The sequence below is a fragment of the Lepidochelys olivacea genome (genome assembly GCF_965140295.1).
Source record: "Lepidochelys olivacea isolate rLepOli2 genome assembly, chromosome: 16".
NCBI classification, from domain to species: Eukaryota; Metazoa; Chordata; order Testudines; family Cheloniidae; genus Lepidochelys; species Lepidochelys olivacea.
In genome coordinates, this window is record NC_140426.1 from 5,727,823 (window position 1) to 5,872,001 (window position 144,179).

Consider the following 144,179-nt stretch of genomic DNA (forward strand, 5'->3'; position numbering starts at 1 on the left):
ACCTCTTCAATATGGGTGCTATATTTCCAGTTCTCCTGTCATAGGTTACGATCCCCCAAGTTTGCAGATTCATTAACTATCCTTGCAACTGGACTTGCAATTTCCTGTGGCCAGTTCTTTTAATACTGTTGGATGGAGTTTATCTGGCCCCACAATTTGGCTCCATTATGCTGAGTTTGGCTTCCACCTCGGATGTGGTAAATTCTATTTCTATAACCTTGTTCCCATTAGCTACCCTGTGATTGCCCCCAAACTCCTCATTACCCTTATTAAAAACTGAAGCAAAGTAGTGGTCTAGGTGTTGGGCCATACCTACATTATCTTTAATGTCCCCCCCATCCTCAATCCTTAGCGGTCCCACTTAAGAACATAAGAATGGCCATACCGAGTCAGACCAATGGTTCAGTTAGGACAGTATCCTGTCTTCTGACAGTGGCTGGTGCCAGCTGCACTTCTATCCTTGTTTTCTTTTTATTTATGTGACTATAGAACCTTTTACTATTGGTTTTAGTTTCCTTGGCAACATCCAACTATGCTTGGCTTTTGGCAGGTCTCACTTTTTTCCTACACTTTAGTTTTCCTTGCTGATCCATCCCATCTTCCATTCCTTGGAGTCTTCCTGCTTTCTCTTAATCACCTGTTTGAGATGCTTGTTCATCCAGTTTGGTCTGCGATCTCTCCCTATGAATTTTTCCCCTTGCTTGGAATGCAGGCTCCAGATAGTTTCTGGGATCCCTCATGGCAGATTCCCCCGGGCTGCCTGTGCCCACTGTGATAAGATGCCCACAAGGGCCATGGGAAACATTAAGCTGATCTAGCTGGAAGCTGTCACCTACTTGGAGAAACCCACTGTGCTATTTTCTCTGGGAAATGTAAACAAAACTCAGGAGACAGAAGGACAAACAGATTCATCTGGAGTGATTGTTGGGGTACCAGCAAAATGAGGGGCACAAGCCTGCTCTAGCCACAGACACGGGCTCTGCTTTGTTAACAGCCTTCTCAGGACCCCCTCCAGTGCTTATCTGCTCTCTGGCAAAAAACAACAACAACAACAACTAGGCGAAGCGGTAGCAGCAGGAGAGACATGACAAACTCTCCAAGCAGGGCAGAAAAGAGATTCAGGGATTCCAAGGTCAGAAGGGACCATTGTGAACATCTAGCCTGATCTCCTGTATAATGCAGGCCAGAGGCCGGCCCCAAGACAATTCCTAGAGCAGAGCTTTGAGAAAGCCCGGAGGAATTAGTTGTTAACGCTACCTCCAAGCAGTGCCATTGGAGGGCCTGTTGCTGGGGGAAGCAGAGGGAAGCTTATTTTCTGTCTGGGGAATGGTTATGAAAACAAGGTCAAACCTTCATAAAATGGTTGAATTTGACTCTCTTTCTACATTAATGTCACCTACGTAGGGTTTTTAGTATATCTCACTCTGCTGTATTGAAAATGAAAATGTCCCTTAATAATGTGCACAGCAGACGCTAATCCTAAACCTTCATTGGGTAACAAGGGAAGATGCTCATCGTGAGAGCGAGGGAGTGCCGATGCAGGCTTCATGCCTGTGGCAAAATATTATCCCCAGCCACTTGGAACATCATTGCTTGGGGGTGGCCCACTGGAAGAGCCAAGGTCAGTGTACAATTTCCTGCAGCCTCCAGCTGCCCTGCCATGCCTGCTGGGAGCACTCAGTCCCAGGCAGGGGCAGAACTGGGGCGTGGGCTGGGGGTACCTTAGGAAAGGAATAGCTAGAGCATTCTGCTCAAACCGGAATGGGCAGGAGCCGTCACTGTGTCCCAGCCAGGGTTGTGGGCTAGAGCAAGGTACTGTAGGAGGCAGCCTCTGATCCAGACTATGGCACTGCAGCACAAGGAGCACACGTCACACTGGCGTGGAGTGGCCATACAGGGGACGGGTCAGCTCTACCTCTCCCCATGCACCTGCCTGATGAGGGGGTGGGCAGGAAGGGGAGCCACCCTGGAGGACTGGGGGGGAAATCCCATCTCTGACTTACTGCAGACAGTCAGCAGTCAGCCTCAGCATTGGAGGGCAGGAATGTCACTCAGAGCAGGGACGAAGGATTGGTTGCAGGGAATGGGCTGGCACAGGAGCAGGAATACATGCTTACACCTGACCATGTTCTGGTTGCTGCATCAGCAGCTGGGAGGAGAAGGTCTGAGCACAGCCCGAACCTGTGGTAAAGGGATTGGACCAGGGTGCAGGATGGGGGCCACAGCTAGGCTGCAGGAGGAGCCCTGGAGGAACCTTAGCTAGCACAGGAATCATGGGGACCCTAAAAGCATCCCTACCAGAAGGCAAGAGGGTCCCTGGTATGTAGCAATGAGATTCTTATATTCTGTACCTAAAAGGGGTCAAGTGATCTGTCAGTGGGATAGCTCAGTGGTTTGAGCATTGGCCTGCTAAACCCAGGGATGTGAGTTCAATCCTTGAGGGGGCCATTTAGGGATCTGGGGCAAAAATTGAGGATTGGTCCTTCTTTGTGCGGGGGTTTGGACTAGATGATCTCCTGAGGTCTCTTCCAGCCCTGATATTCTATGAAGACACTACCTATGCTTATGGGAGAACGTCTCCTATTGGCATAGGTACTCTACCTCCCTGAGAGGCAGGAACTGGGTCAACAGGAGACGCTCGCTTGTCGACACAGCGCTGTCTACACCAGGGGGTAGGTCAGGATAGCTCAGGGGTGTGGATTTTTACAGTCCTGAGCAGCATAGTTATACTGGCATATGTTCCTAGCACAGACCAAGCTGAAAGCAGCACGAATAGCAGAACCCTGAGACATGAAGCTGAGAAGAAGAGGCTCATGAAGCGCATGTTTCCAGGACAGCTTTTCCAGGTCACATTGTCATGAGTGGTTGCTCTAAAAATGCAACTCTGCATTTCCCAGGTTCTAAAATCCTTCCTGGTGTCTGCAGCCCCTTCCCTGGCAACCCACACCCCACTCGTTCCATCTCTATTTCCCTCTCATAACTTCTGCCAGCAGATTATACATGTCCAAACCTACCCCTATAGTTTGAAGTTTATCTGACCCATCCTATTCCTTCCTACCTCTTCTCCTTCCCTTGGCACCCCACTTGGGCAGTGCTTTCCCACTCAGGATCCCCAGAGTTTTTCCTTGACTGAATCCTGTGGAGAATATGGGGAAGTGGGAGGATTTGGCCCTTTGTGCTGATTAATTTTTGCCTTGAAAGATGCATCTGCATTCAGGACTGCAACATATTTGTGCACCGGGATGCAGAGCAGGCATATCTGAATAATGTAAGCAGGTCTGAATGAGCTCTCTGCTGACATCTAGTGATGAGCTGAGGAAGAGGCCTTCAGGAGCTGATCTCATTTGCATGTGCACACCCACCCTGCCTAGGTGCTCAGCATCATGGGAATGCTTGCCCAAATGATCACTTTTGGCAGATGTTGGATCCCCAATCCCCTTGTTATTGGGGCAGGGGTAATAAAAGGTTGTGGTCCTTGTTGTGTGAATCAAGGGCAGCAGAACTGTGCTTCACATACCCTGATTGAGGGACTCACCCTGAACTAAATGGCACTCGCTAGGCAGGAGACACTGTTTCCAAAGCCTAGTGTGTTGTGGTTAGTGGGTTTTGTGTAAGGGTGTTAGAGATGGATTGGGTCTCTTTTAACTGTAATAATGAAGCTAATTTAGACTCAATTGAGAGTCTTGTTAGATAGTGCAAAGCTGAAATCACTGGTGCCTAGGTTTAAGTCTTAGACCTACTTTAGGATAGTTTCTCTGATGGAAGAGATTGTCCAGTATGTACTAGTAGTGAGTTTTCCCCACTAACAGCTGAAATACTTGAGAGCTGTGTTAAGTGGTGGGACCTGATGATATCCTGGCAGATTGGTGATTGGCAGGCAGGGTGGCCAGTGGAGAGGTATGGTAATTAGCTAGCAAGGTAGCTGCCTGACAAGACTGGAATGGAGTTCTGCTGAGAGGCGTGGCCAGCAGAGAGGATGAGAGCGGAGCCTGGTGGAGAGGCGTGGCAGTTGGTTGGTGAAGAGGAGTGGCGAGTGAGTAAGGTGCCTTCTTTCCCCCACCCCCCAGGGTGGAAGGTGAACTCTGTAGATGCACCTCTGAACTCTGGGTCTGCACTGACCAAGGACAGCAAGGGACAGTGAAGGGATGGGCATGTTAAAGGGACTTTTGGTTGCTGGACTTAAGAACCTGAGGGAAAAGGACACTGCCTAACTTACTTGGGGTGGGTCTTTTGCTCATGATTTATGTTTATGGACCCTGTTTGCAGTATTTTCCCAAATTAATGCCGAGTTACTTCCCCCCATTTTATTAAAAGTTTCATTTCTACACTTGGGCTCTGCTTGCGAGAGGGGAAGTATTGCCTCTTAGAGGTGCTCAGGGGGTGGTGTGTAATTGTCCCAGGTCACTGGGTCGGGGCTTGAGCCAGTTTTGTGTTGAATTGTTGAAAAGAAACCCCTGGATACTGAACTCAGCCCTTGTTGCTGCCAACTCCGACTCGCAGAAAGGTTATAATAACATTACTTTAGACCTTAATTTTAAAAGTGGTGCAGTATCCCCAAGCACTGAAGTGATGCTGTTGTGGTGCATTGGCAGAGAGCTGCACATGCATGTGTGCAGACAAGTACCAGGAGTGGAATAGCAGTGAGGCTGCATGTCCAGTTTGGAGCATACTGGCATTGCAAAGGGTGCTGCAGGTCACAGTTTAGCTGCTTGGGAGCTCAGGATTGGAGCACCAGAGGGAACTGCACAACAGGACTGGAATGCATTGACAAAGCTCTGGATGGGCATGCTTGGGACCTGGGCAGGGGGCAGGACTGGAATTGCAGGGATGCTGTGGCTTAGGATTGATGGACTCTGGAGGGCTGAGGGCCCAGGGCTGGAATAGCGGGAGTTGCTACATTTTGGGCTCTTGCCACACCATGCCCGTGTGCTAGCACCATAGGCTGCCAATCACCCACCTCCTCAGCATATGTAGCCAGCATCCTTGCCTGGCCACTGTATGAACCTTCTGCAGCACTGGGAGTGGGGTCAAGAGAGGAGCCTTCAATCCTGCCTTCCTAACCACAACTCTCAGTGGTGCAATAAAGTAGCTGACTAGGAGGAATAGAGGCTTGAAGCTGGGATCTCTCATTATCATGCTGGCACATGCCTCTTTTCACCTGATCCTGAAGCCTGTAACCCAGTGTTGGGCAACTTGCAGCTGTCAAGGTTCCTCCCCCACTCTGAACTCTAGGGTACAGATGTGGGGACCTGAATGAAAACCTCCTAAGCTTACTTTTATCAGCTTAGGTTAAAACTTCCTCAAGGTACAAATTAATTTTATCCTTTGCCCTCGGAATATCCACTGCCACCACCAAACTCTAACTGGGTTTACTGGGAAACGTAGTTTGGACACCTCTTTCCCCCCAAAATCCTCCCAACCCTTGCACCCCACTTCCTGGGAAAGTTTTGGTAAAAATCCTCACCAATTTGCATACGTGACCACAGACCCAAACCCTTGGATCTGAGAACAATGAAAAAGCATTCAGTTTTCTTACAAGAAGACTTTTAATAGAAATAGAAGTAAATAGAAGTAAAGGAATCACCTCTGTAAAATCAGGATGGTAGATACCTTACAGGGTAATTAGATTCAAAACACAGAGAATCCCTCTAGTCAAAACCTTAAGTTACAAAAAAGACACACAGACAGGAATAGTCATTCTATTCAGTCATTCTGTTCTTTTCTCAGCCATTTAAAGAAATCATAATCTGACATGTACCTAGCTAGATTACTTACTAAAAGTTCTAAGACTCCATTCCTGTTCTATCCCCGGCAAAAGCAGCATACCGACAGACACAGATCCTTTGTTTCTCTCCCTCCTCCCAGCTTTTGAAAGTATCTTGTCTCCTTGTTGGTCATTTTGGTCAGGTGCCAGCGAGGTTACCTTTAGCTTCTTAACCCTTTACAGGTGAGAGGATTTTTCCTCTGGCCAGGAGGGATTTTATAGAATCATAGAATCATAGAATATCAGGGTTGGAAGGGACCCCAGAAGGTCATCTAGTCCAACCCCCTGCTCAAAGCAGGACCAATTCCCAGTTAAATCATCCCAGCCAGGGCTTTGTCAAGCCTGACCTTAAAAACCTCTAAGGAAGGAGATTCTACCACCTCCCTAGGTAACGCATTCCAGTGTTTCACCACCCTCTTAGTGAAAAAGTTTTTCCTAATATCCAATCTAAACCTCCCCCACTGCAACTTGAAGGGGTTTTAAAGGGGTTTACCCTTCCCTTTATATTTATGACAGCAGCCCATGAGGGTAATTTGATTATGGGCCACGAGACTTTTTGCTGACGTTGACTGTCTGCAGGCATGGCCTCCTGCAGCTCCCAGTGGCCGCGTTTCACCATTCCCAGCCAATAGGAGCTGCAGAAAGTGGCAGTCAGCACGTCCCTACAGCCCCCCCCCACACACACACTTCCCGCAGCTCCCATTGGCCGGGAATGGTGAACCGTGGCCACTGGGAGCTGCAGGGGGCCATGCCTGCAGATGGTCAATGTCAGCAAAATGTCTCGTGGCCTGCAATCAGATTATCTTGATGGGCTGCAGGTTGCCCACCACTGCTGTAACCTGATGCTTCTGTGCTGCCAGAGGGACGCCACGTCTCCGAAGCGAAGAAACGAAGAGTTTCAGTCATGGAAAACAGCTCTGGGAGACTGATTTATGTCTGCGATGTTCCATTGGTAGCCACTTTGGTTGGATTTAGATGCCGGTTGAGTGCTGCTCAGGATGACATATGCGGCTGGAGAAAGGGAAAACATAAGAAGTATAACTACTGGGCAAGGAGCAGATTTCAGCAGACTGTAACCTGAGTGTGTTGACCCTTTTCCTAAGAAGCACATGGTTATTTATAGATGCAGTAGTTGGAGGGATGGGTGATGTGGCCTCCCTTGTGCTTCTTTCTGTTGGCTTTAGTCCTGAAGCATGTGTGCTGGATGGTCACCAGGATGAATGCCAGGCCAGATACACAAGCTGTGCTGCAGTTCTCCCTGGCTCTCATCCTGGGCAGCCAATGCTCATATGTGAAAAAACAAACACACACACACACACTCACACTCTTTCTCTCTCTCATAGAGATAGCGGGGGTGGGAGGGAGGCAGGCAGGAGGGCCAAGCCTCGAGGAATTTGTTAAGGACATGGAACAATTCCAGACTAGTCTCGCCTCAGGATCTGCTTTTCTAAGAACACTAATTAAGGGTGACAAAGGATGACTCCAAATCAAATCATCTCCAGGACAGCCAGACCAGGAGCAAAAGGCAGGAACTTTCATAGCTGTATGGTCTCAGGAGGGAATTGCAAATGCCAATTGACCAAGCCATGGGCTTCACACCCAGCTCCTGTGGTCTAACTTGCCTCCTTGGCTGAGTGTCACTGGGCTCTGCTGAAATGAGACCCTGACTTCACAAGCACTTTCCAGACTCTCTCTTTTCCCCAGCTCCTCTCACAAGCCCTGAGGAGCCTCCACATCTTCCTCTCTTGGTTCTCCCCACACTTTAGGTCCTGCGTGGCTGCAGCAACCATCTTTCTGGCCAAGTTCTCCTTTGGCAGGTCTCAGGGGAAAGGTGGCTCTTGGGTGGCTCTCCATGTTCCCACCTTCATAAGCAGGTAGTATGAGGCTCTCCAGATCCCCCTCCTCACTCACAGCCCTGCAGAGTGCCATCAACCAGTGCAGCCTGGTGTGGGTTGCAATTACAGTTGGAATCATTGTTGCCGTGGTATTTCAAAAGGGTGAAGGCTGTCCTGGGCTGGAAGGCTGGGCAGGGATTTGAGTGGGTTCTCTGCCCAGGCAGACTGGCCAAGTGGCATCCATGATACAATGGACTGACTGGATGAGCAAGGAGGAGCCATGGCTCCTGTGGGAGTGGAACCTGCAGGACAGGACGGGCGTAGGGGGTCTCCCCTTCACCCAGAGTGTGCTACTGAATCACTGGTTTAGCCAAAGGTGCCCCCAGCAGTGTGCTAGCTCCTGAGGAATCCAGGCTGCCATTGCAGGTCCAGGAGAGAGAAACACAACAGGAGTAGGAGAGTGTAAAAGGTGTGGCTGTGTTGCTGAGGCAGCTGTTAACTCCTGGGGTTGTGATGCAGCCACATGGAACATGTGTGCAAAGAGCCAGCTTTCAGGAAAGCACCAGCCAAAGCAGTGTAGCTTCCCTCTTCCCTCTGTTGGACAAGTGGAGACACCGGGCTTCAGACTCATCAGCATCTCCTCAGCCAGCGTGAGATAATATCAGAAAAATTCAATGTGAAGGGGAAAACATAGGAAGAAACCCTCTAATTAGCCTGCTGCTGAGCATACAGGAGACAGGAAATGGGTTGTGAGGAAGGAAGAGAGACAGTCATAAACTGTGACCCATGAACCCCTCAGTGCCAACTGGCAATGGTGTTACAAGAATATCCTGATTCTGGAAAGAACATTTTGGTTCACCAAAGACTGTTGTGTGAGGTCTTCAGTGAAAGCCAGGGTCATGCTGGTGGTTAATATTGGTGTGAAATGTATGTATAGCTATTATGTAAGGCATTATGTATGTACACTCTTTATCACAGCAGAGGTAGAGAAACAGGTTTTCTGTCCGACACAACCTGTCTCTCTGTTGAATACAAATTAAGCATTGTAGCTAACACAACTGATACTCACTTGATGAAATTATCAAAGGGATGTGAAGTCAACAGGGCAGCAGCACATAGGAAAACAAGTGTGTCCTGCCATTGAGTACAGACAATGACCTTCAGGGATAGAAGGAGAAGGCAAAGAGGATACCCCATATCCTGCACCTAGGAAGTAAACAGAAGTGCGTTTACATTCATGAAAATGGGTTTCAACCAACTTTGGTTGAAAATATAGCAGAGGACGTTGGGGGTAAGTAAATTTCTTCAGACAGGAGGGCTGTTAAGTTTAATCTCTAGAAAGTGTTATGATTTTGCTTTATATGTAGCCATTATCTTTTCTCACTATCTCTTGAATCTTTGATCCTAAACTTGTCAATGTTTTCACAATAAATATATCTCAGTGCTGTGATATTAAACCAGGTGCTGAACCCGAGTTAACTCATGCAAGTGGTGTGTGCACTGTTCCCTGGGGGACAGCAGACCTGGTATTTCTGTGATTGTTCAGTGAATACGGGGCCGGACATTACAGGGGAATGCTCCAAATAGGCTGGGGGGCTGGGGTGCACCTATTGCTAACATGAAAGGCAAAGTAAGGGCTGGCTGAGCTCCGAGGAGACTGCTCGGGTAACTCACAGACACTTGCTGTCATGGAGCTGACATCCAGTTAAGCACAAGCAAGTCTCTCTCATGCTGGAGGCAGGGGGTAACAAAATGATTGTCATGATTTTGTCATAACAAAATGGTACATCAGATGGACTGAGCATGCTCAATAACATCCACTGAAGCTGCTGCCCTCACTCTGTCTCCTCTCCCGCCCCCATCCCGAGGTACTGGTTGTCTCTGTCAAGAGCCGCTGGGTGGCAACAACTGTGTGAAGGGGGATAGAGAAGCCAGTGTTTGAGGAGTAGGAGGGGTGGGAGAGAGAGAAGATTGAAACCCATGGCCTGTGTTATACAGGGCATCCCTTTGGGCCTTAATATCTGTGACTCGCTGTGGGAGTCCTGATCTCACAGAGAAAAGTTACTCCCTTCACGTGGCGCACAGCCAGGGATTGGCTGAACCACCCAGGAGATTCATACCAAAAGAATCACTCATGGAGAACTGATGATTTGAACCTGTTCCGTTTTCCCTTTCCCTTTCCTCCCATTGGAATAAGCTGCTTGGAGAACTGTGCTTGGCTCAGAAGCAATGAGTGTTCTGTGCAAGGTGGGACTCTGTGTGTCCTAACGATGAATGCCCCACACCATCTGCTCCCATGTCCCTGCCCTGAGCTACCTGGAAACAAAACATCAGTTACAGCACCAGTCTCCACATGGCTGGGCTGCGTTAGCCTCTCCCACAGCCCATTATTCTCTCTGTTCAGTGATGAAGCAGCCTCAACGCCATTCCTACTTCCTGGCTTGAAGAGAGAAACAATGGACCCTGTATGGTCTACAACGAGCCACATGAAGCAGGGAGGAGCTTGATATGACTCCTACATCTTCATCTCCAGTCACCTAGTCCACCTTTCTACCCAGGCAGGTTTGGTCTCTAGTGAGTACTTATCAGCATTTTGTCTGAGTTGACTATAATCCCCAAGCCCACCCAAAACAGAATCCAGGTATGAACAAACCGGGCTCCCCTCCCCTCCATCAGCCCCAGCCTCCGAGTAGCACGAGAAGTGTGAAAAGCAGAGACTGACAAATTTTTAGGCTCTTGCTTACTTTACAATATTGTACTAAAAGGCTATAAAGGTGACATATATTTTCTTTGGTAAGTTACAGCTTTGCGGCTCTTGGGTGAATGACCCAGCTGAGCCAGGTGAGGGATATTCGAGCACATCGCAAATGTTTATTGGGATGTATTTCGATACGCAGCTTTTATGACTCTATTTCTGGACTGGATCTTTAGATCTCTACAGTCTCTGTTTTCTGCTGAGACTGGCAGCCATTTGGGGCCAGGTTTTCAATCGACCTCAGCACCCAACACGTTGGGCTCCTGTGAAAAGCTGGCCAATCCTTTTGGCGTCTGAATTTGAGAGGAGCACATCTGGCATTCTGACAGTTGTGTTCAGCCTGGTGTGAAGGGTCACAGGGCAGACACACACTTTTCATCAAGATTTTACTTTTGATCTTTCTTGTTTTCTTTTTCTCCATCTAAAATAACAGCTGCTTAGGCTCCAAGTTGGTTGCAGTGTGTGAACAAATGCAACCCTAATGACACAAGCTTACGCAGAGACCCAGGTAAACAAAGACTGTAGATGAGGCCTCACAAAAATGCATTCACAACCTCCAGCTCAGAAAACAAAGTGAAACTCCCCACAGGGCCACCAGTGCCTGTACCCAGGGAGGATCCCCTTTAGTTCTCAGTATTCAGAGTAACAGCCGTGTTAGTCTGTATTCGCAAAAAGAAAAGGAGTAATTGTGGCACCTTAGAGACTAACCAATTTATTTGAGCATGAGCTTCCGTGAGCTACAGCTCACTTAGTAGCAGTGCTTATATCCGCTCTTTAGCCCTCTAGCCCCTAGAGAGGAAGGACAAGCAAACAGCCTCCATGTTTAACCAGGCCTGACGTGTTCCAGCCAGCAGAGTGCAGTGGTGCTAAAATACACATGGACAGTCCATTGCATTGACCAACTGCCCCAGCTCCGCCTCTCTTCTTTGGCAATTGGCATTCACTCCTTTACATCCAGAACTCCCCACCCCCACCCTCAGCCTCAGCCCCTCTGTGTAGCTGGGTTTCAAAGAGATAGATACAAAACTGAGGCCTATTGCAGCAAAGAGCTAAAGATGACCCTGGCTCTGTGCAAGCACTAGGGGCCTGGACATCATAGTCTGAAGTTACCCAGGGCAATGGTGTGAATCAAGTCATGTCCATGTTGGTGTGTGTATTTCTGCCCAAGACATCACACTCCTAGTGCAGGCCCTGCTTCACTCCTCTCAGCAATGGTCATTTGTGGACAGGGACCCAGAGCTTTTTTTATAATGCTGCTGCAGGTCTCTGTTGGGTTTGTAGAGTCCCTTGCACACAGGACTTGCCTTTCTTCCCCAGGTACAATTCTCTGTCAGAAACGGGGTCAGCTTACTCAGAAATCCTGTTTTTCTCTTTCTGTTTCCCAAGAACAGCAAAAGCGCTGCAGGGCAGCATGAGGCTCCCTGCCTAAGGATGAGTCCATCCCTGGGAGAACTGGACGCTCCATGCCCAGCAATGATCTATGCTTTCCGATGTTGCAGCGTAGGAGTCAGTGCCCAAGTGAGTCTGAAGATGAGATGAGACTTTCCTGGCTCAACTGGGCTCTGATTTAAAGTTTAGTTATCCAAGGAGATATTTTGTGGATCACTTCCCCAAACTTTGAAACTTGCAAGGACTCTGAGTCTCCCTGAATCGCCTGCATTAGAATCCTTTCTCTAGATTTCAAAATGGAATCTGCCGAATCCCCTGCACAGTGCCTAAGGACGTTTACCAGCGTGACAGGTTGCTGGAGAATGAAGTCCTCTGTTTATCCCCAGGACAGATATGACATGGGCACCACAGCTGGGCAGTGCGTGTCGCCTGTGTGCCTGTCTGGAGAGCGAGCACTCTGAAGGAAAGACCCTGAATTAGGGGCAGATTCCAGAGTGCACACAACCACCAACAGCTGGAACCATTCCTGTGGGGAGTATCTTATCTCCAGCGATGGGAACAATGAAGACCAGACCACAGCAACAAGGGAGAAGAGACCATGAGCCAAGAGGAGGGATTGTGGGCTCAGCACCTGAGAGTGAATCTGCCTCTGAAACGCCGTCGGAGACCAGGGAGCCCTGAGGAATGCAGAGTGGAGAAATCATTAAGACCCCATCTGCCTGAGATCAAGGAGCCTTTGCACAGCTCCTTAACTTTAGGTCTCACACCAAGGACAATGCTTGTTGCCAATCCTATCATAAATTATATGAAGATTTATTAAACAGGGAAAGGAAATTTGAGAGTTATTTACAAGGTTAAAACAAGCAAACAGACACGTGAATGAGTTACAGTCTTAAGTTTCAAAAGGTAATAGAGGCTTCTATCATCAGCAAGCTCTATATGTTCTTTAGGGCTAACCCAGGCTAAGCAGCTGGGGATATCTTGCTTATGCCTAGAAACCCTGCGCCCCCTCTCTCCGCTGCCCAGAGTTCAAGCTGCATAGATATATCTAGTTCTTTTTATTTGTGGGTTTTATCCCCCTCCTGCCATGTGCTCTGAGTTGCAAACTCAGCTGATGGGGGGAGTCCACTTGCATGACTCATCTTCATGGGGAGGAGAGCAGAACAACTGTAAGAGTCTTTAGTCCTTTTGTTGATGATTCCTCAATCCAGATGTGGGGAGTTTCCAGGTGTAAGATCCAACCAGAATCTGTTTGGTATGGAGGGGTCTCCTCTTTTAGGAAGGGTGTACACATTTCTGTAGAAGAGCAGCGCTTTACACTAGTTAATGCCTCTCTCCTGTCTGGTGATTTACAGTCACAGAGGCTCACACTACAGCCACTCACATATTATCTTTCAATATGTTACAAATGAGATTAATGCTGGCAGCAACTCACAAACATTCAATTGAGTCTAAAACTAAACACATTCATATAATTCTAATACCTATTTTATCAATATTAGATTCCAGCTCTGTATCTGTCAGTGTCCAGCGGAGACATGGGGATCATGGCATGAGCTGGTGCCTGGCCTGCCAGCGTCACAGGAGCTCCAAGAAATGCGTCCCCGCCCCTGTCGTCCCCCGTCCCCCCCCCACACACATACTGTGAGCCAGTCCGAATTTTACTTCAGCTCTTAATGCTCAGAGCGCCTTACCCAAAATGCTCGGATCAGGGGATTGAACATCAAAAAGCTGAACTATAATCAGGAGAATAAAGGTCACTTTACAAGGAAACATTTGTTCTCCATCCCTGCAATTTCCTTTCTCATGTATTATGTTTTCCAGGATGAATCTCTCATGTTTGATCACTGTCCTGGCTCAGGACTGATCATCACCCTCCTGACATACACACAGTCCAGATCTGAGAGCAGGTATATCACAAAATTATACCCTCGGAAGAAAACAGTGTTTTAAGAAGGAGGGGAGAAATCTTGGAACCACTGAAATCAATGGGAATTTTGCCACTGACTTCAGTGGGGCCAGGATGTCACTCTGTGGGCTAGAAATAAACTGAGGAGAGTCCCTGGGATTATAGGTTTCAGAGTAGCGGCCGTGCTAGTCTGTATCCGCAGAAAGAACAGGAGTACGTGTGGCATCTTAGAGACTAATCAATTTATTTGAGCATAAGCTTTTGTGGGCTACTGCCCACTTCATTGGGTGCATAGAATGGAACATATAGTAAGAAGGTGTATATATATATATATATATATATATATATATATACATACATACAGAGAACATGAAAGGTGAAGTAAGAGGCTAATTAATTAAGATGAGCTATTATCAGCAGGAGAAAAAAACTTTTGCAGTGATAATCAAGATGGTCCATTTAGACAGTTGACAAGAAGGTGTGAGGATACTTAACATAGGGAAATAGATTCAATATGTGTAATGAGCAAGCCACTCCCAGTCTCTATCCAAGCCCAATCCCTCAGACAAACACCTACAAGATCTCTATCAAACATTCTTAAAACTGCAATACCCACCTGCTGAAGTGAAAAAACAGATTGACAGAGCCAGAAGAATACCCAGAAGTTACCTACTACAGGACAGGCCCAACAAAGAAAATAACAGAACGCCATTAGCCATCACCTTCAGCCCCCAACTAAAACATCTCCAATGCATCATCAAAGATCTACAACCTATCCTGAAAAATGGTCCCTCACTCTCATAGATCTTGGGAGACAGACCAGTCCTCGCTTACAGACAGCCCCCCACCCTGAAGCAAATACTCTCCAGCAATCACACACCACACAACAGAACCACTAACCAAGGAACCTATCCTTGCAACACAGCCCGATGCCAACTGTGTCCACATCTTTATTCAAGTGACACCATCACAGGGCCTAATAACATCAGCCACACTATCAGAGGCTCATTCACCTGCACATCCACCAATGTGATATATGCCATCATGGGCCAGCAATTCCCCTCTGCCATGTACATTGGCCAAACCGGACAGTCTCTACGCAAAAGAATAAATGGACACAAATTTGACATCAGGAATCATAACATTCAAAAACCGGTAGGAGAACACTTCAGTCTCTCTGGCCACTCAGTAACAGATTTAAGGGTGGCAATTTTGCAACAGAAAAGCTACAAAAACAGACTCCAGTGAGAAACTGCTGAGCTTGAATTAATATGCAAACTAGATACCATTAACTTGGGTTTGAATAGAGACTGGGAGTGGCTGGGTCATTACACATATTGAATCTATATCCCTATGTTAAGTATCCTCACACCTTCTTGTCAACTGTCTAAATGGGCCATCTTCATTATCACTACAAACGTTTTTTTCTCTTGATGATAATAGCTCATCTTAATTAATTAGCCTCTTACTCCACCTTTTCATATTCTCTTTATGTTTGTATGTCTATCTATATATATGTTCCATTCTATGCATCCGATGAAGTGGGCTGTCGCCCACGCAAGCTTATGCTCAAATCAATTTGTTAGTCTCTAAGGTGCCACATGTACTCCTGTTCTTTTTCCTGGGATTATAGGTGACATTAACAGTGTATAGGGAAAAAACACCCCAAGGAAAGGGTCATAACTATTTAATAATAATAACATTAAATAATATTCCAACCACTAGCTGGGTATGAATTGTTTCTATATTGCAAATAAAACTACAGACTTATGAACATACTAACAAATAGTAATCAAAAGCTTCAACCCTCAGGATAACTTGGGGTACAATAAAATGAAAAATAATCACAGTTTGTGGGAAAAACATGGGAATGAAGTTCTTGATCTAAAACACTTACTACAGATTAGCCAGAGAGCCCCAGTGACTCAGTGCTCACGAAAGCTTATGTTCAAATGACAGGTTTCAGAGTAACAGCCGTGTTAGTCTGTATTCACAAAAAGAAAAGGAGGACTTGTGGCACCTTAGAGACTAACCAATTTATTTGAGCATGAGCTTTCGTGAGCTACAGCTCACTTCATCGGATGCATACCGTGGAAACTGCAGCAGACTTTATATACACACAGAGAACATGAAACAATACCTCCTCCCACCCCACTGTCCTGCTGGTAATAGCTTATCTAAAGTGATCATCAAGTTGGGCCATTTCCAGCACAAATCCAGGTTCTCTCACCCCCTCACCCCCCTCCAAAAACACACACACACAAACTCACTATCCTGCTGGTAATAGCTCATCCAAAGTGACCACAGAAAGCCTGGATTTGTGCTGGACATGGCCCACCTTGATTACCATGCACATTGTAGGGAGAGTGGTCACTTTGGATGAGCTATTACCAGCAGGAGAGTGAGTTTGTGTGTGTGTTTTTTGGAAGGGGGTGAGAGAACCTGGATTTGTGCAGGAAATGGCCCAACTTGATTATCATGCACATTGTGTAGAGAGTTGTCACTTTGGATGGGCTATTACCAGCAGGAGAGTGAGTTTGTGTGTGTGTGTGTTTGGAGGGGGGTGAGGGGGTGAGAGAACCTGGATTTGTGCTGGAAATGGCCCAACTTGATGATCACTTTAGATAAGCTATTACCAGTAGGACAGTGGGGTGGGAGGAGGTATTGTTTCATGTTCTCTGTGTGTATATAAAGTCTGCTGCAGTTTCCACGGTATGCATCCGATGAAGTGAGCTGCAGCTCACGAAAGCTCATGCTCAAATAAATTGGTTAGTCTCTAAGGTGCCACAAGTACTCCTTTTCTTTATGCTCAAATAAATCTGTTAGTCTCTAAGGTGCCACAAGTCCTCCTGTTCTTTTTACGGATACAGACTAACATGGCTGCTACTCTGAAACCAGTGACTCCTGACATGTATGTCAGTACCAGAAGACAGCAAATGCTACAAATAGAAAATATAGTCAAGGAGGGAATGAAACAGCTACATCATCTCTAGGGCCTGATTTACTGCTTGCTTTGAGCGTTAGTGTGCAGGGGGAAAGGCTTGGGATCCTCACAGATAAAGTTACCATTGTCACTAGCTTTGATGGGAACAAAACCAAAGTTTTAAACCCAAAAGAGCAAAATTCCACACTGAGAAGCAAAAGCCGCTTACCTGGAGCTTGCACACTTTTCAAAATGGCCGAAGTACATGGATTTTGTTTATTTAAGAAATCTTTCCTTGTGTAAGCAGTGTCAGGATGAGCTCCACCCTGACATCTGGTGGTGAGGTGTGGCAAGTTGTGGAAAAGAACTTCAGGGGCCGATCTCATTTGCATAGGCACACCCACCACGCCTAGAATGAGACCATAGCTGCCCAAATGGTCACTTTGGCTGCTGTGGGATCCCCAGTGTCTCTGTTATTGGGGCAGGAAGAATAAATTGCTATTACCCTGATTATGGGAACTGTGCTTGGAACTGTACGTGGCCTTTTGTTATGATGGAGGGATTCACCATCAGTACACTGGCCATTTGCAGTGGTGTTGTGCTGGCTGGCTCCGAGGTTTGGGCTTCCCAAAACTCACTGGCAGCCTGCCTTTCTTCCTCCTCTCGGACCTCTTTTATCAGCTGGGAGTAACTTGGGGGATGTTCCCGTCGTTCTCTTAGCCGGAGATGAAGTAGAATCGGGTTCTGATACTGAGTTCCTCTTACAATTTGAGCCAGTCTGGTCTGATCCATCTGCTCAGCAGTCACTGCTCCCCTCATGATAGCTCTCTGAAGCAGTCTCTCCAGTCTCTGTATGTAGGCTGAAGCCTTCTCGCCCTTTTGTTGTCGGGAATTAAGGAACTTACAGTAGCTGTCTTCAGGGCCCTCTACGCTCCCAAAGTTGTGTTCAAGGGCCTCTAGGCAGTCCTTCACACTGACCCCAGGGTCAATGAGCTTCAGGGTGCGAATCACATCTAATGCTGGGCCGCCAAGGCTCTCTATAAGGCATCTTCGCTTTTCTGCATCTGGTACGGCCCACTCTTGCAGCATTTCAGTGGTATGCTCTAACCAGGGTTCAAACTCCTCCTCCCCAGCAAATAATCTTAACTTACGACAAGAGTCTGACTCAGCATGGGGAAGCACAACCTTTTCCAATATTTGCCCCAGAGCTTTTGTCCAATCATCAGCCGAGGCTGCAGCCTCTGAGCTAGAAGCTGCTGAGCCAGGGCCCAACAAACCTGACATATTAGCCATTATACAAACAGTAATTTCCTCAAAATATAAGCACAAACAAAAAAAATATAAATTGTTTCCCAATGTAGTGGATCACTCAACAGGTGCTTGCGAGGGGTACTGACCCAGGCGATCCCGGATGAGCCCCCAAAAATGTAACCCTTCTGCCCGTCAGAGTTGGCAGCAACAAGGGCCGGGTTCAATATCTAGGGGTTCCATTCCAATAACACAATGCAAACCGGCTCGAGCCCCCACCCAGTGACCTGGGACCAATATATACCACCCCCGCTGGGCGCCTCCAAGAGGCAATACTTCCCCTCTCGCAAGCACATAGTCTGAGTGTAGCAAAAGTCTTTTAATAACAGAGAGAAACAATGTGGCATTATGTTGGGGAAACACCACCAACAGGATTCATAACACAACCCATGAGCAAAAACAACCCCACCCCAGGCAAATTGGGGCATGCCCTTTTCCCTTTGGTTCTTGAGTCCAGCAACCCCAAATCACCCAAAGTCCCAAAAGTCCAATGCCCCAAAAGTCTCTGTCCCTGGTCAGGGCAGCCCCAGAGTTCGAAAGTTTATCGGCGGAGCTTTACCTCCCAATCTGGGTGGAAATGGGACAGGGGTAAGAGGCACCTTACGTGATCTGAAGCTGACCGCCCCATAGCTCCATAGCGGCGCTCCGCTCCGCCAGCCACCCCACGAACTCCTTCGCTCAGCTGCGCTCCGCTCCGCCAGCCGCCCCACGAACTCCTTCACTCAGCTGCGCTCCGCTCCGCCAGCCGCCCCACAAACTCCTTCACTCAGCTCCACGGCCCACAAGCAGCTCCTGCCATCCACACACTGCTCCGCGTCGAACTGCTTCACCAGCCGTCCCGCAAATTGCTCCACAATATATCTTCAGGCTCCCCCACTACTTAACACAACACTCAGTGATTTCAGCTCTTAGGTGAATTCAGCTTATAGTAGGGGAGCCCCAGTGCTGGTGCACTGTCAGCCCAAAGTGAGCTCAGCAGCCTATAACTAGACTTCTAATGAAATCAAAATTAGCTCTGATATTCCACAGTGGAGAGAGGAGGAAGTGCAATCAGCATGTAAGGCCCTCATCAAGGGGCCCATGCCATCAAGTATTAATACTTGTCCCCAGCCTCTCTCCATTCACACAGTTTTGGAACCCATGACCCTTGCCTAGCGAGTGCTACTTAGTTGATGGTGAATCCCTCCATCATAACAAAAGGCCACGTACAGTTCCAAGCACAGTTCCCATAATCAGGGTAATAGCAATTTATTCTTCCTGCCCCAATAACAGAGACACTGGGGATCCCACAGCAGCCAAAGTGACCATTTGGGCAGCTATGGTCTCATTCTAGGCGTGGTGGGTGTGCCTATGCAAATGAGATCGGCCCCTGAAGTTCTTTTCCACAACTTGCCACACCTCACCACCAGATGTCAGGGTGGAGCTCATCCTGACACTGCTTACACTTGTTATTTCATTCACTGATGTAATGTAGGGGGAAAGGCTTTCACTACAAATTATGATTGCACACGGGGCGGGGGAGGTGGTAGACTCTCTCTTGCATCATTCTGCAAGAACACGGTGGTCACATTTCCCAGTAGTTCTAATTCCCTGTGGGTTCTCTCGAATTCTCACTAATTCGGGTTCCAGCAAGAGTCTAGGGCACTGCTTCCATACTTCGAAATCAGCTAGCTTTACCCGAGTTTCTTCAATATTCTGTTCTGCTAAATCAGCCTTTTTCTCCAAATCAGATTTTCCTTCAGATACGGAAGTGAGATTTTATCACAAGTGTTTTTCTTAAAGCCCCTGGCTGCTGGAGTCCTGTGAACACTGGAGAATTTCAGCTTTCATTAAAAGAAAAAAAAAGGAGCCCTGCTGCTTGTGGATTAAAGCAGGAAAATGTGAGCCAAGTGAGATCCAAGGAGTCAGAAGGGAGCAGGCAAGTAAAAGCAACGTAAAACAGGTGACTTCTCTAAAAACATCTCCCAGACTCTAAGCCGATCGCATGTGTTTTTAACATAAGGGGCTGATGCGATTTTATAACCCACGCTTGTGGGTGAAGAGCTGTGTCAGGATTGCTCTGCATTGTGGTTCTGTGCTGGGAACACGTAGCTGGCAGAGCATAAGCAGACGGACCCTCCAGGAGGTTAAATCAGTGTCGAGACCAGGCAACAAAAAGCAAATATTGTTTCAGCTGCTTTGTCTCTATTTGCCTTCCTGCTGCTTCAGTGATGAGCCTCCTCCACGGAATTCCTGACCTACTGACGCCGCCCGGCCAGGCACAGACTCCACTGGCAGGGAATTACCGACAGCGCTAGCCCTCCTCTCATTGCAGGGGAAAGAGTTAGGCTCAGCCCTCTCCGCAGAAGGGATTTGTGGATTTCCTCATCCTGGGAATTGAGGGGAAAGTTTCTCTCCCTTCAAGTGACACCCAGCTCTTGACACATGGAAACCAGCTCCTCGGCTCCCCCTTGCAATATGGAAAAGGCCTTAGCACCCCAATCTGTCTGTCCGCCAACAGCAGCCAAACACCATGGTGCCCCATAACTCAATTGCATTTCCCACGATTTCACATGCTGGGCATGGCTCCACGCAGGGAGCCCGGAGCTGCTCAGCAAAGCCGAGGTGCTGTGGCAGCCCACAACTGTGTCACACTAGCCACAGGAAGGCAGCTTGTCCAGTCCCTAACATTTAGCCTCTGAGGTGACCTCCTTTCAATACTTAAACCTTTCTTCACTACAGGGCTTTATAAGGCTTCCTGCTTCCCCCTGCCTCCTCCCTGCAGCCTCTGTTCTCCTGGGATTCCCCACCAGTGGCATTTTAAGTTTTCTTGGGGCCCTGGGCCAGAGCAAGTGGGGGGTCCCTCCCCACCCCTTCAGCCTGAGGTCCCACCCCCATTCCTCGCTCTTCCACCTATGGCCCGCCCATGACCTCACATCATTCTGCCCCTTCCCCCGTGGCCTCACCCTGCTCCACCCAGGGTCCCACCCCATTCTGCCCCCCCCCCTGCATCCCTGCAACCTGTTTACTTGTTTCTGCCTCACCCCACTGGCCCCAAGACCAGAAAAGCTCTGTCCCCACTCCCCCTGTCAGGACACTGAGCCTTAGTGGGGAGTGAGAGCTCCCCCAGCCCTGAGGCCACGGCAGGGAGCCAGAGCTCCTCCAGTCCCAGGGCCACAGCTGGGGTCCAGGCGCTAGAGCTGCTCCCACCTCCTGGCACTTCTCCCAGGGAGCAGGGTCAGGGTACGGGGGCTTCCCCCACCCACCTGGCACTTCTGCAAGGGCTCCAGTCTTCCACCACCCCATAGAGGATGTCTTCTGGGGGCGGGGTGCCCATTTTTCCAGGCACCCCCAATTGGCCAGGGACTCTGGGAACAGACTCCATCAGCCCATTGGTTAATCTGTCACTGTTCCCTAAAGAAGCAGGATCCACCGCTTGCTGCTTGGGAGCTGTGACAGGTTGCCCCCCCCCACTCCGGGGTGCCACCTAATGTACTGGGGTACCACTGAGCCTGCCAGTTCCTCCTGTCTGGGTTCCCTTACACTGCCTTGCTGAGCCAGACCCCCAAGCCTCCTCCAGCACACACGCAGGTGGGGAGCTGCCACACCCAGCTGCAGAAAGAGACAGACACTGAGATCAGCTCTGCGTGGGGAGACAGATCAGGAATTGCCCAGCACTCAAGTGCACACCCCCTCTGGAGTGTAAACCCAAAATTGTATTGTCTTGCGCTGCACAGAAAACTGTACAGCATAAGCTCATGAAATTTGCTCCCACCCTCAATGTGGAGGAAGATATGCACAGCTTTTTGGTTCCTTCCCGCCCCCCGCCTCCCCAGTTATGAATTGCACAAACTGGTCTAGAGAAAACAAACACACGTTTATTAACTACGAAAGGTAGATATTAAGTGATTATAAGGGATAGCAAACAAATCAAAGCATATTACTGAGCAAATAAAACAAAAATGGCAACTAGCATCTTCAGAGTTCTATTGTTCTCCCTAATGGCCCATCCAAGCTGATTGCTTTCTGTCTGGTGGGCATTCCCCAGGTGTAAACACAGTTGTAATTGTTACATAGTCAATATTCCTAACTTCACATAAAGAAATGATACATGCATTCAAATAGGATAATCATAGTCAGTATATCATAACCTTTCCAATGATACCTCACATGACCCATCTTGCATAAAACATATCTTAGTTATGCCATATTCCTATCATATATCATATCAAATATCATAACAATATTTCTATGAAGAATATGGGGCATAGTGTCACAGGAGCAATGCCAAGTAGCTTCATAGAATCATAGACTTTAAGGTCAGAAGGGACCATTATGATCATCTAGTCTGACCTCCTGCACAACACAGGCCACAGAATCTCACCCACCCACTCCTGTAACAAACCCCTGACCTATGTCTGAGCTATGGAAGTCCTCAAATCATGGTTTAAAGACTTCAAGGTGCAGAGAATCCTCCAGCAAGTGGCCCATGCACCACGCTGCAGAGGAAGGCAAAAAACCCCCAGGGCCTCTTCCAATCTGCCCTGGAGGAAAATTCCTTCCCGACCCCAAATATGGGCATGTGGGCAAGACTCACCAGCCAGACACCCAGGAAAGAATTCTCTGTAGTAACTCAGATCCCACCCCATCTAACATCCCATCAGAGGCCATTGGGCATATCTACTGCTAATAGTTGAAGATCAAATAATTGCCAAAATTAGGCTATCCCATCATATCATCCCTTCCATAAACTTATCAAACTTAGTCTTGAAGCCAGATATGTCTTTTGCCCCCACTGCTTCCCTTGGAAGGCTGTTCCAGAACTTCACTCCCCTGATGGTTAGAAACCTTCATCTAATTTCAAGTCTAAACTTCCTGATAGCCAGTTTATATCCATTTGTTCTTGTGTCCACATTGGTACTGAGCTTAAAAATTCTTCTCCCTCCATGGTATTTATCCCTCTGATATATTTACAGAGAGCAATCATATCTCCCCTCAGCCTTCTTTTGGTTAGGCTAAACAAGCCAAGCTCCTTGAGTCTCCTTTCATAAGACAGGTTTTCCATTCCTTGGATCATCCTAGTAGCCCTTCTCTGCACCTGTTCCAGTTTGAATTCATCTTTCTTACACATGGAAGACCAGAACTGGAAATACCTTACCTGATGCATCCCAAGACTGCATTAGCTTTTTTCACGGCCATTTCACATTGGCGGCTCATAGTCATCCTGTGATCAACCAATACTCCGAGGTCCTTCTCCTCCTCTGTTACTTCCAAGTTCTTGTTAAAAATTCTTGTTATTAATCCCTAAATGCATGACCTTGCACTTTTCACTATTAAATTTCATCTTATTACTATTACTTCAGTTTATAAGGTCATCCAGATCTTCCTGTAGGATATCCCTGTCCTTCTCTGTATTGGCAATACCTCCCAGCTTTGTATCATCTGCAAACTTTATTAGCACATTCCCACTTTTTGTGCCAAGGTCAGTAATAAAAAGATTAAATAAGATTGGTCCCAAAACCAGTCCCTGAGGAACTCCACTAGTAACCTCCTTTCAGCCTGACAGTTCACCTTTCAGTATGACCCATTGTAGTCTCCCCTTTAACCAGTTCCTTATTCACCTTTCAATTTTCATATTGATCCCCATTTTTTCCAATTTAGCTAATAATTCCCCATGTGGAACCGTATCAAATGTCTTAATGAATCTGAGGTTAATTAGATCCACTGAATGCATTCCACTGAATGCATCCGATGAAGTGAGCCCCACTAAGGAATAACTGGGAAATCGCAACCCCACCCCCGCATGAGCTGCGAAAAGCACTGCGAGAGTTTTTAGAAGACATCCATGGCTCCCCCAACAGGGTACAGCTGGCTCTCCAGCCGTGGGGGGACTTTGACCAACTCCTCCAGGCCACAAGGACCTTTATAAAGGAGGGTAGAGGGAAAGGAAGGCACGGTGCTGTGGCCTACGGGCGGGCCTGCAGCTTCCGTGACGATTTACTCACTTACGGGATGGGTCACGTATTGTTGCGTGACCTGCCAGGGGCCGCGAACATCCCTGCCAACAAGGAACCCCCACCCCCCCCAGCCCTCCACATGACGCCTCTCATTATCGCAACTTTGAACACCAGGGGCTGTAGGATGGCTCTCCGCAGGTCCCAGGTGCTCTCTTACCTTCGGGAAGGGGGGTACTCTGTGATTTTCCTGCAGGAGACCCATACGGATCCGACCGCCGAGGACAGCTGGCGGCTGGAGTGGGGGGACGGGGTCTACTTTAGCCACTTCACGATTTGACAAGCTGGAGTGGCGACCCTGTTCTCCCCCAACCTACAGCCCGAGGTGCTAGGGGTCCCTGAGGCCGTGCCGGGCCACCTGCTGCATCTCCGAGTCCGTATGGAGGGGCTCGTGGTCAACCTCGTTAACATCTATGCCCCGACAACGAGCCCGAAGCGGCCGCAATTCTATCGGCGGGTGTCTGACTTCCTCGGCACCCTAGATTCTCACGAGTGCCTAGTTCTGGGAGGGGACTTTAACACCACCCTCGAGGAACAGGACTGCTCAGGGGCTGAGCTGAGCCCAGCTGCCGTGAACATTCTCCGAGGAATAGTCGAACATCACTCCCTAGTGGACGTCTGGCGTGACCACCACCCAGATGACACTTCCACGTTCACCTTTGTCTGGGTGGAGGCCCATCGGTCACACCACTCTCGGTTGGACCGTATTTATTTATCCCGTTTCCATCTTTCACAAGCCCACTCCTCCAACATTCGGCCAGCCCCATTTTCCGACCATCATCTAGCCACCATAACAGCCTCCCTCAGTGCAGAGAGGCCAGGGCCGGCCTATTGGCATTTTAACAACAGCCTGTTGGAGGATGAGGGCTTCGTGACATCCTTCCAGGAGTTTTGGCTGGCCTGGTGAGAGCCGCGGCGTGCCTTTCCCTCAGCGCGGCGATGGTGGGATCTCGGGAAGGTGCGCGCCAAGCTCCTCTGCCGTGACACCCGGGGCACCAGCCGACGGAGAAATGCAGCGATAGAGCAGTTGGAACGGGAGGTCTTAGCGATGGAGAGGCATCTGGCCGCCAGCCCCGAGGACCCGTTCCTCTGCGGAGCGTGCCGGGAGAAGCGGGAGGAGCTCCGGGCCCTCGAGGACCATCGGGCCTGAGGTGCCTTTGTTCAATCCCGCATCCACCTCCTTCGGGAGATGGATCGTGGCTCTCGTTTCTTCTATGCCCTGGAGAAAATGAGGGGGGCCAAGAAACATGTCATCTGCCTTCTAGCAGAAGACGGCACCCCCCTCACGGGTCCGGTGGAGATGTCTGGGAGGGCCCGCGACTTCTACACAAGCCTTTTCTCCCCGGATCCGACCAATCCTGGCGCTTGCAGGGTGCTCTGGGAGGAACTCCCCATGGTCAGCGTGGGCGACCAAGACAGACTAGAGCTGCCTCTCACCCTGGCCGAGTTCTCGGAAGCCCTCCATCGCATGCCCACCAATAAATCTCCGGGCATGGACGGGCTGACCGTGGAGTTCTACCGCACATTCTGGGACATCCTTGGCCCAGACCTAGCCACTGTCTGGGCTGAGTCTTTGCAGGGCGGGGTCCTCCCTCTTTCGTGCAGGCGAGCGGTGCTCGCCTTGTTGCCAAAGAAGGAGGACCTCTGCAATTTACGAAATTAGTGCCCCATCTCGCTCCTTAGCACGGACTACAAAATCGTAAGGAAAGCAATCTTGCTGCGGCTAGGGTCCGTGATGGCGGATGTGATCCACCCAGACCAGACCTACACTGTCCCGGGCTGCAGCATTTTTGACAACCTATTTCCAGTCCGAGACCTTTTGGAACTCGGGCACAGAGATGGTCTGTTGTTCTCCTTGATCAGGAGAAGGCGTTCGATAGAGTGGACCATGGGTATCTCCTGGGCACTCTGCAGGGATTTGGATTCGGACCTCAGTTTGTGAGTTTTCTCCTGGTGCTGTAAGCTTCCGCGGAGTGTCTGGTTAGGCTCAACTGGACCCTGACCGAACCGGTCAGCTTCAGGAGAGGAGTACGGCAGGGGTTCCCCCTCTTGGGCCAGCTGTACGCTCTGGCGATCAAGCCCTTCCTCCATCTCCTCCAAAGAAGGCTGACAGGGTTGGTGCTGCGGGAGCCGGAGCTGCGGCTGGTCCTGTCGGCGTACGCCGATGACGTGCTCCTCGTGATCCAGGACCCGGGCGACTTGGCACGGGTGGAGGCTTGCCAGCCCATCTATGCGGCAGCCTCCTCCGCCTGAGTCAACTGGGTCAAGAGCTCTGGCTTGGCGGTGGGGGACTGGCGGCAGGTGAACTCCCTCCCACCCGCGCTTCAGACCATCTGGGTCCACTGCTCTACCTAGGCATTTACCTTTCTGCCATGCACCCTTCTCCGCTGGAGAACTGGCAAAATTTAGAAGGCGGGGTGATAGAGTGGCTCCGGAAATGGACGAGGGTATTCCGATGTCTCTCCCTCCGAGGAAGAGCACTGGTGCTTAACCAACTAGTCCTGTCCACGCTCTGGTACTGGCTCAACACCCTGGTCCCGGCCCCGGGTTTCCTGACCAACCTCCAGACATCGATTCTAGAGGTCTTTTGGTCAGGAATGCACTGGGCCCCTGTTGGGGTTCTTCATCTACCCCTGAAGGAAGGAGGGCAGGGCCTGAAGTGTCTGAACACTCAGGTCCGTGTCTTCTGCCTCTAGGCCCTGCAGAGGCTCCTTTATGGTGCAGGTAGTCCGGCTCACTGTTTACCCCTTTCTCCAGATCATTTATGAATAAGTTGAATAGGATTGGTCCTAGGACTGACCCTTGGGGAACACCACTAGTTACCCCTCTCCATTCTGAAAATTTACCATTTATTCCTACCCTTTGTTCCCTGTCTTTTAACCAGTTCTCAAGCCATGAAAGGATCTTCCCTCTTATCCCATGACAACTTAATTTACATAAGAGCTTTCTGGAAATCTAAGTACACTATGTCCACTGGTTCCCCCTTGTCCAAATGTTTGTTGACCCCCTCAAAGAACTCTAATAGGTTAGTAAAACACGATCTCCCTTTACAGAAACCATGTTGACTTTTGCACAACAATTTATGTTCTTCTATGTGTCTGACAATTTTATTCTTTACTATTGTTTCAACTAATTTGCCCGGTACTGATGTTAGACTTACCAGTCTGTAATAGCCAGGATCACCTCTAGAGCCCTTCTTAAATATTGGCGTTACATTAGCTATCTTCCAATCATTGGGTACAATAGCTGATTTAAAGGTCAGGTTACAAACCATAGTTAATAGTTCCGCAATTTCACATTTGAGTTCCTTCAGAACTCTTGGGTGAATGCCATCTGGTCCTGGTGACTTGTTACTGTTAAGTTTCTCAATTAATTCCAAAACCTCCTCTCGTGACACTTCAATCTGTGACAATTCCTCAGATTTGTCACCTACAAAAGATGGCTCAGGTCTGGGAATCTCCCTAACATCCTCAGCCGTGAAGACTGAAGCAAAGAATTCATTTAGTTTCTCTGCGATGACTTTATTGTCTTTAAGTGCTCCTTTTGTATCTCGATTGTCAGGGGCCCCACTGGTTGTTTAGTAGGCTTCCTGCTTCTGATGTTATTTTTGTTTATTTTGTAATTTTTATATTATTTTGATGTTATCTTTTTGTTATTACCATTTGAGTTTTGGGCTAGCTGTTCTTCAAACTCCTTTTTGGCTTTTCTTATTACATTTTTACACTTAATTTGGCAGTGTTTATGCTCCTTTCTATTTACCTCACTAGGATTTGACTTCCACTTTTAAAAAGATGCCTTTTTATCTCTCACTGCTTCTTTTACATGGTTGTTAAGCCACAGTGGCTCTTTTTTTAGTTCTTTTACTGTGTTTTATAATTTGGGGTATGCATTTAAGTTGAGCCTCTATTATGGTGTCTTTGAAAAGTGTCCATGCAGCTTGCAGGGATTTCACTCTAGTCACTGGACCTTTTAACTTCTGTTTAACTAACCTCCTCATTTTTGCATAGTTCCCTTTTCTGAAATTAAATGCCACAGTGTTGGGCAGTTGAGGTGTTCTTTCCACCACAGGGATGTTAAATGTTATTATATTAAGGTCACTAATTCTAAGCGGTCCTGTTATAGTCCCCTCTGGGACCAGATCCTGCGCCCCACTCAGGACTGGATCGAGAGTTGCCTCTCCCCTGGTGGGTTCCTGTATCAGCTGCTCCGAGAAGCCGTCATTTAAAGGATCGAGAAATGCTGTCTCTGCATTTCGTCCTGAGGTGACATGTCCCCAGTCAACAGGGGGGATAATTGAAATCCCCCGCTATTATTGAGTTCTTTATTTTGATAGCCTCGCTAATCTCCCTTAGCATTTCATCGTCACTATCACTGTCCTGGTCAGGTGGTCGATAGTAGATCCCTACTGTTACATTCTTAGTAGAGCCTGGAATTACTGTCCAGAGAGATTCTATGGAACATGTGGATTCATTTAAGATTTTTATTTCATTTGATTCTACATTTTCTTTCACATTACTTGAATCCATTACTTGAGGTTTTTCAGCACATTCTAATATGACGAGTCACAATTATTTATTAGATTAAGTAATTCTAGACTAGATCCTCAGCGAATGTTAATCGGTGACATTCTATTGGAATCAATGGAGCTATAGCTATTTGCACTAATGAAGATCTAGCCCTTTGTCTTTTTTTAGTATTATTAGTGCTTCATAATAAAGTAATTGTCAAGTCAGTACTAAATACATCACTCCTGAAAGTAATTACATTCCTGAAATCGAGAAGAGCCGACAGGCTTTTAATTTATTTTAAATTATGTAGTGAGCAGGGAAATCTATAACCCGATACAGCAAAAAGAGTACTTTCAATCCGGCAGCTCATTTCCTATGACAGATACTAGGAAATAGCTCTCTGGGTTAGAAGGACATTTAATAATAGCTGTCAGTGTTGCTGCAAAGCTCAGGATGCGATCAGTTTATGAAACATGGCCTAACTACAATGTCTCTGGGTTTCCCTAGACAGGATGCTCTGACAGCAGCACACTAGGTACTAGCCTGCTGCTCTGGGAGCTGGGTGCTGCTGCATGTCAGACACATTTATTGGTTTCGCCAGGTGCAAGGGCCACGGGTCAACAGCTCCAGTTCTGTTTAGCCTTCTCTGAGCAATGTGGATTTCTCTTATAGCCCAGCCTTGCTTCAATCAAAAACTTCCCCCAGGTACAGAATAAATCAGTGCCACCTACTAGATACTTCCCAAGCTATTTTCCTTGGTTCCACATTACTAGACTCCATTCAGTGTCTAGGTTTGCAGCCCTGCTGCAGGCGCTGCCCACCTGCTCCCTGACTCAAACCCAGATTCATCATCTGGTCGATTAAAAATGCAACAAAGCTCTAGAACAGCACAGACCAGCTCCTGAGCTGGTGTAAATCAGCACAGCCAGTCACTGACATCAGTGCAGTGACACCAGCAATGAGCTGCACTGTGAATGACTGTCTGAAAGTCGCAGATCACCTCTCCCTTGCAGAGAGTGCTAGCACACACGCCAGGAAACAAGGGAAACAAAGAAGATTGCAACAGCATGAGGCCAGTTTGCTGTTATTCTAGCGCTGGGAGGCCCCAAGGAGGACTGCAGGGAGGTGAGGTGCCCTGGCATTGCCATGCTTGTGACCGTGCACAGTGTTACTGCCGCTGCAGGATGTCTGCAAGTCCCAGCTGCCTCTCTGATCATTTCTAAGATAACTGCTCTTCTGTTGAGCTCCTCCAGATGAAGTGTTGTGCCGAGTCCTTGTTGCTAGACCTTGCTCCTGGGTTTGGTACTCTCCGATGAAGTGAGCTGTAGCTCATGAAAGCTCATGCTCAAATAAATTGGTTAGTCTCTAAGGTGCCACACGTCCTCCTTTTCTTTCTATGACCTTGGACTCCCTGCCTTGCAGCTGTCACCCCTCCAGTGACTCATCCCCCTCTCCAGCTGCTGTGAGCTCTCTGTCAGTTCCTGTTGGCGTGTCCATCTGAAGGGCTGTTCCAGAGGAATAGGGTGGTGTGCTTTGCACCTACAAGTAGTCCAGCAGCCCTGCAGTTCCTTGGCTAATTGGAACCCTTCCTCCTGCCCAGGATCCCAAACCATACTAGTGCTGTTCACCTACCTCCATGTCCGCTGCAAAGTGCTGCACTCCTCTGGGGACTTTTGTGAATTTCCTTTCACAATACTTGGCTGGGCAGCTGAAGGGCTTTTCCGTTCACAGAGCTACGCAGTGTTTCTGGGTAGCTTGTCTCGTATATTGCAGTGGCGCCTGAAATTGAAATAAGAGCAGGGCTAAGCCAAAGAGAAAATCAAATCCGGCCGTCTGTTCCTGCATACTGCCTCGACTTGCGTTCCAGCTGTGCTCTGTGCACACTGGTTTCCCATCTGGTTCCTGTGCAATTCAAGGGGTTGGTTTTAATCTATACAGGGACCACTTGGCTGCAAGGACCTTCTCCCCTACTTTGCACCATCACAACTAGCATCACATTAGGGACTTTTGGTGGCATGGGGAGGACCGGGTCAGAAAATTGTTGGGGGGCTGGGGGTTGCAGAAAATTTGGATGGAAACAATTTTTTTATTTTCACCAACATTTTCTGTGGAAAAAAATGACTTTTCATCTGAAAATGAAAACCCCAACCCCAAAGTTTTTCTGTTGAAAATGGAAGTGTCCAGGCGTTGGATTTCTGGTGCAAAAATCAAATGTTTTCAAGGAAAGCTGACACTTTTGATGCAAATTTTCATCTTGTTGGAAATCCAGTTTTCCATAAAAAGAAAATGTTGATGGAAAATTTTCAGGCTGTCCTAGCAACTCACCTCTCATAGAATATCAGGGTTGGAAGGGACCTCAGGATGTTATCTAGCCCAACCCCTTTCTCAAAGCAGGACCAATCCCCAATTTTTGCCCCAGATCCCTAAATGGCCCCCTCAAGGATTGAACTCACAACCCTTGGTTTAGCAGGCCAATGCTCAAACCACTGAGCCATCCCTCCCCTGGGTGCATGAGAGTAAATCCACTAAACACTGGGAGGGGCCCAGATAGTGCAGTAATGGAGGCCAGCTAAGGGCCTAGTATGGACAGATGGATTCGATCAAGGCCTCACTCCTACATCTGTTCTTCCCAGTCTCCTTATGTCTGAGTCCGAACGGTTATATGTCGCATGCCTTTGGCTTCCCAGCAGTGGGTGCACTATGGAGGTAGTGGAATGAAATAGGAGCTACTTAAACGTTTTCAATACAATCCACTGTTTTATCCAGTCTGCCACCTGCTGGTGAAAGGTATGTTTGGGAAGGTTAGTATCGGAATCCGGTTAAAAATCCTATGTAAGAAATGTTTCTCCCTTCTGTTACACATTGGGCCTCATCTGATCATACTGATCCTTTTTACGCCATCAGCTGAGTTACCCTGAATTTACACCGGTGTAAGCCATCGGAGAGTCAGGGCCATTATCTTTACACTCTTTGGGCCACATCCTAAGTGCTCTGCCCTGCTGCTCTGGGTGCCTTGACAGCACAGACACGGAAGTGACAAGCTTCCCACTTTATTGATTGACTTGCAATGAGTCATGGAGAGGAGTCCAATCTTCAATTTAACAATTTAACCTGTTTTTGTCACTCTGGCCCTCTCTTCCCTTTGCTCCCTCTACTGGTCTTTCTGGTCTCACTTAGTGCATCTTGTCTCCCATTTGTCTATGTACCAGATACTGCTTTATCTATAAGGGTTTAGTTAAAGTGGGACCACCCTCCCCCCATCGTGGCCCCTGTTGCAGTGGTATATAGGTGCTTATACTGGTCTAACTATTCCTGTAAGGCAGTGGTCCCCAAACTGTGGGGAGCACCCCCTTAGGGCAGGGGGGGCGTGACGGGACCCGGGCCAGCCCCCATGGAGGTCGGGGAAGAAGTGCCTCCCAGCCCCGCTCTGCCCCCTGCTCCGTTACTGCCTCACCACCTGTCCCAGTCCCACCTCCCAGTCCCAGGCCCTGGCCTTCCTCCCGGCTGCAGCTCTGGCCCCGGCCTTGGCCCCCAGCTCCAACTGCAGCTTCGTTCCCGGCTGCAGGTCTAGCTGCGACCTAGATCCCTGGCTCCCAGCCTTGGTTCCTGGCTGCAGCCCCGCTCATGGTCCCAGACCCAGCCATGGCTCCGCTCCTGGCCACAACTTCAGCCACAGCCCTGGCATCAGCTGCCAGCTCCGACCCCACTCCTGACTGCAGCCCGTAGCCCAGCGCCCGACTGCAGTCTGCAGCCCCGGCTCCTCACCCTGACCATGGCTCTGCTCCCAGCCCAGCTCCCAACCATGGCTGCGGGGGGGCGCGGACAGATTCCATTCCGGGCAAAGGGGGGGCATGACAGAAAAAGTTTGGGGACCACTGCCATAAGGGAAGGGGACTAAGCTGTACCTATATGAGGCAGCTTTCTACCAACATTACTGTGGCACTTTAGGAGTGGTGCTGATTGAACTATTTCAGGAGGAAATCACAAGTCAGGACAAAAACAGAGTGTAGAGCAGACCTCAGCTTGGAGGCACTTTGGGAAGGTCCCCGTCTGTCTCATTAGTATCATTAGCGCATGATAAATGCAGTTCACCATGTTCCTGGCACAAGCACCCTGCACTGAAATGCAGCCACTTCTGGGGTGAACGGCAGCTCCAAAACATGTTTGGGGCCGAAGGGGATGAGCTTGTATCCAGCTGAAAGTGGAGCGTGCAGGCGAGTAAAGAGAGTGTCATTACCCAGTGGGAATGTGTCCAAGTCAATAACAGTGCAGAAGAGAGCATGACTCACTACAAAGCAGAGTCCAGTTCCTGGGGTGGGGGCGGGGGAGATGGAAAATAACCTGTCTGTGTTCCTGCCAGCTCTGAGGATGGCGGCAGGAGGAGTTTTTTGTCCAGCTCCTAAAACGGTGAATTTTCTTGTCACTTCTGCAGGGGTCCAGCAGAAAACCCGGCGTGTTGATTACTACCTGCCCCTATGATCAACAGCCTGTTCCGCCCCAGCAATTTGCTGCTAGTTTCCCTTTGTTTTCCCTGCTGTTTTCCCCTTGGCAGACCAGTGGGACCACGTCTCTCTCTGCCGAGAAGCTATAAAGACATTAAAATTGCCTTCTTGTTCCCAACTCAGCAGAATCCTCCTCATTCGCTCTTTGGAAAAGCCAAACCACCCGTAAAAAAGCTTCACCGAGTTGACTCAAGGAAGCAATGACTGGGCAGTTCAGATCTGGGATTGGCAGCCAACTCCCAGACAGCTCCAGCACACCACAGTGCCCCCCGCCCAGAGTGCCCCACCTGTGACATCACTGCAGGAGCTCTCCAGCATGCAGATATTTTCCCTCCCCCAGAGCACACAGGATCCTCACTGCTGGACTGTGCGGCAGGGCATCCCAGCCCAGCCGCTTGTATACCAGCCCAACCGACTGCATCCCAGCCCAGCCCCCTGCATCCCAGCCCAGCCGCTTCTATCCCAGCCCATCTCCCTGCATCCCAGCCCAGCTGCCTGCATCCCAGCCGAGCCACCTGAACCCAGCCAAGCCACTTGTATCCCAGCCCAGCCCCCTGAATCCCAGCCCAGCCATCTGAACCCAGCCCAGCCGCCTGTATCCCAGCCCAGCTGCCTGTATCCCAGCCCAGCCACCTGAACCCAGCCCAGCCACTTGTATCCCAGCCCAGCCCCCTGAATCCCAGCCCAGCCATCTGAACCCAGCCCAGCTGCCTGTATCCCAGCCCAGCTGCCTGTATCCCAGCCCAGCCACCTGAACCCAGCCCAGCCGCCTGTATCCCAGCCCAGCCGCCTGTATCCCAGCCCAGCCGCTTTTATCCCAGCCCAGCTGCTTGTATCCCAGCCCAGCCCAGCCACCTGAACCCAGCCCAGCCACTTGTATCCCAGCCCAGCCCCCTGAATCCCAGCCCAGCCATCTGAACCCAGCCCAGCCGCCTGTATCCCAGCCCAGCCACCTGTATCCCAGCCCAGCCGCTTGTATCCCAGCCCAGCCGCTTGTATCCCAGCCCAGCCACTTGTATCCCAGCCCACCCCCTGCATCCCAACACATCCCCCTGCATCCCAGCACAACCCCCTGCATCCCAGCCCAGCCGCCTGTATCCCAGCCCAGCCGCCTGTATCCCAGCCCAGCCGCCTGTATCCCAGCCCAGCCGTTTGTATCCCAGCCCAGCCACTTGTATCCCAGCCCACCCCCTGCATCCCAACACATCCCCCTGCATCCCAGCACAACCCCCTGCATCCCAGCCCAGCCGCCTGTATCCCAGCCCAGCCGCTTGTATCCCAGCCCAGCCGCCTGTATCCCAGCCCAGCCGCCTGTATCCCAGCCCAGCCGTTTGTATCCCAGCCCAGCCGTTTGTATCCCAGCCCAGCCACCTGAACCCAGCCCAGCCGCCTGTATCCCAGCCCAGCCCCCTGCATCCTAGCCCAGCCCCCTGCCTCCCAGCCCAGCCGCTTTTATCCCAGCCAGCCCCCTGAATCCCAACCCAGCTGCTTATATCCCAGCCCAGCCGCCTGTATCCCAGCCTTGCTGCCTGTATCCCAGCCCAGTCGCTTGTATCCCATCCCAGCCCCCTTCCTCCCAGTCCAGTCACCTGTATCCCACACAGCCCCCTGCATCCCCGCACAAGCTCTGTGTTCTCTATTCTATTCTATCAGCGATCATGAACCACCTTTCCTGGAGGTTTCCTGGGCGTGTGGGTGGGGAGTCAGAGAAATGGACTGGGAGCGCGGGAGCCCTTAATGGACAAGTGTTTCTCCCAGCTGTGTGTCAGGCATTTGCACCAACTAGGTTTAACCAGTCTGACTAAAACCATCATGCCCTCTCGCGTCGTCAGGCTGGTGTCTGTGAGGGCATAACCTCGCTAGCTCTCCCCTCATCCAGAGAGACTACAATAAACACACTGGACGCCACTTGATTTTCCAGCGTAAAAATAGAAAAAACCTACTCTTCAAAGGCTCAGACAAATCCCCCTTGCAGGGCCCCTTCACCCTCCAGCCAGAGGCAGTACAATACAACACAATTCTTCTTCACCCCTTTGCAGGCCACCTTTACCAAGTGACAAGAGCAGAACTGCATTGAACAGCCCAATGAGAGACGCCTGCTGCAAGGTGAGGAATAACCCAGGTTGCTGCTAGCCTAATCTGGAGCCACAGCCCCCCCTTGGGAACAGACTGCTGCTCGGTATCTCTGCTCGCTGGGCTAGACAGACCCCTTAAACTTCGCATTTACCAGTGGTATTAGAAACTGAGGGGCCACAGTGGAGCTGTGGGCTATATTCACTTGGCCTACAGACGAGGGCTGTTTGGTCTGAGGAGCTTCTGTGCAGGGTCAGGAACTGAGTCTTGCCTTCCTATGCTCATGTCTAAAGAGAAGTGGGGCAGTGCTAAAAGCAGAAGTAACCTAAACTCAACTCCATAGTCCCCAGCTGAGAAGTGGGTGAACTCTGGTTACCCGTCTTCACCCTCAACTCCACGACTGCTGCCTGGCTTCATTGGCAGGTCCTGCTGGCTCAGGCTGGCGCAGTGCGAGAGTGGTCAGCTGGCTGCACCATTCGGCATGGCTCTGGGTTGCTGGTTAATACATAATGCTCTGCCTGTCCTTTTGCCTCTCTCATATAGCTCTGGCCGAGCACTCTGTCCACAGACCTGGGACAGTTCTCAGCTCTCCTACTGGACCTTTCCCACAGCATGGATTGAACATTCATCTCGCTGATGGCCATGTAAAAACTCGGAGCGATTTCCAGGGTCACAGGCTGCTGTCTAATGACCCAGCATTAGGCTGGGAGCGCTTGATGGGCAGAAATTCCTCCCCTGCCTTTTGGCCTATGCACCACTGAGAGCTGATGGGGGGAATCCCATGGAGAGCTAGTGGGTCCATTAGCCAGGCCCCCTTTCGTCAGCCATATGGCTTGTGTTTGTTTGGCTCCCGTCATGTCCTCACAATTAAAGAGCACTGTAAGTAGCCAGCACATTTGCTTCCAGCAGTCTCAGAATCGGTGGGTTTGCTGCAGGAAGGCAAGCATTCCTGGGGGCAGGTGGGAGCCTCCGCTCCCAAAGGAGAATGGCTAACGGCTGCCAAACAAGAAACGAGTCTCTACATCCCTGGCTTAGGGCTGATGAAAGGCACTGTAGTGGCAGTCCTGGATACTGATGTTCTTTATTCACAGGACAGGCCCAGCATGGGCAGCAGCAGTGCAAACATACACATCCCAGCCTCTCACTCCTTTAGGGCCTAGCTGCCCCTCTGACTAAACCTGGCTTCTTAGTCACAATGGCAACTCTGTGACACCACACTTATGACCATGGCAACAGCCGGTGGACTATAAGGTGGATAGAAAGCTGGCTAGATCGTTGGGCTCAACGGGTAGTGATCAATGGCTCCATGCCTAGTTGGCAGCCGGTATCAAGTGGAGTGCCCCAAGGGTCAGTCCTGGGGCCAGTTTTGTTCAATATCTTCATTAATGATCTGGAGGATGGTGTGGTTTGCACCCTCAGCAAGTTTGCAGATGACACTAAACTGGGAGGAGTGGTAGATCTGCTGGAGGGTAGGGATAGGATACAGAGGGACCTAGACAAATTAGAAGATTGGTCCAAAAGAAATCTGATGAGGGTCAACAAGGACAAGTGCAGAGTCCTGCACTTAGGACTGAAGAATCCAATGCACCGCTAAGACTAGGGACCGAATGGCTAGGCAGCAGTTCTGCAGAAAAGGACCTAGGGGTTACAGTGGACGAGAAGCTGGATATGAGTCAACAGTGTGCCCTTGTTGCCAAGAAGGTAAACGGCATTTCGGGCTATATAAATAGGGGCATTGCCAGCAGATCAAGGGACGTGATCATTCCCCTCTATTCGACATTGGTGAGGCCTCATCTGGAGTAGTGTATCCAGTTTTGGGCCCCACACTACAAGAAGGATGTGGAAAAATTGGAAAGCATCCAGCGGAGGGCAACAAAAATGATTAGGGGACTGGAACACATGAGTTATGAGGAGAGGCTGAGGGAACTGGGATTATTTAGTCTACAGAAGAGAAGAATGAGGGGGGATTTGATAGCTGCTTTCAACTACCTGATAGGGGGTTCCAAAGAGGATGGATCTAGACTGTTCTCCGTGGTAGCAGATGACAAATCAAGACGTAATGGTCTCAAGTTGCAGTGGGGGAGGTTTAGGTTGGATATTAGGAAAAACTTTTTCACTAGGAGGGTGGTGAAACACTGGAATGCGATACCTAGGGAGGTGGTGGAATCTCCTTCCTTTGAGGTTTTTAAGGTCAGGCTTGACAAAGCCCTGGCTGGGATGATTGAGTTGGGGATTGGTCCTGCTATGAGCAGGGGTTGGACTATATGACCTCCTGAGGTCCCTTCCACCCCTGATATTCTATGATTCTATTATCAGCACAGGATGATGACTTCACTCCAGCCTATGTGCAAGGCAGGGAACCAGAGAGAAAACTCAACGACCTCCATAGCAGCAAAGGGAATCCAGAAAAAGCTGCATTTGGGAAATACTCTTCTTTAGTTACACCTGCTGCAGGGCGAGTGTCTCACTTGAGCTTTACGCTCCTTGTCCCTTACTATTATTTCTTATTTGTTTTATCACAGTGCGTAGGACTCACAATCATGGATCAGGACCCCAATGTATTAGGAGCTGTACAAACACAGAATAGGATGGTGGTCCCTGCTCCAAGGGGCTTACAATCTAAGTATAAGACAAGGCACAACAGCTGGGTGGAGACAGACAGACACGGGAGGAAAAGGACATGATGAGACATTACTGCTCAGCATGACAGACAGCGGTCTCAGCACACCAGTGGCCCAACAGTTATCAGGTTTGTTGTTGGGATCATGTCAAAGGAGAGCTTAAGGAGGATCTTGAAGGAGGATAATGAGGCGGTTTTGTGGACATTGAAAGGGAGCGTGAGGGACAGCAGTGGAGAAAGCACGAAGGTGTTTGAAAACGTAGCAAGCAGGTGATGGAAGCTGACGTCAGAGGCCAATCAGAAGCAGGAGCTGACTTTTTGAGAGTGAATGAAAACTGATAGGTCAGGTAGGGAAGGGCCACACCGGGCCTTGGAAGTGTAGACAAGCAGCTTATTTTTGATATGGCAGAGAAGGGGGAGCCAGTAGAGGAATGCAGAGAGCGTGACATGATCAAAGCAAGGGGACAGGAGAAGGATCATTGCAGCAGCATTGTGAATGGATTTGAGCAGGGCAAGACTGCATTTGTCAGGGCTAATCTCTGGCTTAGAAACTGTCAGTCACCCAATCAGGGAGTGGAGACAATACCAGGTGACTCGGGCGACCAGCCCACGACATGACTCATGAGCAGCAAAGTGAACACTCTGTGAACCCCCCACAGAGCCTTTGGCAGACACATGATTCCAGCGCAGAGAACTTGGGCTAGTTTGTAAACTAAACAGCAACCAAAGCAGCAGCCAGTGTTATTGATAAGGAGTAGCTGAGCCAGCGCCATTACCCTTCTCAGCTCTCCTTAAGCCCTGTCCTCACCAGGGCTTGGAGCCAGGAGGGAAAGGGTCAGGAGGACTGAGGGTTTCACATGATTTGCTTCCACACTCAACAGAGCTACCACCAAGGGTCATAGCCCTCCCCACTGTGGTGCAGGTACCCTACTGGGCTAGGACAGTGAGCACAAGCCACCACAGCAGCTGAGCACCCATCTCTGCCATGCTCTTGAGCACTTTCAAGCAGAGGGCTGGCCAACCTGCCCACTCATTCTCTGTTGACCTAGGGGTGTGACATGCCAGCTCAGGGGCATAGTTAGGTGTCCAGTCCCCTGCACACAGGCTGCCTTGCTTAGCAGCCAGATCCACTCCACTCAACACCGATGGGCAGGGTTTGGTTGCCCATTAAGAATGATGCTAGACCCCTACTCTCCAGGCTAGCCTACAGCATGGCTTTGGCTAGTGCAAGTTGAAACATGTTCCTGTCCTCACTTTAGCACTGGCTATCACTGTGCTGGCTGCAACCCCATTTGGGACTCCACCTGGCACTCCTAGTGCTCACTGCCCCACCTACACTGTAAGGGATTATTTTCACAGGCCTTTCCCTGGCCATGTGGATTCCTCACTTCTGCAGGTTAATGGAGCTGCTGTGACCCCTGGTGCCCAAAGTCCCTAGCGACGGCATGAGTCTTTGCTATCTGGAGTGGGGCTTTTTCCTTGGCCAGCCACTTTCCCCACTCCTGTGGCACCTGCTTTTCCTTGGGTTTCAGGTGTGCTAGGAAACCTTTCGATCCAAGACTCTAGTTCTGTCTCGCTCTGCATTCCCATCACACTCGTTCCCACGTTACTGACGCACAAGCAGGACTGTGCTGGACCTGGCTCTATGCTCAATTTTCTTGGCTGGGTTTTTAATACCAGAAGAAATTAGATCAGGTTTTGGAGCAATATTGACTCTGTTATTAGTAACTAGCTGTTCTCCCTTCAGCTGTCCAAGCCAGTGCTGGCCATCAGAGACAGGGTGAGTGTAGCAGGAATGCTGGAGCCCAAAATATTTGTTGTAGAATTCTGTAAAAGGTGACTGGAGGTGGTTTATTTTATTGTATTTTAATTTTTTTTGCCAATCAAAAGGGCTTGTGACAGGAGGGAGCCAGCTGTGGGCCAAGGGAGCAGCTTGAAGGGTGCTAAGTGCTCCATTCAGGCTTTATGTTTCCCATCTCAGCAGGCAGGAGCAATCGCTGTCCAGTACGGGGAAGCAGGAGGCCTACACTGGGCCCCATGATTTCTGGCAGCGGTGGAGTGGAAGGTTTCCTTTGCGCTGGCCATTATACAGGCTGACTGGGGCAGTCCCAGGCAGCAGGATACACACTGGGCTTATTTGCATTTGTCCTGTTGTGGGCTGTGCTTGAAAACATTCCCGATGGAGTATGGGAAAGAGCACAGCTGCAGCCAGCTAATGGGAGAACATTGATGTGGCTCTTTGGTTTAGTTCACTGGCACATCCCCTGCACGTAGCACAAGAGGGCTATAAAACTGTGGTGTAGATGTTCGGACTTGGGCTGGAGCCCTCAGGGTCCCAGAGCCTACGCTTCCACCTGAGCCTATAGGCTCCCTACTTGAGCCCTGCGAGCCCAAGTCAGCTGACAGAGGCCAGCTGTGACTGTTTTACTGCAGTGTTGACATGGCCATAGGACAAGTCCCTGAAGAATTCACCTAGTTCCTACTGAAGGGACAGTCTAGAATGTCCTATGTTTGTGAGAGGCAAAACTGAGACACTTTGGGCTTGTACAGTGTTTGGCTTGGCAGAGATACTATTGGAGGAGAGCACTGTAGCCATGTATGCTGCCAGCAGCATTAAATGCCATGTAACAAGCACAGAACATTTGGTTGACCTGCCAAATCCCGCTAGTCTGTGCCAAGCAAGTGCTTACAAATTACTTCACTGGATGAGCTTTTATTAACGAGAAAATCTCCTAATTTTTCCATTGCCTCTTTAGCTCATTGTTCTTTACAAAATAAAATTAAAAAGTGCAAACCAAAGGGCATATTTTCTCACTTGCTAACCAGTGCAATGCTGTGACCAAAATGGCTAATGTGATCCTGGGATGCATAAAAATGGGAATCTCAAGAAGAAGTAGAGAGGTTATTTTACTTCTGTATTTGGCACTGTTGCCACTGCTGCTGGAATAGTGTGTCCAGTTGTGGTTTCCACAATTCAAGGAGGAGGTTGATAAACTGGAGAGGGTTCAGAGAAGAGCCACGAGAATGATTAAAGGATTAGAAAACATGCCTTCTAGTTAGAGATTCCAGGAGCTCAATCAATTTAGCTTAACAAAGAAACGGTTAAGGGGTGACTTTATCACTGTCTCTAAGTACCTAGAATCATAGAATCATAGAATATCAAGGTTGGAAGGGACCTCAGGAGGTCATCTAGTCCAACCCCCTGCTCAAAGCAGGACCAATCCCCAATTAAATCATCCCAGCCAGGGCTTTGTCAAGCCTGACCTTAAAAACTTCTAAGGAAGGAGATTCTACCACCTCCCTAGGTAACGCATTCCAGTGTTTCACCACCCTCCTAGTGAAAAAGTTTTTCCTAATATCCAACCTAAACCTCCCCTACAACAACTTGAGAACTTTACTCCTTGTCCTGTCCTCTTCCACCACGGAGAATAGTCTAGAACCATCCTCTTTGGAACCACCTCTCAGGTAGTTGAAAGCAGCTATCAAATCCCCCCTCATTTTTCTCTTCCGCAGACTAAACAATCCCAGTTCCCTCAGCCTCTCCTCATAAGTCATGTGTTCCAGACCCCTAATCATTTTTGTTGCCCTTCACTGGACTCTCTCCAATTTATCCACATCCTTCTTGTAGTGTGGGGCCCAAAACTGGACACAGTACTCCAGATGAGGCCTCACCAATGTCGAATAGAGGGGAACGATCACGTCCCTCGATCTGCTGGCTATGCCCCTACTTATACATCCCAAAATGCCATTGGCCTTCTTGGCAACAAGGGCACACTGCTGACTCATATCCAGCTTCTCGTCCACTGTCACCCCTAGGTCCTTTTTCGCAGAACTGCTGCCTAGCCATTCGGCCCCTAGTCTGTAGCGGTGCACTGGATTCTTCCGTCCTAAGTGCAGGACCCTGCACTTATCCTTGTTGAACCTCATCAGATTTCTTTTGGCCCAATCCTCCAATTTGTCTAGGTCCCTCTGTATCCTATCCCTACCTGCCACCATATCTACCACTCCTCCTAGTTTAGTATCATCCGCAAATTTGCTGAGAGTGCAATCCTTACCATCCTCCAGATCATTAATGAAGATATTGAACAAAACCGGCCCAAGGACCGACCCTTGGGGCACTCCACTAGATACCGGCTGCCAACTAGACATGGAGCCATTGATCACTACCCGTTGAGCCCGACAATCTAGCCAACTTTCTATCCACTTTCTACCCTGAGGTAAGTGGGCAAGCGGGATACCGGGAGGAAGCACAGGCAGGAACGTCTGTGATGGGAGGGCTCCTACCTCATACTGAGAATGAGGGGTGATCAGCAGGTTATCTCAAGTGCCTATATACAAATGCACAAAGCCTTGGAAACAAGCAGGGAGAACTGGAGGTCCTGGTGATGTCAAGGAATTATGACGTGATTGGAATAACAGAATTGGTGGGATAACTCACATGACTGGAGTAGTGTCATGGATGGTTATAAACTGTTCAGGAAGGACAGGCAGGGCAGAAAAGGTGTGGGAGTTGCACTGTCTGTAAGGGAGCAGTATGACTGCTCAGAGCTCCGGTACGAAACTGCAGAAAAACCTGAGAGTCTCTGGATTAAGTTTAGAAGTGTGAGCAACAAGAGTGATGTAGTGGTGGGAGTCTGCTATAGACCACCGGACCAGGGGGATGAGGTGGATGAGGCTTTCTTCCGGCAACTCGCAGAAGTTACTAGATCGCACGCCCGGGAGACTTTAATCATCCTGATATCTGCTGGGAGAGCAATACAGCGGTGCATAGACAATCCAGGAAGTTTTTGGAAAATGTAGGGGACAATTTTCTGGTGCAAGTGCTGGAGGAGCCAACTAGGGGGGGAGCTTTTCTTGACCTGCTGCTCACAAACCGGGAAGAATTAGTAGGGGAAGCAAAAGTGGATGGGAATCTGGGAGGCAGTGACCATGAGTTAGATGAGTTCAGGATCCTGACACAGGGAAGAAATGTAAGCAGCAGAATACAGACCCTGGACTTCAGGAAAGCAGACTTCGACTCCCTCAGGGAACTGATGGGTAGGATCCCCTGGGGGAATAACATGAGGGGGAAAGGAGTCCAGGAGAGCTGGCTGTATTTCAAGGAATCCCTATTGAGGTTACAGGGACAAACCATCCCGATGTGTAGAAAGAATAGTAAATATGGCAGGCGACCAGCTTGGCTTAACGGTGAAATCTTTGTGGATCTTAAACATAAAAAAGAAGCTTACAAGAAGTGGAATATTGGACAGATGACCAGGGAAGAGTATAAAAATATTGCTCAGGCATGTAGGAATGAAATCAGGAGGCCAAATCACACCTGGAGCTGCAGCTAGCAAGAGATGTTAAGAGTAACAATAAGGGTTTCTTCAGGTATGTTGGCAACAAGAAGAAAGCCAAGGAAAGTGTGAGCCCCTTACTGAACGAGGGAGGCAACCTAGTGACAGAGGATGTGGAAAAAGCTAATGTACTCAATGCTTTCTTTGCCTCTATCTTCACGAACAAGGTCAGCTCCCAGACTGCTGCACTGGGCAGGCAGCACAGCATGGGGAGGAGGTGACCAGCCTTCTGTGAAGAAAGAAGTGGTTCGGGACTACTTAGAAAAGCTGGACGAGCACAAGTCCATGGGGCCGGATGCGCTGCATCCGAGAGTGCTAAAGGAGTTGGCGGATGTGATTGCAGAGCCATTGGCCATTATCTTTGAAAACTCGTGGCGAACGGGGGAAGTCCCGGATGACTGGAAAAAGGCTAATGTAGTGCCCATCTTTAAAAAAGGGAAGAAGGGGGATCCTGGGAACTACAGACCAGTCAGCCTCACCTCAGTCCCCGGAAAAATCATGGAGCAGGTCCTCAAGGGATCTATCCTGAAGCACTTACACGAGAAGAAAGTGATCAGGAACAGTCAGCATGGATTCACCAAGGAAAGGTCATGCCTGACTAATCTAATCGCCTTCTATGATGAGATAACTGGCTCTGTGGGTGAGGGGAAAGCGGTGGACGTGTTGTTTCTTGACTTTAGCAAAGCTTTTGACACGGTCTCCCACAGTATTCTTGTCAGCAAGTTAAAGAAGTATGGGCTGGATGAATGCACCTACCTGTAGAGCAAGTATTTAATAATGGGCTCTTCAGTCTAGCAGAGAAAGGTTTAACATGATCCAATGGCTGGAAGCTGAACCTAGACAAATTCAGACTGGAAATAAGGTGTACCTTTTTAACAGTGAGAATTGATCACTGAAACAACTTACCAAGAGTGGTGGATTCTCCACTGCTGGCAGTTTTTAAATCAAGACTGGATGTTTTCCTAAAAGATCTGCTGTAACCAGAATTTATTGTGGGCAGGTCTCTGGCCTGTGCTATACAGGAGGTCAGACTGGATGATCACAATGGTTCCTTCTGACCTTGGAATCCATGAATCTTTGAATTGCATTATCCAGAGATTGAATTCCCTTCTCCCATCCAGGGACCCGTCCAGGTCAGGGTAGAGGGGCTCTGACAGGGGCTTCCACTGGGTAGAGCACCTTGTTCTCCAAGGCTATCAAGCCAAGAGGTTTGTCCAGAACAAATTCATTCCCTCTCTAGCCACAGGAGCCTCCTCCCTTGGAATTCCTGATTATTTAGGAATAGCTTCAGCTCACTCTAATGGTGCTGAAGTTGGATTCCTGGCAGACTGGCTGCCCCATGGAAAAGCACCTCTAGCAAATAGGGCGTACAGTCCCAAAGAAGTGCAAGAGCTGTCATCAGTGTGTTTATGGAACACAAGCATTACAAATGGCTATGGGCCACAAGCCCGTACACTGAGGACACACAGACAGCACTAGGGCTGTGCTCATTATGAAGATAAATCTTTCTTTCCACTCGTGGTGCATCATCATTAGCCATCTGTATAAATACCATGTAGCTCTGCCATGAAAACAACAGGGAAGCATGGGATACAGAGCCTTGTGCCTGTAGGTCACCAGTTCACGTGGGACAGAGCTGAGAGAGATGGACTGATTGAAAGCTTTTACCATCTTGGGCAGCCAATGTGACATGAAGCAGGTGGATCTAGTTCGGTTGCTAGTGGACTGGTGTCCATTTCACTAGCCTGCCTTGCCCTGGGAGCTTCCTCAAGGGAGACTCCAAATCCTGGAATTACTGTACGTCTCAGCGGATAAGAAAAGTTAAAGCTGCTTTTTCAAATGCTTTATTTACACATGGATTTACTGGCCATTTTTATATCTGCACAAATAAGGGCCAGAGGCTGGTGATGTACAAAACAGGGCTGTCTCTACTCCTCCATAGATGTGTTCAGATACCCTGGGGATGGGCAGCTTTATGAACACCTAAACTTCAGGCTGCCTTGTGCTATTTGAGTTACTCTAACTGTTAAAGCCATGGAATGGTGTATTAGTTCCTAAGACGTAAAAATAGAGACACAGGATATAAAAAAGCATGGTTCTAATTTTAAACCTCTGTTGCAAGCTAATTTAGGCAGCTAATTAAACAAAAAACTTGATGAGCTTCTAATTTGCCAATTATATCCATCTGCTTTATTGCTGCTTTGAAAAGCAATCTGCATTAGGTGCCACTGTGTGAGTCACTGCGATCCGACAGAGAAAGCCCCAAGGGCAATATATATATATATATGCTAGGGGAATAGCTAAATGCAGCCCTTGGGAATCTGTCTGGTGGGCTTGTGTTAATTGTGGGCCTTGAGGGGATTACCCTGGGGGGAGATTCATGCTTTGTCTACACGGGGAATTTTACCAGCACAATTATACCGGCATCATTAAACTGCTACAGTTTTAGCAGGCTAACTCCCCCTGTGGACGCTCTCTTCTGATTTATCTTAAACCAAATCCAAAGAGACATAAACTAAACCCGGGAAAAGGCCCAGAATAAGAGTTTCCAGAAGGGGAGTTATACCGGTGTAACTAGACAGGTGTAATTACGCCAGTGTAAGCATGCTGGGGTAATTCCTCATGTAGATAAGCCCTTACTTCTTTAGCAATACAAGGGCTGCATGGTCATTTTGTACCCAGCTACTAGCGTACGTCCGCACTGCAGCTGGGAGATGCAATTCCTAGCTTGCATAGCTGTTCCCGTACTAGCTGTACTCAACCTAGTGCCTCAAAATAGCAGTGTGTCCATGGCAGCACAGGCCCAGGGCTAGCTGCCCTGAGTACAATCCCACCCGACGCACTGGGTATGTAGGCAGAACAGCCAGTCCAAGCCACTTCCCAGGCTGCTGCAGACACACTGCTGGCTTTAGGAACTATCTATGCAGGCTGGGAATCCCCGCTCCCAGCTCAAATGTAGATGTACCCAAAGCAGCACCCTGTATATAGGTAACAGGCTCTCATGGTCCTAAGGCCCACACCAGCTGTGGCTGTGACTAATAGAAGTACAGGTGTTTGCAGAACAGCTTGTGGGGCAAGGTCTAACAACCTGGATACAGCAGGGACAAGTATGGCAGACTCACTCATGCTGAGGGACATATCGTGGAAACCTCAGGCCCGCCAGTGCCTGACAAACGACCAAAACGTGAAACATCTCTTGGTTTTGTTGCATTATAACAAATGAACAGATTACAGGTTTTTAAAAAGCGAGTTTTATGCCTTTTTCCTCACTGTGTAAATGAAAAACTGGTTGTGTAAAAAGCCCCTGAAACTCCCCACCGTTCCGTCATGTACAAATGTGCTTGCTTCTGTAGCTGGGTTTGAATTCTGACTCTTCAGTTGCCCAGGACAGAGCTCTCCTACCGGAGCTAATACAGGGCTGTCATCCACACAGCCAGACTCTAGCAGGGAATATGACACACACTCGACCATTCAGTTACACACCCATGTTCTAAATAGAAGTCAACGTTAGGGTCAGGATTCCTGGGTTGCATCCCTGCCCAGGGGAGAAGAATGTGGTCTAGTGGTTAGAAGAGTCAATTACCATAGCACCTAAGAGTCCTAGTACTTAGTCCTAGTGTGCTAGGTGCTGTACAAATACAGAACAAAAAGAGTCCTTGTCCCAAGGAGCTTTCAATCTAAGTACCAGAGTAGCAGCCGTATTAGTCTGTATTCGCAAAAAGAAAAGGAGTACTAGTGGCACCTTAGAGACTAACCAATTTATTTGAGCATAAGCTTTCGTGAGCTACAGCTCACTTCATCAGATGCATTCAGTGGAAAATACAGTGAGGAGATTTATATACACACAGAACATGAAAAAAATGGGTGTTATCATACACACTGTAAGGAGAGTGATAACACCCATTTTTTCATGTTCTGTGTGTATATAAATCTCCTCACTGTATTTTCCACTGAATGCATCCGATGAAGTGAGCTGTAGCTCACGAAAGCTTATGCCCAGATAAATTGGTTAGTCTCTAACGTGTCACTAGCACTCCTTTTCTTTTTGCACTCTAAGTATAAGACACAAGACAACAGATAGATATAGTCAGCATGATACGCCGTGGTCTCAGCACACTAGCTGCCTAGCAGTTGTCAACTTTCATGCAGGCATCACAGCAAAGGACACGTTTGAGAGGGGACTTGAGGGTGGAAAATAAGGGAGCTTTATGGGGCACTCCTCCCAAATATGAGGCCGGTTTGGAGAAACCACAAAGGCGCTTGTTTGAAAATTTAGTAAGTGATGGAGGTGAGACAGACTGTACCCCTACGTTCATGATTTTTACAAAACTATGATCAGTTTTGTGCAAAGTATGTCTCATGAGGTTTTATTGTCCTGGTAAAAATATTTGTGGCCAACATTGTATATAAAGTTATAAAATTCTACTGTATGATGTTACTAAGGCATATTCCAAATCTAGGGAGAAGCCCAAAACAGTTCCTCAGAGATAAAGTCAAACTGATGCTGTTGACAAAATCAAATGAACTATCACCTGGTTAAGCAGCTACTCTTTGACAGAAAGAAGGGTGTGAGCAAGAAATTTACATCTGAGAGGGAGGTTCCTAGGTAAACAGAGTGACTGTTCCTTTGGAGAGGATTCTCAAAGATGAGGAAGAGATATAAAAATGAGGAACAGAGGACACAAGTCACCTCTTTCCCCTCATCTCTACTCACTGTCTCACCAATGTTTGAAAGACCAAAGAAGCATCACTGAACTGGGGGAGTGGCCCTGCCTGAGGGAATCCAGGCAGACTGCTGTGAGCTTGTGGTGAATTGCGTTAAGTTAGGTATTAGATTATATTTTACAGTTTATTTCTTCGTAACCAATTCTGGTTTTTATGTCTCATTACTTGTAATCACTTAAAATCTATCTTTCTGCAGTTAATAAATTTGTATTATTGTTTTATCTAAACTAGTGTATGTTTGAAGGGCTAGGAAACTTCCATTTGCAATAACAGGGTTTGTGCATATCATTTTCTATTAATGAAAGGATGGACTTTCTATGAGCTTGTGTTGTCCAGAAGGAAAGAGCTGGGCAGTACAAGACCCAGACAGTCACACCTTTCTGGGGACAAGAGAATTTGCTAGTGTCATTTTACAGTATAATTCAGGAGTGGCTGGCTAGAGCACTCGTATCATTCAGCTGGGAGTGATTTTGCATGCTGGAGGTTGAGTGGTTTTTCTCACAGTGAAGTAGTGTAAAAGGCTCCCCAGGTTGGAGAGTTAAGAGGACATAGCTGTTCAACCATCCTGATTGTACTTGGGGAACGTCATAGGAGGCTAGTGTCATGGGCCGCTCGGAGGTGGGAGTCTACCTCTTGATAGTAAATGAAAGATGACAGGTAGGGATGATTGTGAAGGGCCTTAAAAATGAAGACAAGTAGCTTATGTTTGATGTGATAGAGAAGGGTGAACCAGTTGAGGGATTCAAAGAGCGGGGGCTAAGCAAAAGGCTAGGAAAATAATCTTTGCAGTAGCATTTCAAATGGATATGAACAGGGCAAAATTGTATTTGTCAAGGCCGAAAGAAGGTTGTTGCTGTAATCCAAGTGTGAGATGAGAATAACCTGGACAGGAGTTCAAGCTGTGTGGGAGGCTAGGAAAGGCTGAATCTTAGAAATATTCTGCAGAAGGAATTGGCAAGATTTAGACATTGCCTGGATGGGAGACCCTAGCTAGAGGTCCAGGTCAAAGAGGACACCCAGGTTACAGGCCTGAGTGACAGGTAGAATGATTGTGCTGTCTGTCCCCAGTGATTGTGAAAGCAGATAATCAGGAGGGTGTAGGGGAAGATTAGGAACTCTGTTTTAGTCAGATGCATTAGCAGCTAGACATTCACAAGGAGATGTCAGAGCCAGGCTGAGATTTTAGTTTGGACAGAAAGAGACAGGTCTGGCACAGAGAGGTATGTGCTGCGTAGAGATGGTGGTTGAATTTGTGTTTGTAGATGAGATTACCCAGAGATAAAGTGTGAAGGGAGATGAGAAGGGGGGACTAAGGACAGAGCTCCATGGAACCCCACAGAAGGCTGGAGGGTAGATGAGGAGAATCCTTCAAATGACAAGCTAATGGAGCAATGAGAGTTAAGAGGAGAATCAGGAGAGGATATAAGTGAATAGATTTGGCACATTCCATTTAGAAAGCAAACAAACCAACAGTATCTTCAAAATAGAGAGAAAGGAATATTCCTAACTCTCCCATGCATCCCTCATTTAGGAGCCATACTTCAGAGTGGAAGGGTGACTTATCAAATTATTTTTAAGTTAAATGTAAACTAATTATCCGAAATCTGGCTCCACCCTGCAAACAGGACGGCTCACATACATCAGTACTGCACCTGTTCAGCGCCTATATTAGCAATAAATAGGGCCCTCCCAAATTCACAGCAGTGAAAAACACGTTACGGACCATGAAATCTGGTCTTTTGTGTACTTTTACTCTATACTATACAGATTTTAGGGGGGAGACCAGCATTTCTCAAACTGGGGATCCCCTACCCAAAAGGGGGTCGCAATGTTATGGGGGGGTTGGTATTGCCACCCTTACTTCTGCATTACCTTCAGAGTTGGGTGGCTGGAGAGTGGCAGCTCTGAAAGCTGCAACACAGCAGTAGCGGTGGCTATACCAGACCAGGCCACCCTTCCTTCTGCCCCGCTGCTGGTGGCCATGCTGCCTTCAGAGCTGGGTTCCCGGCCAGCAGCTGCTGCTCTCCAGCCACCCAGTTCTGAAGGCGGGGCTGCTGCTGCTGGCCGCACTGAAGTAAGGGTGGCAGTACGGCGACCACCCCTGCCAGAACCTTGCAACCCCCCCACAACCCACCTTTGGGTCAAAACCCTACAGTTACAACGCTGTGAAATTTTAGATTTAAATATCTGAAATCAAGAAATGTACGATTTTTAAAATCCTATGACTGTGAAATTGACCAAAAGGGACCATGAATTCGGTAGGGCCCTAGCCATAAGCCACTTCGGGGCTGCAATAGTTGGCTACTCACGCACTTCTTGTGTGGCGGAGGCGATTCAGCCACACCACACCCTGCACTGCTCCCCTTGCGGTGCTTGCTGCTGTTGCAGCATTCTGCATTAGAAAATTGCTGTAACGTTCAGCACTTGAGTGTGCAGGTCTAACCCATGCCTATTTGGTGTAGCTCTGGGGAACCTAACCTAGCTAGAGACTGATGAATCTGCTACAGCCTTAGTTTAGAGCCATGTGGCTTTTAGCTCATGCAGCATAAACTCATAAACTAAGCTTCAGAGGTCTTAGGTTCAATCCCACCCATCAGCGACCGGGGTCTGTTGGCATTACGCAGGCAGCGGCCTACAACATTATGCTTCGTTTTTGTTTTGATTTTGCTTAGTTCTAATTGCCACAGCTGCTTATTTGTCAGTCTCACAGCTGCAAGGCTTCAGCTTTCTTTGTTCCCCCACGGCTTTGTCTGCTCAAGTGCTTTTACTCTGGCCCCAATTGCTTTTATCATCCCACAGTCCTGTTTGTTTCACTTTCAGCCAGACAGAACACCTGGACATTCGCTCTGTTCATTACCCTCCAGAATTAACACAGGTTGTTGCGGCTGGCAGAGGAGGAACCACCATGATGTCATTAGCTACAAAGAATGAAAGTCACTCAGTGAGAATGGTATCTTTCTTATCAAATGAGAAAGGAAACCAGTCTGATAGGCAAAACAAGGGTACATTGTGATTTGCCTAGCGAGTGGGAAGTTCATCATCTCATTGACTGAGCAGTGATATAATAATATCTGTAGTGCTGGACAAATCAGTTTGAGAGGTAACACGCACATGTACAGGTCAGAACACAAATTGTCGACTATCTCCCTTGTGCTGAAGAGGCACGTATATTAACCCAGAGCAATCAGCTGCTGGTCCTCAGAGCCCCAGGGCAGCAGCTTGTCACCTGAGTTGCTGAACTGCAGGAATGAAGAGCCAGAACTATTGACCAAGAGAACACAAAAGGCTGTGATAGAACAGGCTTCCCTCTGAACTGGCTGCCCACTTCCTTCACCTGAGGAACCTGCTGGCTGCAGGGGAGTAGAGTGATAGCTTCCCCTGGGAGGGGGCATAGCTCTGGTAGAGGTGGAAGTGGCTGATCATGCTCCTTGCTCCCAGGGCTTCGAAATGAAGAAATTGAGGGGGGAAAATAAGGAACTCCTTGGGAATTCTCCAGTGATACAGTTTAGGTTTGCAGATCATGCATCTCACAGCAACTGTCTTTAGGGAAAGAGCTTGGTATCTTTGCCTGATGCAAATAGGGTTGTAAGGGAAAGCTCCATAGCTGAGGAGTTGTATAATGCAGCAGTTGTGAGTTTAAATCCCAGTGAACTAGCAAGAGCCTTCTCTTTCTTGAAAATTCACCAACCTCTTTGAAGCAACTTGGTGGAAGGTGACAATGTGCAGTTCAAAGGAACTTGCTTTTTTTTTAAACGCAAAATGTAGAGAAGAGTAGCTATCTCACCTAGCTGGCAGCGCAAAAATAAAATAATTTGTATTTGAATTTCACTTCTGTCAGACATCGGCACTTATTCCAACCTCTATGATTCTAGTTGCTATGCACCCCTCCCTTAGGAGGACTGATTAAATGCCTGGGCCTTCTCCAAGGCAGAGGCGTTCAATAAATAGTCTGTGGTGGGGGGAGGGGGAACCAAAACAGATGATATCATATGATGGAACACTTTCCATTCCAGCAATAACTCAGGAGGATGTTAAACAGTAGCTGCTAAAGTTAGACATTTTAAAAATAGCAGATCCAGATAATTTACATCCAAGAATTTATAAAAAGCTGTCCAAGGAGCTCTCTGGAACTTAATGTTGATTTTCAATAGGTCTTGGAAGGCTGGAGAAGTTCCAGAGGACTGGAAGAAAGCTAATGTTGTGCCATTACTTACAAAAGATTAAATGGGACAACATGGGTAATTCTAGCCCTGCCAGCCTGACATCAATCCTGGGCAAAATAAAACTTGGTGCCACATGACATTTTGATTAAGAAATTAGAAGGATACAAAATTAACATGGCACACATTAAAATGGATCAAAAACTGTCTGACTGATCTCACAAGAAGAAAAGGAGTACTTGTGGCACCTTAGAGACTAACAAATTTATTTGAGCATAAGCTTTCGTGAGCTATAGCTCACTTAAGTACTCACTTAAGTGCCACAAGTACTCCTTTTCTTTTCTTTACCTGATCTCACAAGGTTATTGTAAACAGAAATCTATTTTGAGTGTGTGTTTCTAGTGGGGTCCAGCAGGGATTGATTCTTGAACATAAAAATGTTAAATTAGTATATCACTGACCCAGAAGAAAAACAAGATCATCACTGAACAGCATGATTAAAGGATTAGAAGAAACATGCCTTACAGGGTTGAATGCTCAAAAAGAAGTTAAACTCCTAACTTCCTAGGAGCCTAACAGCCATTGGCATCAATGGCTGTTAGGAACCTAAACTTCTTTTGAGCATTCAGCCCATAGAAAGTTGATCACAGTCAATAAATACTAATATGGGGAACAAAATTTGATAAGGCACTCTATAATCTAGCAGAGAAAGCTCTAACAAGATCCCATGTCTGGAGGTTGAAGCTAGACAATTTCAGACAAGAAATAAGGTGCAAATTTTTAAACAGGATAATTAACCATTGGAACAACTTATCAAGGGGCATAGAATCATAGAACAGGAAGGGACCTTGATAGTCATCTAGTCCAGTCCCCTGCACTCAAGGCAGGACTAAGTATTATCTAGACCAACCCTGGCAGGTATTTGTTGAACCTACTCTTAAAAATCCGAAATGATAGTGATTCCACAACCTCCCTAGGCAATTTATTCCAGTGCTTAACCACCCGGACAGTTAGGAAGTTTTTCCTAATGTCAAATCTAAATTGCCCTTGCTGCAGTTTAAGCCCATTGCTTCTTGTCCTATCCTCAGAGGTTAAGAACAATAATTTTTCTCCCTCCTCCTTGTAACAACCTTTTATGTACTTGAAAACTGTTATCATGTGCCCTCTCAGTCTTCTCTTCTCCAGACTAAACAAACCCAATTTTTTCAATCTTCCCTCATAGGCGCGTTTTCTAGAACTTTAAACATTTTTGTTGCTCTTCTCTGGACTTTCTCCAATTTGTCCACATCTTTCCTGAAATGTGGCTCCCAGAACTGGACTCATTACTCCAGTTCAGACCTAATCAGCGCGGAGTAGAGTGGAAGAATTACTTCTCGTGTCTTGCTTACAATATTCCTGCTAATACATCCCAGAATGATGTTTGCTTTTTTTCCGACAGTGTTACACTGTTGACTCATGTTTAGCCTGTGGTCCACTATGACCCCCAGATCCCTTTCCACAGTACTCCTTCCTAGGCAGTAATTTCCTATTTTGTATGTGTGCAACTGATTGTTCCTTCCTAAGTGGAGTTCTTTGCATTTGTCCTTATTGAATTTCATCCTATTTACTTCAGACCATTTCTCCAGTTTGTCCAGATCATTCTGAATTTTAATCCTATCCTCCAAAGCACTTGCAACCCCTCTCAGCTTGGTGTCATCCGCAAACTTTATAAATGTACTCTCTATGCCATTATCTAAATCATTGATGAAGATATTGAACAGAACCAGACCTAGAACTGATCCCTGCGGGACCCCACTTGTTATGCCCTTCCAGCATGACTGTGAACCACTGATAACTACTCTCTCGGAACGATTTTCCAATCAGTTATGCACCCACCTTATAGTAGCCCCATCTAGGTTATATTTCCCTAGTTTGTTTATGAGAAGGTCATGCAAGACAGTACCAGAAGCCTTACTAAAGTCAAGATTTTCCATATCTACCACTTCCCCCCATCCACAAGCCTTGTTATCCTGTCAAAGAAAGATATCAGGTTGGTTTGACATGATTTGTTTTTGACAAATCCATACTGACTGTTATTTATCACTTTATTATCTTCTAGGTGTTTGCAAATTGATTGGTTAATGATTTGCTCCATTCTCTTTCCGAGTACAGAAGTTAAGCTGACTGGTCCCCGGGTTGTCCTTATTTCTCTTTTTATAGATGGGCACTATATTTGCCCTGTCCAGTCTTCTGGAATCTCTCCCATCTTCCATGACTTTTCCAAGATAACTGCTAATGGCTCAGATATCTCCTCAGTCAGCTCCTCGAGTATTCTAGGATGCATTTCATCAGGCCCTGGTGATTTGAAGACATCTAACTTGTCTAAGTAATTTTTGACTTGTTCTTTCCCTATTTTAGACTGTCTGTAATTCCTTGGGTTGTCCTTATTTTTCATTTTATAGATGGGCACTATATTTGCCCTTTTCCAGTCTTCTAGAATCTCTCCCGTCTTCCATGACTTTTCCACCCTTGTTGAGTAACAGGCCTACTCTGTCCTTGGTCTTCCTCTTGCTTCTAATGTATTTGTAGAATGTTTTCTTTTTTCCTTTTATGTCCCTACCTAGTTTGATCTCATTTTGTGCCTTGGCTTTTCTAATTTTGTCCCTAGATAATTGCATTATTTGTTTATATTCATCCTTTGTAATTTGACCAAGTTTCCACTTTTTGTAGGACTCTTTTTTGAGTTTCAGATCATTGAAGATCTCCGCTTAAGCCAGCGTGGTCTCTTGCCATACTTCCTATCTTTCCTATGCAGTGGGATAGTTTGCTCTTTTGCCCTTAATAATGTCTCTTTGAAAACTGCCAACTGTCTTTAGTTGTTTTTCCCTTTAGACTTGCTTCCCATGGGAAGCTAACTCCCTGAGTTAGCTAAAGTCTGCCTTCTTGAAATCCACTGTCTTTATTGTGCTGTTCTCCCTCCTACCATTCCTTAGAATCATGAACTCTATCATTTCATGATCACTTTCACCCAAGTTGCTTTCCACTTTCAAATTCTCAACCAGTTCTTCCCTATTTGTCAAAATCAAATCTAGAACAGCCTTCTCCACCTTCTGAAATAAAAAATTGTCTCCAATACAGTCCAAGAACTTGTTGGATAATCTGTGCCCTGCTGAGTTATTTTCCCAACAGATGTCTGGGTAGTTGAAGTCCCTCATCACAACCAAGTCCTGGGCTTTGGGTGATTTTGTTAGTTGTTTAAAAAAAGCCTCATCCACCTCTTCTTCTCCGGCACAGGCAATTTTAAAATCAAGACTGGATGTTTTTCTTAAAAAAACAAAACAAAACAAAAAAGCCTGCTCTAGCAGGAATTAATTCAGGTTAGTCTTATGCTGTACCAATGTCAGACTAGTTGGCCTCTTTTGGCCTTATATTTTACGAATCAGTTGCATAATTTAGGTTTGCAGTTCTTGCTTGATTCCAAAGCAAATTTCTTTAAGAAAAATTGTATCTAGACATGATGAGGAAGACTGGTCTTCTCAGGCTCCGTAGTGGAGGATTTAGAGTGCTGGTTTTTTAAAGGTTTCAGAGTAACAGCCGTGTTAGTCTCTATTCGCAAAAAGAAAAGGAGTACTTGTGGCACCTTAGAGACTAACCAATTTATTTGAGCATGAGCTTTCGAGGCTGAGAGTTTAAATTTTCCTGAAATCTTATGAAGGGCTCCTTTACTGGAAGACCATTGTCCTTGTGATTTGTGTAAGCAATCTGGTTGTCCATGGTGGTGTCTTAGACACCTACTTTATTTATCCAATTTTTTTGCCATGTGTAATAGCAGCCTCGCTGAGCAGGCTGTGCAAAATGATAGCAAAGGTTCCAGAAGTGGGATTCAAATCCACACAGTGATGCTCATTATCACTTGATCCCAACACCTGACCCACTCAGTAACTCTAGTTGCCATTTCAAGTTTTATAAAAAACACATTTTAAGTAAACTTGACGTCGAGATATGCAGGCCCAGCTTGACTCCTCTGTGATCTTTGTGTCCCCTTTGAGGGTTAGCAGTGACTTTTGAGGTTCTCTCCTGCAAGAGTTAGAGCAGTGTTCTTAAAACCAGTTATTGCAAGTTCAGATCTCAGTGCAGCATTTTGAAAGCTTCTCTTTCTTGCAGGGCCAGATTAACCCATAATAAGGCTGTAGCCTTAGGCCCTGATATTTTAGGCCCTACTGTAGGCCTTCCATTCCATAATGAAGTAACAGCTGAGTGATGATAGCAGGGCAATTGGAATTTTTTTGTCTCATTAGATATTTCCATCAAGATTGTGAATTCAATTTATGGTGGTTGTGATTTTGTCTTTGTAGGCTAAGTAAGTGTTTCTACACAGTAGGCCTACACTGGACAATAGAAAGCCTGTCGAAGAAAGGAGGATGTTTGTATATGTGAAGCCTAACAGATTGGCAAGCGAGAATGGCTCATGTATTCACCTTCTAAAAAGAAAGTGAACTGTTTTTATTGCCACCTGTTTTCTGATATCAAAAAGTGGGGAATGTTCTGTGAAGGCTTCAATGATTGGAAGAATACTACATATTATTACCAATTATGCAATGAGTGACCAGCATACATTGTCAGTTAGCAGCTACCATGCCCGAAAGAAAGTTAGTGGCAGAATTGATAACCAAACGGAAAACCAGTTTTTGGAAGCTTGTGCTTATTGGAAGAATGTTCTTGGATGCCTTGTTGAAATGATAATTTTTCTTGCTGAGCACGGTCTGCTATTCCGTGGCTCAGATGAAACTGTTGTATCCAAACACAATGGCAATTACCTTGGCATTCTAGAGCTAATCACTAAGTTCACCCTTTCTTAGCTCAGCACATCAATGAGCACACAAATCAAAGACTATTTGTGATGAATTCATTGCACTGCTGGGAAAGATGACATTATCAGCCATTGTAGATGAGATCAAAGATGTGGGAGATTTTTCAGTGCCTGTTGTCTCAACACTGGATGTGTCATATGTAGATCAGCTGACTATCATCTTGCGTTATGTGTTACCCAGAGGACCAGGTGAGCATTAATGCATAAGAGTTACCTCCAACATAGGGTTGATAGGACTGCTAGAAAAGATGGGGTGCACCTGGCCAAGAAAAGGGAGAGAGTCTTTGGACACCCACAAGTGAGGAAGTCTTTAAATGAGGTTCAAAGGGGGCAGGTGGATATAAAAAGGTGGCTTTGACAGAAGGATAGATGTCAGAGAGGCGGGTAATGGAAGATTATAATAGGGCCATAGGAGCAACAAGAGAATATAGTGGGGGAAATCTGTGCAACATCTTCAATGTCTGTGCACAAATGCAAAGTGTCTGAGGAACGGACAGGAAGTCTTTGTACACAAGCTAAATTATGACTTAATTGGCATCACAGAAACTTGGTGGGATAAATCTGATGACAAATTGGTGTAGAGGGATACAGCTTGTTCAAGAAGTGCAGGCAAGGAAAAAGGGAAGAGGTACATCAAGAATATAGACACTTGTTCTGAAGTCCAGAAGGAGGTGAGAAGCTGACCAGTTGAAAGTCTCTGGGTGAAGACAAAAGCGGAAAACAAACAAACAAAAAAACCCAGGGGTTATTATGTGGTAGGGGTCATCTATAGACCAAATTAGGAGAAGGAGGAGATGAATGAGGCATTTCTAGAAGATCAAAAACGTAAAACCTACTAGTAATAGGGGTCTTTAGCTACCCAGATATCTGTTGAAAAAGCAATACAGCAAAACAAAGTCTCCAGTAAGTTCTTGGAATGTGTTGAAGACAACTTCTTGTTTCAGAGGTGGAAGTAGTAACCAGAGGGACAGACATTTTAGACTTGATTCTGACTAACAGGGAGGAATTGTTTTGAATCTGAAGGTAGAAGGGAACTTGGGTGAAAGTGATCATGAAACGATAGATTTCATGATCCTAAGGAAAGGCAGGAGGAATGAGAGAAGAATAACAAGAACAATGGGCTTCAAAAAAGCAGACTTTAACAAATGTAGCAAACTGGTAGGTAAGGTCCCATGGGAAGAATATCTGAAGGAAAGAGGAGTTCAGGAGACCTGGCAGTTTCTCAAAGAGACAATATTAAAGGCACAACAGCAAACTATCCCTCCATGAAAGAAAGATAGGAAGAATAGTAAGAGGCCAATATGGCTCAGTCAAGAGCACTTTCACAATGTGAAAAAATCAAAAAGGAATCCTAAAAAAGTGGAAGTGTGGACAGTGCCATGGTTGTGTAGGACTTAGATATTGCTACTTCAATTATACGAAATGGTGCACTTTACAGAAGCACTCTCATTCAACAGGTAGGGAAAAAAATAACAGTGTTACCACAAGTTGAATCCAAGTCAACACAGACACTTGCTCATTGGTGCTACAGTTCAATGCCTTACTCACTCCTCCACTGTGGTTACCATGCTCATTTTCACTGACCAGAAATGAGGTAATCAGGAGCTCTCTCCAATGGCACAGTGCAATCTGCAGGCCTTGCTTGCTACCATAGCAATGATTAGCATCAAGTCATCCTAATGTGGAAAGTGACACAAAACCCTGTAGCTCAAATGTTAACAATACAGGGATTATGCTAGAGCTTTGGGAGGCCACTTCTGATGAGGTCCTTGTGGAAGTTTTCCTTCCCTAGAAACTGCTTCCATCTTTGTTTCAGTAGCTTGATGGCTGGTAGTAGCACTCTTGTGAATGAAACCTGCTTTAAGTATCAAAAACTGAATCAATAATTCCCTCATCTGAGAGGTGATGCTAGCATAGTTACCCAATTTTGAACTCAAACCCATAGGCACATGCCCATCAGGGTATAATGCCCACATTGTAACCACTCTTCCATTCCAAAAAGAAAAGGAGGACTTGTGGCACCTTAGAGACTAACCAATTTATTTGAGCATGAGCTTTCGTGAGCTACAGCTCACTTCATCGGATGCATTCCATTCCATTCCAGTTACTATGGCTACATGGCTTGAAAAAGAGAAGATGATTCTTGCGACTTCTCCATGTCCTACCTTGGCTTTGTGGTCTTGCTTAATTTAACGATGATCTTCTTGATGAAAGCCAATGCTCACGTGTGTTGTGGGAATAAATTTTGCAATAAAAGTAGAAAAGATAGCTGAAGCCTCATGGAAAGAAACTAATAAGCTGCTTATTTAGAATATACTTACTATTCTTCCCTCATTTTTTATTAATAGGGACATTTGTTTGAAAACAGGATCTTTCCTGTTTAAGCAAACATGGACTTGGGTTGAAGTGACCAGTGGAAACTTAAAGCCAATATTTATCTTGAGTGTTCCTAAACCCAAACATTTACAGTAATGCAAAGTCAAAGCACCTGATCTGGAAATCCTCTTGCAAAAAAAACCTCTTCTCCATTCTTGATTTCAATGGTATTGGGCCCACTGCTTCCACTGGTGCTTGCATTTTGGATGCCTTCTTTTGGAACGATCTGGAAATCTCTCCACTGTGACCATGAACTTCTTAAGTTCAATACGAATTTGTTTTTAAATTAACATTCTAAAAAGAGGAGAGTACATTAAAATGGCAAGAAAAAACAAAACCTATGTGTCTCCAGGAATCTGATCTGTATGGCTGGTTGGAGCATGAGCGGATTCAGAGGAATAAATAAAGAAGCACCCTGACCCCCATTTTACAGACATGAAAACTAAAGCACACAGAGCGAGGAAATTACTTGCCCAAAGTCACCCAGAGGGAGAATCAACAGGAGTAGCCAACTCTCATGAGCTCTTGGTTTGAGTTTGTCTCTGGGAAAGGGCTAGTCAGTTGTTTCTGGTCTGCTATCTTCTTGGTTGATTGGGTCATCTTCTCTTTCAAAACATCTCTATTTTTAATTTATTTTTGTACAATGCTTGGATCACACACCTGTAAGCAAGTTATAAACAAAAGTCCTGATCCTCCACAGGGATCTGTGAGCCTGGATTCTTAGCATTGCACAGAGACTGCCAGAGGGATTCCATGTAAGAATAAGTGCCCAGACGGGGGAACGTAGAGCCTTGATTCCTTCTTCCCCTTGCCCCATTTTCCAGTACAGGGCAACTTTGTATGCCCCTTCCAATCTGGGCACAAGTAATTTGGAATGAGTGGCACCTCTGCCCAGGAGACATACCAAGACTGGCATTGCAGACGGTACAGCAGTAGAGCTGGCTGAAAAACATAATTCCCATTGCACAGGAAATTCCAAGATTTTGAAGGTTTTGGGTTGCCTTGAATTGGGATGAAAAGCAGACATCTCAGAATTTTTCACAACACAAAATATTCCAAAGTGTTTCATTTCTACCTTATTGAAAAATTGTTTTGATAAGGTTGGAATGTTTCATTTCAGTAGTATAATGTCAATGATTATATATTAAATTAATAAAATTTGAAACAATAGAGTTGAAAAGAACTGTTTTGACCTTGTCTTAATGTTCTGATAACTTCCCAATGAAATTTGACAAACAGTACATTTCCAAAAATGTTTCAGTTCTGTTGAATCAGAATTTTGCAGAGGTAAGATGTTCCATCATAAAATTTTCAACCCATTCCGGCACTGAAGTGCAGTCACTGGTTACAGGGTTGTGGAGGAGATGACCAATGCATTTTCATATTATGTCCAGCTCTGGCCAGTGCTGTTATTCTTTATGCTCATGAGCACTAACTATTCACCCCATGAAAACAGATTGATCTAACATTACTCATAAATGACCAAAAAGAAAAGGAGTACTTGTGGCACCTTAGAGACTAACCAATTTATTTGAGCATGAGCTTTCATGAGCTACAGCTCACTTCATCGGATGCATACTGTGGAAACTGCAGCAGACTTTATATACACACAGAGAACATGAAACAATACCTCCTCCCACCCCACTGTCCTGCTGGTAATAGCTTATCTAAAGTGATCATCAAGTTGGGCCATTTCCAGCACAAATCCAGGTTTTCTCACTCTCCACCCCCCCACACACAAACTCACTCTCCTGCTGGTAATAGCCCATCCAAAGTGACAACTCTCTACACAATGTGCATGATAATCAAGTTGGGCCATTTCCTGCACAAATCCAGGTTCCCTCACCCCCCTCCAAAAAACACACACACAAACTCACTATCCTGCTGGTAATAGCTCATCCAAAGTGACCACTCTCCCTACAATGTGCATGATAATCAAGGTGGGCCATTTCCAGCACAAATCCAGGTGGAGAGTGAGAAAACCTGGATTTGTGCTGGAAATGGCCCAACTTGATGATCACTTTAGATAAGCTATTACCAGCAGGACAGTGGGGTGGGAGGAGGTATTGTTTCATGTTCTCTGTGTGTATATAAAGTCTGCTGCAGTTTCCACAGTATGCATCCGATGAAGTGAGCTGTAGCCCACGAAAGCTCATGCTCAAATAAATTGGTTTCAGAGTAACAGCCGTGTTAGTCTGTATTCGCAAAAAGAAAAGGAGTACTTGTGGCACCTTAGAGACTAACCAATTTATTTGAGCATGAGCTTTCATGAGCTACAGCTCACTTCATCGGATGCATACTGTGGAAACTGCAGCAGACTTTATATACACACAGAGAACATGAAACAATACCTCCTCCCACCCCACTGTCCTGCTGGTAATAGCTTATCTAAAGTGATCATCAAGTTGGGCCATTTCCAGCACAAATCCAGGTTTTCTCACTCTCCACCCCCCCCACACACAAACTCACTCTCCTGCTGGTAATAGCCCATCCAAAGTGACAACTCTCTACACAATGTGCATGATAATCAAGTTGGGCCATTTCCTGCACAAATCCAGGTTCCCTCACCCCCCTCCAAAAAACACACACACAAACTCACTATCCTGCTGGTAATAGCTCATCCAAAGTGACCACTCTCCCTACAATGTGCATGATAATCAAGGTGGGCCATTTCCAGCACAAATCCAGGTGGAGAGTGAGAAAACCTGGATTTGTGCTGGAAATGGCCCAACTTGATGATCACTTTAGATAAGCTATTACCAGCAGGACAGTGGGGTGGGAGGAGGTATTGTTTCATGTTCTCTGTGTGTATATAAAGTCTGCTGCAGTTTCCACAGTATGCATCCGATGAAGTGAGCTGTAGCCCACGAAAGCTCATGCTCAAATAAATTGGTTTCAGAGTAACAGCCGTGTTAGTCTGTATTCGCAAAAAGAAAAGGAGTACTTGTGGCACCTTAGAGACTAACCAATTTAGTCTCTAAGGTGCCACAAGTACTCCTTTTCTTTTTGCGAATACAGACTAACACGGCTGTTACTCTGAAACCTGTCATAAATGACCACAATCCATTAGCTGGGATGTGAGCAATATGCCATCACTGCTAGATTTGTGATCACATGCATCTTGCTATTAGACCCAATCCTAATGTGTTTTTTTCTTCCAAAAGTTAGACTTCAAAAACAAAAAAACCATGAACACTATACACATCTTGGCTGCTACCCTACCCATTCTCTGCAAAAAACAGTCTGAGTTCATAGAATCATAGAAAATTAGGGTTTGAAGAGATCTCAGGAGGTCATCTAGTCCAGCCCCCTGCTCAAAGCAGGACCAATCCCCAACTAAATCATCCCAGCCAGGGCTTTGTCAAGATGGGCCTTAAAAACCTCTGAGGATGGAGATTCCAGCACCTCCCTAGGGAACCCATTCCAGTGCTTCACCACCCTCCTAGTGAAATAGTTTTTCCTAATATCCAACCTAGATTTCCCCCACCACAACTTGAGACCATTGCTCCTTGTTCTGTCATCTGCTGCCATTAAGAACAGCCGAGCTCCATCCTCTTTGGAACCCCCCTTCAGATAGATGAAGGCTGCTATCAAATCTCCACTCACTCGTCTCTTCTGCAGAGTAAATAAGCTCAGTTCCCTCAGCCTCTCCTCATAAATCATGTGCCCCAGCCCCCAATCATTTTCATTGCCCTCCACTGGACTCTCTCCAATTTGTCCACATCCGTTCTGTAGTGGGGTGCCCAATGTGGCCTCACCAGCACTGAACAGAGGGGAATAATTGCTTCCCTCGATCTGCTGGCAATGCTCCTCCTAATGCAACCCAAGATGCCGTTCGCCTTCTGGGCAACAAGGGCACACTGCTGACTCATATCCAGCTTCTCGTCCACTGTAATCCCCAGGTTCTTTTCTGCAGACCTGCCACTTAGCCATTCGGTCCCTAGCCTGTAGCAGTGCATGGGATTCTTCCGCCCTAAGTGCAGGACTCTGCACTTGTCCTTGTTGAACCTCATCAGATTGTTGACAGTTGTCAGATGACACTGTAACCCACGGCACCTTACCTCGTCCAGGGGCTTCACATAATGAGTGAACAAAAGAGGAAGTGTTTGAGAGCTGATGGCAGCTTGTCCTCTTCAGATATTAACAAACAGCTGCTGCTTTTCACTAGCGCTCACCAGATGCGAGGGGGAAGGGTCCCGATTCCCAGGTGGTTGGATGGATTTTCGCCAACACATCTAGAATTTCTCACTGGGACACCCTTGTGCCTTGAAACAACTATCACAGCTCAGGGATGGGACCTGAGCAGCTCTCTTATCTGTGAAGTAGGCTGAAAGCAACGGTCGGGAGTTGTGTGCCCCCTCATCCCCCTCTCCTTTGTTCTAGGCTCCAACCTTTGCTTCCATGGGAAGAGCTCTGTGCCTCCCCATTCCTCTCTTTTACCTCATGCCTCTATTTCCCCTCAATTCCCCCTGCCAGGGGCTCCATCTGCCTCCTTCCTTCCCCACATGCTAAGGGCTCTGTGTCCCCACTGCCCCCATACCAGAGTCCCCATTCCCCCCACACTAAGGATCTATATGCCCCCATCCCTTACCCATTACATGTTAAACTCTACTAGGAGGATGAGCAGAAATGAGATGGAGTGTTGTTATGCTGGAAGACATTCATGGTGCCATCGCCCAGCTGTCTGAGCTCTACAGAATTGTAGAAGTGCTTGAAGCTGTGGCTCTGCTAAACAGATTGCAGGAGCTCCACATGGCCTCTGCTTTTCCCAATTTAGTCTTCACATTTTCCCCCAAATCAATAGGGTTTCTGCCACTGATGCCTAGAACATTCCCAGAACTGATCAGCTGTGACGCTCAGAAGTTATTACAGGTTTCAGGGTAGCAGCCGTGTTAGTCTGTATTTGCAAAAAGAAAAGGAGGACTTGTGGCACCTTAGAGACTAACAAATTTATTTGAGCATGAGCTTTTGTGAGCTAATGCTCACTTGGATGCATTCAGTGGAAAATACAGTGGGGAGATTTATATACACAGAGAACATGAAACAATGGGTGTCACCATACACACTGTAAGGAGAGTGATCACTTAAGATGAGCTAATACTAGCAGGAGGGGGGGGGACCTTTTGTAGTGATAATCAAGGTGGGCCATTTCCAGCAGTTGACAAGAACATCTGAGGAACAGTGGGTGAGGGGGGAATAAACATGGGGAAATAGTTTTACTTTGTGTAATGACCCATCCAGTCTCTATTCAAGCCTAAGTTAATTGTATCCAGTTTGCAAATTAATTCTAATTCAGCAGTCTCTCACTGGAGTCTGTTTTTGAAGTTTTTTTGTTGTAATATTGCGACTTTTAGGTCTGTAATCGAGTGACCAGAGAGATTGAAGTGTTCTCCGACTGGTTTATGAATGTTATAATTCTTGACATCTGATTTGTGTCCATTTATTCTTTTATGTAGAGACTGTCCAGTTTGACCAATGTACATGGCAGAGGGGCATTGCTGGCACATGATGGCATAAATCACATTGGTAGATGTGCAGGTGAATGACCCTCTGATAGTGTGGCTGATGTGATTAGACAATATGATGGTGTCTTCTGAATAGATATGTGAACACAGTTGGCTACAGGCTTTGTTGCAAGGATAGGTTCCTGGGTTAGTGGTTCTGTTGTGTGGTGTGTGGTTGCTGGTGAGTATTTGCTTCAGGTTGGGGGGCTGTCTGTAAGCAAGGACTGGCCTGTCTCTCAAGATCTGTGAGAGTGATGGGTCGTCCTTCAAGATAGGTTGTAGATCGTTGATGATGCGTTGGAGAGGTTTTAGCTGGGGGCTGAAGGTGATGGCTAGTGGCGTTTGTTATTTTCTTTGTTGGGCCTGTTCTGTAGTAGGTGACTTCTGGGTACTCTTCTGGCTCTGTCAATCTGTTTCTTCACTTCAGCAGGTGGGTATTGAAGCTGTAAGAATGCTTGATAGAGATCTTGTTATTACGTTACAGACAGACATAGAAATGCCATCAAGCTGAATACAGGGGCCTTGCAAGCTTGGTCAATGCCATGCCTTGCTGAGTGAACCCCAAACTTATCTGGAGCTCAGCACCTCTGCGGGGACTGCATCAAGTGACTGCCACTGTTTAGCAAATCAGAAGATCTTCAGTTTTCTGGTGGTTTCATCCTGTCTAGCCCCTATTTTCCCATATTACAAAACTACCATGCCATTCAGAATGACAGAACCCTCCTTAGGAGAGCAGCGAGAAAGACTGAGTTGTCTGGGTGCTCACAACTAAGCCGGCAGGGGTGCTGTTGGTCAGTACTGATATGCATTTATAGGGCTGTATATTGGGTTGAAAATTTTCCACCAAAGCCTTTTTTCCAATCAGAAAATGGGATTTCAACTAAATGAAGATTTTTGCATAACTGCTTTCCTTGAAAAGTTTTGATTTGTCAGAAATACAAAGACCTGACAACTGAAAAATTGTGGCTGAACAACATAATTTTTCAGTTTCTGCCAGTTTTCAGATAAACATTTTGGTTTTTGGAAGTTTTGGGTCAAAATTTCTCAGTCGCCAAAAATGGAAGCATTTTTGATGATAGAGTTTTTGGTTTCATAGAAATCATAGAATATCAGGGTTGGAAGGGACCTCAGGAGGTCATTTAGTCCAACCCCCTGCTCAAAGCAGGACCAATCCCCAATTAAATCATCCCAGCCACGGCTTTGTCAAGCCTTACATTAAAAACCTCTAAGGAAGGAGATTCCACCACCTCCCTAGGTAACGCATTCCAGTGTTTCACCACCCTCCTAGTGAAAAAGTTTTTCCTAATATCCAACCTAAATCTCCCCCACTGCAACTTGACACCATTACTCCTTGTTCTGTCATCTGCTACCACGGAGAACAGTCTAGAGCCATCCTCTTTGGAACCCAGGTAGTTGAAAGCAGCTGTCAAATCCCCCCACATTCTTCTCTTCTGTCGACTAAACATCCCAAGTTCCCTCAGCCTCTCCTCATAACTCATTTGTTCCAGTCCCCTAATCATTTTTGTTGCCCTCCGCTGGTCTCTTTCCAATTTTTCCACATCCTTCTTGTAGTGTGGGGCCCAAAACTGGATACAGTACTCCAGATGAGGCCTCACCAGTGTCGAATAGAGGGGAACGATCATGACCCTCGATCTGCTGGCAATGCCCCTACTCATACATCCCAAAATGCCATTGGCCTTCTTGGCAACAAGGGCACACTGTTGACTCATATCCAGCTTCTCGTCCACTGTCACCCCTAGGTCCTTCTCTGCAGAACTGCTGCCGAGCCATTCGGTCCCTAGTCTGTAGCAGTGCATTGGATTCTTCCATCCTAAGTGCAGGACTCTGCACTTGTCCTTGTTGAACCTCCTCAGATTTCTTTTGGCCCAATCCTCCAATTTGTCTAGGTCCCTCTGTATCCTATCCCTACCCTCCAGCGTATCTACCTCTCCTTCCAGTTTAGTGTCATCTGCAAACTTGCTGAGGGTGCAATCTACACCATCTCCAGATCATTTATGAAGATATTGAACAAAACCGGCCCCAGGACCGACCCTTGGGACACTCCACTTGATACCGGCTGCCAACTAGACATGGAGCCATTGATCACTACCCGTTGAGCCTGACAATCTAGCCAGCTTTCTATCCACCTTATAGTCCATTCATCCAGCCCATACTTCTTTAACTTGCTGGCAAGAATACTGTGGGAGACCGTGTCAAAAGCTTTGCTAAAGTCAAGGAACAACATGTCCACTGCTTTCCCTTCATCCACAGAACCAGTTATCTCATCATAGAAGGCAATTAGATTAGTCAGGCATGACTTGCCCTTGGTGAATCCATGCTGACTGTTCCTGATCACTTTCCTCTCCTCTAAGTGCTTCAGAATTGATTCCTTGAGGACCTGCTCCATGATTTTTCCAGGGACTGAGGTGAGGCTGACTGGCCTGTAGTTCCCAGGATCCTCCTTCTTCCCTTTTTTAAAGATGGGCGCGACATTAGCCTTTTTCCAGTTGTCCGGGACTTCCCCCGATCACCATGAGTTTTCAAAGATAATGGCCAATGGCTCTGCAATCACATCCGCCAACTCCTTTAGCACTCTTGGATGCAACGCATCCAGCCCCATGGACTTGTGCTCGTCCAGCTTTTCTAAATAGTCCCGAACCATTTCTTTCTCCACAGAGGGCTGGTCACCTCCTCCCCATGCTGTGCTGCCCAGTGCAGTAGTCTGGGAGCTGACCTTGTTCGTGAAGACAGAGGCAAAAAAAGCATTGAGTACATTAGCTTTTTCCACATCCTCTGTCACTAGGCTGCCTCCCTCATTCAGTAAGGGGCCCACACTTTCCTTGTGCCAAACTTTTGGCTGGTGTTTGATTACAAGTCACTCTAGTGTTTGATTGCAGGGGTAGTGACATGTCGTTATCCTAACTGTATGAGTAAAGGGCAGGCCTGTGCTTAGCCTGCCCTGACTGAGGGGATCCCCTCAACTGAGCCTCAGTTGCTAAGCAGGGGGTAGGGGTGCCAAATCCAGCGAAGAGGAGAGTAGGGACAGGTGTTTCTACCTGGTGGTGTGGATGCTGCCATTTGACATGCCTGTCTCCACTCTTTAGAGACAGCTGATTACATTGAGAGTCTTGGTTTCTGGTTGGTGGAGCTGACCTCACTACTGAGCAGGCCTAGGGTCTAAGCCTCAGGCTTTGTGTGGGGACAGTGCTGGAGTGAAAGACAACACAGGAATTACACTGGCAGTGAGGCTCCCCACTACCTGCTGACCTCACTGAGAGCTAAAATCATCAAGAACTGGGCTAAGTGGTCAAGCCTCAGAACATGACGTGTCGAGAACAGCGGCAGAGAAATGGCAGTGACAGCAGCAGCTGGGAGCCAGTTGCAGAGGCAGCAAAGGCATTATTCACTTCCCCCCTGCTCAGGGGTGGGAGGTGAACCCCCATGAACACACCTCTAAACTCCGAGTCTTCACTAACCAAGGACAGCCAACTGGGGGTGGGATGCCACAGAGGAAGAGTGAAGTGGCCTGTTAAAGGGACATTCATTCATCAGATTTCCCCACTGCAAAGTGGGAAACTGAGGCAAAGGACACTGCCCAACATGCTGAGGTTTGGTTCACTTATGGTCACATGCTTTTGAATGTGGTTGTGTTTTCCCCAAACTAATGCTGGGTTCCCTTCCCCTTTTATTAAAAGTTCTTTTTTGTTACACACAGTCTCAGTGCTTATGAATGGGGAAATATTTCCTCTTAGAGGTATAACCTTTGGGTGGGCTAGAGTTCACTTCATTGCCCTTCTCCAATGCCTAAAAACCCCAGCTCCCCTAGAAAAGTAACTAGAGATCCAGAGTTCAGTCTCTTTAAGGATTTCCAGGAAGGATTGCAGAGGGTCAACATCTCCCCCTTCAAGTCCCCAAAAGAACTAAAGAAATGAATTTAATTAAAAAACTTGATCAAATCTTATGATAAAGAAACAAATAATATAATTTTACAGCATAACATGCCTATTTTATAATCCATAGATATTACCTTCAGTTATACATAAAGAAAACAAATTAGAATCTGAACTATTCAGACCCCACAGAAACCCAGTGAGAACAAACAGAGAGTTCCCAAAAACTTAGGTTTAGTTCACCTAAGTCTCAGTTAGAGACTTTGATCACCAAATCTAGACAGTGTGCTGAGTCTAAAACAACACCTTCCCTCCACTTGCTTGTTGGAATCTTCAGTTGGATCCAGGCAGACTCTTCCTCTGCTGAAATCACTGCCAGCCAGTCAGCTGATGGATTAACCAAGCCACTCAGTTACATGTACAGATTTAAAGAAAACCCAGCTGTAAAATGCTTCAGAGTTAGGGACAACAGCTTGCTTTCTGCTCCTGCATTCAGCTTCTCCCTACTCACATGGCCCTTTTATAAAGCAGCTGCCCTGACCTCTTGCACTTGTAACCCATCTGCCTGTCAGAGTTGGCAGCAACAAGGGCCGGGTTCAGTATCTAGGGGTTCCATTCCAATAACATAAGGCAAAACCGGCTCGAGCCCCCACCCAGTGACCTGGGACAAATTTATACCACCCGCGCTGGGCGCCTCCAAGAGGCAATATTTCCCGTCTCACAAACTCATGGCGATCGGAGGAAGTCCCGGACAACTGGAAAAAGGCTAATGTCGTGCCCATCTTTAAAAAAGGGAAGAAGGAGGATCCTGGGAACTACAGGCCAGTCAGCCTCACCTCAGTCCCTGGAAAAATCATGGAGCAGGTCCTCAAGGAATCAATTCTGAAGCACTTAGAGGAGAGGAAAGTGATCAGGAACAGTCAGCATGGATTCACCAAGGGCAAGTCATGCCTGACTAATCTAATTGCCTTCTATGACGAGATAACTGGTTCTGTGGATGAAGGGAAAGCAGTGGACGTGTTGTTCCTTGACTTTAGCAAAGCTTTTGACACAGTCTCCCACAGTATTCTTGCCAGCAAGTTAAAGAAGTATGGGCTGGATGAATGGACTATAAGGTGGATAGAAAGCTGGCTAGATTGTCAGGCTCAACGGGTAGTGATCAATGGCTCAATGTCTAGTTGGCAGCCGGTATCGAGTGGAGTGTCCCAACGGTCGGTCCTGGGGCCAGTTTTGTTCAATATCTTCAAAAATGATCTGGAGGGTGGTGTGGATTGCACCCTCAGCAAGTTTGCAGATGACACTAAACTGGGAGGAGAGGTAGATATGCTGGAGGGTAGGGATAGAATACAGAGGGACCTAGACAAATTGGAGGATTAGGCCAAAAGAAATCTGAGGAGGTTCAACAAGGACAAGTGCAGAGTCCTGCACTTAGGATGGAAGAATCCCATGCACCGCTATAGACTAGGGACCGAATGGCTCGGCAGCAGTTCTGCAGAAAAGGACCTAGGGGTTACAGTGGACGAGAAGCTGGATATGAGTCAACAGTGTGCCCTTGTTGCCAAGAAGGCCAATCGCATTTTGGGATGTATAAGTAGGGGCATTGCCAGCAGATCGAGGGACGTGATCGTTCCCCTCTATTCGACACTGGTGAGGCCTCATCTGGAGTACTGTGTCCAGTTTTGGGCCCCACACTACAAGAAGGATGTGGAAAAATTGGAAAGCGTCCAGCAGAGGGCAAAAAAAATGATTAGGGGACTGAAACACATGAGTTATGAGGAGAGGCTGAGGGAACTTGGGATGTTTAGTCTACAGAAGAGAAGAATGAGGGGGGATTTGATAGCTGCTTTCAACTACCTGAAAGGGGGTTCCAAAGAATCATAGAATATCAGGGTTGGAAGGGACCTCAGGAGGTCATCTAGTCCAACCCCCTGCTCAAAGCAGGACCGATCCCCAACTAAATCATCCCAGCCAGGCCTTTGCCAAGCCTGACCTTAAAAACTTCTAGGGAAGGAGATTCCACCACCTCCCTAGGTAACGCATTCCAGTGTTTCACCACCCTCCTAGTGAAAAAGTTTTTCCTAATATCCAACCTAAATCTCCCCCACTGCAACTTGAGACCATTACTCCTTGTTCTGTCATCTGCTACCACGGAGAACAGTCTAGAGCCATCCTCTTTGGAATCCCCTTTCAGGTAGTTGAAAGCAGCTATCGAATCCCCCCTCATTCTTCTCTTCTGCAGACTAAACATCCCCAGTTCCCTCAGTCTCTCCTCATAAGTCATGTGTTCCAGGATGGCTCTAGACTGTTCTTAGTGGTAGCAGATGACAGAACAAGGAGTAATGGTCTCAAGTTGCAGTGGGGGAGATTTAGGTTGGATATTAGGAAAAACTTTTTCACTAGGAGGGTGGTGAAACACTGGAATGCGTTACCTAGGGAGGTGGTGGAATCTCCTTCCTTAGAGGTTTTTAAGGTCAGGCTTGACTAAGCCCTGGCTGGGATGATTTAATTGGGGATTGGTCCTGCTTTGAGCAGGGGGTTAGACTATATGGCCTCCTGAGCTCCCTTCCAACCCTGATATTCTATGATTCTATGAGTGTAGCAAAAGCCTTTTAATAACAGAGCGAAACAATGTGGCATTATGTTGGGGAAACACCACCAACAGGATTCATAACACAACCCATGAGCAAAAAACCCACCCCAAGCAAATTGGGGCGTGTCCTTTCCCTTTGGTTCTTGAGTCCAGCAACCCAAAATCACCCAAAGTCCTGAAAGTCCAACAACCCAAAAGTCTCTGTCACTGGTCAGGGCAGCCCCAGAGTTCAAAAGTTTATCTGCAGAGTTTTACCTCCCAACCTGGGTGAAGATTGGGAGGGAGGCGGGTGAAGGGGCATCTTATGTGGTCCAAAGCTGATGGCCCCACCTCTCCATGGGGCTCCGCTCTGCCAGCCGCCCCATGAGCTGCTCTAGGCATCTGACAAACTGCTCTGCTCCACCAGCCGCTCTGCTCGCCGTCCCACAAACTGCTCCGCCATATGTTTTCAGGCTCCCCCACTACTTAACACAACGCTCAGTGATTTCAGCTCTCAGTAAGTTTAGCTCTTTTGTGATTTCAGCTTGTAGTAGGGGAGCCTCAGTGCTAGTGCACCATTAGCCCAAAGCGAATTCAGCTCAGCAGCCTGTAACTAGACTCCTAATAGAATCAAAATTAGCTCTGATATTCCACAGTGGAGAAAGTGCAATTAGCATGTAAGGCCCTCACCAGGGGGGCCCATACCACCAACTATTAATATCTATCCCCAACCTCTCTCAATTCACAGAGTTTTGGAACCCATGTCCCTTGCCTAGCGAGTGCTACTTAGTTGATGGCGAGTCCCTCCATCATAACAAAAGGCCAAGTGCAGTTCCACTGTCCTTGATTCACATAATCAGGGTAATAACAATTTATTCTTCCTGCCCCAATAACAGAGACGTTGGGGATCCCACAGCAGCCAAAGTGACCATTTGGGCAGCTATGGGCTCATGCTAGGCGGGGTGGGTGTGCCTATGCAAATGAGATCAGCCCCTGAAGTTCTTTTCCACAACTTGCCACACCTCACCACCAGATGTCAGGGTGGAGCTCATCCTGACTCTGCTTACACAATTATGGAGCCTGACCCCAGCAACAGGGAACCTACTGGAGCAGATCCAAAACTATTACACCCAATTCCAGAAACTTCTGAATGTGGAGTGCTAAATCTGCCTAGCAACAATGACCCAGACCCAACTCACTCCTACCTTAAAGGGATATCTCCCTATTCGGCACATGGGTTACAGAGGCACTCAGGGTGGTGTTAAATTGTCCCAGATTCCTGGGTGGGAGCTCAAGCTGGGTCTGTTTAATATGGTTAAGAGGAACCCCTGGATCTTGAACCTGCCCCTTGTTTTTAGCCAACTCCACCTGGCAGAAGGGTTATGCACATGGGGGGAGGTCTCCAAACCAACCAAAAGCAAGCTCTTCTCTCTCTTTCCCTTGCAAGAAAGGGGAATCAGAGTAGAAGAAAAGAAAGGTAAACATGGACTGGCTCTTATGCAGTCTTTCTGGGGTCAGCCCCTTGGGCCTTTCCTTATCAGCAGGTCTATGTTCTTATTTAGGGTCTACCTCCAGTCCCTCCTCTTGGGGCACCCTGCTTCATAGCTGGTCCATGCAGCTTCAGGGGCAGCAAGGCCTGTGACTATCTCCCTCATAGCTGAGCTGTCTCTGTGGTTGGTAGGCTCTGAGGTACAGCAGTCTCCTCCCTGTGGCAGGCTCCCACTCCAGAAGGAGCAAGCCTTACAGCTGCACGTTGTTAGAGCTGGACAAGCCCAGGAGAGGTCTTTAATCTCCTCTTCAGAGTAAATTACTTTAATTGATGCTGGGACTCTGCAGCTAAAAGTAGGTGCAATTTCCAGAGATGGCAGAATGAACAATATGACTGTGGCCATAAATTGAGGTGTCCCCTGCCTACTCTCACCCTGGGAAGAAGAGCAGGTTGGGAGAGGCCCACCATTCAGGTGAGACATTCACCCTTGGACCTTGGCAGCTAGGCCACTCGTCCTCAGCAGGCACTGAGGAGTATGCTTGCCTTGCCCCCACCATAAACCCAATGGCCACACTTTATACCTCTACAGTATAAGGCCTCTCCTAACACACTAACCTCCCTGCCTGAGCCACTCCCGTAAGTGCTACAGATCCTCATTCTCTCTTCTCGCCTGCACTTTAGCATGGAGCTGCCATCAGCTCAAAGCCAGCATAAGGGGACTGTTGCCCCTTTCTAACATTCAGTGGGGGTGTTTTAGTTGCTAGCTCCCAGTACTAAAAGGGGGAAGGGTCGATGGGGAATCAGCACCCTGAGACTGACAGCCCCCAGGAACAATGGGGAGAGGCCAATGACAAGGTGGGCAGGCTAATCGGGGAGTCAGGAGGCCAGGGAGGTCCTGTCCTCCTTGTGAGCTGGAATGGTCGGGGTCAGACAGAGTGGGGCCGAGCTAAGGAGAAAGCAGGGGTCTGAGCTGAGCTGGGGGGCAGAGCTGTGCCAGATCCAGAGGGATCAGAAAAGCAGCCCAGAGAGAGCAGACCCTGTGCTGGGAGCAGAGCTGCAGCCCCAAAGCCAGAGGCACAGCCCAGAGAGAGCAGACCTGCCCTGGGAGCAGAGCTGCAGCAACCAGAACAAGAGGGGCCAGAAAAGCAGCCCACGAAGCAGGTCAGTGCTGGGAGCAGAGTCACAGAAGCAGCCTGCAGAGCAGACCTGTCCTGGGAGCAGAGCTGTAGCAACCAGAGCCAGAGGGACCAGAGAAGTGGGCCAGAGAAGCAGCCCAGGGAGCTTGGATCATAACCCCGACAGGGTGGGGGCGACACTGGGCAGAAGGGTCCTACCACTTAGAGCCTGAGAGCGTGTGGCCACCACCAGAGCAAGCGTCCAACCCCCAGCATCCCTGCAGCATAGCCAGGGCCGGAGACGGGGCCTGGGACTTACAAGGAGCAGACTGTGAACTGCCCTGACATTCCAGAGACACTGTTTGTGATGTTCCCAGCCACAGAGCGGGGTGATGTGTTTCCTTTAATCTTTCCCATTTTTCCTTATTCTTTTTAAAATTAATTGTTGATTAAATAACTTGCATTTGCTTCAAATTGTATGTAGTGGTCAATGGGTCAGAGAAGAACCCAGGGCAGAGAGAGTACCCCGGAGTGGGGACACCCTGGCCCTGTCCTAGGTGACTACAGCAGGGTTGGGAGTTGAGCCCCCCAGAAATCCTGGGCCCAGCCTTGTTGGGATTACGAGGACTCTGCCAGATGGGAGAGTGGAAGGGGAGTCCTCAAGGGCAGGGAGGCCCCTGGGTAAAGGAAGTGGGAGCGAGGACTCAGATCCTTTCGCTAGCTCACTTCACCGGGGTCGTGCAGGAGCCAGGAAAGTTCCCCACAATAGCGGGACTATTCCCCCGCTTACACCAGGGAAGCCTGCCCTTTGAGCTGCCTTCCCCTGCTGGTTCCCCACATGAGGCGTGTGGGAGTGGGTGTGTGTAGGTGTGTGTGTATGTAGCCCCAGCCCCATACAGGGACTGGCAGGGCAGAATGATAGTGCAGGCAAAGGGAGAGGGGTGGTTTCCAACCTGGAGGACATATAGCCAGTCAGGACATTAAGTAGGAATCCTGAGCCAGTTACCTAGAAGCAAAAACAGACCCTCTTTCTCTGTCAAAGCACCCCCAGGAAATGGCCAATCCCATTCCCGGATCACCATCACCTCAGAAGTGGTCTGTGTCCCAAGGGTTAAACTGAGGTCTCTTCTAAGGACTCACATGACACTTCTGAAAACGACTCATGGACAATCACGGTGGAGGGGAAATGAGGGGGAATAGGAGTGTTGGAGGGGCTTGGGGACATCTCCTGAGGTAAAAACACAGATTGAGATATGGGAGCCATTGTCTATAAATCACCCTGGGATTCTGGGAGCAGTGCTGGACAAACACACCCCAATTTCTAGTCCCTCTGCTGTTCCTTCTCACCCCTTGCTTGTGGCAACTCTTTACTAGCAGAAGGTAGGGGTAAAGCCACTAAATGCTTAACACTGTGTCTGCCCCACATCCAGACGCTAGACCTCTCACAGGATGGATGGACAGAAGTAGCTGGTTTTGCACTTCCCCAGGGTAGTAAAGGACACAAGCACTCTTTGCAGATGCCTGAATTAGCACATCCAGGCAGTGAGTGCTGGCACAGCTCTCCTCCTGATGCCATCTTGTCTTTGTCTTTCAAAAGAACTGAATCCCTTCTTGGAGCTCATTTGCATCCCCATCCAGCCTCCTGGAGATGTACCCACACACAGCACACTCAGCCGGCTGCTGCGTGGAAGGTGGGGATGACACATGCAGCAGCTCAAGCTAGACACATGGGGAATGTGAAGAGCTCAGAAGAGAACAATGTGAGCCACACAGAAAGAAACATTCCTGTTTCCACCCTTTACTCCCATCCACATCCTCATCCAGACCCGGGGACTGAGACTCTTCCTCTCCAAATTGCCAAATAACCCTCTGATCTCACCTGGGATTGGTTACTGAAAGGCACAGGAGTTGGTTTTTCTCATTCCTCAAGACCCACAAGAACAATGATTAATGCTGAGTCGGTTGGGATGGTTCTGGATTAATGGGAGTTTGTGAGGAAAGATTACTGAGATTTCTGTTTTAAGGGTTTTTGTCTTTAAGTTGTGAATATATTTAGTACTGACAGCTGACACAGAAGGACTACCGGGCCCTGACTCAAACCAGGCACAATGCAAATGTTTTCTGGACAAACTTTCCCCACCTTGCTCTACAGACAGTACACAGTCCTGACCAGGACCACACCCCACTATGCCAGTCCTGGACCCCCAGTCAGTGCTGGGTTTACAATGGGTCCAGTGGCTCCATGGAGCTGGTCCCATGCTGAGAAGGGGGGCTTGCTCTGCTTGTACTGCACCCCGAGACCCTGCTGGCTCCCCCCACCCACCACTTGCTCCTCTCGGCCTGCCCGCTGGCTGGCCGAGGGTTCCTCTCTACTCCCTGGCCCCACCCCAGGCTGCTCCTCTCAGCCCCCTGGCCGGAGCCCAGCGCACCCCCGGCTCCGGGCACTCTCTGCTTCCCGCCACCTGTGGGGCCCTGCCTGTCTCCCCGGAGCTGAGCCGCCTGGGACTGGCGCAGAAGCCTGGCCAGTCTTGGCCAGTTGGGGGACAGATGGTGTGCAGGGCTTGGCTGGGCCCCTCCAGGCAAGTGCATCTTGAGGGAGCCCGGCCAGGGCACGCCCTGGCCTGGCTGATCGTGCCTGAGGGGCCAGAGCGATTCCCCTGTAAAGGGTTAAGAAGCTAAGATAACCTCGCTGGCATCTGACCAAAATGACCAATGAGGAGACAAGAGACTTTCAAAGCTGGAGTGGGGGAGAAACAAAGGGTCTCTCTGTCTCTGTGGTTTTTTTTGTCAGGAACAGAAAAGGAATGGAGTCTTAGAATTTAGTAAGTAATCTAGCTAGATATGCGTTAGATTCTGTTTTGTTTAAATGGCTGATAAAATAAGCTCTGCTAATGGAATGTATATTCCTGTTTTTGTGTCTTTTTGTAACTTAAGGTTTTGCCTAGAGGGATTCTCTATGTTTTGAATCTGATTACCCTGTAAGGTATTTACCATCCTGATTTTACAGAGGTGATTCTTTTACTTTTTCTTCAATTAAAATTCTTCTTTTAAGAACCTGACTGCTTTTTCATTGTTCTTAAAATCCAAGGGTTTGGGTCTGTGTTCACCTATGCAAATTGGTGAGAATTTTTATCAAGCCTTCCCCAGGAAAGGGGGTGGAGGGCTTGGGGGGATATTTGGGGGAAAGACGTTTCCAAGTGGGCTCTTTCCCTGTTATATTTGTTAGACACTTTTGTGGTGGCAGCATAAGGTCCAGGGACAAAAGGTAAAACAGTTTGTACCTTGGGGAAGTTTTAACCTAAGCTGGTAAAAATATGCTTTGGGGGTTTTTCATGCAGGTCCCCACATCTGTACCCTAAAGTTCAGAGTCGGGAAGGAACCTTGACATGGTGGTAGCCGTGGGATTTTAAAGGTGTTTACCCTTCCCTTTATATTTATGACAAATGCCAATCTATAAAAAGGGTAATAAGGACTACCCAGGGAATTACAGACCAGTTAGCTTAACTTCAGTGCCTGGAAAGATAATGGAGCTAATAATCTAGCAATCAATTTGCAAAAACCTAGAAGATAGTAAGATAAGTAACAGTCAGCATGGTTTTGTCAAGAACAAATCATGTCAAACCAATCTAATAGTTTTGACAGGAGAGGAAGACTTGTGGATGGGGGGAAGTGATAGATGTGGTATATCTTGACTTTAGTGAGGCTTTTGATACTGTCTTGCATGACCTTCTCATAAACAATCTTTCTTCTTCATGTAGAGAGCAAGTGCCCCAGCAGGTGAAGTAGATTTATGGATGAAACCTTTGGCCAAATTCTACTGGAGGTGACAACTGAGGTGCATTGGAGACTCAAATAGTAGATGGCATAGTTATGTGATTTGACTGAGACTTGATAAGTTTATGGAGGGGATGGTATGATGAGATTGCCTTCAATGGCATGTGACCCAATGGCGACTGCCAGTAGCAAAAATCCCCAACTGCTGGAGATGGGACTCTAGATGGGGAGGGCTCTGAATTACTACAGGGAATTCTTTCCCAGGTAGCTGCTTGGCGGATCTTGTACACATGCGCAGGGTCTAACTGATTGCCATATTTGGGTTGGGAAGGAATTTTCCCCCAGGTCAGATTGGCAGAGATGCTGGAGGGGTTTTGCCTTCCTCTGCAGCATGGGGCACTGGTCACTTGAAGGTTTAAACTAGTGTAAATGGTGAATTCTCTGTTACTTGAAGACTTTAAATCATGATTTGAGGACTTCAGTAACTCAGCCAGAGGTTAGAGGTCTATTTCAGGAGTGGGTGAACATCTGTGACCTGCAATGTGCAGGGGGCCAGTCTAGATGATCGTGATGGTCCCTTCTGACCTTAAAGTCTATGAGTCTAACGTTGCACTTGTGGGATGCCTTTGCCAATACACCTCAAAGCCTGACGAGCAGTATTCCACTCCTGGGTCTCATCACAACCCTACTGAGGCACCTGAATCAGAGCCCTCTCCCCCCACACTACTTCTCTTTAGCACTGTCTGTCTATTATTGTTTAATTGTGACAAACTGTATGTGGGTGGGGAGGTGTTTGTGATATGCACAAATATTTACTAAGGACAAGAATGAGAAACCCTGAAAGCTCATGTCTCTTAGAGCCAGGTTCAGTATTTGAACATAAATCTCCCCGAGTGAAAGACCAATGTTTCCCCCAGAACTAGTCTCCTGTCTTTGCTGCAACACAGTCAACTGTCATTTTGCCCCCCACATTACAGCTGTGGGACCCTGTCTCCTCCCTGGGCCACACAGTATTCCTGTCTTGCTTTCTTATCTCTCTTTGCTTCCCCTTTTAAAGATGCCATGGGATATGCATCCTTTTAATATTTCCCTGCTTTGTTGCTTGAGATCACAGGTGCATTTGTAATACGTGGCGAGGCAAAGTTTGTCAACTAGTTTTGGAAACAATTAGTTTTTGTTCACTCCAGCTGCAGTTATTACATTTGTTTCCTGCCTGTATGGAAACTATGCTCTCCCTCCTCCATACACACACCATGAACTCCATCAGCCCAACCAAACATCCATCTATTCCACCATGACAAACAAACAGCATTCCCACTCAGGTCCCTCTGATAGGAGCCATGGAGCATTTTCTCTTCTGGATTAAGCTGCAGTTTATATACAAATTATATGTACCGAAGAAGAAGAAACATCTTCACAACATACACCAAGGAAACCCAACAGCCTCCACTGAAATAGGAATACAGTGATATCATAGATTTCCTATTTGGTTTACAAGGAAAACAGCTGTTTATGCCTCTTTGTTTTGTTTGGATAACAAGATTGTGACAGAGTTACTTTGCTGGCTGCAGAGTGAGGGAATGTTTCTTGGCACAGTTCTGAACTGATTTGGGGATGACCACCTGTAAAGAAGCATCCAGGGAGAGATCTCAGAAACTCTGGCTAAGGATGGAAGCAAATCCTACCCACAAGGTAGTTATGGTAAATAATGCTAGAGCAAAGGGCATGATGGAGACATCACTGGGAAGGTCTGACCTGCTAGTGGCATTCTCTTTTGGAATCACACAAAAGGCAGCAATCCTGGTGAAGAGACAGGTCTTTAATGGTATTAGGTGCCTGAAAATCCCACTAGGTGCCTATCTGCATCTTTAGCCACCTAAATACCTTTACAAATCTGGCCCTAGAAGCTCATATTTTAAAAGTCACAATAAGCTAGGGGAGTCTCCTAGTTCTGAATATAGGGGAATGGGAAGTGATGAGGGAAAATAAATAGGAAGGCTCCAAGAAGCTCTGGGATATGAAGTAGCTAATGGAGGCACTGCAAGTGAATGAAACCAGTGGTCACAAAACAGATTCATTTCAAACAAGCTGGAACAGCATACTGCAGTATTTAGCCAGCAGGATTTGGATGAGGTGGGAGTCAAATTAAACCGATACAGCATCACAATAATACTGATAATGGTCAGTAAATAACAGTGGGTCCAAGAAGGGTACCTATGCACTTCTAGTCTGCAGTTGAGGGGACTGAAAGAGAAGCAGGCACACCCATGCTTTCATCTCAGAATTACTTCCTGAGCCTGGAGTTGTTCCCACATAGATGGAACCACACCTTTTTGGGGGCTGCTTGTGTGTGTGCATCAGTGGAAACTCAGTAATCAGCTGACAAATAAGAAAAGGTTCAGGAAATGTTTTGAGGTCTGAAATCCTGCCCTACAGTAAGAGACTTAAGGAGCTCAGACTAATTCATTTATTCTAAAGAAGGTTAAGAAATCACTTGATCACAGACTATAAGCACCTCCATTGTGTGATTTCTAAAGGTAGAGGGATCTTGATTTTACCAGACAAGAGCATAATAAGATCCACTGGCTGGAAACTGAAACTAGGCAAATTCAAGCTGGAAATAATGTGCACACTCTTAACAGTGATAGTAATTAGCCATTGGAACAACTTACTGAATGAAACTTGGAGGGAGGAGCACAGGTTGCAAGAGGGAAGAGTTTGGAGGAGGCACCAGAAGTCAGTCTGTGTACACCTAGCTGTTGCAGCCCCTCTGTAAATAGTTCTCTTAATAAAGAGCCAGTTTAGTTTTAGAAACATGTAATCCTCTCGTTTTATTATCCAGTGCATAGTACATGAACCATGGTGGCAGCAGTCAGAACTAGTGACATCCACAGCAGGGAAGAGAGTGTGATTAACAGGAAAACAAGGCCGCATCTCTTTCTTTCTTTCTTTCTTTCTTTCTTTCTTTCTTTCTTTCTTTCTTTCTTTCTTTCTTTCTTTCTTTCTTTCTTTATGATTTCTCTATATCACGGACCCCAACGTGCTAGCTGCTGTCCAAACGTAGAACCATAAGATGGTCCCTGCCCCAAAGAGGTTAAAATCTAAGGATAAGACAAGAAACAACAGATGGATACAGACAGACAGAAGGACAGCTGTGGGAATATAAGGAAACAATGAGACAAAGATTGATTTCCAGACCAAAAATCTGCAGAAGCATGGAAGCTGCCGAAGCAAGAATTAAGTCTGTCTACCGAGCTAATCCAGAGGGATAAAGGGGAGAAAATAAAGATAAAGCTTTTTTAATCTCTCATTTGGATGAAAGGATGAGAAGTGAGTGAGTCACTGTTGCCAGAAATAATACCCGAAACAGCTGATAAATGTGTTGAGTACTGTGACCCCAGACAGAATCAAACTGTGGAGAGATACTGTTTATTTTAGCCAAAACTAAGAAGTAGAAGAGGGAATAGATACTTATATTACAGAGCAGGGAACTTTGGTGTCCACATGGAACTTCCAAAATATTCAAGATTCTTTGATTAGAGACATGATCATTTGTGGGACATGTGATTCCAGTTTACAGGAGAGATTGTTGAGAGAAACAACTCTAACCCTAGAGAGATGCCTCCAAATAGCAAGGGTGGATGAACTGTCCAGAGAAAGGATCAAAACAATTGTGCCGAACAAGTTCACAGGCTTAAGCTAAAGAAACTTATGAAACAGGGCAGAGACAGACTGATCTATAATGCAGGCATCACTGTCCAGTGGATATACTGTGGAAAGCAACATGAAAGGTGGAAAGAAAAATGGCCAGTCTATGGGCAACAATGCAAGCAGTGTCAAAAACAGAATTACTTTGTGTGCCAATATCACAGCTACCTCAGGAAGAAAAAAAGCAGCAGTAGATGCAGTGATTGAGAACCGAAACTTCCTATGGGGAGGAGTGTATGTGCTGTGTGACTTCAAGAGACCAGAGACTCTCAATATGCATGCATTGCCAGCCATTCAACTGCCCTACTTCCAACTGTGTGACCAATTTGATTCCAAATGATTTGTGGAGCAAGTGGCAATGTAATCCCAGAAACTGATAAGCAGCAATATTACACTGGAGGAATGTAACCAAGCACTAGTGATGAACAATAACATCATTCTGAGGCCTCTGGGCCAATGCAGGCTGTTGATAAGAAATCCACAAAACAAACAATAAGTAATCCCAGAATATTTAAGAGTTGGCATCATAAGACGGATACATGCTTCACGCCTGGGCATAGAGACATGCCTGAGATGAGCGAGGGAGTGTACCTACTGTTTCAGAGTGGTAGCCATGTTAGTCTGTATCAGCAAAAAGAATGAGGAGTCCTTGTGGCACCTTAAATTTGTTAGTCTCTAAGGTGCCACAAGTACTCCTTGTTAAAATAGCAAGGTTAGTAAGAGAAAAATAACCCTATTTCATTGCAATGTGAGGCACTGGAAATCTGAACGCAATCTCCTTACGTAACACACAAAGATCCTTGCCTTTTCTCTCCCTAGGAATGTATTAATCTGGAAACTGAGTATATAAATAGGCCCAGAAAAACTATGAGTCAATGAAAACAGCCAGTTGTTGAGCATGTTCCCTCAGGGGCAACTATGCAAATTCTTCCCATCTTTCTTTTTGTTGTAAAGAAAGTTACAATACTTTTTTCTTAAAAACCATTTCTGGAATTTCTGCAAACAGTTGTTCCAAGGAACTGCCTAAGGGCCTCAGCTGTGGACGCTACAAAGAATCACAGAAACATGCCTAGGAATAGACACATTAGTTCATCCAGTTCATCTCCCTGCCAAAGTGGGATTGATCTCTACAGTATATTCTTGTCAAGTCAGAGCTCCCTCCAGACACCCCTGTAAGGGGTCCAGGCCTTGGTCGGAGCTCCCTCCACACAGCCCTGTGATGGGCCAGGGGCTGGGGCCCAATCAGAGCTCCCTCCAGACACCCCAGTGAGGGGCCAGGAGCCAGGGGCCAGTCAGAGCTCCATCCAGCCACCCCTGTGAGGGGCCAGGGCCTGGTCAGACAGTGGTGCTGGAACAATTTGTATAGTGGTGGTACTGAAAGCCATTGAACCAAAATATAAACCCTGTATAGAATGGAAACTACTTTAAGCCAGGGGTGCAGCAACACCGCTAGTTCCAGCACCTATGTGGTCAGAGCTCCCTCCAGTGTGTTTTTTTCACACCCCTGACTGACAAAACTCTCACTGATAAAAGTGTACTGTAGTGTAGACAAAGCCTAAGTGCGAAAGGGATTTTGAGGTCCTCACAGATCTTGTGTCTTCTAGCTTCCAATCCCAGCTTCATAGACTAGCACCCACTAAATCACTGATTTCAAAGTCCAGAATCCTAACTATGACACTATGGGACCAACAGCCAGCTGTGGGCAGAAAGACACACTAAGAAGCAGCAAACAGTTTCTTCACGCGCAAGAGCGAAAAGCATCCAGGCTCCAGGAAGGAATTAACCCCATTTCTTAGGCTCCGGAATCCTAAGTGAAGTCCTTACCTGCAGAGGTCTGTCCCTTAGCAAGAAGAAACTCCAGTCCCATGAAAGGAGAAATATCACCCAAAGGCTCCTTCCTTGTGGCTCTAGTGTTTGACACCAATTCCACTCGGAGAGAAAACACTGAGATCCTGCAGTGGAGGTCATGGTGCAGGCCTGTGTGAGGTCACTTCAAACAACTCGTTCACTGATCTCGTAGGATGTTGTGCCTCCCCATCACTTCCGCTGCTTTCTTGCCCTGGGCTTCTCTGAGGTCATTGCCTCATTGGAGAGCTGCTGTCCTGCAGGCTGGGCTCTTCCTGTGGCAGGGTGGGTACTTCCTATGGATATCTCCTTTGTGTCTGATGGAGCTTGTGCTTCATTCCTGTGGAGCTAGCACAGGGGTGGGAAAACTTTTTGGCCCGAGGGCCACATCGGGGTGTGAAACTGTATGCGGGGCCGGGTAGGGAAGGCTGTGCCTCCCCAAACAGCATGGGCCCCGCCCCCATCCGCCCCCTCCCACTTCCCGCCCCCTGACTGCCCCCCTTAGAACTCCCGACCCATCCAACCCCCCGCCCCGTCCTTGTTCCCTGACCACCTCCCCTGGGACCCCTGCCCCTGATCGCCCCCCAGAACCACACCCCCTATTCAACCCCCCTGCTCCCTGTCCCCTGACCCCCCCAGAACCTCCACCCCATCCAACCCCCCCTGCTCCCTCTCCCCTGACTGCCCCAATCCCATCCACATCCCCACCCCTAACCGCCCCCCCGGGACCCCACCCCCTATCGAACCCCCCCACTCCCTGTCCCCTGACTGCCTGGACCCCTATCTGCACCCCCACCCCTTAACAACTCCCCCAGGACTTCCACACCTATCCAACTGCTCCCTGTCCCCTGACTGCCCCCGGGACCCCTTACCCCTTATCCAACCCCCCCGCTCCCTGCCCCCTTACCATGCTGCTCAGAGCAGCAGGAGCTCGCAGCCCCGCCACCCGGCTGGAGCCAGCCACACCACCCGTGCTGCCCAGCAGGAGGGGCGGGCCAGAGCACTGGTGGCATGGTGCACGGAGGCTGTGGGGGATGGGGACATCAGGGGAGGGGCCTGGGGTGAGCCTCCCTGGCTGGGAGCTCAGGGGCCTGGGCAGGATGGTCCTGTGGGCCAGATGTGGCCCGCGGGCCATAGTTTGCCCACCGCTGAGCTAGCAGGATGCCCTCATGGCAGACAATAGCTACTATCCATGCTGCTGAGTCCCTGCCTGAGCACCAAATCTCCTCATATCCACGACTATCAGCAGAGCATAGGAAGTGCCAGCCTGGATGGGACATGTGGTCCATCTAGCCCAGTATCCTTTCTCTGACAGTTGCCAGCACCCGCTGCTGCAGAGGAAGATGCAAGAAACCCCATTGATGGGCTGATGTCAAATAATCTGTCCCCCCACAAAGGTCTCATCCTAATCCCTAAAGGCTAGAGATAGTTATAATTATAATTGTTAGTGCTAGCAAAAATGTTTGGAAGGGATATGTAAGTTTAAAACAATTATATAACTCTGGATATTCTTGTTATCCATGCAAATGCTCAGATTCTCTGAATCTTGCTAAATTCTTGGCTTTGATGATATCCTGTGGCACTGTGCACCACATTCTAATTATGTGTTGTGTGAAAGGGCAAGATAATAGGACATGTGGGACGGCTTGTAGCAGATAATAATACCCACATTTTCAATTCCTCACACAGCTTCCCTTTCTTGACTCCTGTCCCTGTGCCATCCATACACCAAGATCTAGCTTCTTCTCTTGCCTTTCCACACAATTTCTCCACAGAGGGTGCAATAGCTTTCTTCTCTGAATCTCATACCCTCTGCAACAGCCTGCCTGTATCTATGCAAATGGGGCAAGTCACTCGAAGCCTGTGTGTGGCATTTTCTTCATCTGAAAAATAGGGCTAATAAAAGTGAATGCCTCTCAATTCCGTATGTCTAATTCTACCTTCCATCCCCACATAACTTTGTGAAGGGGAAGCTGAGGGTGCAGATAGATATGTGTGGTATGAATGAATATGACCTTTCCAGGACCGTTGCACTAAAATAAATAAATAAATAAAATAAGATCCCATGACAACCAGCACTGGTTGGGAATTTTCCATTGAAATGATTTTCTGATAGAAAATGTAGTTTCCATAAAATTGAAATTTTCCACAGGAAAATTTTGATTTTGTGGAAAAACTTTGATTTTCTGTCAGGAAAGTCAAAATGAAATATTTCATTTTGGCTTGGTTTGATCCAAACTGTAAAATATTTTATTTTGAACTGATCTGAAAGGTTTTGTTGAGTTTCTCCTTTGGCCATGCAAGTTGTCAGCACAGCACATGCCACGTCATGATGACTTTATACAACACACATCAGGCCATGTAGCATGTACACAGCAAGCATCGCCATGCCAAACAGTGAGGCTGATTTTTGTAATTTTTTTTATAAATTGTTTACTATTAGCATATGTCCTAGATTTGAATAGTAGTTATTTGTATGCAAATTAGGCTATTCTTTTCACTTGAGAAGCAGTTCCTAATCTATTTAACAGTGTGGGCCCCATCTTCATAATAATTATAATAATAATTATTACACCCCTACTTCACAGGGGCGTTGTGAGGATAAATACATTAAAGATTGTAAAGCAGTTTGAGATGTTGAAAAGCACTATATGAAAGCAAGACATTATTATTATTAGTTAGCGAGATTATCTCATGGACCACTTGCCCTTCCATTGCTATCCCACAGATTACCTCCCTTTATACTTGTGGCCCCTTCTGTCAGGCTCTGTGGGCTGTCTGTCACTACTTCACAGTTGTCTTTGCTTTCATCTCCACCACTGTCCTGAGTCTGTGACCTGAGAATCCCACTGCAGCTTGGACTGTTGCCTTTTGCCACTGCTTGTGTGGCTAGTTGATGGTTGGACCCAGAACTGCTCACCTGTGCATAGTGGCCTTAGGACCTTGTCTCCTTTGTTGTAGTGGGCTGCCTGCTTAGCTTGGTGTTCTCTTAACTGCTTCTTTGTCCTATCTGCATTCCTCCACTGGGCTGAAGGACACTATCCCTCATGGAAAGCAAAGTCTTAGCTCTCCAGTGCATTAATCTCTGTGCTGGGAGGCTATATTGCAATGGTCCAGCGTTGCTAGGTAGGGATCCCTTCCTCTCTGTTTGCATTTGCCATCAATCTCTTGGCTGTTTTTACTGCCAACTCTGCCTCCATCTTGTGCTCAAGTTCCCCTTTGGTTCTGAATCGTTTGAATTTGGCTGCAGTGTGTGTGGCTCATTGTCTGACCGTAGCATATCAGATATGTCTTACCTTGCAAAATGTGCCTTCACTTGCCTGATCATAGTTCTTGCCTCCCACAGAGAGTCCAACTCCCAGAAATCGGAGAAGTAATGTACTATAACCCTGCGGCCAGCTAACACTACAGTGTGATGCCTCAGAAGGAGGCTTAGGATCAGCACTGATGCAGCACCAGCAGCCCATAGCATTTGCTAGTAGGTCCCTCACAGACACAAAGAATGCTAGCTGCAGTTACAGCATCTCTGTAAATAGTTCTCATAATAAAGAGCCAGTTTCGTTTTGGAAGTGGCACATGAAACACAGACAAACTTTATACATTTTTCCCATGTTGAGAGATTCTATTGGTTTGAGATGTTTCTTAAAATAGAGAATCCTAGCATAACTAGTCCTAACTCCAAATGAAACGTTGTAACTGCATATCTCAGGGTATCCACAGCCCTCTGTGGAGATAGAGGTGGTTAGGGACTATTTAGAAAAGCTGGACGTGCACAAGTCCATGGGGCCGGATGAGTTGCATCCGAGAGTGCTGAAGGAATTGGCGGCTGTGATTGCAGAGCCATTGGCCATTATCTTTGAAAACTCATGGCGAACCGGGGAAGTCCCGGATGACTGGAAAAAGGCTAATGTAGTGCCAATCTTTTAAAAAGGGAAGAAGGAGGATCCTGGGAACTACAGGCCAGTCAGCCTCACCTCAGTCCCTGGGAAAATCATGGAGCAGGTCCTCAAAGAATCAATCCTGAAGCACTTGCATGAGAGGAAAGTGATCAGGAACAGCCAGCATGGATTCACCACGGGAAGGTCATGCCTGACTAATCTAATCGCCTTTTATGATGAGATTACTGGTTCTGTGGATGAAGGGAAAGCAGTGGATGTATTGTTTCTTGACTTTAGCAAAGCTTTTGACACGGTCTCCCACAGTATTCTTGTCAGCAAGTTAAGGAAGTATGGGCTGGATGAATGCACTATAAGGTGGGTAGAAAGCTGGCTAGATTGTCGGGCTCAACGGGTAGTGATCAATGGCTCCATGTCTAGTTGGCAGCCGGTATCAAGTGGAGTGCCCCAAGGGTCGGTCCTGGGGCCGGTTTTGTTCAATATCTTCATAAATGATCTGGAGGATGGTGTGGATTGCACTCTCAGCAAATTTGCGGATGATACTAAACTGGGAGGAGTGGTAGATACGCTGGAGGGGAGGGATAGGATACAGAAGGACCTAGACAAATTGGAGGATTGGGCCAAAAGAAATCTGATGAGGTTCAATAAGGATAAGTGCAGGGTCCTGCACTTAGGATGGAAGAATCCAATGCACCGCTACAGACTAGGGACCAAATGGCTAGGCAGCAGTTCTGTGGAAAAGGACCTAGGGGTGACAGTGGACGAGAAGCTGGATATGAGTCAGCAGTGTGCCCTTGTTGCCAAGAAGGCCAATGGCATTTTGGGATGTATAAGTAGGGGCATAGGGAGCAGATCGAGGGACGTGATCGTTCCCCTCTATTTGACATTGGTGAGGCCTCATCTGGAGTACTGTGTCCAGTTTTGGGCCCCACACTACAAGAAGGATGTGGATAAATTGGAGAGAGTCCAGCGAAGGGCAACAAAAATGATTAGGGGACTGGAACACATGAGTTATGAGGAGAGGCTGAGGGAGCTGGGATTGTTTAGCCTGCAGAAGAGAAGAATGAGGGGGGATTTGATAGCTGCTTTCAACTACCTGAAAGGGGGTTCCAAAGAGGATGGCTCTAGACTGTTCTCAATGGTAGCAGATGACAGAACGAGGAGTAATGGTCTCAAGTTGCAGTGGGGGAGGTTTAGATTGGATATTAGGAAAAACTTTTTCACTAAGAGGGTGGTGAAACACTGGAATGCGTTACCTAGGGAGGTGGTAGAATCTCCTTCCTTAGAGGTTTTTAAGGTCAGGCTTGACAAAGCCCTGGCTGGGATGATTTAACTGGGAATTGGTCCTGCTTCGAGCAGGGGGTTGGACTAGATGACCTTCAGGGGTCCCTTCCAACCCTGATATTCTATGATTCTATGATTCTATGTCTTCACGGCATTGGCAGGTGTGACAGCAGCTCATGCAGCTCGCTTTAGTCTAGCTCACTTGGGTACCAGGGTAGTGAAGCCACTCTGCCTTCAGTCTATACAAGCTGCAATAACAGCACTGATTGCAGTGCAGACATTAGGGTGACCAGACGTCCCGATAAAATCGAGGCTGTCCCGATATTTAGTTGTTTGTCCTACGTCCCAACTGATGTATGGTCGGGACGCCATTTGTCCCGATATTTTGCATCGGCTGCACTCCGGCTTTTTTTTTTTTTTTTGCGCCTGGGGAGGCAAAAAACTGAGAGCCGGCCCTGGTGTGGGGTGAGCCTGTGGCTGCCACCCCATTTGTCCCAATATTTTGTTCTTGTCATCTGGTCACCCTAGCAGATATATTCTATAGCCACACCATCATCTTTAGAGGTGGTCAATGTTTTCAAATTTTGAAAAAATTTTTTGCAAGAGGTTTGCTGCCTTTTTAACCTGCTTTCTGTGATGGTGTAAATGAGGGATAGATGTTTTACTGGAACACGTTTGTGATGACTGCGCTACTTGTGAGTGGCAAGACCAGAAGTGCATTATGTAGGTCATCTCAGATGATGACCAATAAAACCTTTACGCCTTGCCATGCCATCAAGCACTGGGTGTGTACCCCATAATGCTGTAAAAAATGTTGCAGGGAGCCTTAAAACAAAAATTAATTGGGATTATTTTATAGCTCTCCTATGATATGTTATCGCTCTCCTGAGATATGTACATGCAATTTTTTCATATGGCATTTTATTCCACACCAAAATAGTTGTATTACACACAACTAGCGTACTTTATAAAATACAAAATATACTAGTTTAAATGTTGCCCACACAGCCTTAATTCTGTCCCTTTATGCATATGAATTATGATACAGACTTTAATTGCATAATCATGTACTATTATTTCTGCAGGCTAATTGGAAGTATTTAAATCTTAACATTGTTAACCACAGAGAGCTTCTCTCTCTTGTTCTTTTTTAAATAAAACCAAGACAATGAAATGCAAAACAGTGTGCTAATGCACCAGTTAGGTTGCACAGTTGAAATAAAAAAAGGCAGAAAATGCAAAAGTTATGGTTCCAGTATCAATGGGAACACCTCTTCATTCCAAATCATATTTTTCATACCCATTTTTCATGTTAAATGTGCAGGCTAATATATTACAATCTATGTCATAAAATTTATTCCATAAAAATGCAGAATGTGAAATGCACACAAGTTAGAAACTTAGCTATTAGAATCTTAGCTTTTGTATTTCTTGTTCCTTGTGATATTACCGTAACTATTCAACCTTAACATTGCATGAATGTAGTTTTTTGCAGATAATATCTATAAAAACTATTCAGAATAATGAATTCATAGTTAGTGTTAGCTTTATTTATAGAACCTCAGACATGGAATAGAAAATAGATTTTGAACTATCAAATAGTTCCCCTTAACATTGATATGGCTTCACTAGTAGAAACACAAGCAGCTGCTTCTAGCATTATGGGAACAGCCTTATTAACTGGAATTGCTTGTGATGGATGGGAAACTAGACAGCTTTCAACATGTTATAACCTAAATCACCTTCACTTAGTTGTTCTCTTTGTCTCATTTAATAAAAATATGGATTGCAACCAGAATATGATCTGTATTTGTTACCTTATATTTATAATAAAGCTTAAATGCTTTTGGCCTGAGAGAGCCATGGATTTCTTATTTATGAAACAATAGCTCTAAAGTTCATCAGGAACTGCCTGGCTTCACTCCATGAATTTGATTTTGAATCTGTTTGGTGCTCATAGGTTCAAATTTAGGCAGAAAATGGAGTTTTCTACTATGGTACAGGTTCCAACCACATTTGGATCTCTGCTGTGGCTAATAGCAGCTGCAGCAGCTCAGAAATAAGGTAGGTCGCTACTTCGAGCATTCCTACTCCCAACTGCTAGGAGTATGGGGAAAGGTCCAAAAGCCCTTTCCCTAGGGACTGGGGGAGAACAGCGGAGATGAGAAGTGTACTTGGGAGTCCAACCCCCAGACAATGTAGTTTGTGTTTGTGTGTGGGAGGAGTAGACTCCCTCTGGAGAGCTGAACCTGCAGGTGGTGGAGTGGGGACAGAGAGAGGAGACTGTCTCTCAAGAATGCAAACCCTTGGTAAAGGGTTGAGATGGAGACAAGAGACCTACATCTTGAATGGCTAATCCTCATGTAGGGAGAGAAGAGACCCCCTAACCGCACCCGCCTAACTAGCCCTGGGGTGGGAAGAAAGAGAAGAACTCCCACCCTGGCAGACCACACTCCAAATAGGCTCCCACATCCAGCAATCCAGATCCTAATTCCCACATCCTGGCTTGCCTTCCCTTCCCTCCTGCAGTGGCCCTGGGTCCTTGCTCAATCAGAGACCTAATTCAAAGACCTCAACTATGTCCCACATGACCTACCTGCGAAGTATTTGGGGGAATGTCCCAGTAGCTTGTAAATTACACCCCCACACACACGTCCCTTCGCACACATCCATGTAACCAGTCAATCCTCACAGGGCTCTCTGGCAGAGCACAAGGCAGGGCCACGCCTCAGCTCAACAGGATGCTGGTTTCTCAGAGGGACACCTCCAAAAGGCAGGGGTGGGGCCACAGCGGCTCAGTACCCAGCTGGTCCTAGCTCCATCAGAGGGAGAAGGGGACAATTATCACGTCCATGTGCATGCATTTGTGTGTGTTCTTCCAGTGCTGACTGAATGCTATAGAGCCAGACACGAGATGTAGGCGCCCCATGGCAGCGGGAGTGGTCATGGGGCCCTACAGCGCCACTCCCGCACCCCGACGAAGTGACACTGGGTCAAGGATATCCCTCTGCAGTCACTGCAATGTTGTCGCAATATTGTGACATATTCATCATGACAGCAAGCAGCTCTGAGGACATAGGCTGCCTAAAGCATAAGAGACCTATGCATGTCCTGGTTTCCCCCCTTTATTACTGAACCCTAACTCTAATACAGAACAGTAATCCTAACCTTAATCTCACCCTAACATACACCCTTAACCCTAACACTAATTCTAGCCCAGTTCTAATTCTACCACTCGCCTCCTCTGATCTAACCCTAACCGTGTGCCTGAAATTAACCACAACTCTAACATGTAACCCTAACACCACCCTTAATCCAAACACAAGCCTAATACTAACCTTGCCCTAATTTTAACCTTAACCTTAACCCAAAGGTAATCATAGAATCATAGAATCATAGAATATCAGGGTTGGAAGGGACCCCAGAAGGTCATCTAGTCCAACCCCCTGCTCAAAGCAGGACCAATTCCCAGTTAAATCATCCCAGCCAGGGCTTTGTCAAGCCTGACCTTAAAAACCTCTAAGGAAGGAGATTCTACCACCTCCCTAGGTAACGCATTCCAGTGTTTCACCACCCTCTTAGTGAAAAAGTTTTTCCTAATATCCAATCTAAACCTCCCCCACTGCAACTTGAGACCATTACTCCTCGTTCTGTCATCTGCTACCATTGAGAACAGTCTAGAGCCATCCTCTTTGGAACCCCCTTTCAGGTAGTTGAAAGCAGCTATCAAATCCCCCCTCATTCTTCTCTTCTGCAGGCTAAACAATCCCAGCTCCCTCAGCCTCTCCTCATAACTCATGTGTTCCAGTCCCCTAATCATTTTTGTTGCCCTTCGCTGGACTCTCTCCAATTTATCCACATCCTTCTTGAAGTGTGGGGCCCAAAACTGGACACAGTACTCCAGATGAGGCCTCACCAATGTCGAATAGAGGGGAACGATCACGTTCCTCGATCTGCTCGCTATGCCCCTACTTATACATCCCAAAATGCCATTGGCCTTCTTGGCAACAAGGGCACACTGCTGACTCATATCCAGCTTCTCGTCCACTGTCACCCCTAGGTCCTTTTCCGCAGAACTGCTTCCTAACCATTCGGTCCCTAGTCTGTAGCTGTGCATTGGGTTCTTCCGTCCTAAGTGCAGGACCCTGCACTTATCCTTATTGAACCTCATCAGATTCCGTTTGGCCCAATCTTCCAATTGGTCTAGGTCCTTCTGTATCCTATCCCTCCCCTCCAGCGTATCTACCACTCCTCCCAGTTTAGTATCATCCGCAAATTTGCTGAGAGTGCAATCCACACCATCCTCCAGATCATTTATGAAGATATTGAATAAAACCGGCCCCAGGACCGACCCTTGGGGCACTCCACTTGATACCGGCTGCCAACTAGACATGGAGCCATTGATCACTACCCGTTGAGCCCGACAATCTAGCCAGCTTTCTACCCACCTTATAGTGCATTCATCCAGCCCATACTTCCTTAACTTGCTGACAAGAATACTATGGGAGACCGTGTCAAAAGTTTTGCTAAAGTCAAGAAACAATACATCCACTGCTTTCCCTTCATCCACAGAACCAGTAATCTCATCATAAAAGGCGATTAGATTAGTCAGGCATGACCTTCCCTTGGTGAATCCATGCTGGCTGTTCCTGATCACTTTCCTCTCATGCAAGTGCTTCAGGATTGATTCTTTGAGGACCTGCTCCATGATTTTTCCAGGGACTGAGGTGAGGCTGACTGGCCTGTAGTTCCCAGGATCTTCCTTCTTCCCTTTTTTAAAGATTGGCACTACATTAGCCTTTTTCCAGTCATCCGGGACTTCCCCGGTTCGCCACGAGTTTTCAAAGATAATGGCCAGTGGCTCTGCAATCACAGCCGCCAATTCCTTCAGCACTCTCGGATGCAACTCGTCCGGCCCCATGGACTTGTGCACGTCCAGCTTTTCTAAATAGTCCCTAACCGCCTCTATCTCCACAGAGGGCTGGCCATCTCTTCCGCATTTTGTGATGCCCAGCGCAGCAGTCTGGGAGCTGACCTTGTTAGTGAAAACAGAGGCAAAAAAAGCATTGAGTACATTAGCTTTTTCCACATCCTCTGTCACTAGGTTGCCTCCCTCATTCAGTAAGGGGCCCACACATTCCTTGGCTTTCTTCTTGTTGCCAACATACCTGAAGAAACCCTTCTTGTTACTCTTGACATCTCTGGCTAGCTGCAGCTCCAGGTGCGATTTGGCCCTCCAGATAACATTCCTACATGCCCGAGCAATATTTTTATACTCTTCCCTGGTCATATGTCCAACCTTCCACTTCTTGTAAGCTTCTTTTTTATGTTTAAGATCCGCTAGGATTTCACCATTAAGCCAAGCTGGTCGCCTGCCATATTTACTATTCTTTCGACTCATCGGGATGGTTTGTCCCTGTAACCTCAACAGGGATTCCTTGAAATACAGCCAGCTCTCCTGGACTCCTTTCCCCTTCAAGTTAGTCCCCCAGGGGATCCTGGCCATCCGTTCCCTGAGGGAGTCGAAGTCTGCTTTCCTGAAGTCCAGGGTCCTTATCCTGCTGCTTACCTTTCTTCCCTGCGTCAGGATCCTGAACTCAACCAACTCATGGTCACTGCCTCCCAGATTCCCATCCACTTTTGCTTCCCCCACTAATTCTACCCGGTTTGTGAGCAGCAGGTCAAGAAAAGCGCCCCCCCTAGTTGGCTCCTCTAGCACTTGCGCCAGGAAATTGTCCCCTACGCTTTCCAAAAAACTTCCTGGATTGTCTATGCACCGCTGTATTGCTCTCCCAGCAGATATCAGGAAAATTAAAGTCACCCATGAGAATCAGGGCATGCGATCTAGTAGCTTCCGTGAGCTGCCGGAAGAAAGCCTCATCCACCTCATCCCCCTGGTCCGGTGGTCTATAGCAATCCTGTCCTCAATTGAATGTTAAATTTGTCACTAACTCTAACCCTAACTCTAAAATCCTAACCCTAAATTTAAAGCTAACCCTTATCCCAAATCTAATGCTACCCAAAATCTAACCATAACATTAATCATAACATTCAATTTTAGATGTAAACCTAAACTCTAACCCTAAACCTAACTTTTAACTTAACCCAAAACCTTAACCCAAATTAATCCCTGACCCTAAACCACAACCTTCCCTATCCTTCACCCCTTAACCTAACCCTAATCTAAACATAACATGAACCCTAACCTAACCTTCTCCCTAACCAAAGAGAACAAAACAATGGGGAAAGAGACAAGAAAGAGAGAAAAGGAAAGAATTTAGACAGAGAAGATGAGAGAGAGAAACAGAAACTGGAAGACAAAGTGAAGGAAAGTGAGGGAACATTGAGAAACTGACAGAGAAGGAAGAAAATTGGAGTGCAGGGAGAGATGAAGAAAGAACAGAAAACAGAAGACATGGTGACTTAGTGCCGAGAAAAGTGTGGGGTGGAGGGAAGGGTATGTCTAAAATCCACTGTATACACATGTATATATACATGCCCAAATGCACACACTTACCTGCATATGCACACGTGAATGCACACACACTTTTCTGTGGAATTGTGCATGGAAATTCAAGCTTGTACACATCTTGTAGTTAATACGTGGGCATGTTGTGAGGCCCCTGTTTGCTGGTGGATCTGGGTCGCATTTCATCTTGACCCATCCCTATCTTGACTCATTCCTTGAAAAGGGGCCTCTAAAACACTAATGCTACCTCTTCTCTAGTCCCTTTTTAGTCAGGGGTGGTATCAGCCTGGCACTCAGAAGAACAAGCCTGGCAGTAAGGTCTTGGGTGGGCACAAAGAGGCTGAAGGCTCTATTCTTGGCTCTGGAGCCTTGAATGTGATTATTTAGCAGTTGTGTCTGTTGCTCTCAGCACATTGAGTTAGAATAGACTGTCACCGCAGCATGGGTTTGAACTCTTGTGGAGTCAGCCTATCTAAAATGGAGAACAGACAGGGCAAGGGCTTGTTGCTATTACCAGCTAAGAAATTGCATCTCAGACAAGGCCAGAGTCCTGTATAGTTGGAGTTGGAGGATCAAGGTTCAATTTCCTGTCCCAGGTGTGAAATTTGTCTGATTAACCTATGTATTTCCTGTAGCCCATGTATTCATTATGAGGCACACATATCTCTCTCATTTCTCTCCCCCGCTGCTTTGCTTCCTTGGTGAGGTTTTGGTTAGGGTGTATAGCTCTGGGAAGCACTGTGGGAGACCCTTTGTATAGAGAAAAATCCAGCACACAGATCTGCATTATATTCAGATGTGCCCTTCCACCTCCATTCTCAGAATTGCTCAAGGAAACAGCAACGGTATTTGCTCTTGCTAGCACCAGATTGCCCCTTGCCACTGTGGGGCAAAGTCCCAGAATCTTACCGCCTTTGGCCTGAACAAAGTCTCCTCCAAAGGCAGGGATTACATCTAGGGCTGCCAATTAATTGCAGTTAATGCAAGCGATTAAAGCAAAACAAATTAACTCGATTAAATAAAAAGTCACGATTAATGGCAGTTTTAATCACACTGTTAAACAATAATAGAATACCAATCGCTAAGACAAACAGGTTTGTTTACATTTATGGGAGATAATGCAGCCCGCTTCTTATTTACAAGGTCACCTGACAGTGAGAACAGGCATTCACATGGCACTGTTGTAGTCAGCATTGCAAGGTATTTATGTGCCAGATCTGCTAAACATTCGTATGCCCCTTCATGCTTTGACTTGTAGTCTCTAAAGTTTTACATTGTTTTGTTTTTCAGTGCAGTTATGTAAAAGAAAATTTCTACATCTGTAAGTTTCATTTTCACGATAAAGAGATCTCACTACAGTACTTGTATGAGCGGAACTGAAAAATACTACTTTGTTGTTTATCTTTTTTACAGATCAAGTATTTGTAATCAAAATTAATAATATGAAGTGAGCACTGTACACTTTGTATTTTGCATTGTAATTGAAATCAATATATTTGAAAATGTAGAAAAAACATCCAAAAACATTTATAATCAATTTAACTGGTATTCTATTTTTTTTAACAGCGTAATAAAAACTACGATTTATTGAGGGGTTTTTTTTGGTCATTTGACTACCTGTGTGCCTCTGGAGGAGCAAGTCACCCAAAGGGTGAGGTGGAGATGGGGTCTTGGGCAACTCACCCTGTACTGGCTTATGGAGCTGCCCCTGCCCTGCATGGAGCAGGCTGTCCCATCCCTTTGCCTCGGGAAGTATAGTTCCACCAGCGGATCTGCAGGGAGTAGTGTGGTCCTGCACTGCCAGCCAGGCAGGTCATTGTGTAACTGGACTAGGCTTGCCCTAAGAGTGGGACATTCCATTCTCTGAGCAAACACTCCACATGGGACATTCCTATCATTCCTCTTCCTCGCTCTGTACCACTGCAAGGCAATAACCCAGAAGCTGCCTAAACGGATTACACTGTTATTAGCACCAGAGCACAATCAGTGTGGAGCTGAAGGCAGGCAAATGTGGGAATAAACCATCAAGCCATTGAGTTTCTGGAAAGAGCACAGGATGGGAACAGAGGCAATCAATGCTGCCTCAGCACTTTGCACAGGCTGGAAGGAAGCAGCCCAGCCAGGAATGTGAATCTGCTCTGTAATAACAACTCATTACTGCACTCTGCACATGGGAACATACCAATTAACACGCTAGGTCCGACCACGGCTCCTGTGTCCATCTTGCTCACAAGAAGGCAACTGCCAGCCAGGGGATGTGTGAACGGATTTGTTCCATTTAGCTTCTGATAACGTCTCCCCAGTCTGAAGGGAGCATTTGATCCAGTGATGGGCAACTGGGGAAGCTACACAGGTTGGGGTTTTCAACAGCACCTAAGTGATTTAAGAGCACTATTATATTGACTTGCAATGGGATTTGAGTCCCTAAATCACTCAGGATCTGTTGAAAATCCCATTTTGTTTCCCATTTAAGCTACAACCTTTTCTCTGAACCATCACCAAGGGCAGAAGAGGAATCACTTCATGGATGGCAGTGCTGATGCTTTGTTCCTGTGTAGGGTCTAGCCCAAAGTGCAAGGGGTTAATGTTTTCCAAAACACTGTACCTGTCATTTAATGCAACCTGGGCCATCCCAAGGATGGAACCATGTGTTCTCCAGCAGTACGGGCTGAGCCCAGAGCTAGGTGACTGTTGGCATGGAGGTCCTAGCAGTATTCAGAGAGGGGATGAGTCCATCCAGAGGCAAGGCAAGGCAATCACCCCAACCTTCTCTTCCACTTGGGGGCAAGAACTGTAGCCCTCCCAGTCATGCACTCAACTGATTGCGCAACAGAGAAAAATGTCCTGCCCCCAGCAGCAGTCAGTTTATGCCCAGATGCATGAGATTGGATGGCCCTGAGTTTAAAAAGTGTTATTATTAGCCATGAAATTGTCCAGCTCCTTAGCCAGCTGCTCTTGCTAGCTGTCTGCCCTCAGCAGATGTGAATCCCATGAACTGATGAGGTATTATACTAAGTGCCCTGCCCCTTACTCTGTGGGCCCGGGGAAAAAGGAGGAAGGCTGATCATTGTTCACTGTCCTCCTTACAATCTATTAAACCCTGCCAATCCCCTCCAATAATTCTTCTTCCCAGGCTAAATCATATTTTGATTCCCTGAGGAGTCAAGGCTTCGCCTCCTTTATCATGGCCTTGTCTGGCCATAGGCTAGCTCCCCTCTCTGGCTGTGCAAATGGAGGCCTCTGGCCACTCTTCCCTCTTTCACAAACGTAGCCACTAGATCGGAGCCATTCCCTGGTGAGCAGCCCACCCTCTGTAGCACATGGGATAGACTGGTGGTGAGGGGAGGAAGCTGGCGCCCTGCAGCTTGGGCCTTGCCGAATTGCTCAGACTGGCCCTGTGTAGATAGGATTTGCCTTTGGCAAGATATTTAAATGTCAGGGTTATTTAGCCCTAACCCCCATGTGGAGTTTGCCAGCTCCTGCATCTCTGGACTGGGGCTCCCACCCCATGGACTACAACAATAATGGCTACCAGCGCCGCCCTTTGACACCATCTCCCAGCCTGCGTGGAGTCGGGGGGTGGGGGGAGATGGGGGCGGAACACACCTGGGCTAGAAACTCCTGCTGAGGCCAGTAGGAGGATTCTCCTTGGGGTGATACAGTCAAGCAGTTTGCTGGGCCAGTGATGAGGCTGGGCCGCTCAGCCCCTTAGGGGAGGGAGTAGCCTGGCTCAGAGACAAAGGGTCTCGGGGTAGTGTCAGGTTGGATCTGGCAGCTGAGCGAGAAGCAGAACAGCTCAGTGAGTCTCAGAGGGGGTCTTTGCACTGCTGGCGGATTCCAGCCCTGCAGAGACCTGCTGCCAGAGTGGCAGAGATCTGACCCAGCGCCGGCTACTGTGAGAAAGAGGAGGTCCCCACAGGACTTCAGGGAACCAGGAGCCTGCCCCACCCAGAGGTGAACATGCTGTAAGGGGACCACTTTTTTGTGTAAGCTGGCCATTGTTTACAGCACGGCAGCACTCCTCCCCAGACTCATCCCCAGCATACCATCTGTCTGGGAAGGTGCCAGAGAGGGAGCTGGCAGTGTAAGCAAAGGATGGGAGGAAGGATCCTCCCTTTGCTTTTAGCTGTGCTGCCATATGGTTCCCCCCTCCCTTTAACCCCTGTCCTGCATCTCCTTCTTGCTGGGCTGATGGCAAGGGCCAGGTGATCGCGAGGTCACTGGGTCCTCACCTCTGGCTTCCTGGCTTTACATGGATTCCTAGATGTCTGAGGCTTCTGGCTGAGCTGTTCTGCTTTGCTAGGGTAATGTCAAGTCTCTGAAGTCCCTATCTCAGCAGCTCCAGCTGGCTGGGCAGATGTAATGTTCACTAGCTCAGCAGCTTTACTGAGCTGGGCTGAAGCCAAGACAAAGCTCAGCCCTTTGAAAGGCCATTAGTCCAGCTTCTGTGTTGCACCTCTCAGGAGGCGCCTGTCAGGTGGCAGAACCCAGGTAGTGGGAGCCCGGTGTTGGCATTAAGCCACCTTTTGGCCTCCCTAATTCTAGGCTTCTCTGAGGCCTGTACAGCTGCCGATGGGCTACTTTGCTTCCCAGATTTGTTAGAGCACAAAGCACTCCAGCTGTTCCACTTCCTGCCCCTGCCCATATTTCTGGGGTGTCCTTGCACTGGATGCTGCACTAGAAGGAGTGAGGTGTACCCTATGCCAGCCCTGTGCCAGATGGATTCCCTAGAGGGGCACTTTGCCTGCTTTGCACACCTACACAGGGCACAGCAGGAAATAGGGAATGTTCAACTGACTGAGCATCTCTAGCTTCCAGGTCAGTTTTCAAGGCACAGGCCTCTGCTGCTGTCACTGGATCAGCACCTCTAGCTTGCTGGACTGATGTGAAAGCCCAGGTTTGGGAGGGCTCTGGCTAGTGACAACTGTGAAATTCCTGGGTCGCTGGGATTTGTTACAACATAAGGGCCTGATGAAATCCATGGTGAAAACTCCCACTGAGGGCACTGGGAGCAGTGTCTGGATCCAAGCAGCCAGCGGTGTGCAGTACTAGCCATGGATGCTGCTTGGAGGATAATTTAACTTGTGCACCTGGTATTTCCCCAAAAGGTGCAGCATTTCCTGACCTGCATTAGCTCTCTGCCCAAGCTCAGGGCACTGCTGCATTTCTTCCTCTCTGCACCCTTTGCTGACTGACACAGCACACCCCAGCACCAGCACCATGTCCCAGCCAGGAAATGCTCTCCAGGAATGCCCTTTTAAGGAGCAGTTAGATCATGCAAGCTGAATGGCGGAGGAAGTATAGACAGGGCCTTTCCAAGCAATATGAACTTATTTGTAACCGAAAAACAAACAAACAAACCCTCTTCTCTTACAGGGTACTATCTTCCTTGCAACTCTTGAGAAAACTGACTGCAATTTTGTTCACAATGCTGCTCTGTCCACCATTCTGTACCCCTGGAAGCTGGAGGAATGGCATGTTTGAGAGGCATAGACCAGCAAGCACCAGTGCACAGGTGACACTGCCCACATAAAGATGCCGGGGCTGTCCCTTTCCCATGTTTGAGCATCTCCTCCTCATCGTTCCAGTTGCATCCGCTCCTAGAACCCTTCCTCTCCCATCAGGAGACCAAGACAAACTGGTGTGCTCTCTGACACTCATGCTAGTCCCCAAGTACTACCTGGAACTGGAATGAACTCTGCTCCTCAGGGAACTGAGTAAGCAGGAAATAGACTGGAGACGGCACAGCTAGAAAGAGAACTCTCAGCGTGGGAGGAAAAGATTTGGCACTTGGGCAGTTCAAACAATCAAGTTTTGGCAGTTCCTCAGCCTAGTCCCTGAAGGACAGTTAGTGTATTTGTGCACATACATATCAACAACATGTAGCATAATTAGCAATCTCAGTTCTGGCATAACAGGGTGGGGCAGGTCACAAATGAGGGATATTCATGGATTCCAGGGCCAGAAGGGACCATGGTGATCATCTTGTCTGACCTCCTGAACAACACAGGCCAGAAAACACCCCCAAAATAACTCCTTTTGAACTAGAACAGATCCTTAAAAATAACCATCATCCAATCTAGATTTTAAAACTGCCAGTGATGGAGACTCCACCCTGATGCTTGGTAAATTAATCCAATGGTTAATTAACCTCACTGTTAAATTATTCTCTACTGCTGATATTGACAGAGCTGTTGGGGAGCTCATGAGTACAATAGCCAGTCAGGACTGAGGAACATCAGCTTGTCTAGGGCAGGGGCCAGGCCTGGAATCATGGATAATAATAAAGTCATGCAGGACAGGATTAAAGTGCACTGGGGGAGTCATACTTACAGGTGTGCAGAGCACTTCCCTCTGTTATTGCTGGTTCTGACTAGTGCTGTCAGCCCTGGTCTTCTGGAAGCACTAAAATCCACCCCCAACAGTAAATATCAAATAGAGGAAGACAATATGAGTATTTGTCCACTTACAGCGAAACTTGCAGCTACATCAAGGAGTCAGAGTGTCCCCTTTGAAAAGCACATCCTGACCACTGTGGTGGGTTTGGATCCCATCTCTGAAATAACACACTGAACATCTCTCAGTAATTAAAAGTGAGACTCAACCTTGTGGCTCAGCTTCCTCAGGTGGGTTTGAAATGTCAGTAACAGAGTCAAATGTACTTTCCAAGTATGTGTTGAAAAGGTAGCAGGGCCAGTCTCTGTTACCCTACATCCCAGTGGCACAGCATGTTCTGATTGTTCAGACTGACGGAACAATAAATGCTAAAGAAGTGGGTCGGTATACGTCTGTACATGTCTGTATTGAGATGTGACCTTCAACTGACATTGTAACTACCATTTTGAGTATGTAAGGGCGGGTTTACACTTGAGTCTTGTGAGTTTTCTGTATCCATGTTAAGTTTTTTCCTAACAACTGTTGTGTGAGCATTGTGTCCCGTCATAAACGTAAAGGGAAGGGTAGCCACCTTTCTGTACACAGTGCTATAAAATCCCTCCTGGCCAGAGGCAAAGTCCTTTTACCTGTAAAGGGTTAAGAAGCTCAGGTAACCTGGCTGGCACCTGACCCAAAATGACCAATGAGGGGACAAGATACTTTCAAATCTGGAGGTGGGGAAAAGGCTTTTGTCTGTCTGTGTGATACCTTTGCTGGGAACAGATCAAGGATGCAAGCCCTCCAACTCCTATAAAGTTAGTAAGTAATCTAGCTAGAAAATGCGTTAGGTTTTCTTTGTTTTGGCTTGTGAAATTCGCTGTGCTGGAGGAAATGTGTATTCCTGTTTTTGTGTCTTTTTGTAACTTAAGGTTTTGCCTCAAGGGATTCTCTGTGTTTTGAATCTGATTACCCTGTAAGATTATCTTCCATTCTGATCTTACAGAGTTGTTCTCTTATCTTTTTTTGTTCTTCTAATAAAGTTCTGTTTTTTAAGAATCTGATTGGGGTTTTTGGGTCTTAAAAATCCAAGGCTGGTTTGTGCTCATCTTGTTTATTCTCAAGCCTCCCCAGGAAATGGGGTGTAAGGGCTTGGGGGGATATTTTGGGGAAATAGGAACTCCAAGTGGTCCTTTCCCTGATTGTTTGTTAAATCACTTGGTGGTGGCAGTGTTTACCTAATCCAAGGGCAAAGACTTTGTGCCTTGGGGAAGTTTTAACCTAAGCTGGTAGAAATAAGCTTAGGGGGTCTTTCATGCGGGTCCCCACATCTGTACCCCAGAGTTCAGAGTGGGGAAGGAACCCTGACATGTCCACACCACATTGTAATCCTGTGATTAAGCCACTTTCCCTTCCTGCTTTGAAGCTAGGGGCCCTTGGGAACAATGTATATGTGTGTAAGGCTTTAATACTGATTTCTGCACGTGTTCATGTTTATGTGTAGGGATGCAAAGAATTGATTACGCTGCATATGTGCATTTTATCAATACATGTAGATACTTTACTATACATTTTGTGGTGGTTTCACTAACATTTGTGTGGATTTTAATATGGAGCATATGTGGATTTTATTATCGTACTTGTGGATTTTATGATAATGAAAGGGGGGATTTTAGTCAATTATGTGAGACTCAAAACCATGAATGTCAAGACAGTTTGAATGGCTTGTTAATAAATTAGTTACTACACCAAGTTGAACACTGTGAGTAAACGTAAAAAAATTTTATTGAACATATGTAACATTGTGCAAAGTTAACACCCATTAAAAATTAATAAACTGTTGCATGCAGACAAGTTTTTGCTTTCAAGGTCACAAATTTGTATATGTGTGTGTGCAGGGTTTCAAAATGTCCCCTTTATCTTGGGGGATGGGATGTCCCCTTGCAAGTTAGGGGGATGTCCCAGTGCTTGCTGTTCCCTTAGTTATCTTGTGGCATGGTTGTGCTGAGAAAAAAACCTGTTTCTGGAGCTGTAGCAGTGACAGGTGTATCCCAGAATGCGAGGTGTCAGAGGGAGAGGGCTGCAAGGCATACACAGGTTGCAGTACAGTCCTTGACCATAGAGCGACTATGTTTTCGAGAAGGTCTGCTTGCCTCTCCATCATCCCCAGCCACTGTGGCTGAGGGATCCTAGCCATTTCCTGGTCCTTCCCTCTCTCTCGCACTTTAGGAAACCTTCCCCTCACTCCCCTAGCTGTTTGTCACTCTGTTAGGATGTGCACCTGAGTTCTTTGAACATGTCATCTCGAGTTCCTCTATCTCCAACATGGATTGGATGGGCTCAGTGCTAGCAGCTCCATTCGTGGTCAGCACAATGTGTCAGGTGCTCAGGGGAAAAAGAAAAAGGACAACTAGCTATTGACCAAGTAGCCGCCTCCATGCCAACAGTGATCAAATGTTGCCTTTTCCTTGATTTTGGCATTCCATTCCCAGTCCTGGGTGAGCTGGGAGATGGTAAGGCATTTGCACATCTTTCCTGTTTGTGTAGGCCCCCTTGGCCTATGGTGGAAGGAGAGTGTCTGGGGGAAGGGGATGGGGTGGGGAGGTTGTTGTGGCAACTTGGGGAAAAGGATTAATAAATGCCTGGCTGGACATCTGTGCAGGCTGTGGGTGCTAAGGGGGGTGGCCAGCTAAAGAGGGGGGAAAAGAGTTAGGCATACAATTGCATGGATGCCTCTGCAGGGGGCAGCAGCAGAGGGCTGGCGGGGGCAGGGGCCTAACACATCACATGTGCATCTCTACAGGCTCTCCTTACAATGCGGGATGTTACCCTGACATGTGTCCCCAAAAGGCCCAGAAGGGGGGAAGGATAGCTCAGTGGGGGGAGGGATAGCTCAGTGGTTTGAGCATTGGCCTGCTAAACCCAGGGTTGTGAGTTGAATCCTTGGGGAGGCCATTTAGGGATCTGGGGAAAAAACTGGGGATTGGTCCTGCTTTGAGCAGGGGGTTGGACTAGATGACCTCCTGAGGTCCCTTCCAATCTTGATATTCTATGATTGATTCTGTTCAAAAAGGCAAGGAGCAAAGCAACGAGAGATGTCAGGCCGCTATTTGACAGGAGGGTGCCTCCACAGAGGGTGCAGGAATGGAAGGGACCCAAAAGCTATTTGGCAGTGCTAAGAGAGATGCACTGTCATGCCATCTCTGTTCACAGTCATAGCACTGTCTTTGGCTTAAGTCCTCTTTTTTAACCCCTGCGGATCAGCGTTAAGTGCACTGCAAAATAAATACAGTTCTGCAGGAGCACAAAGGGGAGTGATTACCTTAAAGTGCCTTGTGATTCACAACTGTGTGCTGTTTGACATGTCTGGGCAGCATGACATAGGCAGTTTACCCCATAATACCTCATGTTGTCTCAAAGCTGAGGGTGTTAATGAAACTGTGAGGCAGGACAATGTTTCTAGTGGTTTTTCTTTTCTATGTCTGCCTTCCTTCAATTCCTTCTTTCCTTCAAACTGTCTCCATGATAACCCATGCGATGCCACCATTTTGGGTGGGGGAGGGGAGTTTGCGTGTGGAAGGGGTTTGGCCAGGCAGGAAAGAGAGCAGGAAGTGCTATGGTAGGGAAGTGTGGGGCAGGACCCCATAAGCGTAGGCCATGGCTTTATAGGCCCTCCCTGTTCCTGCCCAGCTGAGCCTGCAGAGATAATTGGCCTGTCTGGCCATCTTAACCCCTGTCAGTCCTGTGTGAGGTGGACATGCCATCACGTGGTCACACAGCAATTCAGCTGGGTTTGGAACAAGCTGAAGATGCCACCTTGTTCTTTGGTACGGAGCACCTTGATCATCTCTTCCACATAGGATCTCAGGATGCAGCTATGCCCAGTGACAACAGCTGCTGTTGGTCAATGCTTTTCTTCATCCAGCTCTGACTCTCCTAGCTTAAACGTGGGCGAGCTAACAGCTGCTCTCCAACAGTTAGAGAAAAGCATCTGAGACCCATTAGAGCTGGCAACTCTCAGTCTTCTATCCTTGAAGCAGGGCTGCTCAGCACAAATATTTACCTCTACGACTGGCAGCGAATGAGTTCAAAGAACAAAAAAATGTACAAATGTCACAATCTGCTGGCGAATATTTTGCAGAAGCAGCAGTGATATGCAATTATTTGTTGAAATTATTCCTGAGCTCCAGCCATAACTTATCTTAACCCCCATTTTCCTTAACAAAGGGAGTGTCTGGGACACCATATTGGGTCAAACACTAGTGATGTTTGAAGGTAATATACATGTGCACAGAGTCTGTAGTGGACATTTTTTAACACAGTAGCGAATAAATGAATCAATGAATTACATTTATTTCCCTGTTCTCATTAGAGTCTGCTGCATGGAGATTCCTTTTGCTCCTCTGTTTTTGCCTGGGGCTAAGCTCAGTATTTGAGAGCAAGTCTATCAGGCTAGCTGGAGCGTGCCTTACCAGCTCCCTGTTCCATGATTGGTGCTTGGAGCAGCCCATGCAAAGTGCTGGGTTAGAGGTGGAGGAGAAGGGACACTGAAAGTGCACTGGAACCTAGCATGGCAGGTCAGGATTTACCAACCGTCTATTTCTTTTCTTGGAGCTCATACCCAAACTGGGCCCTGGCCAGGTCCAGGGGTCACAGCTGCTGTGTGAGGCAGAGGGATTTGTGACAGATCGATGACATTGACACAAAGGAGAGAACAGATGTGAGAAGTGGAATAAAAAGGTGACTTCTTGTATTGGGATTTCTCAAGGTACTGGCAACTTTCCTTCAGTCTGTCAGCTTCATCTGAGCTTAATGATCTCCCATCAATCCTTACATAGATCTCAGTGTCTCCTCTGCTTCCTGGCAAACATGCTTCCACCCTCAGATGGCCAGGACACCTTGTCCTAGCAGCAGCTGCCCTGCATTTGCTGTACAGTTCTTTGTGAAGAGCCTGTGGGGAATTTTTTTCAAATCACATAATGGTTCTGTAGCGATTTCAAATGCAGATACAGGATAATTCTGTATAAAAAGCAAACACGTGTTTGAACAGCATAAGGCTGAGACAGCGCACAGGGATATTTACCTAGCCAGAGGACTGCCCCGTCAGAAACCAGTGCCTTGCCACCAACCTGCAGCTGCTCAGCCTTGCCATTGCATTAGTCACAGACACAGAGAAATAGTGGAGGACTTAGTATAAAAAGGACAGGGTAGAGGATGGGAGGCCAAAAACATGACCTAGCTTCTGTGTCCAAGCATCCTCTCCCATACGGCCCACCCAGTGCTTAATTTGTAATGAAGGAGGTGTTGGGGCTCAAGCAATTTTTTTACTTTCATAACTGATGCAGCAAGCCCAGAGGTGTCCGGGCTCTGAACTGCCAGGCCCAGAGGTGTCCGGGCTCTGAACTGTGAGGCCCAGAGGTGCTGGGGCTCTGAACTGTGAGGCCCAGAGGTGCTGGGGCTCTGAACTGCCAGGCCCAGAGGTGTCCGGGCTCTGAACTGCCAGGCCCAGAGGTGTCCGGGCTCTGAACTGCCAGGCCCAGAGGTGTCCGGGCTCTGAACTGTGAGGCCCAGAGGTGTCCGGGCTCTGAACTGCCAGGCCCAGAGGTGTCCGGGCTCTGAACTGCCAGGCCCAGAGGTGTCCGGGCTCTGAACTGTGAGGCCCAGAGGTGTCCGGGCTCTGAACTGTGAGGCCCAGAGGTGTCCGGGCTCTGAACTGCCAGGCCCAGAGGTGTCCGGGCTCTGAACTGCCAGGCCCAGAGGTGTCCGGGCTCTGAACTGCCAGGCCCAGAGGTGTCCGGGCTCTGAACTGTGAGGCCCAGAGGTGCTGGGGCTCTGAGCTGCCAGGCCCAGTGGTGTCAGGGCTATGAGCTGCCAGGCCTAGAGAAGGTAGGGCTGAGCCCTGGCACAAATTAAGCACTGTGCCCACCCAGAGGATGCAGCTTGAAGCTTGACAGGACTGTCACGATTGCACCCCAAGGGTACAGAGTCTTAGTTGTCTTGCAATGAGCTACAAGTCTGAGAAAGGAAGGATGGTGTTGCAGTTAAAGCACTAGCTCAGGCCTTGGGAGATCAGGGCACAATTCACAGCTCTGCCAGAGACCTCCTCTGGCCCCCAAGGCAAACCACTGAAGCTGGGTTGTTAGAAGAGCCCAAGGGGGTTGGGTCCCCACATTCGATGACAGCTGGATCTTTCAAAAATCCCAGCCTAAACCTCTGTTTTCACTCTCCATCTCCTGAGGAGGTGGTGTTCCATCCCCCACCCTTTGTGCTTCTTTTCTGTTCAGAGTGCAAGCTCTTCAGGGAGCGGGGGGTCTCCATGCAGTGCCCTGAACAATGGGGCCCTGATCTCAGTTGGAGCCTACATGCTATGATCATGATAATAAATAGGTTTTGCTACGCTCTGCGTCTCTGTTTCAGATGCTCATCCAGCCTGGCTAATTGGGTCAGGCCGATGTAGCCATACTTGACAGCTTATCTGGGTCTCAGGTCTCCAAAAGAAGTTTTGAGAAGATGTGCCCTTAAATATGATCTAGGAAGGATTTGTGTGATATTTATTATCATTATATACAAACCCTAAAGTCATACGGCAGCAGGATCATGAAATAAGGAAACAGTCACAGCACTGCTGAAACGATCGTGTTTCCTCATGCTGTTGGAACATTTGTTACAAAGAAAGAGAAAAGATCAGCTCAGCAACACTTATCTGCCTACTGCCTTTGCCAGACTGCCCCTCAGAGGCTGCCAACATCACCAGCCACTGTGTGTGAGACTGAGATGTGATCCCAACCCCAAGTGTTCAGAAATCATGAGTTCAGCCAAAAAATCACAAGTTTTTTTTTTAAATACTACATATTCTTCTGCTTTGCCTTCTGGTTTCTGAGCCTTCATCACACCCAGACCATATTTTCACGTGTTTCTCTCCAAGAAGGAGTGCTAGTACCCTTCTTTCCTAATGCAAGCTGAGACTTTCCTGCATTCACATGACTCCAGGAGCTGGGACTTAAAGAATACTAATAAATATTGTGAAACACAATAAAACAGTGAGCGATATGTGACAGGGTCAGGCCAGATGGCTACAGGAGAGTGTTCCTATTGGGATCTGGGAAGTGGGCGGGCAAAGCCCACTGCTGAAAGATCCCCCCCCTCAGCCTAAGAGGGGGGTCCACAGAACCTGGACACCAAATGGGTACGGGGGGCAACTAATGAAACAACAGGGACAGGAGTGTAGTCAAATTGTCAAACAAAGGGAACCAGACTGGGACACCTAGCAGAGAACCCCAGACAGCGCCCACTGCTCCTCAAAGGAGTCAAGGGAGTCAGTGGACGCCGCCCAGAGGAACTCTGCCCGGATACATGAATGGATGGAGGATCAGAAATAGGTCCCACAGTCACAGGAGACTCCATCGGCCAACCTCCTCACCCTGGTTTTATAGATGGCCATTTTTGCCAGGGCCAGGAGGAGGCTGACCAAGAGATCCCATGACTTTGTGGGGCCACGGATAGGGAATGCATAAATGAAAAGGTGAGGGGAAAAGTGCAACCAAAAACGTAATAAAATATTTGTGAGGAGCTGGAATAGGGGCTGCAGCCTGGCGCACTCCAAGTATATGTGTGCCAGGGTTTCCCTCACACCGCAAAAGGGGCAGGTGTCTGGGATGGGGTGAACCGCACCAAGTGCTCATGGCTCCATGAAGGAGCCGACAACTGATATCCCCAGTGGGCCTCGGGACCAAGGTGGAGTACAGACTGACCCACCAGGGCTCCTCACCCTCCAGAGGTGGCAGGAGGTCCCACCATTTTGAATCGGGGTGGGATGCGAGGGTGAGAATGTGAAGGCCGTGGAGCATGAGCGTGTATAGATGTTTCCTTGGCGTGGTCTGGAAGCAGGCCAGCTGCAGCTCGTGCAGCCGGCTCACAGTGAAGGGGCGGGGGGGTTGGTTGGGTCCACGGGGCATGGGCCCGATGAAAAAGTCTGGCACGGGCCTGGGGTGGAGGGTGGGCGGGGTGCGCCCTCGAGCAGGACCCGGTCTAGGTAAACTCAAGCAGCGGGCAGCAAAGCGGCCCTCACCTCCTGAAGTACACGCCAGGGAATACGAGATCTGGAGAGCCCCATGCACTGAGCGAGCATCAGGGGATCCAGCCAGTCTCCCCAGTCATAGTCCAGGAAGGCTCCGACTCTTGTGACTTCTGTCAGGACCAACCTCTGGCACACCGAGGGGGACTCCACCACCTGCACACGGAGCTGGAGGTTGTGTAGCAGGGGCTCCGCGAGGAGATCTGCCCCCTCGGTGGCCGCCACAGAACTGGTCGTTGAAAGCAGTTTCCAGGTCTGGAGGAGGTCCTGGTAGAAGACCGGCAGCCCGGAGCGGTCTCGCAGAAGACCTCTCGGATGGAGATAAAGGAGCTGCCGATTGTATCAGAGCCCTCGGAAGCGGCACAGAAAGGCATGGGCCAGTATGCTCCACGCCGGACTACCTGCACCATAAAGGAGCCTCTGCAGGACCTGGAGGCGGAAGACATGGACCTGGGTGTGTAGACACTTCAGGCCCTGCCCTCCCTCCTCCAGGGGTAGATGGAGAATTCCTGCAGGGACCCAGTGCAGTCCTAACCAGAAGAACTCCAGAATCTATGTCCAGAGGTTGGCCAAGAAACCCGGGGCCGGGACCAGGGTGTTGAGCCAGTACCAGAGCATGGACAGGACTAGCTGATGAAGCACCAGCACTCTCCCTCAAAGGGAGAGGCACCGGAGTAGTCCTGTCCATTTCCGGAGCCGCTCTATCACCCTGCCCTCTAAATTGTGCCAGTTCTCCGGTGGAGAGGGATACGCGGCAGAAAGGAAAACGCCAAGATAGAGCAGCGGACCTGCGCTCCACCGAATGGCTTGAAGCACGGGTGGGAGGGAGCTTGCCTGCCAGCCGTCCCCGACCACCAGGCCAGAGCTCTTGACCCAGTTGACCGGGGCAGAGGAGGCTGCCGAATAGATGGCCTGGAAAGCCTCCACCCGCACCAAGTCGCCTGGGTCCCGGACCACGAGGAGCATGTCGTCGGCATGCTCCAACAGGACCAGCCGCAGCTCCAGCTCCCGCAGCACCAACCCCGTCAACCTCCTATGGAGGAGACAGAGAAAGGGCTCCATCGCCAGAGTGTACAGCTGGCCCGAGAGGGGGCACCCCTGCCATACTCCTCGCCCGAAGCTGACCAGTTCGGTCAGGGTCCAATTGAGCCTGACCAGACACTCTGCGGAGGCGTACAGCACCTGGAGAAAACCCACAAACTGGGGTCCGAAGCCAAACGCTCGCAGAGTGCTCAGGAGATAACCGTGGTCCACCCTGTCGAATGCCTACTCCTGATCCAAGGACAGGAGGGCAAACAACAGACCGTCCCTACACCCGAGTTCCCAGAGGTCCCGGACCAGATACAGGTTGTCAAGGATGGTGCGGCCCGGAATGGTGTAGGTCTGGTCTGGGTGGACCACGTCCGCCAGCACGGACCCTAGCCGCAGCAAGATGGCTTTTGCCATGACTTTGTAGTCCGTGCTGAGGAGCAAGACGGGATGCCAATTTTGTAAATTGCGGAGGTCCTCCTTCGGCATTAAGGTGAGCACGGCTCGCCTGCACAAAAGAGGGAGGACCCTGCTCTGTAAAGACTTGGCCCAGACGGTGATTAGGTCCGGGCCGAGGACGTCCCAGAACACGCGGTAGAACTCCATGGTCAGCCCGTCCATGCCCGGAGATTTATTGGTGGGCATGCGATGGAGGGCTTCCGAGAACTCGGCCAGAGTGAGAGGCAGCTCTAGCCGATCTCGGTTGCCTGCACTGACCATTGGGAGTTCGTCCCAGAGCACTCTGCAAGCATTAGGATCAGTCAGATCCAGTGAGAAAAGGCTTGCGTAGAAGGCCCTGGCCCTCCCGCACACCTCTGACGGATCCGTGAGGGGGGTGCCGTCCTCTGCCAGAAGGCAGGTGACATGTTTCTTGGCCCCCCCCCTCCTTTTTTCCAGGGCATAGAAGAAGTGAGAGCCGCGATCCATCTCCCAAAGGAGACGGATGCAGGATCGAACAAAGGCGCCCCGGGCCCTATGGTCTTCGAGGGCCCGGAGCTCCTCCCGCTTCTCCTGGCATGCTCCACAGAGGGGTGGATCCTTGGGGCTGGTGGCCAGATACCTCTCCAGCTCTAAGAACTCCCATTCCAACTGCTCTATCGCCGCATCCCTCCATCAGCTGGCGCCCCGGGTGTAGTCACTGCAGAAGAGCCGGGCGCGCACCTTTCCCAGGTCCCACCACCGCCACGCCAACGGAAAGGCACACCTCTGCCCTCGCCAGGCCAGCCAGAACTCCTGGAAGGATGCCACAAAGCCCACATCCTCCAACAAGCTGTTGTTGAAATGCCAATAGGCAGACCCTGGCCTCTCCATGCTGAGAGAGGCCGTCACAGTGGCTAGATGATGATCAGAGAAAGGGGCCAGCCGGATGCTGGAGGAGTGGGCCTGTGAAAGATGGAAACGTGATAAATAAATACTGTCCAACCGGGAGTGGCGTGACCGATGGGCCTTAACCCGGACAAAGGCGAACATCGAAATCTCATCCAGGTGGTGGTTGGACAAGACATCCACTAGGGAGTGATGGTCAACTATCTCCCAGAGGACGTCCGCAGCGGCCCTGCACCGCTCGGTCCCCGAGCGGTCCCGCTCTTCGAGGGTGGAGTTAAAGTCCTGGACCAGGACCAGGCACTCACGAGGATCCAAGGTGCCAAGGAAGGCGGACGCCTGCTGATAGAATTGCAGCTGCTCCGGGCCCGATGTCGGGGCATAGACGTTAACAAGGTTAACCACGAGCCCCTCCATATGGACCTGGAGGTGCAGCAGGTGGCCCAGCACAGCCTCGGTGACCCCCAGCACTTCGGGCTGTACAAACTGTGAGGTGGCTAAAGTAGACCCTGTCCCCTCATTCTGGCTACCAGTTGTCTTTGGCGGTCGGATCCATATGGGTCTCCTGCAGGAAAACCACAGAGTACCACCCCGTCCCAAAGGAAGGAGAGCACCAGGGACCTGTGGAGACCCATCCTACAGCCCCGGGTGTTCAACTTTGGGAAGATGATTGGTGCCATGAGGAGGGCTGTGTGGGATCCTCACCAGCAGGGACGCTCGGGGCCCCCATTGGGCCACGCAGCAAACCATGACCTACCCCATAGATGAGCAACGAGTCACGGAAGCTGTGGACCCGCTGGTAGGCTGTGGCGGCCTGCTTCCCGGTCCTTTTACCCTCCCCCATAAGGGCCCTTGCGGCCCGGAGGATCTGATGAAAGTCCCCCCATCACTGGAGAGCAAGCTGTACCTTGTTGCATCTTCAAGAAACTCCCACAGCTCCTCTTGCAGCGCATGGCGGTGTGGGATTACTGGCTCCTGACCATCCTCTGACGGGGCCCCTGACACAGCCCCATGGCCCACTGAGACGGGCAGGCAAGGGGCGGACCCCCAACGTGGTGCCCGATGGGCTGGTGCCACGCAGCCCGCCTCAAACCCCAGCTTTGTAGGGGGCAGCGGAGGGAAGATAGCAGCCCTTAGCGGGTCGGGGCAGGGAAACACAAAGGCCACTCCCTGGGGGTCATCTGCTGGAAAAGGGAAGGAGACAGTCCCAGGGACGGCAATAACATTGCAGGAGATGGAGGGGATTGGGAGAGGGTCGGCATCAGGGGCAGGGCCGGGGGCAGGGGCAGGGGCAGAGGTGAGATTCTGGGCTCCAGAAACCAAGCAACTGGCCAGTTGCATCTCTCGGTCAAGTTCAAGGGTTCGGAGGGTGGGGAGGGGGCTCTCAGCGATGCTGGGTGTAGGCTCCATGATGGGTTTGGCAGCCACGGCACCAGGAGGTGGACTATCTTCTGTAGGGCCCCCGCCCAGGAAGGCGGTTGATTGCTCCACACCAACGAGGGGTGCCCCTGGTGGCTCAGGCCCCAGCCGCGTGGCACTGGCCGTCACTTCAACGGGCTCGGCGGCCAACAGCGGGGTGCCATCTGGGGCCTTCCTGGTCTTCCGGGGGGCCTCCGTGTCTGATGGAAGGAGCGGAGCTCAAGCCTTCCGCTTGCCCCGCTTCCCCTGTACTATGGCCCAGCCCTCCATGGCATCATCTGGGGGCTGGCTAGCAGTGGTCAGGTCAGGGGGCAGAGGTGATGGCTCAGGGACTCGGGGGGGTAACGGTGGGGCAGCACGAGGGAGGGAAGATTCCCCCTGGGGCAGGCCCTCTCCCATGCCCGGCGGTGGCCCTGCCCCTCCCTCCTCCACAGGAGACGAACCAAACTCTTCTGTTGCTGTTCTGTGGCTCTTCTGTTGGCCCATCCTGTCAGCAGATGTTAGACTCCCTGTATAAAGCTTGTTAACTCTGCCCAGGATATAAGGCAGGTGGGAGTGATTCTTGGGGGTAGGGGGAGCCAGAAAAGGAAACAAATGAACAGGAACTAGGAGCGGGGAGGCCTTGTAGGGAGAGCCAGGCTATAGCAAAGCTCAGGGAGGAAGCTTCTCAGCCGCTGTTACCAATAACCCCAAAGCCCAAGTCAGGGGTGAGTTTGGACACTAATTAAGGGCCTGTGTGCTCTGGTGGGGGTGGTGTTGTGGGGCACAGTCACTATTAGAGCACCCCATTGTATCAGAACATAGTGTTCCAGGTATTCTTGGCTCCAGTGTGTCCACAGGCCGGCCGCCTCAGTCTGGGCCTTGTGTGCTAAGTCACAGAAGACTTCACAGTTCAATCCCCTCCTGGGGTCCTCAAAATCCCAACATAACAAAAAGTCCTTTGCCCCTTCTGAGCTGAATGCACAGTACTTCCTGGGCTTCTCTTCCTTATAGGCCCAGGTTCCCCAACAGGAGCCTCCCCTGCTCCCTGTGAGTTTTTTCTATTCTGTGCTCCCTTCTGGATCACCGGCCCCATGACTGTCTCCCAGGTGGCCTTGCCCCAGTTCCAGGGCCCCACCACAGGACTTAGCTCCACTCTCTGGCTCAGCTCTCCAGCCCCAAACTGCTAGGCTTCCCTAGTCTGCATACATGGCCCAGGGGGCCTAGTGGTTCATCACCTAATTCTGCCCCCTCTGGCCAGGAGGTAGTTATCCCACACCTGTGGAATATGTCCCCCTTTCTAGCAGATGATGGGGAAACCCCACCCCAGATGGCTTTGGGACTGAGCCTATTCATACCACCCTCTCCAAGACCCACAGGAATTTTTGTTCGTCCAGTTCTCCTTTGAACAAAGTTTTTCAGATTAGAAGAGCAAATGAAGCGCGACATCCATGTTAGTCCCGTGCCGACCTGCCAGTTATTTCAACACTGATTTCAAAACAAGCAAAAACTTGGGGCTGAAACCACCAGTTATTTGACAGCCACTATGGTGGCCTTGCTCTCTGCACTGCAGTAACAAAGCAGCCCCTGTGTTTTCACCACGGCATTGGGCATTCACCCTGCTCTGCTCAGACCTCACTGTGTCAGGTCCAGTTGCACTGAAATCTGTTCTCTGGCCAGTATCACTATTTTCACTCCCATCCAGCAGACAACAGGGAAGTGGTAAGGCCCAACCAAGCATTGCCCAGAGCTCAGGCTGCCCTGTTGTGCCTGTAATTAAACTGGTGACTGGGCTTTCTGGCCGACGGGCCAGGACACCGTCCTCCATGTGATCACATCATGGCATCCTTGCCCAAACCTCCCTGCTCCATTCAGTGTTGAGTACATGCATTGCGAACAGGGCTCTCTATGGAGTTCTGCACGTGGTTCCTGCTGAATTCCCTCTCTTGTCGTGTTTCTTTTCTTCAGATGACTGGAATTCAGGGTCCTTTATGCAGCAGTGTTTTTTGCATATCTGATTTGGGGTGTCTGGGGCTCCAGGATACACCTGGCAAAATCCTTCCCTACTCCTTCCCCCGTAACTGTAAGGCATCTCCTGATGCCTAGTCTTGCTGGAGAGAGGAATCCACAGGCACTTCAGTGTGCAGTTTGGGGAGAGAGTGGCAGGTGTCTGGCGTTGTGCATGAACCTGAATAGCAAATACCAGACTGCACCAATGAAGCGTTTTTCAGACCCTAATGAAAGGACATTTAGGCCCTAATTATCTACGCCCTGCCTCCCCTCCCTCTTCTTTCTGCCTGACCATCCAATTGTTCATCCTGGCTATCTCATTCCTCCCTCCCATGGTCCACCCTGTTTAATACAATCCAATGGTCCATCTCAGCTCCCTTCACTAATTTCTTCTGGCTTCCTTCCAGCCCTCTAATATCCTCAGTTCTCTGCTGTCTCCTTCCTGCCCCCAACATTTAAAACCCCACCGGCTGGCCCAGCAGGTCTAGCAGCCTCTCTGGTTTTCTAATTGTTTCCATTTGCACATGCTCTGGCACAGGACATTGCAGTCCCCACACAGCCTCTGTTCCCAGACAGCAGGTGTTTTGTGTGCAAGCTCCCATGGGCTGCCCCAAGACAGAAAGCTGGTCTCATTTCCGTCACAGCGATTAACAGGATCTCTTTGAAGTACATGGTTACAGGGTGTTCCTGTGCTCGCAGGGGAGAAATACATGTCTACACCTCCCTCGGGAGCTGACCTCAGAGCTGGGTCTGAGAGACCACAGCCAGCGACCTTACCAACCCTCAGGCCCAGAAAGAATTAAACATTTGCATGATGCACCGTTTGGAAACATCCTCAAATGGCTGCAGGGCCTGGTCAAGAGCCTCCCTGTGCAGACAGCAACTGAGCAAAGATGTTCATCTGCTCCTGCAAACAGTGTGGAAACACAGGCCCGCACACAGCTCGCAGCTTTGGAGGGCATATCTACACTAGAGCCAGAATGTGTCACTTCTGGCTGGAGCAGATGTACCCATGCAAGGTCTGGTTGAGCTTGTGTGCTGAAAATAAAGTGTAGCCATGGTGGTGTGAGTGGCAGGAGGGACTAGCCATCCCAAGTATGATCCTGTCTAAGATTACCTTCCAGTTCTAGAGTAGACATACCCTAAGTGAGGAAAGCAGTGTCTGTGCTGGGTTCCACAGAGAAATGACCCATATTTGTTCACAGTGCATCGAGAGCTTCCTCCATCCCTACTGCTGTGAGAGAGGCTTTTGTGCAGGAGTTTCAGAAGGAAGGTGGACAACAGATCTGACCCAGTCTGGAATCCCTGTGATGATCCTGTGGGCTACACCTGGGAGCACTCAGGTGCTGTAAATTCCTCCCTTTAGCTAATTAGCAATGGAACAGCAGAGCTAGAAAGAGGTTGCTAGACCAGTATTAAGGAAAACTTGCTTAGAAGGAAGCGGGTGAGAAAAGGAGTTCTCTCTAGAGAATCCCTGCAACTGGTGCAGGCTGGAAGGAGCCCACAGGAGGTGGAGGAGGCCTGCATGAGGGCTTGGAGTTGACAGTGAGAACCCCAAGGGCATTGTTAGGATCTCAGGGGGATGGGAGTCAGTGTTGGAGCTCTGCTCAGTAGGCACTGGAAAGAGAACTGACACAGATCTCCAGCTCGGAGAGTTCTACAGGTGGAAACAGACTCTGGGGACTGGAATATGAAGGAGAGAGGTCTAGCAGAATAAACCCACAGGGACCAGAGTAGACTCCTGCAGGGAAAGCCCTGAGTCAGGGCCTACAACAGGTAGAAGAAACCCCCAGGGGAGTGGGTTAGGCTCTTGTGGGAGAAGTCTTGTAAGTGGGAACAGGGAGAGCCCACATGTAAACTTCCAGAGGTCTGGGGGGAGGGAGGCAGCGTGTGGAATCCTGCTGGAGAAGAAGTGGGGGGGATGGGGCTGAAGAAGAATTGTTACTTTGGATTTATTAGGTCTTTGGTTTGGCCCTTTTTATTACCCCTGAAGGGGTTTGGACTGCACGTGACTTGGCCCAAGCTCTGAGCCATAGAATCATAGAACCACACGGTTAGAAGGCACTGCAATGGCCATCTAGTCTAATCCCCCTGCCAAGATGCAGGGTTTGTTGTATCTAAACGATCCAAGACAGATGTCCATCCAGCCTCCTTTTGAAAACCTCCAGTGAAGGAGCTTCCACAACCTCCCTAGGCGTCTGTTCCATTGTCCTACTGTTCTGTAGTTAGGACGTTTTTCCTGAGATTCAATCTAAATCTGCTATGCTGTAGTTTGAACCCCTTGTCTCGTGTTCTGCCCTCTGTGGCGAAAGAGAACTTTTCTCCTTCTTTTTTACAGCAGCCTTTCAAGTATTTGAAGACTGCAATTATGTCCCTCCCCAACTTAATCTCCTCTTTTCAAAACTAAACATAGCTAGTTCATTCAGCCTTTGCTCGTATGGCTGCATTCCATCCCTCCGATCATCTTTGTCGCTTGCCTCTGGATCCTTTCCAGTTTCTCTACACCCTTTCTGTATGTTGGTGACCAAAACTGGACAGAGTCCTCCAGCTGAGGCCTAACCAGCACTGTGTAGAGTGGTGTCACCTCCCATGACTTGCATGCCATACCTCTATTAATGCAGCCTAAAATTGCATTTGCTTTTTTTGCAGCAGCATTGTGTTGCTGACTCGTGTTGAGGTTGTGATCCAGCACACCTCCCAGATCCTTCTCAGCAGTGCTGCCAAACGAGCTGCCAAGGAAAAACTGCTAAGCCAGTTGTAACCATGTCTCAGTGGGTCACAACTTGTAGGCATTACCCCAGGAGTAAACATTTGAAATCCAAGTATAGAGTCAATACTTATAACTTCACATACAGAAATGATACATGCATACAGATAACAGAATTATATTCAGTGACTCATAACTTTTCCACAGACACCTCACTTGACAGCCTTTGTACAAGATTTGTTGCAAATATATAACAGTGGTTGCAACAATTATCTAGCTGGTCATATTTTAATCAGATAATGTCACACCAGTTGTCCCCCATTTTGTATTTGTGCATTTGGTTTTTCTTCCCTAAGTTAGCACCTTACATTTGTCTTTGTTGAATTTCATTGTGTTGTCTATAGCCCAGTTCTCCAGTTTATCAAGATCCCTCTGAATTTTAGCTCTATTCTCCAGAGTGTTGGCAACCTCCCTAGCTTTGTGTCATCTGCAAATTTGATCAGTATGCTCTCTAGTCCTACATTCAGGCCATTAATAAAGATGTTAAACACCAGACCCAGAACAGATCCCTGTGGAATCTCACTTGAGACCGCCCTCCAATCCAACATCATTCCATTAATGGCTGCTCTTTGTTTGTGGTTGTTTAACTAATTATGTGGAAGACCTGGCAAGAGGCAGACAGCCAGCAGGAGGCATCAGGGATGAGGACCCCTTGCAGCATTGCACCCTGACATTAGGGGACACTATGGGTGGTGAGCACAACACCCTACACTGTCATGCAGGTTGGGAACCCAAGATTATGAACCAAATTCAAAATTTTTGGCCTTGGCAACCAGTTGGTTATTTGGGGAGAGCCAAACTTTAAAGAAATGTCTGATACAATAATAACTAATTAGAGCAACTGGCCATCTCTGTGTGGCCCTTAAGACTTTTCTTATGTAAAGCAGCAAATCTTTGGGGTTTTCCCCTTCCATGTCCTTGGGAGTGCAGTCAAGTTATGCTTATACTGTCCCATGTTATGAAACATTCAGGTTTGTTTGGTTTGGTTTTTCACTGTAATGTTCTTTGTGGCTAAAATGCAAACATTGTGGTGGAATCTTCTAAATCAATAAGAACATTATTGCAAGGCAGAGACGATTTTCTGCCGGTGTCCTTGGGGCTGAAGGGCTCCTTTGCAGGCAGAACCGGCAGAGAGGAGCTTACAGCCTTCTTCACATTCCATCCCTGTAGTCCTGCACCTTTGCTAGCTCAGTGTTAACACTAGAGCCGGGACTTGCAGAGTGGTGGGTCGAATGGCACTGTCAAGTTGTCCTGCAGTGGCTTAAGAGCATGAGCAGTAACCTCAGGGCAGACTGTGAAGAACTAGGGCACAAACCCCACAATGGCTGTGAGCTCTATACTTAGATTTCACCAACCAATTATCAAGTGTAAACTCCTCAGGCACCACAACAGCCTAAACCTGGAGTCACAGACAGAGAGTCTCCTTGGACACTCTGATCAGCCGCACCACCCAAGTGAGCCTGGCTTTGTGACAGACAGTCCCTTACACCAAATATCACATCAATATTCAGGTTACTCCCAGTCCCGAAGGATCAGTCACTTACCCAGGTCAACAGCACTTTAGACCTCACACCAATGACAATGACAGTAGCCAATCCTATAATAAATTAAGATTTATTAAATAGGGAAAGGAAACAAGGGAATTATTTATAAAGTTCAAGCAGGTAAACATACATACACAAATAAGTTACAATCTTAAATTTCTAAAGGTAATAAAAGCTCTTATAATAAGCAGGCACTGGATGTCCTGGAGGGCTAACCCAGGCTAAGCAATTGAGATCCCTTGCTTATGCCTAGAAAACCTTGCCCCCAGAGTCCAAGCTGCATAGAGATCTAGTTCCTTCTTTTTAAGGGTTTTTATCTTCCTCCTGCGTTGTGCTCTGAGCTGCAAGCTCAGCTGATGGAAGGAATCCACTTGCATCTTCATGCGGGGGAGAGCAGAGCAACAAAGTCTTTTGTCCTCTTTAATGTTCCACAATAGTCCATCTGGTGTCGATGGACCTTCCTTGTTGGCCAGGACATAACCCCTTCCTTTGGAGACCAGCATTTTATGCTAGTTAATGTTTCTCTCCTGTTTGGTGATTTGCACAGTCAGAGAGGCTGGCAATCCCAATGCTCAAATATTACCTTAAACTATGGGGTGCGGATGTTGTAAGTGAGAGTAATGCTGGCAGCAACTCACAAGCATTAAATAAAGTCTAAACACTAAACACATTCTTATAGTTCTAATACCTGTTTTAACAACTTCTAACAGACAGGTGAGCCAGACTGGTTCCAGCTAGGTGTTTGTCAGTGTTCAGTTGAGAGAGGGGAACTTTAGCATGAGCTGGCACCTGGCCTGAATGCAAGAAGACAGGAAGAGGCAGTGCAAAACATTCAAATTCCTCCTGATCTGCAGAGAAGTGAAAGAGGTGGAGGCTGTTCCAGTGGGTTGTGACGCACTGTGAAATTGCACCTAGGTTCCACTCCTCAAGGTGGTGCTGAGGAACAGCCAGAATGCCAGAGCGACAGTAGCTTGACTAGCTAGCTACTCTCTTTTCCACTGCTCAGGAAGCCTCTTCTTTTCCAACTTTATAGACAACTTGCGTCAACTCAAAAGTTGGGATAACTATACACAACTTCATTTCTGTGCAATTATCCAGTTCCAGGTCCCTGCAGAGGCTTCAGGCAGAACAGCTACAGTACCACCAGAGAGGCTAGCTTTGCATGTTGTCACCTGACCAGAAGCAGTAATCTCAGGAGACAGCCTGTTCCCACAATATCCCCAGGCCCTTTTGAAGCCTCAGGAAGTCTGACACAACTGTTTGAATCAGCATCATAACATCTTCTTGCTAGGGTGAGCCCAATGTTTGGTAGCATTTCCATATCTAACTCCAAGCACAGACATCAGTTACTGTCTCAGCTCATTCACCATCACTCTCTGATAGGGGGTGGGGATGGGAAGGATGTTTTGTAAGTGCCAACATGGTGATCATGAAAGCAAGCATCTGATAATGCTCAATGCCTAGATACTGCAGTGTTCAGGTCTATAGAAACCCCACACTCTGGATAGATTACACCAGGGAAATGCTTATCTCTAGGGCACATGCTGCTGCACCATAGTCCAGCCTCATGTCATCTGTGCTGTTCTAGACTCTCCAGGACACATGTGGCCACCTGTGACTGAATTGATTGGTGGTTTGTATTGTGGATGGATGGCCAGCAGTAGCTTGTCTGAGATACCACCAGGCTCTCCTCGGTTTGAAACCACAGTAGGTGGAAACCATTAACCTGAGATTCTGTTTGCTAAACACTATTTGCACCTTATCCATTTGTCTTCACTCTGCTCGACCGTGTTCAGACTTGGCCTAGATCCAAACTTCTGTCCCTGCTTTTGTTTAACTTGGCAGCCTTGGATGTCTACATGATGCTAAATTTAATCACATTGTGGTTGCTCGACCCAAGTGGCTGAGGCCCTTTGAATAAGATACTGATATCTTTCCCTTTTGAGTTCAGTTTTACATTTCAGGAGGGCTAGGTCCAAAAGTAACACCTTCCCTGCCTTTACCAAGGGTCACTAGCTCAGTACTTGGTAAATACTGTATTTCTGAAACTGTGTCCAAATCAGACAGCTGGAACCCCCAGAGGAGAGTTATGGCACTCCATACGAAATAATAGAATAGCCATAAAACAGAGCTTAGATTAACATAATGGGGCCGAAAGAAAGGGACTTAACCCATTTGCTATCACTGAATCACACAAGGTTGGAGCTTTGAAATTACTGTTGCCTTGCTGGATGTCCATGTCTTTTCCTCAGGAACTCAATGTAACTCAATTGAACACACGCAACAGAGGCACAGGTATAACATATATTTCCATCCAACACAGTTTCCAATGGAACATCTTGCCATTGGAATTCAATGTCTGAATGGTTTAAGAACTGTATAATTAACTCTGAATGAAATGTATAGTAGACGGACCCCAGGGGGAAGGGGGGCCAGTGTCCAGCAAGGAGAATGATGCAAGAGAATTCTGCTTAAATTCACAAGGATCATTCCCTTGTAAAACATAAGCCTGGAAAAGGTAGGTAGTCACTGGAGGGACTAGCAAGACTTCACTGTGCAGAGGATTAGCATAAAGCATATGCAATACTTAAGCTGTGAGGGGCAGAGCCTCAGAGTAGTTTGTCATAGCTCCATTGAGTTTACTTTGCACCAGCTGAGGAATTAAGGGGACTTAAACGGAGTCTAAACATTGGCCGTCTGCTCAGGGGTGAGATTTGCTCTTGTAAGCAGAGTCAGAATGAGCTCTACCCTAACATCTGGCGGTGAGTTGTGGTGGGTTGTGGAAAAGAACTTCAGGGGCCAATCTCATTTGCATAGGCACACCCACCCCGCCTAGATGGTCACTTTGGTAGGAGCCCCAGTTTCTCTGTTATTGGGGCAGGAAGAATAAACTGTTATTTTCCTGATTATGTGAATCAAGGACAGTGGAACCGTACTTGGCCTTTTGTTATGATGGAGGGACTCACCATCAACTAAGCAGCACTCACTAGGCAAGGGTCCTGGGTTCCACAACCCAGTGAATTAAGAGAGGTTGGGGATAAGTATTAGTACTTGGGGGGATGGGCCCCAGTGAGGACCTGAAACACCAATTGTACCTTCTCTGCTGTAGAATATCAGAGCTAATTTTGATTCTATTAGGAGTCTAGTTACAGGCTGCTGAGCTGAATTCCCTTTGGGCTAATGGTGCACTAGCAGTGAGGCTCCCCTACTGCAAGCTGAAATCACTAAAGAGCTAAAATTACTAAGAGCTGAAGTTACTGAGTGCTGTGTTAAGTAGTGGGAGGGGCCTGAAGATATCTTGCGGGATGACTGGAGTGGCTCACGGGACAGCTGGTGGAGCAGAGTGATTTGTGGGATGGCTGGAGTGGCTCATGGGACGGATGGTGGAACAGAGTGGATTGGCTGGCAGAGCAGAGTGACTCATGGGATGGATGGTGGAGTGGAGCCCCACGGAGAGATGGAGCAGTCAGCTTTGGAACACGTAAGGTGCCCCTTAATCCCCCCATTTCCACCCAGGCAGAGGGGGTAAAACTCTGCAGATAAAATTTTGAACTCTGGGGCTGCATTGACCAGGGACAGAGTCTTTTTGGTTGTTGGACTTTTGGGACTTTAGGTGACTTTGGGGGTTGCTGGACTCAAGGACCAGACTGATTGCAGACTGATTGCACTCCCACTCAGTCTCACTCTTACTGCATTCTGTTAGGGGGCTTATTCCTTCACCCACTCACTTCCCTTGTCCTTCTCGTATGAACAGAAAGCAACAATACCCAAAGTCCAAAGATGCAAACAATTTGATGTTTATTGGGGTGAACTTCCAGCAAGCATGATTCCAGTTTCCTTCCTTAGTGTTGCCCTTCCCAGCTCTGACACTACAGAGCATTACCTGTGTCCCTGTTCCCCCACCTTAGCAAAACATGATTCCAATTTCCCCACCCCATTCCCTGTTCCCATTCCCCTCCATTACTTCATGATTGACTGCAGACTATATAGTAAAACTTGAGCTCTGCTTAGCTATACCTTAACCAATAATATTCCTGAAATTTACCTAACCAATCCTAACATATTGTAACATAATTATTTAACCAATTATATCCCACCACCTTAATTAGTTTACACCCAGAAAAAATAATTATACGGCAGACAGAAACAATCACAGAACCAGACAGAGACCATGCAAATAAACAATAGCAAAGTGGGAACTATAATGACAAAACAATACAGAAGTGAGGATTTCACATCCCAGCTATTGATAAGTGAGTTCTTGCCAGACAAGACGCTATCAAACGAAGTTTCCTTTTACATCTTCTAGGCACTTCCCTTTCTCTGGAGGTGATGGGCACTATCAGGACAGGATTGTATTCCTAACAGCCCAATAGCACCTTCTTTCAATGTGACTAGGTTGGAATGTGAGGCTGTGACCGGTCGCTTCCCAGCTTATGGCTGCCTCTGCTGCTTAGCCACAGGCCTTAGCCTAAGAACAGGGCCTCAGACTGTCACAGTGAGAGAAGGACCTTACACCGACAGACAGTGATTTTGATTCTTTCTTTTATATCTCTAGAACTAGCCAAGTGATAAGAATACACCTAAATTCTTAGAGTCTAGGCCTTTACAGACAGGCCTGAATATCTATATCCTCACAATACTAGCATGTGAGGAAGCGCTTGGTCTCAGGCAGGCAGGTGCTGCACACTTCCATTGCAGATTGGCTCACACTGTTCACTGTTAAAGGGGGAGGGGAAGAGGGAAATAAACCCAAATAGAAGTAAATGTGTATCGCAGGTGGTGTGTCCTTCCCAGGGACAGGACTTTACCATGTAGTGTTCATTGCTTGGGAATGACTTGGATAGTCCAGTGGTGGGTGTTAGAGAGAGTACAAAGACAGGCACGCAAATCTGGATTGGGGCATCATTTCAGAAAAATTATTGGGTAAGGAATTTGCTTTTCAAATGGCCCCATCTAAAATCAGGGGCATGGGGAACCAGTGGACGCCCATATGGAGCATATAGACCTGTGAAAAGTGGGGGGGGGGCAAGGTTTGGGGGCAGCAGTTGCCACCCTTGCCCCATAGCCAATGACTCTGCTGATCTAAATCCATATTCACTGTCCCATTTCCCAGGAAACCTTTGAGTGACTTGTTTCAAACAGGCAAAAAAACAAAACAAAGCACAATTCACCTCTATCCTGGGAAGAAGCAATATAATTTCTGGGCAATGTGGAGCCTTTTTATAAAGTTGGAAGAATGAGGCAATAAATACACACCTTGTCACGGAAGCTTGGTTGTGACTTAGGTATGGGCACTGACCAGGGCCCATGAAACTCTCAGCTAAATCTTAGAAGCTTGAGGAAAAAGAACTATTCTTGGAGACTGTGCTGAGTATAAACGTTAGACCTGCTTTGAGACAATGTGTCTGCTGCAAGAGACTGCCCAGTGTGCACCAGCAATGAGGCCCCCCCACTAACAGCTGAAATCCCTGAGAGCTGTGTTAAGTGGTGGGACCTGAAGCCGTGGCGGGGAATTGGCAAGCGGCTGGCAGGGAGGCTGGCGAAGAGGAGTGGCGAGCGAATGCCCAGGCAGTGGAGCGAGTGAAGTGCCTTCTTCCCCCCACTCCACCCAGGGTGGAAGGTGAACTCTGTAGATGCATCTCTGGACTCTGGGTCTGCACTGACAAAGGACAACAACTGTGAATGGGGAGCAGTGAAGGGAGGGGCACGTTAAAGAGACTTTTGGTTGCTGGATTTAAGAATCTGATGGAAAAAGACACTGCCCAACTTACTTGGGGGTGGGTCTTTTGCTCTTGGTTTATGTTTATGGACCCTGTTTGCGGTGTTTCCCCAAATTAATGCTGGGTTAGTTCCCCCCCTACTTTATTAAAACTTTCTTTTCTACACTCAGACTCTGCTTGCGAGAGGGGAAGTATTGCCTCTAAGAGGCACGCGGGGGTGGTTTGTAATTGTCCCAGGTCACTGGGTGGGGCTTGAGCTGGTTTTGTGTTGTATAGTTGAAGAGAAACCCCTAGATACTGAACCCAGCCCTTGTTGCTGCAAATTCTAACTGGCAGAAGGGTTACATGAGTGTAATCTGGATGATCTGATGCATCTTTGTGGGAAGCACAGAATCCAGTCTGTCATTCAGAAAGGGATCAACATTCAATCAGATTGCTGCTGCCTCATGGGAAATATGCTAGCTCCCAAAATCTGAATTCAAATGGTGAGAGGTCGGTTCAAAGCCCTGAATTTCGGTGCCCATTTGAAACTGACTTTAAGAAGCCACCAGAAAAAGAATAGTGTACAGTAATGGTATTTTGCAGTTTCCTTCTGTTCTTTAAGTGCATTTTAATGCAGAAATTATTGTGTGCGCAATAGCATGGAGAGGACAAAGTGTATGGCACAAACAATACAGCATGGGTGTTATACAGCCTGCCCTGGCCTTAGTGGAGGAATAGCATCTCCTTGTGGTTCCTGTACAGAATTCATTGATACAACACTGAAAGCATGCACGTGCTCCTGTGCAGTCTATCAGTGAGATCCTTCAGGTGTCAGTTTAAACATCGACGCTCTGATCAACAGCAGGAATAATCTGGACTCTGATGTCTGTGATTTACAACACGTATCAAAAGATATTTAACAGCAATGAAGGGACATCCAGTGGGAAGAGGAGCCAAAGGGAGCTGCTGGAAGGCAAAGCACAGGGAACAAGGAAAAGAGAGGGACTGAGAGAGACGCAGGCACAGTGCAAGGGACATCTGGGAGTGAGCAGAGCAGGGGAGGGGGAGGAGAGCCTGAAGCTAGTGAGGGAATGATTGAATGCTCCTGGCTGTTGAGAAGCCCCAGCAGCAGCTCTGAGGGGCATGGGGACAGCACCCTGGGGCAGAATCTGAGAAGACACCATGGCACTGTGAAACTGAGGCCTGGAGACACCAAATCCCACTGCCCTCTCACTCAGGGATCTATTTTGTGACAGAACAAAGCCACAGCTTCAGTGATCAAGGACAGTTCTACAGGCCTTGTGGTCCTCCCAGCAGGGCTTCTGAGAGCAGAAGAGGCTCTTGGCTAGCCAGCATAAATCAAAAAGGAAGGGGGAGTGCAGGGACCTCGATATTCTGGCAGACAGACTTGAACTCCTGAGTGGCCCTGGAGCAGTCCCACCAGTGGGATTATGCAGGGTTCTGCCCTGTACCTCTCTTATCCAGTGTGTGTCCAACCTCCAGGGAAACACCTGAGATACAGTGGGCTGGACATGGCACTGGGGCCTGCTGCTCTTTTTCAGATTCACAGGAATGTTCTCCAGCTGTCCCAGGCGCTGAAGGAAATAAGCAGCTTGACAAAAAGAAGCTGGGTCAAGCAGAGCCACGGTACAAAAGAAAGAAGCTTTTTTTGTTGTTGTTGTTGCTGTGGGGAGAGATAGCTCAGTGGTTTGAGCATTGGCCTGCTAAACCCAGGGTTGTGAGTTCAATCCTTGAGGGGGCCATTTAGGGATCTGGGGGGATTGGTCCTGCTCTGAGCAGCAGATTGGACTAGATGACCTCCTGAGGTCCCTCCCAACCCTGATAGTCTATGATTCTATGAGTGATGGGAAAGATAAAGCATTCTGAGGAGTTATGTCCTCACCCCTTGGGTCTCCCAACCGTCAATGTGAGGTGGAGTCTCTGGGTTCTGTTAGACTCAGTGGTCACTTCAGCTGGCTAGGAGACTGAGCCCTTCCTGCTGGAGCCTTATTGATTGTAGCTAGAGATCGAAGTAGGGCTGTCAAGAACGATCATCCTAGTCACTGAAAAGACGGCACACATTCAGGGAGGCTTCTCAAATAGCCTGGATCCACCTCACCTTATAACCACCAAGTGACAGCCCACCTGCATCCCCAGTTATTTAGGAGCCTCAGTCCCATCCTGGCAGATGATGGCCTGGCCTCAGTTATTAAGGCTTCATCAACTCTTGGCTGGACTAAAGCAATCCAGTATACCTGGGCATGAAGCACAAAGTGCATAGGCAGCTCCACCTAGAACAGATTGCTGCAGCGCATGTCCTCAGCAACACAGGTTACTGCAAACACATCAGGATCTTGGTCCCTGTCTTTGAGACACTCAATGGAATTCTCTAGTGTCAGGGTAAAGCTCGACAGCACTTTCTCAAAAGCTGGCCTGAGACTGTGGAAAGATCCCTACCATCCCCAGAACTGAGGAGCATCCCAGACCTCCTCACCTCCTGTCAAGGTTCCTTCCCCACTCTGAACTCTAGGGTACAGATGTGGGGACCTGTATGAAAAAACCCCTAAGCTTATTTCTACCAGCTTAGGTTAAAACTTCCCCAAGGTACAAACTGTTTTACCTTTTGTCCCTGGACCTTATGCTGCCACCACAAAAGTGTCTAACAAAAATAACAGGGGAAGTGCCCACTTGGAAACGTCTCCCCCCAAGCACTACACCCCCTTTCGTGGGGATGGCTCAATAAAAATCCTCACCAATTTGCATAGGTGAACCCAGACCCAAACCCTTGGATCTTAAGAACAATGAAAAAACAATCAGGTTCTTAAAAGAAGAATTTTAATTGAAGAAAAAGTAAAAGAATCACCTCTGTAAAATCAGGATGGTAAATACCTTACAGGGTAATCAGATTCAAAACATAGAGAATCCCTCTAGGCTAAACCTTAAGTTACAAAAAGACACAAAAATAGGAATATACATTCCGTTCAGCACAACTTATTTTATCAGCCATTTAAACAAAACGGAATCTAATGCATATCTAACTAGATTGCTTACTAACTCTTTACAGGAGTTCTGACCTGCATTCCTGCTCTGGTCCCGGCAAAAGCATCACACACACAGAGAGGACCCTTTGTCCCCCCCCCCCCCAACAGCTTTGAAAGTATCTTATCTCCTCATTGGTCATTTTGGTCAGGTGCCAGAGAGGTTATCTTAGCTTCTTAACCCTTTACAGGTGAAAGGGTTTTTCTTCTGGCCAGGAGGGATTTAAAGATGTTTACCCTTCCCTTTATATTTATGACACCTCCACTGAAAGGTGCACTTCTTCAATTTTGCCTTCTCTAATGTAAATAAAGAGTAGCCCTACCAAAACAAAGCACTGCACTGCACAGACTTCTCCCCATGAGGAGACGGTGAGAGAACAAACGCTTAACAAATGTTAGTCAGTGTGACCGAAAGCACCACTGTATTCACACCCTACACACTACTGTAATAATTGTTGTGCAAAATAAGACTTGTTAGGTACCATTTAAAAATAACACACTGATCATCAATATTCTTGTGTAATGGGTGTACAAAATATGTATTAAGAGTTATGAACATAAGCTGAAACTATGACTGCCATGTGTTTACCAGACAAGCCTGGGGAGGAGATAAGTGGTTTCTCAAAGACAAAGGACAAGCTGATGCCTCTAGCCAGGTGTCATCAAAGTTTATTGGCCATCATCTGTCAAGTGGCCATTCTTCAGCAAAGAAGTGGGGCAGGAACAGAGTGAACTGCATTTTTGTAAGCCACAACAGGGAACCTCTTTCATTCCGAGACGCCATGTCTCCTTCCTCACAGCTGGAATGAACTTTATCCTGGGGTAGCCCTCAGGAAAATGCATTTCAGTGGGTGACTGGACTAGAAAAGGAAGGGCCAAAACCACCCTAGACACGCTCTCTCTCCCTCCCCCGCCCTTTTACCTAAGAAGACAAAGGAACAAGCCCTTTGATTTTGGGGTCAGGGGGTGGATCCTGACCTGAGAATTTGGTCAGCTATGTTGCTGGGAACATGTGTAAAGATTCTACATCAAACCAAGTCTAGCTTGTTAAGTTTTAGCTTAACCATTTCTGACTTTAATGCCTTATCATAGAATCATAGAATATCAGGGTTGGAAGGGACCCCAGAAGGTCATCTAGTCCAACCCCCTGCTCAAAGCAGGACCAATTCCCAGTTAAGTCATCCCAGCCAGGGCTTTGTCAAGCCTGACCTTAAAAACCTCTAAGGAAGGAGATTCTACCACCTCCCTAGGTAACGCATTCCAGTGTTTCACCACCCTCTTAGTGAAAAAGTTTTTCCTAATATCCAATCTAAACCTTCCCCACTGCAACTTGAGACCATTACTCCTCGTTCTTTCATCTGCTACCATTGAGAACAGTCTAGAGCCATCCTCTTTGGAACCCCCTTTCAGGTAGTTGAAAGCAGCTATCAAATCCCCCCTCATTCTTCTCTTCTGCAGGCTAAACAATCCCAGCTCCCTCAGCCTCTCCTCATAACTCATGTGTTCCAGTCCCCTAATCATTTTTGTTGCCCTTCGCTGGACTCTCTCCAATTTTTCCACATCCTTCTTGTAGTGTGGGGCCCAAAACTGGACACAGTACTCCAGATGAGGCCTCACCAATGTCGAATAGAGGGGGACGATCACGTCCCTCGATCTGCTCGCTATGCCCCTACTTATACATCCCAAAATGCCATTGGCCTTCTTGGCAACAAGGGCACACTGCTGACTCATATCCAGCTTCTCGTCCACTGTCACCCCTAGGTCCTTTTCCGCAGAACTGCTGCCTAGCCATTCGGTCCCTAGTCTGTAGCTGTGCATTGGGTCCTTCCGTCCTAAGTGCAGGACCCTGCACTTATCCTTATTGAACCTCATCAGATTTCTTTTGGCCCAATCCTCCAATTTGTCTAGGTCTTTCTGTATCCTATCCCTCCCCTCCAGTGTATCTACCACTCCTCCCAGTTTAGTATCATCCGCAAATTTGCTGAGAGTGCAATCCACACCGTCCTCCAGATCATTTATGAAGATATTGAACAAAACCGGCCCCAGGACTGACCCTTGGGGTACTCCACTTGATACCGGCTGCTTATACTTGTACTCACTTAATCTATCTCTTTGTAGTTAAATTAACTCGTTTTGTTTTTTAATCAAAACTAATCCAGTGTTGTGTTTAAACTGAACTGCTTGATAACTCTGGCTAAAGTAGCAAACTGACACATGTTGACCCTTTACAGGGCAATGGACTTCTATATCTGAACTGTCCAGGAGAGGGCCAGACAGTGCAGAATGTACATTTCTGGGGAAAATTCAGGAGTGGGAGTGCATTGGGGTCACCCTACAGGTAGTAACCAAGGCTAGTGGAAGCCAGACATGTGGCTGATGTGTTGCTGACAGGCTGCTGGGGTCAGAGTTGCTGAACCAGAGCTGTGACTATATACAGATACTCAGGGGGTGACCTGCGTGCTGGCAGGCTGTTTGTGAGCAGCCCTAAGTTGGGAGCTACCGCAGCGAAGCATTTTGAGGTACCTAAGGTTGCAGGGCAGGCCGTGACACAAACCCTCGCTGGTCTGAATTCTTTTTCTTCAATGCTTAGCTGAATGGTTGGCTGTAGCGATTGTTTGCCATTTGGTCTGTTCCTGTGCAGCCGCAAGGGCTTGATGGGCCAAGAGTCCAATGTCAGAACAGACTCGATGCACCCATGTGGTAGGAAGTCGGCCTCTGGGACACCTCCACCCCTCAGTTGGTGGAAATTTATCCTGAATGTTACAAACCACCCAGAGAACGGCATTCGCCGGAACGTCTGGTGACGTGTCCAAAAAGCATAAGATGCCATCTACAGACAATGGCTCCAATAGTCTGTAGACCAGAGCGACCATAAACATTGTGTTACGAAAGTTGTTCCACTTTCTGCCCAATAAATGACTTTGGCATTTTGTGTGGAAAGACTCCAGTTTCCCCAGTCTCAGTGACATAGTGTGCATGTTTTGCAACCGTACAGCAGTACGAGGAGGATACAGCTTGAATAGATCCCGAACTTGTTGTCATGCTGAAATTATTAGTTGTAAACAACCCATGGCAGATGCTGCAATGCCAATCCAGTGAAGAACCTCTGTGTGAGAGTCAGAGGAACTGGTGAGTATAGAACCCAAATAGCAAAATCTGGAGACTGCTTTCACAGTTTCATTATTCAAAGAGATTGGAGTCACAGATGGACCTGATTCTAGGTTTTACAGCTTTGTCTTTGACCATGAAACATGGAGACCAACCTTGGCTGACTCCTCCTCTATTTGCTGGAGTGTCTTGCGAAACCTGTCAGGGCTCTATACTAGAAGAACGACGTCATCAGCACAGTCAAGGTCTGACAGCAAGAGATCACTGATCTTAATACCTATGGACTTGATGGAATGCAGCATTAGAAAATCTATTGCCTGACAAAAGAGTGCAGGGGCCAAGACCCAGCCCTTCCTGACACCGGACACTGATTTCAAATGTGCTGACATCTGATCCCCATGGTCTGGATTGTCACATTCCAGGGTGCAATCACGTCACTTACTGCACTGCTGGAAGGTGCTCAGATGCTACAGTGATGAATGCAGTGTCAGAGCCTCTAGAGAACAGAATTGAATTATTGCATCACCTAGTCCATTTCCTTCTGGCCAGCACAGGACTGTGCCTGCTGTGACATATTCAAATGTTTTACCCAGTCGAGCTTTGTAAGTCCCCAGCAATGGAGTATCTATTCACGGTCCCTGCATTCATCACAATGTGGGTTGGACAGGCCAGCTTTCCAGAAGCTAGAAAATAGCCCAAATTCTTGGTGAAAACAGACACTGCACATTGGCACCTTCTCCAGTTCCAGGTCAGCTTCAGCTCCTGGTTCTAATCTTTAAAGCTGTCACTGGTCCAGATCACCCACCACTGCCACAGCCATGATCAATGTGTACTTTGCCTCTGGTTTCGAGGGTGAACATTCAGATGGCTTCATTCGCAGTGCAAGGACCTTGGCTGTGAAATTCCTTAGCACCAGAGGCCAGGGTAGGTCAAGTCTCGCCACATTGAGGGCGCAATGTATGTTCCATTTCTTTGCTCAGACCTGGTCTCAGCAACTCTTGCTACAGGATGGCCCAGTAGTGACTTATCCTGGAGGCAAGAAACAAGAGTAATCCTACTTCAAATTAAGAAAGCTGCAGAAAATAAAGGAGGGTAACGATCCTGTCTGGTTGGATGAAAGTGAAACTATTCTGCCCCTAGATACCTGGGTAATAATAGACAGATGAGTAGAAAGGCATATCTGGTGAGAGACATGTCAGGTAATGACAAAATGAGACTTTCCCAAATGTCAGCCCTTCCTGTTGAGCAAATTGTGATTTTCTGCTACATGCATTGTCACCAACCACAAAAGTTGTGGATGCAGAGGTTTGCTGGAAATTGTGCTGTTAATATTTGAGGCTAAATAGAATCCAACTTGTTTTACCCCAGCTCTGTTGTTTCCTTATGGGACATATGGATAAACCAAGCAGCTCTGCCTCAGACAGTGGAGAGGGCTGCAGAAATCCGAGAGGAGTGCTAAACAGTCACGAAGGGGCTATTAGAGTCCAGAGGGTTTTCTCTGAGCACTAACAAGTGGCCATTATTACAATCATTTTTCTGAGTATAGCAGCTATTTTCACCAACACAGAAGAAGAAGAATTAAAAATAATAACCTGTTGAACTCAAAGGAGCATCTTGCAGAAGCTCTTTGACATGAAATCAATTATAAAAGGCTATAAATAGATTATTACTCTTACAGCATTTGAATTATATAACTGGACCGGCTGTACGGGAATAAACTGCTTCAGTAACAGACAGAAGGAAGGCAGAGGAAACGTGGAGGTCATTGGGTATTACATATACACTCAGTGAGATGAAGGAGAAAGCAGGATTTGAGCTGTGACTTTTATAACCTTGTTACTTCACAAATGACGGCAATGCTAGCAGAAACAAACTATTTAAAGGGACAACACACACACTTAATGAATTTTGGTTGAATTTAGACCCAGTCAGACCTCTCAGTGAAAATGAATGATGATCTTCATTTTCATGACTCATCCGTTGGTGAAGTCAAGAAAATGATGTCAGTGCATTGTCTGTGTTACCGTGTATGTCTAACAAGGGATTGTGTAACAAAGGACCGCAGGTAAAAAGAGCATCTAGGGATACAAGGAACCGGTGAGAGAGTCCTGCAGGGCACAAAATTAAAAATATTAGCCCCCGATCCTACCAACTCATCCATGAGCAGCCATTTAGATCCACTGAGTGCATTCAGAAAAGGAGGACTTGTGGCACCTTAGAGACTAACAAATTTATTTGAGCATAAGCTTTCATGAGCTACAGCTCACTTCATCAGATGCATTCCTTTTCTGCTGGGCTAAGAGTATAGCTGGATAGATTAACAATATTGCTGGGTAGGTTAAGGGAACCACTGTTGTGGCCCCTTGTGACATGTAGTAGTTTAGATAGTTTAGTGTCCTTTTTCTTTTGTAGAGAAGCAAAGTGTGTGTTGTAAATGGCTTGTCTAGTTTTAGTAAAATCCAGCCACGAGGAAGTTTGTGTGGAAGGTTGGTTTTTTATGAGAGTATCCATTTTTGAGAGCTCATTCTTAATCTTTCCCTGTTTGCTGTAGAGGATGTTGATCAGGTGGTTCCGCAGTTTCTTTGAGAGCGTGTGGCACAAGCTGTCAGCATAGTCTGTGTGGTGTGTAGATTGTAATGGATTTTTTACCTTCAGTCCTTTTGGTACGATGTCCATCGGTTTGCATTTGGAAAGGAAGATGATGTCTGTCTGTATCTATACAAGTTTTTTTCATGAAGTTGATGGATTTCCACTCCATACGGCTAAATTCAGTGCCTTGCATAATGACAGGTTTCAGAGTTTTGCGAATACAGACTAACACAGCTGCTACTCTGAAACCTGGGTGCATTCAGTCACAGCTTGTAAATTTAGGGCCCTGATTTAGACTCTTTAGAAAAGCTCTAAAGGACTGGCACAATATTTCATACTTTTAAGTTGCTTAAAACACTGTTCTAAAAGCCCATGCCTTTGTGGGAATAGGGGACTGTAAGAAAGCAGTATGATTGCTTAGAGCTCCAGTATGAAACTAGAGAAAAGCCTGTTGAGAGTCTTTGGGTTAAATTTAGAGGCGAGAGCAACAAGGGTGATGTCGTGGTGGACGTGTGCTATAGACCACCGGATCAGGAGAATGAGGTAGACGAGGCTTTCTTTAGACAACTAACAGAAGTTTCCAGATCACAGGCCCTGGTTCTCATGGGGGACTTCAATCACCCTGACATCTGCTGGAAGAGCAATACAGCAGTGCACAGACAATCTAGGAAGTTTTTGGACAGTGTTGGGAACAACTTCCTGGTATAAATGCTGGAGGGACCAACTAGGTACCGTGCTTCTCTTGACCTGCTGCTCACAAACAGAGAAGAATTGGTAGGGGAAGTAGAAGTGGGTGGCAACCTGGGCAGCAGTGATCATGAGATGGTTGAGTTCAGGATCCTGACAGAAGGAAGAAAGGAGAGCTGCAGAATACGGACCCTGGATTTCAGAAAAGCAGACTTTGACTCCTTCAGGGAACTGATGGGCAGGATCCCCTGGGAGAATAACATGAGGGGGAAAGGAGTCCAGGAGAGCTGGCTGTATTTTAAAGAATCCTTATTGAGGTTACAGGAACAAACCATCCCGATGTGTAGAAAGAATAGTAAATATGGCAGGCGACCAGCTTGGCTTGACAGAGAAATCTTCGCTGAGCTTAAACACAAAAAAGAAGCTCACAAGAAGTGGAAGCTTGGACAGATGACTAGCGAGGAGTATAAAAGTGTTGCTCAAGCATGCAGGGGTGAAATCAGGAAGGCCAAAGCACAACTGGAGTTGCAGCTAGCAAGAGATGTGAAGGGTAACAAGAAGGGTTTCTTCAGGTATGTTAGCAACAACAACAAGGTCAGGGAAAGTGTGGGACCCTTACTGAATGGGGGAGGCAACCTAGTGATAGAGGATGTGGAAAAAGCTGAAGTACTCCGCTTTTTTTGCCTCGGTCTTCACAGACAAGGTCAGCTCCCAGACTGTGGCACTGGTCAGCACAGTATGGGGAGGAGGTGAGCAGCCCTCAGTGGTGAAAGAACAGGTTAAGGACTATTTAGAAGAACTGGACATGCACAAGTCCAGGGGCCAGATGCAATGCATCTGAGCGTGCTGAGGGAGTTGGCTGATGTGATTGCAGAGCCACTGGCCTTTATCTTTGAAAACTCATGGCAATGGGCGGTGGTCCCTGATGATTGGAAAAAGGCAAATATAGTGCCCATCTTTAAAAAAGGGAAGAAGGAGAATGTGGGGAACTACAGAACAGTCAGCCTCTCCTCAGTCCTCGGAAAAATCATGGAGGAATCCAAGGAATCCATTTTGAAGCACTTGGAGGAAGGAAGGTGATCGGGAAAAGTCAACATGGATTCACTAAGTCATGCCTGACTAACCTGATTGCCTTCTATGATGAGATAACTGGCTCTGTGGATATGGGGAAAGCAGTGGATGTGATATACCTTGACTTTAGCAAAGCTTTTGATATGGTCTCCCACAGTATTCTTGCCAGCAACTTAAAGTATGGACCAGATGAATGGACTATAAGGTGGATAGAAAGCTGGCTAGGCCATTGGTCTTAATGAGCAGCGATCAATAGCTCGATGTCTAGCTGGCAGCCAGTGTCAAGCAGAGTGCTCCAGGGGTTGGTCTTGGGGCCGGTTTTGTTCAACAGCTTCATTAATGATCTGGTTGATGGGATGGATTTCACCCTCAGCAAGTTTGCGGATGACAGTAAGCTGGGGGGAAAGGTAGATACACTGGAGGGCAGGGATAGGGTCCAGAGTGACCTAGACAAATTGGAGGATTGGGCCAAAAGAAATCTGATGAGGTTCAACAAGGGCAAGAGGACAAGTGCAGAGTCCTGCAAGAAGGATGAAAGAATCACATGCACTGCTATAGGCTGGGGACCGACTGGCTCAGCAGCAGTTCTGCAGAAAAGGACCTAGGGGTTACAGTGGACAAGAAGTTGGATATGAGTCAACAGTGTGCCCTTGTTGCCAAGAAAGCTAATGGCATATTGGGCTGCATTAGTAGGAGTGTTGCCAGCAGATCGAGGGAAGTGATTATTCCCCTCTATTTGGCATTGGTGAGGACACATTTGTAGTATTGCATCATTTTGGTCCTCCCACTACAGAAAGGATGTGGACAAATTGGAGACCGTCCAGTGGAGGGTAACAAAAATGATTAGGGGGCTGGGGCACATGATTTATGAGGAGAAGCTGAGGGAACCTGGCTTATTTAGTCTGCAGAAGAGAAAAGTGAGGGAGGGATTTGATAGCAGCCTTCAACTATCTGAAGGGGGCTTTCAAAGAGGATGGAGCTAGGCTGTTCTCAGTGGTGGCAGATGACAGAACAAGGAGCAATAGTCTCAAGTTGCAGTGCAGGAGGTCTAGGTTGGATATTAAGAAAAACTATGTTACTAGGATGGTGGTGAAGCACTGGAATGGGTTACCTAGGGAGGTGGTGGAATCTCCAACCTTAGAGGTTTTTAAGGCCCGACTTGACAAAGTCCTGTCTGGGATGATTTAGTAGGGATTGGTCCTGCTTTGAGCAGGGGGTTGGACTGAGGTCTCTTCCAACTCTAATCTTGTATGATTCTATATTCATTAAGCTGGAAATCCTGAAAAAAGTGGTAGCATTTTTGCCCTGAACTTTTGTCTCTCTTATTTTGGGGGTCAAATCTTGCAGCTCCATTGGTTTCAGTGGCAGTTTTTACAGAGATTCATAGATTCCAAGCCCAGAAGGAACCATTGTGATTGACCAGTCTGACCTCCTGTATAGCAAAGTCCACACAGCTTCCCCAAAATAATTCCTAGAGCATAATTGGTTAGAAAAACATCCAGTCTTGATTTAAAAATTGTCAGTGATGGAGAATACACCACAACCCTGGGTAAATTGTTCCAGGGGTTATTTACCCTCACTGTTAAAATATTTATGCCTTATTTCTGGTCTGAATTTGTCTAGCTTCAACATCCATCTATTGTCTTGTGTTATACATTGCTCAGCTAAATTGAAGATCCCATTATTAAATATTTGTTCCTCATGTACATACTTATAGACTAACCAAGTCACCCCTTAATCTTCTCTTTGTTAAGCTAAATAGGTATAATTCCTTGAGTCTATCACTATAAGGCAGGTTTTCTAAACCTTTTAATCATTCTCATGGCTCTTCTCTGAACCCTCTCCAGTTTGAATTGTGGACATCAGAACTGGACACAGGATTCCAGCAGAGGTTGCAACAGTGCTGAATACAGAGGTAAAATAACCTGTCTACTCCTACTCAAGATTCCCTTTGTTATGCATCTAGGGATCACATTATCCTTTTTGGCCACAGAGTCGCACAGGGAATTAAAGTTAAGCTGATTATCTACCACAATCCTCAAACTGTTTTCTGAGTCACTGCTTCCCAGGATAGAGCCCTCCATCCTGTAAGTGGGGACTACACCTTTTGTTCCTAGATGTGTACATTTACATTTAGCCATATTAAAGTGCATATTCTTTGCTTTACCAAGCAATCCAGATTGCCCTTATCAGTGACCTGTCTTCTCCATTATTTACTACTCCCCTAATTTTTGTGTCATTTGAAAACTTTATCAGTGATGATTTTACGGTTTCTTCCAGGTCACTGATAAAAATGTTAAACAGCATAGGGCCAAGAAACAATCCCTGCAGGATCCCACTGGAAACATACTGGTTTGATGATGATTCCCCATTTACAATTATATTTTGAGACCTATCCATTAGCAGCTGTTAATCCATTTAATATGTGCCATGCTAATTTTATATCTTTCTAGATTTTTAATTAAAATGTCATGCGGTAACCAGTCAAATGCTTTACAGAATTCTAAGGATATTATATCAATATTATTACCTTTATCAACCAAACTTGTACTGTCATCAAACAAAGAATCATAGAATCATAGAATATCAGGGTTGGAAGGGACCCCAGAAGGTCATCTAGTCCAACCCCCTGCTCGAAGCAGGACCAATTCCCAGTTAAATCAAGACATCAAGTTAATTTGACAGGCTCTATTTTCCATAAATCCGTATTGTCTGGCATTAATTATTTTACCCTCCCTTAATTTTTTATTAACATTAGGCATTGTCCATACTGGAATAAACAACCTCTGGGTCCAGTGTGAGTCATTCATTTTAGGAGGATACAGGATTAAATATTTGAAAGAAATGTAAATAACTGAGGAAAGTTTTAAATACTTTTAGAGAGATTTTCAGAAACTGTTGAAAAGCAAGTTTCATGGGACACACAGGAAGATGCCTCAGTCCATTTAAGGCATTTCTATGACTCTCATTATCCTAGTAACTGAACCCTTCACATGCGGCAATGGCTGTATCTTTACAACTCCTCAGTGAGGCACGGAAATGCTATTATCTCCATTGTACATATGGGGCATAAAGATTTGCCAGAGGCAGAACAAACGATTTCCTGAATCCTAGACTTGTGCCTGACCCACTGGACCAGCCTGTCCCAGTTTCAAGGAAATTGCACCATTAACTCCCTCCATGGTCTGCTCCAGGAATGCCCGCTGGGGCCTCTCTCTGGATAGGGACCCACGTCCCTCTCCCATCTGACTGAGGTGTTAGGCTGCAGCCCCGTGCTCTGTACTGTGGTTCTCTCCAGCAGCTCTGGCAAACATCCAGCCCGTGCTCCTTAGTTTCTCTCTAAGGACAATGACCGTGTTCTCGCCAGAGACCAGACAGGCTTCGTGAGGATACATTGATTCAAGGATAAACAGTGTTCAGAGAAGACATAAAAAACAATAAAACGGTCTAAACACACACTAAATCTTAACAGCAATGAAGGGCCCTGGTAGGTATCAGTCTTTCAGATCCCTCAGCTGGGTTTACAGTCTTGGTGACAAGTTCATACAGTATCAGGTTTGAGAACAACCTTGGGACAATTCAGCCATTTCTTTATCCAGTCTGGATCTCAGCTCTCTGGCCTCCTGTCATAGGTAACATCAGTCAGTCACCCTCTCTTTAGGGGGCAAAGCTTCCAAGGCTGGTCTCCTGCAGAACTGGGTGTGATCCTTAGAGCACCCCCCCCCAGTTCAAATGGCAAAGGGCTCACTGTTCTGTAACTACAACTGCCAGGTGCCAGGCCTGACAAACTCACTACACCTAACACACAGCTGTCCTAGTATTTATCCCCAAAGTATCTTGCAAGGTATCAGGTGAAAAATGATGATATTATTGATATTATGATGTGATGTTTGTATGGTTAGTGTGTAAAGAGTTATGTATGTGTGGTGGAAATATGTTCCTAAAATAACAAGCTATCTGAGTAGGGTGGATAAACAGGGGTTTGTCATAGACAATGGAATGTGGATTTGTCAGTCTGCCTGGGTCAAGCTTTGTAAGCAGAAACAATGAAAGTACATTTGCACATAAGGTAAACAAAGTAATCAAATCAACCAAAAGAGCTAATTAACAAGAGCATGAAAAGAGACATGGCACCTGCCCTGGGTGCCCCTCTCCCCACCCAAACTGAGGAACAAGCAGCAGGGTAGAAGAACTTTGTCTGGGGTTACTTTTAAAACATACATTTCAAAAGTTTTCTGAACTATAAGAGAGGGGAAAAGAGGTTGTGGTTATCATAGAACATCAGGGTTGGAAGGGACCTCAGGAGGTCATCTAGTCCAACCCCCTGCTCAAAGCAGGACCAATGCCCAACTAAATTCCCAACTATCCATCACTTAAGGGGAAACTCCAAGAATCCGTGAAAGGTGGATCCCCCAGCCATGTGGGCTGAGAAAGCTGAGAACTGACTGTAAATGAGAAATTGCCTGAGAACCAAGAACTTTGCAATTATTGTATGTATTTGATTTCTTTAACCAATTTTAACTCTCACCTTTCTTCTTTTTATAAATAAACCTTTAGATTTTAGATACTAAAGGATTGTCAACAGTGTGATTATTGGGTAAGATCTGAGTTATATATTGACCTGGGTGTGTGGCTGATCCTTTGGGATCAGAAGAACTTTTTATTTGATTAAATTAGTTTTAAAGAGCCACCCATCTTTAAGTCTAGTGTTTTGGTGGTGATACAAGGACTAGCATACCTGAGGATCTGCTTTTCTGACTCCTTGCTAGCCAGTGTGGCGAAATAGAAGTTCACTGTTGCTGGTTTGGTATATCCTGTGAGGAGAATAACCACCAGTTTTGGGATGTGTCCATCCTATTTTTCAGCAGTTTGACCTGACTTTGGTATTCTCAGTTGTGACCCATGAAGGAATGGTCACACTGACACACAGTTTAAGTTCCCGCAAAGCTATCTTTTGCTGAGGGTGTGTGTGTGTGTGTGAAACATTGGCTTGTGGTTCTGGGTGCCCCAAGACAGTGTCATAGTGGTGTTGGGGAATTTGCATTAACTACCCACAGCGAGTCCCCAGGAAATCCACTTAGCAAGCCAGGACTCCAAAATCACACTTAACACTTATTGTCCCCTAAAGTCCATGCATGTCTGGCACATTTCAGTACAATATCCTTTGAAGTCCTCAGCTATGAGAGATGGGAACCATGAGGCTAGTGTCTGACCCACTGGACCCCTTTTTTCCCCACACACTAGGGTTGCCAGGCATCCAGTTTTCGAACATAACGCCCTGTCCAAAAGGGACCCTGGCAGCTCTGGTCAGCATCGCTGACCAGACTGTTAAAAGTCCAGTCCGTGGCACAGTAGGGATAACGCAGGCTCTCTGCCTGGCTATGCACGTCTCCTGGAAGCAGCCAGCATGTCCCTGAGGCCCCTAGGCGCAGGGGCGATCAGGAAAACTCTGCACGCTGCCCCCCGCCCTGAGCACTGGTGGGATCTGCAGCCAATGGGAGCTGTGGGGGTGGCGCCTGCAGGTATGAGCAGTGTGCACCATGCAGAGGCACCTGGCTGCCCCTGCGCTTAGGAGCCGGACTGCCGTCCACTTCTGGGAGCCACACAGAGCCAGGGCAGGCAGGGAGCCTGCCTTAGCCCCACTGCACCATGGACTGGGAGGCACCTGAGGTAAGTGCCACCCAGCTGGAACCAGCACCCCAAACCCCTCCCAAATCCCAACTCCCACTCCAGGTTGGAACCCCCTCCTAGAGCCTGCACCCCAACCCCCTGCCCCAGCCCTGAGCCCCTTCCCACACCCAAATTCCCTTCCAGAGCCTGCATCCCCTCCAGCACCCAACCCCAGCCCTGAGCCCCTTCTGCACCCAACCCCCTCTCAGAGCCAGCACCCCACAACTCCTTCCACACCCACCCCAGCCCTGAGCCCCCTCCTGCCCCCCAAACCCCTCATCCCTGGTCCCATCCCAGAGCCCACATCCCCAGATGGAGCCCACACCCCATCCACATCCCAAATCCCCGCCCCAACCCAGAGTGTGCTCCTGCACTCCCAACCCCTTGGCTCCAGCCCAGAGCCCCTTCCTGCACCCCAACTCCCTGCCCCAGCCCAATGAAAGTGAGTGAAGGTGGGGGATAGCAAGCGAGCAATGGAGGGAGTGGGGGCTGGGCCTTGGAGAAGGGGCAGGGCCTCAGAGAAGGGGTGGAGCCTCGTGAAGGGGGCAGGGCAGGGGCAGGACAAGAGTGTTAGGGTTGCCAACTTTCTAATCCCACAAAACCAATCACACACATTTAATATGATGTTAGGCTACAGATCCAGAAGTATGCTGTCCAGGAGACCTTTTCCTCAAGCAGAGCTGCTCCCAGTGGGCATAGAAGAGAATAATGGGGGCTGATTGTTGCAAGGAGTTTAGTTAGGAGCTAATCCAAGGGCCATTGACATCAATGATCTTTGTATCAGATTCATGTTTAACAGGAGGCATCAGAAAGTTGGGAGATATGTATTGCAATCCTTCCTTCATGCAATAGGGTCCTGAGGATGGAATGAACCATTGCTAGATCAAGAACTCAACAAACGTGTTCCTACCACTCCACATTCTTGCAAACAGAAGGGAAAAAAAGTTAGGAAAATTATCCCTTTAAAAAAATCAACGATCAGGCATATGCCAACTAAAACACAAGCCACTTCTCAAAATTGAACTTGAGCTGCAAAGATCTTGTTGGATATCATCCAATGACAGCAAACCAATGAAGAGATAGCTGGAATGAAGTGCAGGATAAACAGGCCTGTAGCCACAATAGTCTGAAGATTAATGGGATTTAGAATGAAACATTGTCACAAATCTCAGTTTTCCCATAACTTGGGTTACAATAACAATGTTTTACTCTTGCATATTATTAAAAAGAAAAGGATTACTTGTGGTACCTTAGAGACTAACAAATTTATTTGAGCATAAGCTTTCATGAGCTACAGCTCACTTCATCTATATCTCACGAAAGCTTATGCTCAAATAAATTTGTTAGTCGCTAAGGTGCCACAAGTACTCCTGTTCTTTTTGCGAATACAGACTAACACGGCTGCTACTCTGAAACCTGTCATCTTGCATATTATGTTAACTTTTGACTGAAACTTCTGCCAATTTCAGTTTCTCTATCCTTACAATATTTTCACACACACACACACAATCTTGCAAACTCCCTTAGCTCAGTTGTCATGCAGAGACAATGTAGGAGCAGGGCCAGCTCTAGGTTTTTTGCCACCCCAAGCAAAAAATTTGCCACCCCAAGCTCCGAGAACGCAACTGCCCAAGGAAAAAAAGAAAAAGGGTGGCGGGAATGCTGCCCCTGGAATTGTGCCCCTGCAAGCACGTGCTTGCTTTGCTGGTGCCTAGAGCCGATCCTGTGTAGGAGCATGCTACTTTCAGCACATAGCTCATTGCCATTCTTATAGGCGCTGCCTTTGTGGAGATAATAGGAAGGAGATAACTAATGCAGAATCAAACAATAACTTATCTCTAGGCTCCCCCCTCTGCTGGCACAGGATTGAGGCTCTCCATAAAATATACTTACCATTTTTCAAGTAGCTCTACTAATTACTGAGCTCTAGAGATACACTTTGCATATGCCTCTTGATACGAAGAGAGATTCATTATCTCCAAGGAATTTCTCAGTTTCTTTCACAGAAGAGCATCATACAGCAAATGCAGTGGGGGCCGGGGGAGGAGGTGGTGTTTAATAGGTAGGATTCATCATACAGCAAATGCAGTGCGGGGAGGGGTTAATAGGCTGTATTCATCATTTGGCAAATGCAGTGTAGAGGGAGGGATAGTTAATAAATTGCTTTCGTTATACAGCAAATGCAGTGCAGGGGTGGGTTAATCGGTTGCATTCTAGCCCCAATGACCCTTTGCTTGTGTAGCTCACACCTGCCAGCCCTGTGCATTTTTGCGCTGCCTGTCAGGTGATACAGCTACTGAATGTTGCTTAAATTTAACCTATATAAAGTAAAATTAAGCTTCTCTAAAAATGGTGTGACTGAGTTGCTGAAATAAAGAAAAAACACCCCAATTGCCAAGGCCCCAGTGAGATTTGAACTCACGACCCCTGGTTTACTAGACCAGTGCTCTCACCCCTGAGCTATGGAGCCTCTTTGTATGGTATAGTTTTCCCCTAACAACAGTGTACAATAATCATTTTTCATCACTACACTCTATGCAATTGCACAAAACCCAGGCTGACTGAGCTTTTACTGTGTTACAGTTAAGTTTTAAACCACACTTTCCTTTACTATACTTTTACCAGTTTGCCTGGTACTGAAGTTAGGCTTACCGGTCTGTAATTGCCAGGATCACCTCTGGAGCCTTTTTTAAAAAATTGATGTCACTGTAGCTATTTTCCAGTCATCTGGTACAGAAGCTCATTTAAATCATAGAACCATAGGACTGGAAGGGAGCGCAAGAGGTCATCCAGTCCAGTCCCCTGCACTCATGGCAGAATTAAGTATTATCTAGATCATCCCTGACAGGTGTTTATCTAACCTGCTCTTAAAAATCTCCAGTGATGGAGAATCCACAACCTCCCTAGGCAATTTATTGCAGTGCTTAACCACCCTGACAGTTAGGAAGTTTTTCCTAATGTCCAACCTAAACCTCCCTTGCTGCAATTTAAATCCATTGCTTCTTGTCCTATCCTCAGAGGTTAAGAAGAACAATTTTTCTCCCTCCTCCTTGTAACAACCTTTTATGTACTTGAAAACTGTTATCAGGTCCCCTCTCAGTCTTCTCTTTTCCAGACCAAACAAGCCCAATTTTTTCAATCTTCCTCATATGTCATGTTTTCTAGACCTTAAATCGTTTTTGGTGCTCTTCTCCAGACCTTCTCCAATTTGTCCACATCTTTCCTG

General features: G+C 47.5%; 1 long non-coding RNA gene across 1 annotated transcript; it reads right to left on the minus strand.

The window, feature by feature from the left end:
- Positions 1-6,374: 6,374 nt before the first annotated feature.
- On the minus strand, positions 6,375-96,381 carry LOC311532202. Its single transcript, XR_014714348.1, has 4 exons — positions 96,252-96,381; positions 30,017-30,163; positions 8,669-8,805; positions 6,375-6,775 (listed from the first exon to the last, which is right to left on the minus strand). It is a non-coding gene; the product is annotated as an uncharacterized lncRNA (long non-coding RNA).
- Between the last annotated feature and the right edge of the window lie 47,798 nt (positions 96,382-144,179).